Here is a 144,179-nt window from a genome sequence, read left to right on the forward strand (position 1 = left end):
CAGCTCTCTTCTCGCATCCCTTTTTCTTCCAATATCCCCATTGTGTGGGCTACGCAAAGTTTCACGTATTCAGGTGTTCAGATTTCAAGTAATCCCCATCTTCTCTATGATTTAAATTTTTCTTCCGTAATCTGATCTGTTTCAATGGAGCTGGATGGTTGGAAAAATGTATTATTATCTTACTTAGGCATTGGTCAACCTGATTAAAATTCTGTCGTTTCCTAAGCTAATGTATGCTATTGAAATTCTTCCCTTCCTTCTTTCTAATAAGGAAGCACAATTGGTTAATTATATTTTTAGGAAGTTCATTTGGAAGGGAAAGCGTCCACAAATTGGTTTAAATACGTTGATACAACTCAGGTCTAATGGGGGAATTAATTTTCCTAGTGTACAATTGTATTCTTACACTGCTCACTTTAGATACGTTAAGGACTGGCTGTGCAACAGAGACCTACACGTTAATAAGTCTCTTGAAAAGGAAATTTTGGAGGGTGGTGATCGTGTTGGTTTTCTTCACGCTCACAATCAGGAGGTCACCCAGGTGTTGCGGGATAACCCATTGCTTTGGCAGACTTGGAAAACGTGGCACAAATTTGGACTGAATGCGTATGTCTTTGTACCTCCCCTTTGTTTCCAACCCGGACTTTCAAAATGGTATAGCATCATATCCATTTAAAATATGGCGAGCTCAGGGGGTGGGTGATATAGGGACACTTGTTAATAAAGCCACCAAAAAGACCCTCACGTTCCAGGAGTCTAGGGAGAGTTATCCCACATTAGCAGCATACCCTCTTGCATTTTGCAAGCGCAACACTATTAGCTCAGCTGTACCGAGTTTTTTCCAGACTTAAACTGCATACACACGTAAAGCTTTTCTGTCCAACCAGTTGATTGGTTGGAATGAAAATCTGGTAACGTATAAAAGCAAATGAGAATCAGCAATTTGCTCCCAAACGCCGGAAAATGGACAAAAACTGTTGTTTGAACAAATTGTTTCGATCAAACATTTAAACTTGTCTGAACATCTATTTTCATCTGTTTTCTGGCATTTAGGAGCAAATTGCTGATCATCAGTTACTCCCATACGTTACCAGATTTTCATTCCAACCAATCAACTAGTTGGATGGTTGGACAGAAAATCGTTACGTGTGTATGCAGCTTTAGATTAGAATAACCCATTGGATACCCTCATACAAACCCAATCTCTGACAAAAGCCATTTCCATAATTTATACCCTTCTTCGTCCCGTATTTATACCTGATAATTCTCTTACAAGCCTTGCTCCTTGGCTAGCCCAATTCCCTGATTAGACAGCAGATGATTTAATTCGATCTCATGATAAAGCCTGCACATTGATGCCTTACTCACCTTATACTGCAATGTTTTTAAATATCCTACATAGAGCCTATTTATCTCCCCATAGGAGTTTCTTGATAGGATCCTCGCCAAATTCAAATGGTTATAAATGTGGAGCTCAATCAGCAGATTTGTATTGCCTTTGGGCATGCCCTATTATTTGTGGTTTTTGGCTTCAAGTATATGCCTACTCTATTGCTAATTTGGTCAATTATGTCCCTTTTATGCCAGAATGGGCCTTGTTTGGTATAATTCCCCCAATATTCGTATTACTCAAGGTAGCAGACGCCTTTTATTGGCATTGCATGCAACGGCATGTAAGGCTGTTCTACAAACCTGGATAAACCCCCTCCCACCCTTTCTCTTTTTAAAGCCATATTACATTACTTGTTTGGAATTAATTGGGTTGAAGTCATTTTAGATAAAGACCTTAAAACTGAGAAATTCTTCCTTATGTGGGAAAGTTATATAGACACTTTCTACCTCTATGAGTTCCCAAATCCATAATAGTCTACAGCAGAGGTTCTCAAACTCGGTCCTCAGGACCCCACACAGGTCACGTTTTGCAGGTCACCCAGCAGGAGCACAGGTGTATTAATTACTCACTGACACATTTTAAAAGATCCACAGGTGGAGATAATTTGTGATTCTGTCAGGAGACCTGGAAAATATGCACTGTTTGGGGTCCTGAAGCCAGAGTTTGAGAACCTGTGGTCTACAGAACTCGTCCTGATATCTGTTAGAGCTTGCAGCTAATGATCCTCCGATAAGATTGCAACATTGATTTTTCTTTTCAATAACTTTTTATATGTACATTCAGGGGAGGCAGGGGAGAATGGCGAGCTACTTAGTTTATTTATATTTCTACTATGTCTTTACAATGATTGGTTGTACTATTCTAATTTTCTTATGTATGGCAATTATTCCATATGTAAATAGAACCTATTGGTTCTTCTCTTTGCTGTTCGGATAATATACACCATTTGCACTATTCTACAACTATTGTGATCATTGCATTTGTATCATTGTTCAGTCATTTAGTCATATATTGATTGTATATGGAACATACTAGAGATCAGTTATTATAACGGACCAGTAATGCTATAAACCTGTATAAACCTTTAAAAAAAAAAAAAAAAAGGAACCTACTGCATATTGTACCTTTTCTATCCCCATTTTTCATTTACATACCCATCAACCTGAATTAAATTAAGACGAGGATAACAAATTGTTGAAATATAAATGGAATCCCCACCTCTATAAAAGGGATGTATGTTTTTTATTTATTGCATGTATGTTTTCCTTTCACATTAACCACATACCAATCATGAATCCCAAAAAAAGGAGCACCAATTGACATTACCTATTCTTATCTATTTTGAGCTAAATACATTGGGGACCTGTGGGGGTAGACCCTGGTGAAAAATCAAAAATGGGGAGAGACAAGAGAGCACTGCCAAATCAGAGACTCTGCGAGCAGAAGAGATAGCGAGGAGAAAAAAAGTGTCTTTGTAGATTTGAAGTGGTTTACAGCAGAGTCTAAAGGTTCAAATGGGAAAGCTTGTAACCCCTTAAGAACCAAAGACAAATCCCACAGTGCTACCGGCAGAACAAAAGGAGGCTGAACTTGCAGGACTCCTTGGAAAAAAAATTCTAACATCTGGTAATGAAGAAATCATCTTCTGAAACCAGGACTGACAGTGCAGAAACCTGCACTCTCAAAGTGGCCACTGTCTAACCCTGCCTGCAGAAAAGCCAGTATCCTGGAAAGCATGAATACCTTAGGATCATATTCCTTATGAGAACACCATTGACCAAAAGAATGCCAAACTCTGTAATAGATGCGGGCAGAAGCGGGCTTCCGTGCCCTAAGCATCATCTGAATTACAAAACTGGAAAATCCCTCCGCTTTTAAGATGGAAGAAGATTCAAGAGCCATGCCATCAAAGCCAGACTGGACAAGTACGGATGTCAGCAGGGACTCTGCGTTAGCAGATCCTGCCACAGAGGGATAGGATACAGAGTGTCTACCAACAGATTCTGTATTTCGGTGAACCAATGGAGGTCTGGGCCAAGCCAGAGCGACCAGTACTGTTCCGCCTTCCTGCTTGAATTTCCTGAGAACTCTTGGGAGCAGGGAAAATGGAGGAAAGAAATACACCAACTTGAAGTCCCATCTTACTGGCAGTGCATCCACGAAGGCTGCTGATGGGTCTCTGGACCTGGCCCCATACCTGGGTACCTTGTGGTTGTGGCATGACACCATGAGATCTATCTCTGGTAGACCCCACTTGTTTACCAGGAGCTGAAACACTCCCGGATGGAGAGACCACTCTCCGGCATGTATGTCCTGGCGACTTAGGAAGTCTGCTTCCCAATAGAGTATTCCCAGAATGAACATGCCAAGATGGCCGGAAGATGACTTTCTGCCCAAATGAGAACCCGTGTTACTTCCTTCATGGCCGCATAACTTCTTGTGCCTCCCTGATGATTGAGGTAGGCCGCTGTAGTCGCATTGTCAGACTGGATCTGGACAGGCCCTGCCCTGGAGCAGGTCCTGTGCCATGACAAGTGCTTTGTATACTGCGCGCAGTTCCAGAATGTATATTGGCAGACGTTCTTGATTTGTCAATCTCCCCTGAAAAGTGTGATGACCGGTCACTGCTTCCCATCCGTGTAGACAAGGGTCCATGGTGAGAAGCACCCAATTTGGAATCCAGAACGGGCGCCCTTTGTTTAGATGCTCCTTTTTTAGCCACCACAGGAGGGAGTGACTAACCTCTGGAGTGAGAAAGATCTGGGACCGTATTAAATGATGCAGTCCGTTCCACTTGGAGAGAATAAACCTTTGCAGAGGCCTCGAATGGCACGGAGCATACCCATATCGATACTATCGATCACAGCACCTGCATTGCTGACAGAATACTCTTCGCTTGTGTATCAGCAGGTGTATCCGCTTTGATAAGGCCACATTCTTGTCCTCTGGCAGAAACACCCTTTGTGCCTGAGAATCTAGAAATGCTCCCAGATGTCCCATCTGCTGTGTTGGAGAAAGCGATGATTTCTTCCAATTGATGATCCAGCCGTACCTTCGTAGGCAGGCTATAGTCAGTTGAAGATGGTGTTGCAAAACCACCGGAGTCCATGCCAATATCAGGTGGTCGTCCAGATATGGCAGTATTCTGACTCCCTGACACTTGAGATAAGCCGTCATGACTGACATTTTGGTAAATACCTGGGGAGCCCTAGAAAGGCCAAAGGGTATAGCCTGAAATTGGTAATGTTGCTTAAGTACAGCAAATTGTAAAAATTGCTGGTGGGTCGGGATAATTGGAATATGCAGATATGCATCCTGAATATCCAGGGAAGCCATGTAATCTCCCGGCTCCATAGCCAAAATATTTGACCTGAGTTTCCATGCGGAAATTGGGAACATAAATAAACCTTGAGGGTTTTTAGGTTCAGTATAGGGCTATATGCCCCATTCAGCTTTTGGAACAGAAAGAGATTTGAGTAATAACCCATTCCTTGTTAAGACACAGGAACTGGGACTATTACCCCTGCCTGTAGCAGGGAGTAAATGGCTTCCTGAAAAGCCAAGGCCTTGTCCACATCTGATGGAGAATCTGAGACATCCTCGCTAGAAGTTTTTTGCCACAGAGTGAGGGCATACCCCTGAGAGATAATTTCGAGGAACCCAGGCATTTGTACTTGTTTGATGCCAATAATCTGCAAACTGAACAAGTCAGTCCCCCAGGAGGAGGCCTGCTCCATCAGGCCAAGGACTTGTTGTCCTGCTTAGACGCTGAATGTCTTGCCTGGCCAGACCCCTTAGTTTGTCACTATGCCTTACGAAAACTAGTCTGCCTAGAGAGTCTGTCCTTTAGTTCTTTCCCGAGGACGGAAAGACTGAAAAGAAACCTACCTAGCTCTACTCTTTGACGTAGATGGCAGACCCGTTGACTTTGAAACCGCCAGAGTGGTAATTATGTTATCCAACTGTGCTCCGAAGAGTACCTTTCCATGAAAAGAAGACTTCCAGCACCCTCTTTGATCCTGTATCAGCTTTCCAAGATCTTAACCAAAAGGGCCTTTGCATGCTACTATAGATGTTGGTGATGCCTTAGAAGGTAAAATTTCAGCATCCACTGCAGCCCCTCCCATATAGGAAGCAGCTTCCCGTATGTGGGAGATATTGAACATCTGTTCTCTGGTAGCATTTGGTAGAGAGTTTACCAATGCCTCAATCCATTCTTAAACAGCTTTGGCTACCCAGGCTCCAGCTATAGCTGGATGGGTAACCGGCAATGTAGCATTTCTGATTAAATGCGTTACATGAGCATCCAAAGTAGGAGATACCTCCCACTTAGCACATACAGGTGGGAATGGATACAATGATTTTATTCTCTTATCTACATAAAACAGCTTATCAGGGATACTCCATGCCTCCTCAATAAGCTCAATGAGTTGTTCTGACACAGGAAACTCCGTTTTGACCACCTTTCGGTGGTGATTAAACATTGGAGTCTTCTTACTGAGCCAGTTCATCATCATCCTGAATATCTAGGAATGATTTAACCGCCCTCATCAAAGTAGTAACATCCACCGTAGATGGATGAGCCTTCTTCCCAGAAGTATATCCTAGAGAGGAATCCTGTGCATCATCAGATTCCTCTGATGATGCGTCTGACAACTTGCGTTTAGGCGCTTTAGTCACTACCGGTCTGTTATCAACATTAGATGGTGCCATACTCTGACTAGAATGGCCATCAACATCCTTTATTGAGGAATGAATGAAGTGTAAACATATGTGGAAACCCCATCCAGGGAGACATCGTCAGAGTAGCCAAACGATCCACCACCTGCATCATAACCTACGACAAAGAAGCAACCCAAGATGGCTCTTGTCCAACATCAGGTAAACCGGACTGGTGAGGTGGTTCTTTATAACAGGCAACACACAAACCCTCCTTTATGTCCTTTTAGGATACACAAGTCGTACATGAATTACATGAAACCAGCACAGGTGGCTCTCCCTCCTGTTTCCCCTTTATCTTTTGACATTCAAAATAAAGGCAAAGTCGCAAAGTTATGTGACAGCCTTCACAAAATCTCAATGAATGAAGTACTCAGAAAGAAATAACAGTGACAGTTATAATTGACAGAAATAAAAAAATAGTATCAGTCAGCAGTCACATAAAATGCACATGTAATATAATTACAATTGGCTCTACATCAACGCAAAGGAATGGTAGGACATAGAGCACCGTATACCTTAACCAAGGGAGACTGACAGAGACCCTCCTGAGACCACAGCTACAGGGCGCACTGAGTGTGGACCATGAGCGTCCCATACACGTGGAGGATAGGTGGAGAAACCCAGACGCGCAAAATCCTTCATATGGACTGCGTCTGGGTCGGAGCTGCCAGGGGAGCGCCTACCTTCCCTAGGCTGCGTTAACTAGCCGGGTATGCTGGCCTCGTGGCAGATGCGTCTGCTGCCAATCCCAGGCGTCAGATAAGGCCCCGACTGTTGTAGCGAGGACGCGGACAATCGCAGGCCCTGACAGCAGCAGCTTTTAGTGCGTCTGTCACCAAAAGCAAGGACTGTGGCGAGCGATTTCTTGTAAGCGAGGAATCGCCTTACCTGACATCTCCGAACATTTGGTGCATGCCAGCTCGCCGCTAGCTAAGCTCAGCCACGACTCGCTGAAATCACCAGCACAATTACTGATGTTGGGGGCCCGGCAGAGGTAGATTGAGTCTCATTATCTACATCTTAATACAGACGCTGAGTACTGCTGACTCAAACATAAGAAAATAAAACAAAATAAAAAGCTTAAGACTGCCAGAGAAGTCCCGTTACAAAGGTGTGTCTTGATCCTGCCGCACCAAACAAACAATTGAAGTCCTATGGCTAGGGGCAGGGTATATATGTGGAAGGACCCGGGGCATTCTGGGAGTGGAAGCTTTAACTGTTTGGTGCCTGGTCTTCCAACCATAATATCCCCATGGTATCCTTGTGGATCCTCTTGGACCCCGAAGAAGAAACTGTACTATAAAGGACTCATCTAATACTTAGGCTTACCCTATCATCCCAGTAAACCGGGACATTCATGAATTACACAGGTGCTGTGGTCAACTTCAAGCCTGGATTTCACTTGGTTTTAATGAGCCACAGAACCTGTGTAATTCATGAGTGTCCCAGTTTAAAGGGATGATATGGTAAGCCTATTAATAATGCAACTTTTTATGAAACCGGTTCACAGGAAAATTGCCCTCTTTGTACTATTCATTCGATAACAAAATATATAAAAAAACAATTTTAGAAGAAAATAACTTCCAGCAATACCTAGCACTGAAAATGTGCCACGGTGCAGCGTGGATGTTAGAAGAATAAAGAATGGATATTTGTAATTTTGTATCTTTAGCAAAATACCAGGAAATTAGTTTTTGCTTGTAATAATCTACACATCTTTTAGAGTAAAAATTCTATTTATTTCTTAAATTCACAGACAGTCTTTAATTATAAGAACATGGTAATACAAGCCGTGATACATGTGGTTTGATATAAATTTGGTATTTCGTATTTAATTCAATTTGTGATGCTCTGCAGGGTTTTTCTGGCAGCAAGAGTAGATTAGAAGAAGAAAAAAAAAAGACAAGACTCAATAAAAGGAAAAAAAAATAAACAAACCCAGGCACAGTATGAGAAATTGTGAGACAGAGCAGATGATTTGAAGGTTACTGCTCCTCTGAGGAAAATCCTGGATGAGTCACCTTGCCAGCTGTACAACATGTTTTTTTTGTTCTGATAAGCAATGTTTAATTTGCTCACTTAAAACTGCATAACAGGTCTGAAAAGCACATTTAACATTTGATGTATTAGATATGTAACACATATGAGGTGATATTAACACTGTCAAGTCTTTTTTAACTTAAAAACCTATAAAACAAAAATGCCAACCTATCTTAAATCTGGCAAACAGTGTCTTGTCGCCGAGCAAGGGCCAAATGTAATAGGGTGAGAGTTTCGAAAATGTGAGTTTAAAACTCTCACACTAATATGTTGATCGAGTTGTATTTTCAAAACAGGAAACACCTGAATGACAGTTTAAATCTGGAGTTTTTAGGAGTTCGAAAAACAAGCAAGTTTGCATGTTCTGTGACTATTACATTGGCTGAGTTTTGAAATGTGAGTTTTCTCTCACATTTTCTATTACATTTGGGCCCAAATGTGGATCGTCACTTTAAACATCACATGCAGATAAAACAGATGGGCAATTAGCTGTTGCAAAATGAAAGTAATTATAACTCCAATTCAGCTTCACAGAAAAAAAAAAAAAAATAATATATATATATTTGTTTTAAACGCAAAAGGCAGGATTTTCAGTATGGTCAGAAATAAATGAGAGCATGTATACAATTGGGCACAACCTAAATAGTTGTTTTCAAAATCAGTGAATTATATCAGGATACTACTGAAGCGCAACCCATTACTGCTCTCTTTAATCAAAAATTATATGATCAACAAATGTAAAATAAGGTCAGGTATATGAATAAAACCCCCAGTCATTTAAACAGTTTCTCCTAGAGGAAGACTGTGTAAACAATTCAGATATGCATATTCCCCCACCCCACAAAACATAGCAATGGTTATCAATAAAATTGTGTAAATTAAGAAATTAACATATATCCTCATTTAAATCCATTGTATCCCAATATGTATATTTTGGAAATATAAAAAAAAATTGTTGCAAATACAATTATTGGTAAATGAATAGGTGTACCTGTAATGTTTCAGTGGCTTAGAAAAAAATCTACATCATTACAGCTTTGTTTATAGAAAGGATAAAAAATATAACCAAATATTTTTCATATGTAGAAATCTAAATCTGGCAGGGGAAAAAAAAAAAAAAAAAAAACTCTAGCTAATTAAAATAAATGCATGTTTAAGAAACATTAATAACTATGTTACAGGCATTTTTAAATATTTTAAAAATTAGTCAACAAAACATGAAAATAGGCAGTAACACAGCTAATGCAAAAATGTTTACGCATTATGGGCCTCAAACTACTGTGAGCAAATGACATCAAACATATCTATTAGTTGATAAATTTGCACACTGCCCTTAACCTAGATAACCAATGACCCAAAGCCAATATAACAAACATCTCTACAATGATGGTTTATCCTATGGCTACATCTATAGAGGAACATTTAAAATACACGTTAACTTGTAAGATCAGTCTCCTATGAGCCTATTATATCATTCTGTCAAGCAGAACAACAATACTGAGCTTATTATATTAAATACCTATTTGTTGTAGACTAAATAAAATTGTAACTGGTATTTTTCTAATAAAAATTGAAATGAATAAAATGAAAAATATACCATTTATAAAGTACAATTTACTTTTACTTATTTTACTGAAAAATATGCAGATCAAAATACACAGGTCATTCTGCAAATACCATCATGTTTTCTGAACATGTATTATAAAGAATATGAGCCATTACATAGATTCTAGGGCAGAGGGAAAATGAATCAGAATACTTGTTCGATTGAGTCTTTAGCAATACATTTTCAAGAAAGTCTTTTGCAGAGCTTCCCTTGTTTAATTCAGCAGGAGCTCTAACAAAGATGGATTACCTTTAATACATATAATGTTTAACGTCCTTTGTTAGTGGCTATGACTTGATTTGTATTTGAGGTGTCAGTAAAAACAAAATAGATTGCAGATTAAGCAAAAAAAAAAAAAAAACACACTTGGCAGATGAAGTTTTAAGTAGTCTCGGAAAATCAAATGATTATATAACTGGAGAAATATTATAATGCAGCCACAAGAGGGCAGTAAGGCAATTAGAAAAAGGTGTCCAGAGATGGTTGGAAATTTGTGCCAGAACTGTTTAATAGGTGTAATAGCATGGAGGAACCGGGCTGATTCTACAGATCATCACACAGAAAAGCCCATGAACTCTAGCAGTAGAAATCTCCCAGTTATCCCAGAGTACTTGGCAGATGAATGGAGATTCTCTTAGTTTCTTCAAATGTATTAAATATTCAGAGCAAATACAGTGCAAAACAAAACTAGTTTACATTGATCGAGTGTAGCGTTCTGCTAGATTTAATGTATAAACGCGTCTTTACACATCTTCCATTTTGACCCTTTAAGTGTTGGTGAGAGTTCTCCACCCCTGCAGAGCATCACATAAACCCCTTCTTCACTTTGCAAATACTGAACAAGTATAACCCCCACAATCTTACATGGCCCAAGATATTGCCAAAGAGTCAATCCCCGCACCCTTCACCATTTCCACCAACAAACCACAGCGGGAGAGAGCAATCTCCTGCAGGATATTACAGAGGATGATGGGTGGGAGTTAAGGTGGGCAACAAAGGCAAAGAGGTCAAAACCAACAAATATTTTTTTCATATGCAGCAAAAGTAAAATGAAATGAAAATATAATAAAAAAAAAAGACTTTATTGCATGAAATCAGTTACAACACAGACTTCTGTGCCTGTTGCTCGGGATATGGGAGGGGTTGGGACAGACCATTATCTATATAAAAATAAAACAAAAAATAAAAAAAAGGGGAGACGACAAAGGAGAGATGTGACGGATAAAGGAAACAGAGCGTATGGCACAAAGGATTTTAGTTTTTTTTGTGTTTTTTTTTTTTTTTTTTTTTAAACAGTTCAAATTATATATATTTATATAAAATAAAATTAAGAGAAGAAAAAGAAAAAAAAAAAAGTAAAATTACAGAGACAGGAGAGGGGAAGGAGGGAAGGAGAATTTTTTTTTTTAATCAAATTAACAGGGTATTAAACCCAAGATCAGAACAATTAAAGATCCCCCTCCCTCCCCGCCACACACACGCGCTCTCTCACACACACAGACACACTACACATACGGCTGGTACAGCTGCTCGGCATTACTGCAGTGCCATTAGAGTGAGGGCATAGGGGTCCTGCAGAGTATTGTATTGTGTGCGAGCAGCTCATTGCACTAAGTTAACCTGCGGCTGGACTTCCAAGTCTTCACAGCACGTCATCAGTCATATGATAATTTGTGGGGAGCTATCTTTCCATGTACGATGTAGAAGATGCTACAGTGTATATCAACTGATTGTGTATATGATCTCAAGACACTGGAGGACACGTACAGCCCTTAAAGGCCACTAGCACAGATTTAACCCTAGCCCTGGTTCTACGCCAAGTCATTTGCAGGTTTATCACTCACACGTAAAGCATGGACCATCCTGTCATAACCAGCCACCATATTAAGCTTGACAGCCAAAGCATAACAGTGTGGACACATGTAGCGTTGCCCTATATGTGTAAGATGCAAAACAGTGATACAAGCAAACCTGCTGGGCAAGAAAATGTAGAGACAATATGCTATAGCAGCTGGTGGAGGGAGCCATGCATAGAAATGGTCAGCCCAGCAGAGCATTAGAAAACTATGTAGAACAGGGGGCATAACAAAGTCATAAAGATACATATATATCATCCATGCAACTACATGTATGTTTTCGTATATACAGCTCATCAGCATGTATACACATAAAGCAATATACAAAGCAGTGACGAGAAGTGCAGTATGTAAAATGTATGCGTGTATAGGGCTATTTGAGTAGGTTTGATTATTTGTATACTGTACGTACTGAGCAGTTTCAGCATCCATATAGAAAGGGATTAATACCTGAGTTCAAGAGCAATTTGAGTGTACAAGGTCACACACACACACATACATGTAGGACTGGGTGTACAGCTGCTGGGGGAAGACAGGGTAGTACAATCATTGCAGGCACATAGAAATGTGTGTACAAAAATAGATGGGTCTAAAACAGCGGTTTTCATGGTACAAGAAATGCAACCAACATGTGAGTAAGATCAGGCACAGAACGTGATGCATGCATAATGCACATATAGAATATGCATAGATATGTGCAGAGCATTCTGTGTTCAACAACGAGATGGCACAATTTTTATATAAAATCCAGCTAATGTCAAAATTATTAACAACCAAGTTTCTTGTGGTGGATGATATTATTTTTGCATTTAATATTTAAGCCATAATATATATCAGCAATTTTACTTAAAAAAAAAAAAAAAAAAATGCTCCGCACTTACATATACAATCTATAGCATGAAACATGCATGCTCTATGTTACAGCCATACATTTGCTTTGTATCTCTCCTCAGAACCCAACAATTAAACTTAATGTGCAATGGCTGAATGGTGTATGAATGATGTGATATATAAACAAGGCTAAATTTGCCCCCCCGAGAACTGCAAGTTGCCTACAGACCAATTGGATTATATACACCAGTAATCCCTACACGCAGTAGTGATTCTTTGCACACACAATGAGCAATGTTCTGCAGCCCTCTCAGCCCTAACACAATCAAGCACACTTCACAATGTACCCAAACGCCTGCCACGTGTGTGAACCTCATTCATTGCAGAGTGCTCCTCCCCACTTCTCATAGAAAAGGGGGTTACAGAGACTTTGGGTCACCACTGACACCCCCGAGAGTCTGTGCTCCTCCAAGTCACTCTACACAAGTTGGTGAGAAAAGGAGCAGTTACTGCGCAATAATCCAAACTTAAGCCGTATATCTCCTCGCTTCAATCATCACTTCCGGAGACTCCATGTTTCAGTGTACAAGGGCTGGGATAAAAATACATGAAGGGCATAAACGGCAGCGTCTCATGTGGGATGGTGTCCCTTTGCCCCCTAGTGACATTTAAAAGAAAAAAAAAAAAATTGTGGAGCTCAAGGGACTGAGCTGTGGAGAGTAACGTGGTGGAGGAGGTGACGGTGAGAAGATTGAAGTCTCAAGAGAATAAGTTCTGCTCAAATATCTCCATTAGGTCACTCTGAAAATTCATGTCTATGGAGGGGGTCATCTGTGGAGGAAAAAAAACAGACTCATTAGGACAGACAGAAACTAAGTCGGCTAGACTCTCTGAACAGCGATGAAACGCCACCTACCGCCCGTCGCCGTCTCCTCTCCTCTTCTCTCTTCCTTTCCATCTCTCTCTGATCCATGATTGGCTGAGAACTCTGAGCAGGGGGAGGAGCTGTAGGAAGAGGAATCTGCACATGCTGTTGTTGCTCTTGTCTTCTACGAGCCTCTTCGTGAGCTTTCCGTGCCTGCTCCTGCGCGTCATCATCTTCCCGGGATCTAATGTGTGAACAACCACAAAATAGCCGCTGAAATAATGGTTTATTTTACGACAGCTACATCAACTGAAATATTACATATACAAAATGACACTAACTTAACATATTCACTCTCTTTAATTTGGACAAATGTAAAAGTATAATTGATCAAACCTCATGATAATTACACATAGGCATTTGCCTTTATTTGTTATGCCCCCATTATTCCCATCACAATACAAACGAGTCCCAAGCCCATGAAATGGTCTTACCTCATTCTCTCCTGCTCTCTACGCATCCTTTCTGCTTGCTCAGCCTGTAATTTTAGCGCTCTCTCCCGCTCCTCCTTTTCTCGGGCCGCGCGTCTGAAAAGCTCAAAGCTATCGCTCGATGACTTCCCAGCTGCAGTTGGGGTGACCGGCGGCTTCTGTACCAGGCTGGCCCAAGAGCCCATGTTTTTAATTTTTAGATCCTGGGGAGGAGAGTGATCAGTTACAAATAGGTTGACAGAAAAAGTTCTTTACATAACAAAATCAACTTTACAGTAAACAAGTATATAATTTTCTGAAATCATTCATTGACCAACTTAAAAACAAGCAAGTAGACAAAAAGGAAGTGCACACAGAAATTCCTAATATTAACCATTATAGTTAAAGTCAGAAAGAAGGCTTGGTAAGCAAGACTACCCAGTCGGATGGAAAATCACAAAAGGGGACTTACGGATGGAAGCAATATTCAGAAGAGAAAAAAAAAAAAAAAAAACTTCAAAAGAGAACAGTTTCATGGATAAGAGAGGCTCAAAGAAGGACTTTTGAAAAGCCTCCAAAACCAAATTGAGATCCCACAAAGGGGCAGGAGGAACGCAAGGAGGCTGTATGCAAATCACGCCTCGAAGGAAGGTCTGCCAACCATCTTTAAATAAGGCAGGCGGCGCGAACACCTGATCCTTCAGAGAAGAAAGGCGAAAGACCTTTTCCAACCCCTCGCAAAGAAAAGACAAAAGCCTACAGGCGGAAAATTACTCACCGAGAGACCCCTTTGTTCACACTACAAAGCGTAAAGCCGCTAGACATGACTATACTTTTGAAGGGACCAGATTTTGAGCCTGAAGCATGGTTCGAACCACTAGCCTGGATAACCTGCAAGCCCTCAGGATCTAGGTCTCAAAGACCACACAGTAAAAAGTGTCAGCTGACCCAAATCCAGGTATAGGCATGGGCTTTGACGCAAAGATCTTCACACAGGGAAAGACGTCAAGGAGGGTCTGTCAGAAGTTTATGCATGGGTGCGTACTGTGTCCAGCAAGGCCAATCTAGGGCAATGAGGTTGATTGGTAGACATGCTCACTGAGTCACCTTAGCCAGTATTGACAAAGGTGGAAAGAGGCATCCCAACTGGAAGGACCAAGGAGCTGTCAGCACATCCGCGAAGACCGCCTGAGGATCCCCTCAACAGGGCTCCATACAGGGGCAGCTTTTTGTTCAGATTGGAAGCCATGAGGTCTAAGTCAGGCACCACCCATGGATCCAAAATGAGCTGGAAGACCATCCTGATATCGTTCAGGTTCCCCGGGATGGGCAGTATGTCAACTGAGAAAGTAAATCTCCTGCCACCAACTGCTCTGTCCATGCCCCCAAGGCTTTGTTGACCCAGGAAATAGCTAAAATCGGTTGAAAGGAGGCACAAGAAAAACAAAAGATTTCAGCAAAGCCGTACTCTTCCAATCAATCTGAACCTGTAAGGTCACTGTCTGCCATGTAGGGATAACTGTGGCCTTAAATGGCTTGTGGTATCATAATCCGCAAAGGGATAAGAGGACTTAAATCACCAGGGAACCTGAATTTTTTTATCAGGTTTAAACAAGGCTTCTGGAAAGGTTACCACCTGCTATTTCTTACATTTAAAGAAGGAAGAACCACCTACCCCAGAAACCACTTCCTCCTGAATTTTCAAGGTCTGGCAGACTGCAGAAATTAAACCCTGTATGCCTATGCTGGCTGGCAAATGCAATTCCCAACCTATCTAATCTCCCCAGTCAGGGTCCACATTCTCCACCCTTTCTTGGGAAGAACCTGCGGATCTGACTCTCCAGGAAAACAAGCCTGAGGTGGCAGTGAACGCTTTTTAGCAACTGCTGTTCCAGCTGAAGCAAGTATTCTATTCATGGAAGATACCTTGGAAAGGCACCTCTCAATAATCCAGGCCCATAGAGCTTCCCCCGGAAAGATTAAACACGTGGGCCAGGTTGGGAACTAGGCAGGGAAGAGCCACTTTCCTCCTCCTAGCGATCCACCTGCCGCGTAAGGTCCACGATGGGCTGTGCCATGGACCTAGCCCATTTCGGAATCACCAACTCGTCAGTCATGTCCCTGGAAGGCTGATCACGGGTCTCATTAAAATTATAATTTGCATTTTAAATCCTGCCTAAAAAGTACAGAAATCGTGCAGGAAAAAAAAAAAAGAAATATAGCTTAAAGAAAAATACAGAACATAGTACAGCAGGGATACTGCCTAAAAATTTTAAGGAACAGTGCAGTAATGTATCAATCAAATGGCATACCATAATGTAGTCACAAGGACAAAGCTGTCTTAAAGGACAGTGCAGGACGACCAATATAGGAGCACTTTGTAAAATATAATAGTGAATATAGCCTATAGTAGGTAATACTAAAGGCCCCGAGTCCAGAAGTTAGTGTCCAAGGGTGCTGAACTATAGCCGCCTATGGCAAACCCGGAGATGCTGAGCAGCCTCTTGTGTGCCCCTCTGTAGAAATGACGCTGTAGTGTCTCCTTCCTCCAGAGAAAGACCGCCAAGGAGGGATGAGGGATGAAATAGAACTACAGCATTCTTCTTCCCAGCCTGCCTACTTTAAAATGAGCTAGACTGATATTAACCTGATCCCTTTCAGCCAGCCGCCTTTAAGTTGACAGCAGCGTTCCTGAAGGCTGCAACCACAGTAGTATAAGCTCACTCTTATCCGGTCACAGGGTCGCAGCCCATCGCTACCCGGCATGTAGGCTATGGCTGCCTTACCCATCTTGCAGAGCGTACAGCGATGCTGCCGGAAATCCCAGACACTATGAGTGAATCAGTGACCCCCTCCTAAGTCGGGAGCAGAGTGGGACCAGCGCTTTTGTGCAACTCCTTTTAGAGCACTAAACTAATCATGGTCCAACTCTGAGGGTAATAGCAAAACTAGAATAAAAGCAAAAACTCCAAGGGACTAAAATAAAAGACGTAAGGTCTGGTGGAGGTGGACGGAGTTATTTTAGGGCCTACTCCTGTGCTAGCCCTCTAAACCACATTCAGCAGTGTCCCCCAGATTGGATGACATCACTTCTGTCTTTTCTTCCAATCAGAAAGGCTTCTGTTTTGAATGCACTGCGCGCCTGAGCCTCTATGGGCACTTGGGCCTTGATTAGTCCCATGACTATACGGATATAAAAAGGAGCTCTTCATGGAATTTACCTAGTAAGAATTCTCCCTATCTGCATCATTATCTCTAGTCTAAAAAGGCCTACCCTGAAAAAGGGAGAGAAGACTTTTCGGAAGTATTATCCGTTGACTAACATTTGAGACAAATGACATTGCACTTCATTATCAAATTGGCTGCCGATATGGCTGCTAACCTGGCAGAATCAATTGCTGTGTTACAGTGTTTGCAGATGTAAGCAATATATTTAAGGCATGCTAAGCATGGAATATACCATATTCAAGACACTTTTAAAGGAAGGGTTCTGGCCACAATAAGGGCTTCAAACGCCAAACCGCATATGAAACATAGGCTATTTAGAAGACAGTCTAATATATTGAAAGGGTTTCTGAAAGATGTAGCTCCTAGAAGATAATTTCTTTTCCACTTCAATGCTCCTCGTAGGGGGTTTAAAAAGGACTCCAAAAGATTGTGAGCAGCAAATTAAGTCTCCATATGCCTCCCAACACCAATTTATTTGAGTGTTGGTCTGGGTGGGAAAAACAACTCAGAGAGACAATGTGTGTCCATGATCCTGTATGTTCAGGACTTAAAGAATTGGAAGCCCATAAAAGGTGGTGCACGCCAGCTCTGAAATGACAGTCAGGCCTTACCCCTGCTTAATGATGTGTTAATCCATACTGCTGGGATAATAAAAAAAAATACACTTTTTCATACCCTTGTGGGAATGTTGCGTGCTTTACAAGTTTTTCTGAATTTAAACTCAAAGTATACATAGTTTTTTAGGTTGTGGTTGCTAGGGCATTATGTTTGGTTTGGAGTGCTGTCTTTTTCTTGGGAGATGGTTACCTTTTTGGGGGCCACGGGTGTCTTCGGCTCCTGTTTTTGCTTCTCTTTCTCAGGTACCACTTGGGATGTGATGCTCTGATCAGAAGTTCTTACTGGGCGTCCTCCATCAATGGATTTCATGTCTGGCCCTTGGGACGACAAGGCTTAGCATGAGAATAAGGTATACAAAATTGAAGGAATTAAAGTGTTTCTTCTACTAAAGAGTTGCTCCCTTTCTGCAAATTAAACTTGTTGGCAATGTCGGTTACACGGAATTTTTACAAGCAGTTCCTTGACATATTATCGCTAACAACCTGTAGAGGCTGCTGCTGCTATTTTATGGCGAAAATTTAAACTAGCAAATTAGCTCTATACCTTATCCTTTATATATATTGAGCCACGAGGGTTCCGCAGCGCCTTACTAAGTACATAAAGAGTTGAGCAGAACAAGAGAACAGTGACTTACAGTACAAGACATTGCAGGACAAGTACAAGGTATATAAACATTGCTACAATAGTGGTCTTATAAAATCAGTAGAAGGATGCAGAAGTCAAGGGTTAGGTGCCGTTGTAAGGAGTATGGATAATAGTATAAATAAGGGAAGGAAAAGCACAAGGAGATAAAGGGCCCTGCTCGTGAGAGCTTGCATTCTAAAGGGAAGGGACAAACTTTGCACGAAGATCAGCCTGCAGACAACAAAGTATCACACAATGAAACGTCAAAGAAAAAGATTTGCTTCAGCGAGTTGAATTTTTTATAGCATCTGAAGAGCGGAGAAATTCTTTCACCACCACAAGTTCACACCATAAAACTCACGTTGCGGAATATGGAGGGGACCTTTTAGAGACTCAGAAAGTTTGTGAGCTTCACTCCTTATGCCAGGGGAAAAGCGTTCTGGGCGCAAAGAGGGTGAATGGCGCTTTTCTTCCTTCACAATCAGCGGCTGAGGCTGCAACACCGATGAACCTCTCATTTCCTAGGTGGCAGGCAAGTAGATTAAAACTTAAGTAAATAGGCATCAAACTTCAAAAAGGCAAATGCTGAGCAAAGTGAATGACTGGAAAGCAGATGAATAACAAAACAGAAAAAATGAAGTGTGTCAATGCTTTACCTGCTTTTTGGACTGCCCAGTATGCGGTGAGGGTGGGTGTGCCAGTCCTGCAAATGGAGGAACCTGAGGCGAATGGAGGAGTAGAGGAGACGGAGCCTCCCGCATATGACCTGGAAACAAGCCAGTAAAAAGGAAAAAAAAAAAAAATCTAAATAAATTAAGAGGTCACTTGTTATATATACACACACTTCATCAACCCTTCATTATTTTCACCCACTTCCAAAGATATCAGTTCCTATCCTCACCTCCAGGGTACGGCTCTGGTTTTTGTTGCCGTGGTGAAGGATGGTGGTGTTGGATCACCTGTTGTGGCTTAGCCTGCTGGTGCTGCACAAGTTGTTGGTGTGTAGCAGTCAACGTGCTTTGTAGAGTTGGGTGTTGCTGCTGGGGTGGGGGTGGAACTTGCACTGATGGCTGTTGGGAGGCTGCAGGTGGTGTCTGCAACTGGTGCACATGGGATGATGGGGGAGGAGGAGGAGCAGTGCTAATAGAGGAAGGGTAAGGCAGGTTCTGGAGGTGCCGCACTGACTGTGGCGGAGCAGGCAGTGGTGCTTGGTTCTGCACTTTGACAGAGGTAAGGAGTGGCTGGAGCGGAGAATGGGCAGGAGGCTGCTGAGATTTCTGGAGCTGTTGCAGGTAAAGAGCCATATGTGCAGAGCCCAGCTGAAGAGGGGAGGGAGAGAGATCACCAACAGGAGAAGGTGGACCATCATCTTCTAGAAGGGCATGAGGGGGCTGTGGATGATGATGGTGGGAATGAGGAGGAGGTTGGTGATGCGTTTGAGGAGGTGGTGGTGGAGGTGGTGAGGAAGATGGTGGCCGAAGAGGTTTAGGTGGGAGGGCAGCTGCACGATTTGAGGGACGTGAGGGTTGCTGGGGCATGGTGTTGTGCAGAGCTGTAAAAGAAACAAGCGGGGAAACAAGTGGAGAGACAAATTAGTACATTGCTTAAATTCTTTTAATATTCTCAGTTCTCCAAAAACAAATTCTCCCTCACTGCTATGTATGTACAGCTTATACTGCATAACTATATGCTCCTTACCTGGAGGACTAACAAGGGCATGTTGGTTGAGATGAGGTGGAGAGCAGCGGTCCGGCTGACCACCTGCGAGGTGCGATGGAAGATCAGGTGGTGGTAGGTGCAGACCTGCCTGCCCATAGTGAGCAGTCACTGCTTCAAAAACACTAGCGGGATGTAGAGGGTGATGGAGAGATGGGTGGGAAGTCTCCAGGCTGGGAGGCGGAGGGTATGAGGGTGGAGGAGTAGGGGAAGGTGGCTTGAGAACATTAGGAGGCGGAGCAAGAGACTGTTGTGGAGGGTGCGGTTGATGGTGATTCTGTGGAAAAGGTAGAAAAGATATGTGAAAACCAGTTATAACTAAGGATTATTCAACATCTAATGTCTACATTACACATAAGCCCAGGGGCATTATATATATATGAAAACAAGAAGCTGATTGTGTCACTTTAAAAGAAAAATTATAATTCCGTCAAAACCTACAGCATCTTAAGACACAAATGTAACAGGCTTAGATTAGCGTAGTGAAAGAAACTGCAATGTTGTAATTCAATTAAAGAGCATGATTTCCCTGCTGCTCACAGGAAGTCCCTACCTATTATGGTATGATTATTGCCGGTTCCCTGAGGAGAGCATTCTGTGAATGGCATAAAGCTGATCACAAACATTTAAACTGGTCCCTTATCCTGCTGTAGGGTTCAATACTACTCCCAAAAAAACAAGTGCTAAGGCAACTGCTCTATGAACTGTTTGCGTACATTAAGTACCCTGGGACAGTCTGAGGCTGTTTTGCTATAACATATGTCCTCCACACTTCCCGATTCCTAAAAGCTTATAATACAATCTGAGCATCAATCTCTTCAAATGTGCAAATGACAGCCTGCCAGGACATATTACCTTTCTAGACTCTCTCCCTGAGTGACTCTTTTTCTTCTGTTTTGGGGCTGTTTCTGTAAAAAGATACAAGACAAGCTTAGTTATGTCTCAGTAGAGTGGTCTAATACTCAAACACAGAGAATCCCAAACTCCAACATTACACAGTCCTGGTTTTAAGAATATCCATACCATAACTGGCAGATTTTTGTATAACGCGATCTGCCAGCACCTAAATTGAATCTGCCCCAATGACATAGAACATACAACTTCATGTCTATATGGTCTGTGCTGAGAGTCTAACCTGGGTCGGAATCCTCACTGTCTGATGTGCTGGACTCACTAGAACTTTCTGATTCAGAAGTTGAGAAACCTTTCGCTTTACCAGAGCCAGGCGTGGGAGCCTCTACTTTGTCTGTGAATACAAAAAAAAAATATATAAATATTTTTGTACATGAAGATTATTGGGCAGGAGGAAATATAAATAAAGCAACTAGAGCGTTTCAATTTTCATTGAATGGAACATTTACAATGAAATTACTTACAGTTACGTTCTCAAATGACATTTAAATTATTATTTTAAAAGTATAATTAAAAGAAAGCTCTTACGAGAAAATACATATTAAATTATTTTCTCCACATCCATTGGTGTAAGCTCTCACGAGCAGGAGCCTCCACTCTGCACCATGCAAGTCTCCAGAGCGCCCCTACTCCGTCAGAGGCTCTCACCCTTTATTTCTGTCCATTCCTTGAAACTGGGTCATTGACTGCTAATGTCATTATCGTTCAGACACTTGTACAGAAATCTGTTGTATGGTGCTACAAATACTTTACAGTTATAGATAAAAGCATTAAATATGGCTGAAAGCATGAAGCAACCAATCACACCCGTATGCGCTTTTTGAACATCTCATTCCAAAACCATGGGCCTTAATATAGAGTTGATCCTATGACAGCCTTCAGTCTTCTTGAAAAGCTTTCCAGTAGATTTCGGAACATGGCTTTAGGGATCCAATTTAATCAGCCAAAACATTGATAAGGTTGTGCACTGATGTAGTACAATAAGTCCTGGTTCTAAGTTTATGCCAAAAGTGTTTGTTGGGGTTGAGACCAGCGTTTAATGCAGGCCAGTCAGGTTCTTCCACAGACTTCAAACCATTTGGTCATGACACAGAAGAGGGACTTCTACTAAATTGCTGTCAAAGTTAAAGTGATTCAACTCTGTAGATTGCCATTGTATGTTACAGCATTAAAATGTACCTTTACTGGAAGTAAGTAAAACACCAAAGCAGAAAACACAGTCCCAGACCAAACTTTATAGTTTGACTAAATCCAGAATCATTTGTCAGACTGCCTTGCTGGTGAAGTAGGATTCATCACTCCTAAGAACAAATTTTCTCAGCACCAGAGTCCAATGGCGGTGTGCTTTGCACAACTCCAGCCAAAATTTGGAATTGTATGATAACCCAATCCATGAAACTCCTGACTAATGGTGCATACACACGTAACAATTTTAGTAACCAACGATTTTCATTGAGATTTTCCCTTCAAAAAGTGAACGAAAATAGTTTTCAAAAATCGCTGGTTACTAAATTAATGAACGATTTTGTCAACGATTTTCATGAACTATGAACGATTTTTTAATCATGTATACAGTGAATGGACATCGTTCATTCTGTACAACATGAACGATTTTCTGAACGAAAACAGTTATGTTGGACAGTCAGAATGGACGTTGAACTACAAACGGGAGCGCGCTTGGACGATTTTCGGTCATCTTTCACCCCCCCAAAAAATGAACAATTTACGACGTCGTTATAGTTAAATCGTTCAAAAAATTGTTATGTGTGTACGCACTTTAACAGTTCTTTTGTTAACGTCTTTTCCACTGGCAGTTTGGAACTTAGTAGTGAAGACAGGCAATTTTTTACATGCTTCATAACTTGGCAGGCCGGCTTTGTGGGCTTTCGTTGCCTATTCCTTCGAAGCTTAGCTGTTGTTGCGCCTAGACGTTGCACATACAGTTAACTAGAGCAGAAGTTTGACAATACAGACTTATCGGAAAGGTGGCATCCAATGACAGTATCACAATAAAATTCACTGGCCACTATGACCAATATATTCTACTGATGTTAGATTATGCACACTGCATGGCTGTAGACTATTTATGCATCTGCCCAAATACACTAAATTAAAAAGTATCCACACTGTAGGTCTACAAAGCCATGACTATGTCCAACAAGAGAAGGGACCCCTCTCTACTTCAGAGACTGCCCCTGACCAAAGGTCAGAAGGACAATATCCTGATTGAAGTGGAAACGGTGATACCTTAAGATAAAAGGAAAGCTTTATTGGCAAAGCAGCCCTTTCGTGAAAATTATATATGGAGATCTGAAAGACAGATACCCTAATCCCAAAACTCTTCTTGCTGCAGAGATAGTCAAAAAAGTGTTAACTTCCATGTAAGACATTTTAACTCCATCTCCAGGGATTGAACAGGAAAATGCTGTAAGGCAGTCAACACTAACCTTAGATCCCAAAGAGCTGTAAGAGAAATATATGGAGGCTGTACACGCTAAGCTCCTTACAAAGAAGTCAGAACATTTGTTTACAGTGCCATAATATTCTGAAAGACTACCAAAAGGGCTGAGATCAGAAGTGCTAAAGAACTAAACTACTAACCATTGCCAAGGCCCTCTTGCAGGTGTGTACACAGGTTAACAGAAAATAAGAGTTATGGTAGACTTACCATTGATAACTCTTTCTTCGAGGTCCATAGGGATAACATGGGGATAATGTGGTTGGAGCTAACGCTTTCAGCTCCCAGGATGCATCCAGTCCTCCTCTACATATACCCCACCCCTGGCCACAGGCATTCAGTTTTGTAAACAAGCCCAAGGCAGGAGAAGTAAAGAGGAGAAGGAAGAACAATCGTACACCAGAAACTCTCTCATACAAGATGAAGGAATCCGTGACCGAAAAGAAAATTACCCAATGCAGCCAGGTGCGTCAGGGTGGGTCCCCTTTGGACCTCGAAGAAAAGAGTTATCAATGGTTAGTCTACCATATCTCTTATATTCTTCTTCAGGTTCCATAGGGATGTCCGAAAGCAGTTCCCCTAGGATGGGGACGCTTCTGAGCAGAAAGGAGTACTCGTCGTCCAGAGGAAGTATCAAAGGTGTAGAACCTAAGAAAAGTGTGAACAGAAGACCACGTGGCTTGCCTTGCACAATTGCTGAATAGAGGCGACACGACTAAACGCCCATGATGGCCCTACAGACAGAGTAGAATGTGCTGTCAACGTGTTTGGAACAGGCTGATCAGCCTGTGTGTATACCTGAGGGATAGTCATACGTAACCATCTAGCCAGAGTCTGTCTGTCTGTTAGCTGGCCATCCTCGTTTGTGAAAAACATATAACAGAAAAGAGAATCTGATTTTCTAAAAGAATTTGTATGCTCTACATAGATACGGAGAGCACGAACTACATCCAGGGAAGCTTTACCTACAGAAAAGGTCTAAATACTGAAAAGCTGGAACCACAATCTCTTCATTCACATGAAAACGAGTAGCTACCTTAGGAAGATAACAATCCATTGTGCGGAGAACAGCTCTATCCTGGTGAAAAATGCAGAGCGACAAGAGTGCTGGCAAATCAGACTCTGCGTGCGGAAGAGATAGCGAGGAGAAAAAGTGGTTCAAATGGGGGAGCTTACAGCCCCTTGAGAGCCAAAGACAAATCCCATGGTGGGACAAAAAGGAGGTTGAACTCTGAGAACTCGCTGAAAAAAAAAATTCTAAACATCTGGAAATGAAGCAATCTTTCTCTGGAACCAGACTGACTCAATGTGGCCAGGCGGAGACCAAGGTCCAATCCAGTCTGGAGAAAAGCCAGTACCCGGGAAACCCTAAACACCTTAGGGACATATTTTCTGTGGGAACACCACTGATCAAAAGAATGCCAAACACTTTAATAGATACGGGCAGAGGAAGGCTTTCGTGCCCTAAGCATCATTTGAATCACAGAGCTGGAAAAACCCCTGGCTCTTAAGATGGAAGACTCAAGAACCTGCCGTCAAAGACAGGCGAGGTAAGTCCAGGTGCAGGCAGGGATCCTGCGCTAACAGTATCGGCCATAGCGGGAGAGGATACGAACAGTCTATGGATAGATTCCGTATGACGGTGAACCAATGACGTCTGGGCCCAGCAGGAGCCACTAGTATTACTGTTCCGCCTTCCTGCTTTGACCCGTACCTAGGGACCGTGTGGTTGTGACGTGATGCTATGAGATCTGTGTCTGGTAGGCCCCATTTGTTCACCAGAAGTTGAATAACCCCCGGGTGGAGAGACCATTCTCCGGTGTGTATGTCCTGACGACTTCCCAAATGAGAACTCCCGGGATGAATATTGCAGCGATCGCTGGAAAAACAAGAGATATGGTAAGAACTTACCTTTGTTCTCTCTGTTTCTACGAAGTCCATAGGGTCCACAGGGTTGACCTTGGGGTTATAGCTGGAACAGGATCCATGGGCACCACACAGTTAAGCTTTTAGCTCCCAGGATGCACTTGGGTCCTCCTCTATACCCCGCCCCCGAGCCACAGGCACCTCAGTTGGTAAGCAGCCTAGGCCGGAGGAGAATATGGAACAGAGAGAAGGAAGACTGGAACACACAAGAAACCATACTCACAGCAATAGGAGACGGAAAACCGGTGACCAGCCACATAGCCCATTTGAAGCCAGGTGCGTCAGGGCGGGCGCCCTGTGGACCCTATGGACTTCGTAGAAACAGAGATAACAAAGGTAAGTTCTTACCATATCTCTTGTTTTCTACTTCAGGGTCCATAGGGGGTCCACAGGGTTGACCTTGGGGATGTCCCAAAGCAGTACAACTAAGGGCGGGGACGCTCCTGTGCTGAAAGGAGTACCCGGCGCCCAAAGGATGCATCCTGAGAGGCAAAGGTGTCAAACGCATAGAACCTCAAAAACGTTTGAATTGAAGACCAAGTGGCCGCCCTACACAGCTGAACAGCAGAAGCGCCACGTCTAGCAGCCCAAGAGGGACCCACAGAACGAGTGGAATGAGCCTTAACAGAGGCTGGCACAGGTAAGCCCTCCTGTGCATAAGCCTCACAAATAACGGAACGAAGCCAACGGGCTAAAGTTTGTTTGTTGGCAGGCCAACCCCTCTTGTGAAAACCAAAGAGGATAAACAAGGAATCAGACTTCCTAACCGAAGCCGTCCGGTCTACATAAATTCTAAGCGCCCGGACCACATCTAAGGAATTCTCACCAGCTGAAAGATCAGGGGACTGAAAAGCTGGCACAACAAGTTCCTGATTAATATGGAACTTCGAGACCACTTTGGGCAAAAACTCAGGACGAGTGCGGAGCACCGCTCTGTCCTGGTGAAAAATCAGGAAAGGAGGGCGACAGGAAAGCGCCCCCAATTCTGACACCCTCCTGGCCGAAGCAATTGCCAGGAGAAAAACCGTCTGAAATGTCAGCCACTTGAGCTCCACCGCCTCAAGAGGCTCAAACGGAGGACCCTGCAGGACCCGTAGCACCACCGCCAAGTCTCAAGGAGCCACTGGAGGCACAAAGGGAGGCTGGATCCTGAGAACACCTTGGAAAAAGGTGTGAACGTCTGGTAGTATTGCAATCCGCCGTTGAAACCACACGGACAAGGCGGACACATGAACCTTCAGAGATGCAAGGCGTAAGCAGAGATCCAATCCTGACTGAAGAAATTCCAAGATCCTAGAAACTCGGAACACCTGAGGATCATAAAGTCTGGACTCACACCACTGAAAGTAAGTGTGCCACACTCTGTGATAAATCCGTGCTGAAGCAGGCTTGCGTGCCCTGAGCATCGGACCAATAACCGAACTGGAGAAGCCCCGAGACCTCAAGACGGCTGTCTCAAGAGCCACGCCGTCAAAGACAGCCGACCCAGATCCGGGTAAAGGCAGGGCCCGAGACAACAGGTCCCGACGTTGAGGAAGAAGGTACGGAGTGTCGATGGAGAGGCTCCTCAGATCGGAGTACCAAGGACGTCTGGGCCACGCCGGAGCTACCAGCACGAGCATGCCGCCGTCCTGCTTGAATTTCCGCAGAACCCGAGGAAGCAGGGATATCGGAGGAAACAGATACGCCAGGTGAAACGTCCATGTCACCGACAGCGCGTCCACCAGACTTGCACCTGCGTCTCTTGTCCTTGACCCGTAAACGGGCAACTTGTGATTGTGACGGGAGGCCATCAAGTCCAGCTCCGGCAGTCCCCACCTGTCCACGAGTAGCTGAAACACCTCTGGGTGAAGCGACCATTCCCCGGGATGCACGTCGTGACGGCTGAGGAAGTCCGCCTCCCAATTGAGGACTCCGGGGATGAAGACCGCCGAGATCGCTGGAATGTGACCCTCCGCCCAAGACAGGATACGAGACACCTCCGACATCGCTGCCTGACTGCGAGTTCCGCCTTGGTGATTGATATACGCCACCGTGGTGGCGTTGTCGGACTGCACCTGTACCGCCCTTCCGTGAAGAGCGGGGCCGGACGACTGCAGGGCCTTGTATACTGCCCGCAGTTCCAGGATGTTGATGGGGAGAAGTGCTTCTTCCGCTGACCAACGACCCTGAAGCGACAAAGAGCCGGTCACTGCCCCCCAACCCCGGAGACTGGCATCAGTCGTGAGCAGGACCCAGTCCGGGACCCAAAATGGGCGTCCCTCGACCAGATGAGCTGTCTGAAGCCACCAAGCCAAAGATAGCCGAACGTCCGGAGACAACACCAGCACCTGAGAGCGGATCCGGTGAGGTAACCCGTTCCATTCTGATAGAATCAGCCCCTGCAGGGGCCGGGAATGGAACTGGGCAAATTCCACCATGTCGAATGTCGACACCATGGACCCCAGAACTCTCATAGCCGAATGGACCGACAGGCGGCAACGGCTCAGGCAACTGCGTATCCACAGCTGTAGTGAGGCGACCTTCTCCGGAGTCAGGAAGATCCTTTGCTGACGCGAATCCAGCAGGGCTCCCAAATGAACCATCCGCTGTGATGGAATCAGAGAGGACTTTTTCCAATTTATCAACCACCCGTGTGCTTGCAGGCAAGCGATCGTCAGGTGGAGATGTTGAAGCAGTACCTCCGGGGAGCTCGCCAGCAACAGGAGGTCGTCCAGGTACGGCAGCAGCCGTACATTCTGGTTCCGAAGATGTGCGGCCATGACCGCCATAATCTTCGTGAACACCCTCGGTGCCATGGAGAGACCAAAGGGTAGCGCCCGGAACTGATAGTGGTGTTGAAGGATAGCGAACCTCAGATACCGCTGGTGTGAAGATGCTATCGGAACATGGAGGTAGGCGTCCTGGATGTCCAGGGACACCATGTAATCCCCCGGTTCCATCGCCAGAATGATGGAACGTAACGTTTCCATCCTGAACTTGGGAACTCTGAGGAATTTGTTCAGAGACTTCAAGTTGAGGATAGGGCGATGAGAACCATTGGGTTTCTGCACCAGAAACAGAGACGAATAATACCCCGTCCCTCGTTGTGATAGAGGAACGGGAACAATGACCCCTGCTTTCAGCAAGGACTCTATAGCCTCCTGAACCTGTAACGCCTTGGTCTTGTTCTGAGAAGGACTTGTGCAGAAAAACTGGTGGGGTGGTCTGTGCCGAAAAGACAGGGCGTACCCCTGGGAGACCACTTCTCGAACCCAGGCATCCGTGGTGGTATTGTGCCAGCACTGGGCAAATAGAAGAAGTCGGCCTCCCACTCTGCGGTCCCCAGAGGGAAGCCCGTCCCATCAGGCCGTAGGTTTATCTTCCTGCTTGGAAGAAGGGCGCCGAGCACTCCAGGCTTGCTTCTTGGGTTTAGAGGCCGTCTTACTCGCAGACTGTCTCGGGAAGGACTGACCTTTCGCCTTACCCTGAACCCGAAAGGAACGAAAAGCCGAACTCCGAACCTTAGCAGGCAGTGCCGCCGAAGGGAGGAAGGCCGACTTGGATTTAGCCAGGGTGTCCACTATTTTGTCCAAGTCCGGACCAAATAGTAATTCCCCATTGAAAGGTAAGGCCTCCAGACCTTTCTTTGAATCAGAGTCTGCTCTCCAGGACCGCAACCATAAGGATCGGCGGGCAGACACCGCTGCAGACGATACCCGCAAGGTCAGCAGACTAGCATCTAAAGAAGCTTCTCCAATGTAAGAAGCGGCGTCCCTCATTTGTCCCAACAACGCCCGCTGGACATCCAGAGCGTCGTCCGGGAAGGTATCTTCCAATGCATTGGCCCACCCCTCAATGGCCTTGGCCACCCAGGAAATGGCCATGGACGGTCGGGCCACCGCCCCGGAGAGGGAGTAAATAGACTTTAAGCAAGTCTCAACTTTCCTGTCCGTGGGATCCTTCAGCGAGGATATCGACGGTAATGGTAAGGTGGCGCCCCGAGTTAAACGGGTGACATGGGAATCCACCGCCGGTGGAGTTTCCCATTTTTTACAATGTGCCTCAGGGAAGGGGTAATTAGAAGCCAACCGCTTCTGAGGAAGGAATCTCTTACTGGGCGACTGCCAAGCTACCGCCATATGATCCGTCAACTGATCCGACAGGGGAAACACCGCAGAAGCCACCTTAGTTTTTTTGAAACTAGGAAACTTCGACCTAGGGACCGGTGCCTCATCCTCTATAAGAAGAATAGCTCGCACCGCCCTAACTAGTACTCGCACATTAATGGACGACTTGGTATCCATTTCCTGGACCGAGGCGTCCGAGTCAGTGTCATCAGGGACCTCCCCATCATCTGAGGAACCCTCTGAGTCCGATACCTGAGCAGCCCGTGTCATGAGTGGGCGTTTAGAAATCCTAGAAGGCATGTCAGTCTGCAACATTGACTGAAAAGCAGAGGAAGCGGCCGCCAAATTTTGCACGGAGTTGGAGAGCACATCCACCCATGGTGGAGGCGTCGCCATAGGGGCCTGAAAAGGTACCACAGGCTGCTGCGGCACAGGGGAAGCCTGTATATACATAGGCAACCCCGCATAGGGACCAACTGATTGAGACCCAGGAGGACTCCGCAATAACTGCGGGACACCCGGGGAATGGGGGATGGTCGGCTGGGGCACCGCCCTAGTAGGGAGAGCAGTCGGGACCGACAGACGGTCCGCAATAGACACCAGCACCCGAGAAAACATCGCCCACGGTGGTTCCTGCGCCAGAGAAGGTCTGGATGGGCCAGGAGCCACCTGGCATCGACTACACAGGCCATCCCGTGACAAATCCTCCCCATCCACTCCCGCAGAACAGCGTCCGCAGGAGGCCAACACCGGAGCCACTGAGCGCTCAACCTCCCCGTCTGACATGACAGAATATATTATATATCTGGAACCAGGGTAGAAGTAAAACGCATTCACCGGTGTGCTGAACAACAGCCCACAATATGGCACTGAGTAGCACACAACTGTATGTGACGGACCTCACAAATACGTGATCTATATAAGTGAGGTCAGTAGAAACGCCCCTCCCCCACACACCTGCAGGGCTTGTAGGAGAAGTAAAGGGATAGGTATAAGCTGACAGTAAGCGGAAAATAAGCACAGACAGGCAGCACTAGCAAAAAGTCACATACCATGCAGGAAGATATACTCACTGCACCTTTACACTACAATCAACCTGCCCAGATTCAGTGTCTGGGAGGGCTATAGCGCTGTGTACACTGTCCTTAATCAGGGGAGAGGTACACAGGGGGACCGGTCCGCGTGCTCCCTGAGATCTGCGCCGCCACTGTGAGAAAATGGCCGCTGGAGACCTCAGAGGAGGAGTGGCCGAGTAGATGCAGCTCAGCGACGCCAGACTACGTGCTGAAAGGCGCGCTGAGCTGAGGGGAGGAGCCGCTGACAGGGAAGGCTTCCTCCCCTGGCTGGCCATTAACCCCAGGGATGCTGGCTTCCCGCTTGCCGGTTATCCGTGGTGGTCTAGTGGTCCCACGGGTTATGGGGGGGGGCCCGCCGCCACTGCCAGCAGCCTCCGGTCTGTCCCCCGGACCGGAGGCTAAAGGACTGCATTTAAGGCATTCCGCGCGCCGCCGCTAGCCAGCGACGCGCGGCTGGCTTACCTGCATCCCCGGCGACTCCGGCAGCAGTCCTGGGAGGTAGACAGAGTCCGGCTAGTACGGACTCTGCCCTCCCGCCGCGATCCCCAGATCAGTACTGGCGTCGCGGCGCCAGTCGGGGATCAGAGCGGCAGCGTGGGCGTCTGTACAGACAGCCCTTCGCTGCCGTCTGTAGTAAAAATAGATTAAAAATAAATAAAATTTAACTTAAAATAAAAGCTTTTGGGGGCTGCTCCTGCAGCCCCCCTGAGCGGTGACCGACTCCGGCCGGGCACCAGCTTACACTGAGGTGCCTGTGGCTCGGGGGCGGGGTATAGAGGAGGACCCAAGTGCATCCTGGGAGCTAAAAGCTTAACTGTGTGGTGCCCATGGATCCTGTTCCAGCTATAACCCCAAGGTCAACCCTGTGGACCCCCTATGGACCCTGAAGTAGAAATGACGTTCTGCCCAAATCAGAATGTTTGTCACTACCCTCATGGCTGCATGACACTGCATGCCTCCCTGATGATTGAGATAGGCTGGTCGCGATGTTGGACTGGATCGGCCTGCCCTGGAGCAGGTCCTGTGCCACGATGAGTGCTTTGTATACTGCTCGAAGCTCCAGAATGTTTATGGGCAGATGACTTTGCTGATTTATCCATTTCCCTGAAAAGGTGTGATGACCCATCACTGCCCCCCCACCATCCGTGAAGACTGGCATCCGTGGTGAGAATCACCCAATTTGAAATCCAGAATGGGCGCCATTTGTCCAGATGATCCTTTTGTAGCCACCACGAAAGAGAGGCGAACCTCTTCAGTGAGAAGGATCCTCTGGGACCTTATTAGATGATACTTTCCGTTCCACCTGGAGAGAATCAATTTTTGCAGAGGTTTGGAATGGAATGGAGCATATCCCCCCCATGTCGAAGGTGGAAACCATTAACCCCAGGACCGGCATTACTGATAGAATGGATACCCTTCGCTTGCATAGTCGCAATGCTAGGGCCACAATCTTGACCTCTGGCAGAAATACACTTTGTGCTTGAGAATTCAGAAGTGCCCCCAGATGTACCATCTGCTGTGTTGGAGAAAATAAGAGTTATGCTATAACATACCTTTGTTAACTCTTTCTTCAAGGTCCATAGGGTCCACAGGAATTACCTTGGGGTATGTGGTTGGAGTGATCCAGGCACCAAACAGTTACAAGCTTTAGCTCCAAAGATTCACTGGGTCCTCCTTCATATATACCACGCCCCTGGCTACAGGCACTTCGTTTATTACCATGCCCACGGCAAGAGAAGGAAGGACAATTGTATGTCAGAAACACTATAAAAGAGGGAATCATTGAAATATAAAAGAAAAGATTACCCAATAACACAAGGTGCGTTAGGGTGGGTGCCCTTGTGACCTCGAAGAAAAAAAAGAGTTAACAAAGGTACGTTATACCATAACTCTTATTTTCTTTTGGGGGTTCAGAATTACAAAACACTAAACATGTGCGGAATCTCGGTGTTGTCCTGGATAGTGGCTTGACACTTAAACATCAGGTATAGGCCACAATCAAATCCTCATTCTTTCATCTGAGGAACATAGCCAGAATCAAGCACTTCATTCCCTCAGAAGATCTGCCTAAAGTCATACATGCATTTATATCATCACGCCTAGACTACTGCAACGCCCTCTACCTCGGTCTCCCAGCAAAAGAATTACATCGCTTGCAGATGGTACAAAACGCAGCTGCCAGGCTATTAACCAACCAGCCCCGTTCCAGCCACATAACACCCATTCTCTACTCCCTTCACTGGCTGCCTGTCAGATGGCGAATTGTTTTCAAGATTGGATTAATAACTTACAAAGCCCTTCATGACCATGGCCCAGGGTACCTGAAGCAGCTTCTGATTCCCTACTGTCCCACTCGATTACTGCGATCCGTTGACGAAGGACTATTAACAGTACCTAGAATCTCACGGAATTTGTCTGGTGGTCGAGCTTTCAGTTTTGTGGCTCCAACCTTATGGAACTCACTTCCCCGCACAGTTCGAGAGGCCTCCACTCTAGAATCCTTAAAAAAGAGACTCAAGACTCACCTATTCACCCAAGCATTTCACTAATGTCCCTTGTAAAAGCTTGTTTTATATTTTATACTGTAAATGTAAAGCACTTTGAGTCCTTTAGGAGAAAAGCGCTATATAAATAAAATTATTATTATTATTATTCTTTGGGTTCCATAGGGTCCACAAGAATTACCTTGGAGATGTCCCAAAGTAGTTCTTTTAAGAGCGGGGACGCTCCGGTTTAGCAGAAAGGAGAATCCGACGCCCAAATGGAAGCAACCTGAGGCACAAAAGTATCAAATGCGTAAATTTGAGAAAAGTGTGGATGGAAGACCATGTGGCTGCCTTGCACAATTGTTCAGCAGAGGCACAACGATGGAACGCCCACTATGGTCCCAGAGATCGAGTAGAATGTGATGTCACTGTTTGGAATAGAGAGATCAGCTTGTGTGTAAGCTTGGGAAATCGTCATACGAAGCCATCTAGCCAGAGTATGTTTATTAGCTGGCCAGCCTCGCTTATAACAGCCATACAACACAAAAAGAGAACGATTTCCTAATGGAGTTGGTTCGATCCACGTAGAAAGGTAGGGTGCGTACAACATCCAGAGAAGCTTCTTCTACAGAGAGGTCTGAAGACTGGCACCACATTTTCTTCATTTACATGAAAGCGGGATGCTACCTTAGGAAAGTAACCCGCCCTGGTATGAAGAACAGCTCTATCCTGATGAAAAATCAAAAAGGGAGAGCAACAAGTAAAGGCTGCCAAATCAGAGACCCTGCGGGCAGAGGAGACAGCAAGAAGAAAAAAACTGTCTTTGCTGTCAACCACTTTAGGTCTAGCAATTTCAGGGATTCAATGGGGGAACCTGTAGTGGCCTGAGAACCAAAGACAAATCCCACGGAGCTATCGTAGGGACAAAGGGAGGCTGAACCCTCAGAACACCCTGAAAAAATGTCCTAACATCAGGCAGAGGGGCGATCCTTCGCAGAAACCAACCTGAGAGTGCAGATGCTTGAACCCTCAGGGTTGCCAGGCGGAGACCATGGTCTAAACCTGCCTGTAGAAAACCAAGCACTTGTGAGACCCTAAAAACGTCAGGATCATATATTCTATGTCTTCACCAGTGAAAATACGAGTGCCAAATCCTGTAATAGATGTGGGCAGAGGAAGGCTTCTGTGCTCTAAGCATCGTCTGAATTACAGAAGTAGTAAAACCCATGGCTCTTAAGACTCAAGAGCCACACCATCAAAGAAAGATGGGGGACGGTCCCAAGGCAGGCAGGGACCCTGTGTTAACAGGTCCAGCCTTAAAAGGAAGAGGCCATGGAGTGTCTATGGAGAGATTCTGAAGGTCGGTGAACCAATGGCGTCTGGGATAAGCAGGGGCTATCAGTATTACTGTTCCACCTTCCTGCTTGGATTTCCTGATGACCCTTGGGAGGAGGGAGAACCGAGGAAAAAGATACGCTAGCTTGAAGTCCCACTTCACTGCTAGAGCGTCCACAAAAATCGGCTGAGGGATCCCTGGTTCTGGACCTGTACCTGGGGACCTTGTGATTGTGGCCTAAGGCCACGAGATCTACCTCTGGCAGTCCCCATTTGTCCACTAGGATCTGAAAGACCTCCGGATGAAGAGCCCATTCCCCGGCATGAATATCCTGATAACTTAAGAAGTCCGCTTCCCAGTTGAGGACTCCTGGTATAAATACTGCCGAGATTGCTGGATGGTGACATTCTGCCCAGACCAGAATGTGTGTCACTTCCACCATGACTGCCCGACTTCATGTACCACGTTGTCGGACTGTATCTGGACAGTATATCCTGTGCCTGAACGAGTGCTCTGTATACTGCCCGCAGTTCCAGGATGTTTATGGATAGGAGACCCTCCTTGGAATCGATCGAGATCTTACCAGATGATGCTGACTTCCCACTGAGACAGACTCAATCACTGCAGGGGCCTGGAATGGAACTGGGCATATGCTACCATGTTCGAAAGGTAGATACCATGGACCCCAGGACCTACATTGCTGAGTGAACTGACACTTCGATTGTGGAGCAATTTGCGCCTCCACAATTGTAACGCAGCAAGCTTGTCATCCGGTAGAAAGATAGTTTGTGCCAGGGAATCTAGCAGCCCCAGATGTACCATCTGTTGTGTTGGGAGAAAGAGAAGACCTTTTCCAATTGACTATCCAGCCATGTAGGCCGACAATAGTCAGGTGGAGATAACATTGTAAAATCTCCGGAGACTGCGCCAATATCCGGAGGTCGTCCAAGTATGGCAGTATCCTGACGACTCCTGAGAAGAGCAGCCATGACTGCCACTATCTTGGTAAACACCCGAGGAGCTGTGGACGGACAAAAGGACTATGGTAATGTTGCTGACAAACAGCAAAAGTCAGATACCCCTAGTGGAATAGTGCAATAGGTACATGCAGATATGCATTCTGTATGTCCAGGTAACCATGAAATCCCCAGGTTCCAACGCCTGCCTTGTTAACCATAGGAACCGGGAATATCACCCCTGAATATAGAAGCCTGAATGGTCTACTAGAGAGCAAGGGCCTAGATAGAATCTGATGGAGGAGTTGTGCAAACAACCTTCTGGGAAGTAACCCTTTAGGAAGGGGACACTTAAACATCCCCAGTAGGGAGGGGGATTTCCCACCTAATGCACTTTCCCGTGTGGGAGAGGGTAAAAAGAAACTAGTCTTTTTGGAATCTGGAGTGTTCCATACTTCCCCCCATAACATCAGTGAGCTGAACAGATTGAGGTAATCCACCCTAAATCCACCCTGAACACCAGATATAGTAGGTTTTTAGGAGCCGGTACTTCATCTTCTATAAGGAGGATTGAATCAACCACCCCTGCTAGAGAGAAACATCCACTGAGGAATGACGCTCCTCCTCTCGGAGATCGGCTCAGAGGGAGAAACTGAATGCTCTGCCTAATATTAGATAGATAGATATATAGAGATAGATATATAGAGATAGATATATATAGATAGAGAGATAGAGATATATATATATATATATATCTCTATCTCAGAATCGGAAAGCAGGGTGGACTGAGAGGATGGTGCAGTTCATTTATATGCTTAAACGGCTGATGCCTTATTCGCCTGTAACATCTGCAGATAGGTAGATGCTAAAGGCCAGATTCTGAACTGAGTGGACAAAATCCTCCATCCAGGAGAGATGTATGAGAAGAAGAAACATAGCAGGCTGTAATCACTGTGGGAATCCCAAGTGGGAGGCAGTGTGGGGGCTGATAAGCTGTCCACTAACTGCGTCACAACCTGAGACCAGGGGAGCATTCAAGGTGACCCCTGAACAGGTGCTGGCAAGGTAGACCGTTGTGGTGTATAACAATCAACACACAGTCCATCATGTATGAAAACCCGAGAGACCTACTGCACAGGTTTTACATGAAACCAGCCCAGGGACAAGTCTCCTAATTCACTTGTCCGGAGACCTTGGAAAGATTTTCAAAGTAACCTACAAGTGTAGGGTTAACAATGCCAAGTGACCCACTTCACAGAAAAAAATAAATGTGAAGCACTCTCTAACCCCTTACACCGGCAGTTTGGGGGTTAGGAAGAAACAAAAAGAATTAAAAAACTTTCAACAGTAGAGTTAGCATAAGTCACATAAAATGCACATATTTGCAAAACAGCATTAAAATCAACTACCTAAACACATCAGTTTGGTAGATGCATATAATATATTTACAAATTGGCACTGAATCACAAGCACCCAAAGTTGGTAGGATTCCAGCGCTATATACCTTCCTAGGAAAATGGTATACTCAGACAGCCCAAATCACCCCTCAGCCAGCACTCAACTGCAGCTGAGCATCTAATTAATTAGGAGAGGGGGGATGGGCAGCTCAGTCTTCACAAATACATGTGAAGTACAATATAACCCCTACACATCTGGTAGCTGGGGGTTAAATGGAGCAACAGCAGTGAGTTATACCAGTCAGTCATAAATAAAACCTGCATCATATGAAGATAACAATGTAATGTGACCACCACTTATCTAGTAAATGTGAAGTAAAGTTATAACTGACAGTTTTTTCACAAAAATAAAGGCAGTATAACAGTCAGCGCAACGCAATACATTTAAGCAATATATTTGCAATAGGCTCTTAGTTAACTACAAGAAGCACAAAAAGCTTAGTAGGATATTGAGCTCTGTATAACCTGGCCACCAAATGAGAGGTATACAGGGAGACTGACCAAACCTCCTGAGATTCACCTACAGTAGAGCACCTGAATGTGGTCTCTGGGCATCTCATTACTCAGCAGACTAATGCCTCTTTTACACCAAAAACCCAGGTCCGACCTGGGTTTTCAGAGATGGTTCCAACCCAGGTCAGCCCCGTTCACACTGAACCTGTGTCTGCCCTGCTAAACTTGTGAGGTCATAAAAAGTGGGAGGTGACTGCTCCACAACCACCAATCAGCTCATTTTAGGCATGACCCAGGTCGGATAAGCCGGGTGGCACCGTTTACACTGCACCATTACCCAGGTCCATCCTGGGTCCGACCCTGGTAGCTACCTGGGTTGGATTGCTGGGTCACTTGACCCTGGTTATTTATCAGGGACCCTTTTACACTGAGCTGCAACCCGGATAGACCCGGCAAAAACCCAGGTTTTTGCTCTGGTGTAAAAGGGGTATTACACAAGTCACATACAATGCAAATATATAAATATATCTGCATAAAAAAAAAATATATATACACACATACACACACATTTACATACACACACCGTATATACTGTATGCTATCAGCTCTAAAGGCGCACATCCACTTCCTTACTAGTGAAGGACTGAACGATAACGATATCGTTCATTAAACTGTGTAGACACCCTCCCTCATTCCCTAAACATGGTCAATCTGTCACGACCGGCATGCTCAGACGATGATCGATGTCGGAAACGACCAGCGGCAGAGTGCATCGCTGGCCGTTTGACATTTTAGTACCACATTCATGCACGATTCATGAGCGATTGAACGAGAACGATATCGTTCACTCACTCATTAACACCGCCTAATGGATGTGCCCCTTTAGTTAACTACGGACAGCACAAAGGCCTAGTAGGATATTGAGCTCTGTATAACTTGGCCACCTAAGGAGAGGTATATACAGGGAGACTGACAAACCTCCTGAGAATCACAGCTACTGAGAGCACCAGAAAGTGATCTCTGGGCGTCTCCTATAACAGGGAGGAGCAAACCAGATGCGGGAAACCTAGTCTCTGGACCAGCGTCTGCATCGGGGGGAGGGGCAGCTGGGGAGAGCCTCTCCCCCCTAGGCTGTAAGGATCCACCAGGCACACTGGTTATACATGGCAGCTGCCTTTTACTATCCGCGGCGCCAGAATTTTATGCCCCGGTGGTCTAGTGGGGAAGCAGTCGTCCATGGTTCCTCACAACAGCGGCCTCCGGCAGGTCTCCCCTGCCGGGGCTACGGACTGCCACGTGGTTCCCAGTCAGCGGGGAACCACCTTACCTGCATCCCCGTTGTCTCCGGCTGCAGTCCTGGGCCAAGCACTATTCCCTCACTGGTGTTGCGGCACCAGCAGGGGTAGACAGAGCAGCAACACGAGCTTCCATACAGACTCCTAGTGCTGCTCACTCATAGGCGACAAAAAAAAAACTTGCTTAGGACTGCCAAAGCAGTTCCCAAACAAAAAACTAAAGTGCCTGTAGCCAGGGGTGGTGTATATATGGACCCAGTGCATCCTGGGAGCTAAAGCTTGTAACTGTTTGGTGCCTGGATCACTCCAACCACATACCCCAAGGTAATTCCTGTGGACCCTATGGAACCCGAAGAAGAAAAAGGATTTCTTCCGATTGAAGATCCAGCCTTGCTTTTGTAGGCAGGCTATGGTCAGTTGGAGATGATGTTGTAAAACAGCTGGAGACTGTGCCAATATCAGAAGGTCGTCCAGATATGGTAGTATTCCGATTCCCTGACACCTGAGATAGGCAGTCATAACCGCCATTATTTTAGTAAAGACCTGAGGGGCCGTTGACAGACCAAAGGGTAATGCCTGAAATTGGTAATGTTGTTGGAGGACAGCAAACCGAAGAAATTGTTGGAGGGATGGCGTAATAGGCACATGCATATATGCATCCAGGGAAACCATAAAATCCCCAGGCTCCATTGCCAAAATAATTGACCGAAGAGTCTCCATATGGAACTTGGGTACAAGGTACACTTGTCAAGTGTTTTAGAATAGGGCAATGAGACCCATTCAATTTCTGAACCACAAATAGATTGGAATAACCACCCCTTCCATGTTGCGACACAGGAACCGGGGCTATTACCCCCGCCTGCAGCAGGGAGTGAATGGCTTCCTGAAGAGCCAAGGCCTTGACAGCATCTGATGGAGGATGCCTCCTGAAAGTGAGGGCATACCCCTAAGACCCCACTTCTCGAACCCAGGCATGTTTGATGCCAATAATCCGCAAACTGAAGTAGTCGGCCTCCCCCCTGGGATCCCCCAGTAGGAGGCCCGTCCCATCAGGCCGAAGGTTTGTCATCCGGTTTAGAAGCTGGATGTCTTGCCAGGGCAGACCTCTTAGTTTGTCGCCTTGTTGTCTAACGAAAACTAGTCGGCTTAGAGTAAGACTATTCCCTTGCTCGTCCTTGAGGACGAAAGGACAGAAAAAAAAACCTGCCTAGACTTTATAGTTTCCGTAGATGGCAGACCTGCTGACTTTGAAGCCGCCAGAGTAGCTATTATTTTATCCAACTCTGCACCAAAAAGTACCTTTCCATAGAAAGGTAAGACTTCCAGCGCCTTCTTTGATCTTAGATCAGCCTTCCAGGATCTTAACCAAAGGGCCCTGCGTGCCACTATTGAAGTTGCTGATGACTTAAGCGGCCTATACACGGTGCGATTTTTTTTTTGCACAATATGGCAGATTTAGATCAATGGTAACTACCAATGGTGTACAACGTGTGCGGTATTTGTATGATGAGCGTCCCCACCGCCGTAAATATGCATCGTAGATCTTATTGAACAACGGTAAGCTTTTCGACCTATTGTGTACGATGTGACACACATCGTATGCGGTTTTGCTTGATGAACGATCCGATGTAAGAGTTCTCCATTTTGTGAGAAACGACGTATCTCTGTCGTATGTACAATCGTACACCATTTGACAAAATCGTATAGAGAATTTCAAGGGAAGAATCTCAAGGGAAATCGTACAACACATCTTAACGTTAGGAAATCGCACAGTGTATGGCCGGCTTTAGAAGCTAAAATTCCAGCATCTACTGCAGTTCCTCCCAGATAGGAAGCCGCTTCCCGTATGTGGGAGATTTACATCATCTGTTCTCTGGTAGCATCCGGTAGAGAATCTTTCAATGCCCCCATCCATTTTCAACAGCTTTGGCTACCCAGGCTCCAGCCACATAGCTGGACAAGTAATAGCTCCAGATGATGAAAATACTGCCTTAAGACATGCTTCAATTTTTCTATCTGTAGAATCCTTCAGAGAAGATGCTGACGGAATAGCGCAATGTAGCATTTCTGATTAAATGCGTCACATAAGCATCCACAGTAGGAGGTACCTCCCACTTAGTACATACAGAAGCTGGGAAAGGGTACAACAATGTTACTCTTTTATTCACAAACCAGTTTGTCCGGGTTACCCCATGCCTCATCCATAAGCTCAGCGAGCTGTTCAGACACAGGAAACTCTGTTATGGCCACCTTCCGGTGGTGATCAAACACTGGAGCCTTCTTACTATGAGCTGGTTCCTCATCCTGAATATCTAGGATTGATTTAACCGCCCTCACCAAAGTAGTACCATCCACTGTGGACGGATGGTCCTCCTCCCCTGAGCTAGACCCTGGAGAGGAACCCTGCACATCATCTTACTACTATGCTGAGTCTTCATATGTTGGGCAGACTGATAAAAAGATAACTTGTGCTTAGGCGCCTTATTACCTACCGGTCTACTTTCAACATTAGATGGTGCCATACTCTGACTAGAATGGCCATAACATCTTTCCAGGAAGGATGCATAGGAGGTGCAAACAAAGCATGCAGTGGACACCCCATCCAAGGAGGCAGTGTAGGAGCAGCCATACGATCATAAACTGCTTCATTACCTGGGACAAAGAGGATACCCAAGATGGCTCTCACCCAGGGACAGATAAACTGGACTGGTGAGGTGGCTCTTTATAACAGACAACACACAAACCATCCTTTACGACAGGGGTGGGGAACCTTTTTTCTGCCGAGGGCCATTTTGATATAACATTATTTGCGGGACTGGTGCAGGCCACGCCCCCTCCGTGTGATGTCACACGAGGGCGATACCACAATTGCCGGTGATGGTCGAAGCATCCAGAGGATGCTCCGAGGAGCTGTAAGGGCAGCAGTGTGACCGTCTGTAGCATCCTAAGGACGCTCCAGGTGGCACTGCTGCAGAGATTCTGGCTGCAGTCTGCCATTCTAGGCACCTGCTAGCCAAATGAAAAAAAAAGCTCTGAGGGCCAGACCAAATGATTCCGGGGCCCTTATACGGCCCCTGGGACTGAGGTTCCCCATCCCTGCTTTACGTCCTGAAGGGACACACAGGCAATACATGATTTACATGAAACTGGCACAGGGGGCTCTCCCTCCTGTTTCCCTTTATCTTTTGACATGTTCAATAAAAGGTAAAAAAATGCAATGTTATGTGACAGCCTTCACAAAATCTTAATGAATGTTAAGTACTCAGAGAAAAACCTCCACCCTAAGAGGATGGAGAGAAAAAACAGTGATAGTTCTAATTGGCAGAAATAAAAGACAGTGTCAATACAGCAGCTAGCAAGCAGTCACATACAATGCATCTGTAATATAATTACAATAGACTCTAAATCAACTACACAAACACAGGAATGGTAGGATATAGAGCACTACTGTATATACCTTATCCAAGGGAGAGGTATACAGGGAAACTGACCCCAAAACTCCTGAGACCAACAGCTACAGCAGCGCACTGGTAGTGGACCGTGAGCGTCTCAAATACACGTTGAGGGTAGGCGGAGCAACCCAGACGTGCGAAACCCTTCGTAGGAACTGCGTCTGGGGAGGACCTGCCGGGTAGTGCCTACCTCTCCCTAAGCTGCATCAACCAGCTGTGTACACTGGCATCATGGCTGCCAATCCCCGGCGTCAGACAATAAGGCCCCGGCGGTCTAGTGTGGAAGCGGACTTACCCGACATCTCCATGCGTCGGGTTGCAGTCCGTGTCCCAGCATCGCTGCTAGCAAGCTCAGCCGATACCCGACAGAATCACCATCCCTGTTACCAGCGGAGGTAGATGGAGACGCAGTACATGCGTTTTAATTCAGATCCTTAGTACTACCAACTCAACAACATAAGAATTAAAATAAAAAAAACTTAAAATAAAAAGGTTAGTCCCCTGTTACAAAGGTGCGTCTTAATCCTGCGCAACCAAATGAGCAACTGAATGGCTGTGGCTAGGGGCGGGGTATATATGGAGGAGGACCCAAGGCATCCTGGGAGCTGATGCCTTAACTGCATGGTGCCTGGATCTCTCCAATCATAATATCCCCACGGTATCGCTGTGGATCTCTATGGACCCTGAAGAAAACATAACTGGCAGTCAGAAATAAAAGGCAGTATCAACACAGCAGCAAGCAAACAGGCCCTAACTGTGTGGAGTTTGTATATTCTCCCTGTGCTTGTGTGGGTTTCCTCCGTGTACTCCAGTTTCCTCTCACACTCCAAAAATATACTGGTTGATTAATTGGCTTCACAATTTGAGGTAGACTCCCATTTTTCTGTATGTTACTAGGGAGAGGAAGATTGTCTGGTTTAGTCCATGCCAAGTAAATAACTCTAGCTGGGGGTGGAAGGAAAGAAAAATCGACTATTTCTTCTCTCTCTGCCCTGATAGAGCTGGATCTATTAAGCAAGACTTTAGGGTCAAACCAGCTCTTAAACAGGAAGGAAGCCAAAAGACATCTTGCTAAAATTCCAAAGATTACTTAAAGAACGCGGCGCTGTCAAGAGTTACTTCTCCAAGCACCTATTATTTCATTGGAACTTTGTCCATTATTGGAATTTGCCCAGTATCCTGCTACCGGCAACAGCGTTATACCAGGAAAACCATTCTGCGTTTGCGACCTTTATAACAAAGGCCATCGCTAACCAAGGGTATTGCTGGACTACTCTTCAAGCCGGTAAAGTTGATTTTCTTAAACTGGAGCACTGTTATGGAACTGAAATCTGCTTGGTGCCTTATGAACCTTGAATGTGCCTGCCTAGGTTGCTTGCTCTTTTTCATGAGAGCCTTTATTAGACATGCATGTCCACAATAGATTTCTAATGTGCCTTTATACATTTGTACATTCAATATTGAAGGCAGAATGGTTTTATTGTGTGTTAAAAAATTGTGACATTTTAATTTTCATTCAGCGTTGCTATAGCCATTCATCTTGCTAAAATTGTCACACAGCCCCTCAATTGAACTCCTTACCTGCACACCTCCAGTCCCCCCCCCACATGGTTCCCGGTATCTTACTCATAGGAATTAGTAGTATGATGCCATAAGGCGCATCAGTGCAATAAGGCACTTAGGAAAAAACTATCTCCCAAAAGGCTAAGTGATAGAGGGGAGATCAGATTCTGTATCAAAAGTTCTTGACGCTCCAACTACTGCATGAACCTGTGATCCTCAAGGTTCCAGCGTCCCAGAATTGGATATTTGAGAAATAATGAAGTGGTAGTAAATCCAACGGTGGGTGGTTTCATAAGTTAATTTCTATATAAAATTTAACAAGTGTTTTCTTTTTATCATATTAACAGCATTATTTCTCCTTTTTGAAAGTACAAAATTACTTTGTAAAAGTGCATTATAGCTGGTCACCCTAACCAGCATTGTAAACCATGTTCTTAGGGCCTGATTCAGTAAGGATCGCTATTGCGATTGCAATAGTGCTTACGCACGCAGTTCGACTGCTATAGTATGCTAATTCATTACGATTGCAGTGACCGGTTCGCTCACGCGCAGTAAGCAAAAATCGGCCAATTGCGTGCGTATTAGCAACTGCGATCCAAGTTGAATCAGGTCCTTAGTCATGAGTATATTAATAGAAGTAGAGAATAAGTAGAGATAACGCAACCTTAAAAAAACAAAACATACCACTCCACCTACCAATTATAATTCTTTCTAATCCCCTTCTTAAGGAAACTACCATGAAGCCCACACTACATTTTGGAGAAGTCATGTACACTACAGCTCATTAAATTTCAATATACACCCAAATAGTAAATTATTCGGAAAGTAATGAACAGAAGCTAGTTTGTGATGAATATATATGTTTTAGCAAATAAACATGTTTTGTAGTCGTACACATTGTTTACAAATAATGTTTTGATTTCCTTAAATTTTTCTCTCAAAGTATCCACTCTTATCTGCGATCACAGCAGTGCAAACGAGGGGCATTCTGTCGGTCAACTTGTCTAAAGTTTCAGCTCTGATTGCAGCCCACTTGTCAGCCACTCTCAAAGGTAATTTTGGCTCGTTACTTGCACATCGCGAACACACCTGTCCAAATAATCCCAAATGAGTTCAATTGGATTGCCATCAGGGGTGGCCAAACGTGTTTCTTCAGCACCTGTTATCGTCGTTTTGACTGAACATACTTTTTGCAAAGACTGGAGGCATGATTTGTGTTGTAAAACCACGACCAATAAGGTGGGTGCCGAAAGGGATGGCATGGTGCACCAGGATGTTGTCGTAGCGTTTGGAGTCCATGATTCCTTCGATCTTTACGAAGTCACCAACCACACCACCTCCAAAACATCCCCAGACCATAATGGAACCTCCTCCATGCTTGACACTGGACTGAATAAAAGCAGAAAGCATAAGCTCGCCTGATGCACGACTAACAAACTTGCACCTCAAACGTCGATTCGTCTGTTAAAAGAATCATCTTCCACTGACTAGTGGTCCAGATCCTGTCCTTTTTTTCTGCCCACAATAGCCTCTTTTTATTTATGGGCCTAAAGCAATGGTTTCCAGGCTGCAACACATCCCTTCACATCACCAGCTACAAGGCAGCGTTTGATGGTCACGATTGACACGCTTTTCTTCTTTGTTTCCATCAAAGCAGCACAGATCTGACAAGCTGTTTGGAACACTGATAAATGTGTCCACCCTTTTGGTGGTCACGCAAGGTTGTCCAGGTCGTGGGCGATCACGTACACCGATGTTTACTGCGTAACTCTTGAGGGTACACTGCACGCCACACACAAACTATGCCCTGCATTTCTCAAAGCAACTATGGTAGATCGCTCTTCGAATGATAACGCCTTCCTGGGAGCCATATACGATACCACTTTCCACAAGTGTTCACAGTATCACAATAGAGGGCGAACACCAGAATTCTTCCTCTGTGTATGGGTTGACTATTTCAATACACATTGGGCATGTATCTGACATCACTAAAAGCACCTCGTGACTTGTGGGTGTACTTAATTTTCATATATCCGACATTATCCAGCTGTTGACATACCTCCCACAACTTCTCTACCTCAGTAAGAGGGACCTTTGCGCACAGCGCAGCTGCGTGCCCAAAAGTAAGGGGTGTGACCTTGCAGTCGGTGGTGTGGCCTCAGTTAGGGGCGTGGCTTCACAGGGAGTGCAGCACCTGCGAGTCACAGCAGGTGGCCTCATTTCTATACAACACATGTATCAAGTTCATGCTTTACAGACGAATCTGGGTGTGTATTGAAATTAATGAGCTATAGTGTACATTATCTCTGAATACAGTAATAACGCTCTGATCCCTACGGCTTTTACATTAAGGTCTCCTCACCTTGCGGTTTTCGCTTCTTCCTCAGGCAAGAGGTGACATATCTCTCCAGCTCTCGCAGTGTGGACGGTTTGAGGGTCTCAAAGTCTATTTCAATCTCATCTGGATTTGAGTTCTTAAGAGATGGCTCCCGAGACTGGATTATATGTACTACACGACCCAGCTTTTCCCCAGGAAGCTTATTTATGTCCAAGCTCAGCTGTCGCTTTTCCTCATAAGACATAGGTCGGCATCGCTGTGGCTCTTCTTCTGATGACTCGCAGGGAGCAGGAGGAGGTGCAGGCCTGGGTGGGCGTGCTACCGGTGGGGTAGGCTCTTTCTTTATGCTGAAAAAGATCAGAGCAGACAAATTAACTAGAGAAAAATATGCAGGAAAGCATAATATAAAAATTGGTTAAAGTCGTCACAAAAATAAACACCTAAAACCTACACAAGGCAAAAGGACGCCGATGCTTCATATGCTCACATTTTAAGTCTATCATTATCTATCAGATACAGTGATCAGCAGTAAACAAAAGACTGTGTAGGAGAAAGTTTCGGGAATAACGGTCCTCAGGAATTTCTCTTAAATGGAGACACACATCAGATATGGATACTAGCCTACCTTGGTGTTCCCACCGGACCTTGAACACTTTTCTTGGGTTTCTTAGCTGGAGGTTCCCGGACTCTGTTCTTACGCGGCTCCTCTACCTCTTCTTTTCTTTTGTGCTTTTCCTTCCGCTTTTCTCGTTCTTTTTTCTTTGGTTTGTTTGGCTGTGGCTGAGACAGGGCCGCTAACTGCTCATGTACAGCTTTTAACTGCAAGAAACAAAAACTTAACCAGTTAAGCCAGGTGTCTTCAACCTTGGCCCTCCAGCTGCTGTGGAACTACACATCCCAGCATGCACTGCCACCTTTTTGATATAACAGCATGCTAAAACTATGGCAGTGCATGCTGGGATGTGTAGTTCCACAGCAGCTGAAGGGCCAAGGTTGAAGACCTTTAAGTCCAGTGCCATTTACATTCAAGGCAAACGCTTGCACAAGTTCCATGTACTAATCCAACACAATCCATGGTCCTTCATCACCAATCGTCTGTTATTCTCTGATATATACCCTACATGTATAATTTTCATGTGACTTCATATTTTCATTAATTTGATATTATCTTGAATTTGTTATATGCTGAGCGAACAACAGTCTTATTTACTGTGCACAATACCTTTGTGACCTCATATTTGCAGTTAATTTAGTATGGTCATGATTTTTGTTATAGGCTACATGAACAACGGTTTCACTACTGTTTGAAATCCTATCTCAATTTATGAACTAATGAATTTTTCCCTGCCTAAGCAGTAATTATCATATAATTAGATGTGCTTGATAGTATATGCTGACTGTCATGTGTACCGCTAATGTGATCTCATATCTTCATTAACTTGAGAATGTTTATATATGCTGCATAAACAATGATGTCATTGCTGTGTGAGACCCTATGTTGATTTATGAACAGATCAACCTCCTTGCCTAAGTAGCAATTATCATATTTGAACAGAAAATTAGATGTGCTTGATAGTATCAAATTGGTAAATTCAAATAATTAATCAACATATACTGTCATGATATGCTGCATGAACAACAGTCTTATTGTTATGTACAAAACTAATGTGACCCCATATTTTTTTCTAATTTGATATTGCCATAATACTAATATATTCTGTATGAACAACTGTCTCATTACTGTTTTTGTGTGGCTTTTCTTCTTATCCCACAGGGAATTTACTCAGTGGGTATTAGAAAAAGGACCCTTTACATCTTTATATGTTCGCCTACCTTTTTCCTTGTCAACCTAAGTAGCTATCAGTTACTACTTTTCTGCTGATATCTATAATTAGGTGTACCACCAATTTATCTCTAACCTAATTAAGCAGCTAAATTACATTAATGTATGCACTCAAATTTTGTGCAACAAGGTGAATCATATGTACATGTTACTAATGGTAATGCCATACTGATTACCATATTTCTATTGCCTGTATTTGTCACTTTATATGTCTTATATGTTTGTCCAACCAACCCCCCCCTCTCGATTTTTGTGAATAGAAGCTTATTTTAGCCAAGGTATCTAATAAAATGTAAGTTTTAATTTCACTCACGTTACTTCTACAATATCGTTTACAAGAGTGCCCCAAAAAGACTTATTTTTCTTTTTCTTTAGTCTTTGCCCCTTGCAAAAACTGCCTTTTTTTCATGTGTATTGCACAAATCTTTTGGGTGCACCACCAATAATAAGTCATCCAGAATTCTTCATATGTGATAGACTTCTATTTTGGATTTCTAATTGATTTACAATAATATTTACAAATCATCATTCATAATCATTTATTTTACCACTAGTGCAGACTCTACTCCTTTACCTTTCATCACCAAGGGATCTGCTCACCTGCTCTTGAAGCTCCGCTAATCTCTGTGCTCTCTCCTCTTCACTGTCCGAGCTGCTCTCGCTATCAGAAGAGCTGTCACTGCTGCTATCGCTGGAAGTATGAGGGGGGCCTTTAATGGAAGGGGCTGGGGGACCAGGGGTGGGTGAAGGTGCTGGGGCTGGTGCGTCCTCTGGTTCATCTGGCATCTTGGCAAATCGCATTTCAAACACATCCTGTGAGGCAGAGAGCAGAACTGATCATTTACTAACCACCCCATTTCTTTTGCCATTATCAGCAAGGTGTGTTGAGGAGTGAAATTATATGTAGTCTGCTCTACTACTGCTCAATGCACCTAACCCACATTGTTACCTGGAAGAAATCAGGTTTCCCCGCACATTCCTCTTTGCACACATAAATGCCACTTTGTTTGACATTAAAATATTGCTTTTCACAGGCGCACTGCTCTCCCTTCCCTCTCTCCGCTAGTTACCTGCAGCTTGCGGGCCATGGCCACCACCTCGTGGTCTGGAGGGTTGTACTTGTAACAGTTAGAAAACATGAGCCGTACATCAGAGGCAAAGTCCTGGGGGTCCCGGTACTCTATATTCTCCAGCTTTGTCTGGGGACAATAGAACAAATGGCAGCCGATCAAAACTGGTCAGCAGCACAGCCAGATCTAGTCTATATACACAGGAATACTGGGGGTTCTTAACTGTTCTACAGAGTGTTCACTAACATCACTGAATAGAATGTTACATCTCACATGTATACAATCATTCTGTACAGGGCTCTCTTATACCGGTTTTCTAGTATCCAAGAATACTAGATAATATCCCTGGTTTGCATACATAATCTAAAAAAAAAATAAAAAAAAAACAGGGAAAAGAGCCACTCACACCAAGACAAAGCCCCAGTCTAGCAGTGTGGACAGGCAAATACATCTAACAATGATATTCTGTGTAAATTAATACATCCTCTTTTCACACCTTGATGGTGCTCAGGTCCATGGGATGCTTGATAATCTCGCAGTAGTCGTGCAATCCAAGAGCCGCCACGTCCACAGGTTTATAAAAGGGCCAGGCGTAACCCGTGTGTTTCTTGGACAACATTTCACGGACAATGCCGGCACAATGTCGTAGCTGCTCAGAGATCTTGTTGCTGCTGCTGGCGGGGACGGGTGGAGGAGCTGTTGGGGTGTGTAAAACAGGAGGAGGTGCAGGAAGCTGGGAGTCGGGCACCTCAGTCTTCTTTACTGGCCGAGCCTGGCGACCACTCTCCCTTCGTGGTGCAGCCCTAGGAGGCTTAGGGTCACTAGGAAGGGGAGAGGACTCATGCAGCGGGTCATGGGCAGTGGGAGTCGTAGTATCGGCTTTCCTCTTTACCCCTTTCTGTGGTTGATAAGTGAAGAAACAGTGTCAGCAGCAGAATGAGTCCCAATCATTACACACATTCACAAAGAACAGAATGAGCAGAACGCCATTTTCCTGCTATGTACATACATGCACTTCACACAGCAATCTACTGCTATGGAAACCACACACGGCGTAACATTGACAATAGCTTTAGTCCATAACAAGACTGATCCATTAGCGAGAGCATGTCACAGAGCAAAACGCAATGTGGTCTTCGCCTAAAGAGCCTAATGTTGTCTGAGTTATAACTACTGAACATACAAGTCCATATATTGTAGTACACACAGTCATTATGGGAAATGAGGAAACACTTTCAAAAATTGTGTTTTTACATATCAGGACATAAATTACCATCTCAATCTCACCCAGTCCTAAAATGTGACCAAAATGAATCTCATGTGACAAATAACCCATAAGAGATTTTACTTTGTCATTTATTCAACAAAAACTTAGCCAACATGAAGCCATGTGTGAACAAGCGGTGACATCCTATGGTTCAGTAGCTTATAGAGCCACCTTTAGCATCAATATCTAGATATCATCATTTTGTGTTATTAGATTAACACCACATTTGAGGATATCTGGCAAACTTCTTACAACATTGTTTCAGTTTATCAATGTTTAAGGGCATTCGTTTACGCTCAGCTCTCAAAGTCCGGCTACAGCATCTCCATGGGATGGAGGTGAGGTCTGGACTTTGACATGTAATCCAAAAACTTTTAATTCTTATCTTTAGCAAGCATTCAGTTGTAGATGTGCTCCGATCTCATTATCCTATTACATGACACTTTCATCCAAGCTTCAGTTGTCGGAAAGATAGCACTGTGATAAGAAGGTGTTCATGATACAGAACACAGCAAGACACCCAAGTCCGATGGCTGCAAAACCACTCCAAAGTCATTCCCTCCACCACCACCATCATCATACCTGGTAGCTGATGTAAGGGAGGGATGTGTGGTTAAACACTTTGCTTGTGCAGTCCATTTCTGATGATAGCCATATACTTTAACATTTACCGTCTTTTCAAAGGCCTGAAGACCTGTAGATGCAGCTCAGTCGGTTATTTGGAGAAGTTTGCTAGGATGCCGGCTCCTGGGAAGATTGGCAAGAGTCTTCAATGTCCTCCATTTGTTAATAATTACAAAATAAAATAATGGGCTTCACATTGCTTGGAAGTGGCCTTATAACTCTTTCCAGACCCATGAGCAGCAACAAATGCACCTTGGAGAAAATTGCAGATATATTTTCTTTGATAAAAAGGTGTTCGCACAAACCTCCAGACCTAACTGCCAGATCTGCTGTTATACAGAGGTAGTAGGTAGCAGTACCTGGCTCAAACTACTTTTATATGGAGGCAGTATATGACAGGATGGACTAACACTGCCACTCCATTGTACACCGTATTTAATGGGATTTCAGATTGCCACTGACCACCACTGTGAGAACATGGCAGATATGTGCTGGTCATCCTAACTGTTCAATAACATGGTGCCTTAAGCTGTAGGAGTATCATTGGTACAGCTTGCTTCGTGGTGATGTATGTAACTGCTGCAGCACTTCTTTGTTTGTTCTACTGACAGAACCCTTCATTAGCGTTTACACTTTGGGAGGTAGGTAGAGCGTGAACTTGGCACAGGACAGTTTGTGTTTGCTCACAGGAACACAACAGATCGTAATGCTGATTTGCTTAATACAGCTATCCCGTCTCACACACCACTTTAAGGTAATGATGCTCATCAGCTTTACAATGGCTACTAACCATTTTTTATATAGTTACACTAGGGCAGGGGGTAAAACCAGACCCATTTACCAATACAGGTTCATGTAGTTGATCAGTATATGGCAGTCTGTCTGTCATGGTCATCAAGTCTGGGCTTTCCAGCTTTCAGGACTTCCAGGACTTTGTCCCCAGAAGCTTACACCACTAGAATGTGCAAAGCCACATCCCAGGGGAACAGCTCAGAGTCACAGGCAGCCAGAGACGTCAGAGCTCTGCTGCAGTGCTTTGCATCCCGGGTCTCCAAAGAGACAAAATGTTCCATCCATCCAAGTTCCATAGAACGTAACTTGCACTGCTGAAAGGGGCTGCAACGCTTCCTCTCTCCAGTTCCTATTAGGTGTAAGCTCAACACCACTGGGCCCTCCTGAAAAACAAAGGTCCTGCAGTGTTCATGAGAAATCTGACGAAGGGTAGCAGGCTTTTGTGGTGCAATCCTGATAATTGGGATTCGACAGGCTGTAGCTGCCAGAACCTTGTCACCCCCCCCCCCCCTCACCCGAGATCCCTCTGATACAAACACGCACGCACACACATTACCATTGGGCACTGTAAGGTAATAACTTATTTCCCGTTGTATGTGCGGGGAGGATCTAGGAGGGGGGGAACTGCCACAGTCTACTTACTTTTTCACACATGGCTTCTTCATGTGGTACAATAAAAATGTAATACACATTAGGGGTTGTAATTAGATTCAGTGTTATGTCCTAATATGCAAAAACACATAATTCAAAGAGGCTGCACATCCTTTTCCACATGACTGTCTATGTGCAGACACAAAAGAGGAGAGCACAGCAGTTTTGAAAGATACCATTTACAGCACTCATTCACTAAGCAATAGTTGGACAGAAACTTCTTGTAAAACATAAAAGCTTATATTACTATTATACCTTACACCTGCCACTAAACTAACCGCAAATCATGTTTGCTCATTTTCATTGATCTTGTACTCAATAGAGGCGATTCAATTGTTTTCACCAGCGGCTGTGAGTAATGGACGCCCGACAGAGCAATAACATTTTTGCTCCATTCGGACGAGAATCCCGTGGGTGGACACATTCTGGCGAGCAGAAATGTGCGAAAAGTTCAGGTTTAGGACGCCTAAATTGCTGTTTGGGTGTGCTAAACAGGACTTTAGACAGGTTTAGCCGTTTTACATGGCTACACCCGGTCTATTTGGCTACGACATACACGAAAAGGCATGGGCGCCCAAAAATAATTGAATACTACCCCCTGATCTCCCATCACTTAGATGGGAGATCAGGCGCGATAAAACAAATGAATAGCTCCCAATGAAATCATGAAGTCAGACCTACGGAAATTAAGTATACATAACAAAGTACTAGAATTTTAATCATTCATTGTGACAATTAGCCAAAATTAACTCACCGTTCTTCCCCCCTTTACAGGCTGGGGAGTAGTAGATGGGATGATAGATGGATGACTCTGTACAGGAGGGGTAGGAGGAGGAACAGGAAGAGGAAGAGGAGGAGGGGGAGGGGGAGGGGGAGGAGGAGGGGGAGCAGCAGCAGCAGGTATTGTTGTGGGCACCACCAGGTCCTGAGTTACAGTTGGTGAAAATTTAAGGGGAGCTTGTGTGATGGCAGGGGCGCGAGCAGGTGGGGTACGGGTCTGTGGAGGTGTAGGTGCCCGGGCCACAACAGGAGCTGTAGAGTTCGCAGGCTTCGAGACAGCTGAGGAAAAACCAAGTGGTTAAGAAACTGCAAACACAATGATTGCACTCTTCTGCAATCTGTATAAGTATAAATATGTAAATTATTTCATTCGCATCACATTATGACGCATCAATAACCAATGTCCTAAGCTGCATACAATGACTGACTACCACCCCAACAAGTAAATCATTAACGTAAAAATGAGCATTCTAACGTCAGAAAAAAACGGTTTGATTTAGCCATAGAATGTGCTAGACATGAAGACAGAACATTTTCATACTTTCATAAGGTTCTCTTAAGGAGGGTAAGAACAATGTTCAGGTTACCTTTACCTGTGACTGGAGGTTTTGAAGGGATCTTATCTCCTTGGTTTATCGATGGTACCCGAGTTCGCATAGGGATGACCGTGGCATCTGAAAGACACAGGAGACACTTACACATCTGAATGTTGATTACATTCTAAAGCTCTGGATTCCTTTGATGGTGTAAAGCCGCCCCTCTAGTTACCGTCCTCTGTATCCCAGTCACCTGGTTCCCGCCGCCCTCTTCCACGTCCTTTGCTCTGAACAATCGACAGCTCAGTCTCCTCCTGGGGCATCTCTGAAATCTTCTGAAGGAAAAGCTTCTCCAGGGCTTCAGCCATTAGAACTATATCATCCGTACGCTGGGAACAAAGTGATGTACATCAGGTAGGTGTAATTACAATATCTATATCAGTATTTATCTTAGTACACACTTGGGTGCCTTATTGTATTTGCTAGAGAGGAAACAGTTACAGGGAACCAACAAATTATCACATTTCAACCTCAGTCTTCAATAAATTGAAGCAATCGGCCTCTTCAGTTCACTCTCACTGCAACATATAAATGAGGTCAGTGGGATAACTAGCCTGAGTGCCCACAATGACATTCTTAGCTCGCAGCACAGCAAAGGCTGCAGCTACCCGACCACCACTAACCTTGTTATAGATGTAGCAGTTTGTAAACATTGTGTTGAAATCCTGGATACATTCCTGGGCATTACAGTAATAATGGTTCTCCAGACGCTTTTTAATAGTGCCCATGTCCATTGGGATCTTTATAATTTTATAATAATCCTACAAAGGAAAAAAAAATAAATATAGAAATATATACAGTACCTTGTACCTGGCAACTCGAGGTTTGCACGGTTTAAAGATAAACTGCAGCAGAGAAAACTAAAAATTGTTATGTGACTGATATTTTTGTAATGCACATTTTTGTGGGGGGTGGTACTGGGTGGAATTAAATTGTTTGGGTGGGCACGCTAATTAATGTGCGCCCGGCGGAGCAGTTCACTGTGCCTGGGGTCCAGCCCGCAATGCGAAAAGTGCAGTTTGGGACACACTTCTGCCCACCACCTTGGGAGGCTGCTGCTGCTTCTATGGGGGAAGATAAGTTGTTGACTGGGCGCCCAAACAGCAGTACAACTGAATTACTGCAGGTGGTCGCCCAGACAACAACTGAACTCCCCCCATAGAAGCAGCATCTATAAATCTATAAATTGTAATACGCTCCTTCCAAATGACAACATCTTGAATTGGAGAAGGGACATAACATAATGGACAGGCATGACAGATTGATAGAGGACCAGCACAGTGTAAAGCTGGCCACACATCTAAAGATTATCTGTCCAACCAGCCAACTAGTTGATTGGTTGGAATGAAAATCTGGTAAGGAATGGGAGTAAAGGATGCTCAGCAATTTGTTCCTAAATGCCAGAAAACAGATGAAAATGGTCGTCAGACAAGTTTTGTTAAATGTTTGATTGAAATAATTTGTTCAAACAACAGTTTTTGTCCATTTTCCGGCATTTGGGAGCAAATTGCTGATTGTCATTTGCTTTCATACCTTACCAGATTTTTATTCCAACCAATCAACAAGTTGGCTGGTTGGATGTAAGTTGGTCTAGTGTGTGGCCAGCTTAAGAACACCTGGGCAAGAATCAGTTGCATGTAAGTACAGGCTACCGAGTGATGGATAGTTATATCTAGTTTTAAGCTGGGTACACATTAAGCGATATAGTAAGCGGAGTGACCCAGTGGGGATGCCGGCATCATTAAGTGCATACACACAACGGCGAACAACGGCACCAGGGGGGGGTGGCGGGGGACGGAAGGCATGCATTCGGCAGCATGGCATCGCTAATGATATCCCCAGATTGTACTGCAAGTACAAGCAACTGGAGATATCGTCAACGACCCTGAACTTGATGCCTGAACTTAGCCCATACAATGCCGAGTGTCAACACATCCAATACTTCAAATACAGCAACGGTTTACATTACATTATACAATGTACATAAGGTACAAACATTATATAGATAAGGAACACTACAATTGGGTGAAGAGTGTGGACACAAATGAAATAGAAGATATACACATATTAAAACATGGGTATAGACTTGTTTTAATAAGCAAGGGAAGCGGAAGAAAACAGCACTTTACAAATGGAATATTTAAAATGTTTACACATTCCTTCAAAATAAAAAGGGCAATAATACAGAACTTTAGAAAAATATTTAGGAAATGTATCAAGCCTTCTAAAGAGTGGTCTTCCATAGCAACCAATCAGCTTGTATGTATCGTTTTATAGAACATACCTGATAAGTGATAGCCAGAAGCCGATTGGTTACTATGGGAAACTTCATCACTTATCCTATTTAGGAGGCTTGATACATTTCCCCCTTAATCACTCACAGAGGGGCAGATTCAATTCAATATGATGTCCTGGGAATTTGGCCACACAAAATGAAAATTGCAGGTAAAAGTCATCTCTGCGATATTTTGCAATTCAATTCCAAACTCTGTGACAATTGTCACAGCAAAATCACGTTTTTCCCCTCACAATCCCCTGAGCAGGAAATACGGTGGGGAAGTCCTTATTATAAAGGTAACAATGCAGGGACATAGTGCAGAATACACTCATGCATTTGGAGAGGGTTGAATAGTATAATTGGGCCAATAAGGATATGTCAGTTTTCAGCTGATCTATAAAGCTCATAAATGGGTAAGATGATGAGGGACATGTAAGCAAAGGTGTTGTATTGATGGGAAAGTGCTTTTTCACCTTGCAAATGGGAGCTAAAGGTTTTTTTCAAAAACATTTTACATATTTCTACAAAAAACACAGAAAATCATTTTACATACAATTTTCTGTACCCCCAAAATGCGTTAATTTGTTGAAAAACATTTGCTGGCTATCTTTTTTTTACACCATTTATACATGATGTAAAAATCAACCTTTTCACACCGTTTAAGTACTTCCAGAACTTTGCTTTAAGCCACTAGCAACCATTGAATACTGTTCTGCTATCTTATTTGCCATTTTGTGGGGGTTCAGGATAAGATGTCATGCACTTCTCACAGGCTGTGCCTCATCGCCACGATCGCCGTGAATGGCCACTTGCAATTGAATTACGAGAATCACAGGAGCGCGCTTCATGACAATCAGTAGCAATAGTTTTTTTCATTAAAATCGAACACACCTACCAGTAGGTTTAGAGAGAGAGGAAACCCCACACACAGGGAGAACATGCACACTACACACAGATAGGGGTTAGTTCCCCACCAGGGTCCTAACACCAGAGCTGTGAGGCAGTAACGCTTAACACTGTGCACCCATAAACGGATCACGTTAATAACATTCATGTAATTATTACAAAAAAAAAAAAAAAAAAAACACACCTCTTACCGAAGTGCCTTTTAAAGAAACACATGCCCAAGTCGACACCGTTCCCGCCAGACCCGGGTCTGCAGTGACTCAGGGCTTTCGGCATTGCAGAGGACGCTTGGAGATGATGTAATCTCCAAGCACCACTGAAGCCGGCCAATCAGGTACAATGCTGCACGACCCGAGTCATCGTGACCCAAGTAGCGCCGTTTACATTGCAGGGTGACACAAGAATGACCCGTGCCCAACCTTTCAAGCTACTCGTGCTGGTTCCCCGGGTCTCAGGACCCGGGATGATTCGTTTCCACTGACGAAAATCCAGGGTTGATGCGCATTAGCTTAAAATAGAATGATAAACCTGAATTTTGGGTGTTGTACATTTTAGAAATTTGCAACTCTAGTCTGTCAATCTATACCACTAAAATGATAGAACACCCACAAGAGGGAAATACTAATCTGTGCTAAACACTGAACAGTCCAAAAATGATTACACCTGTTTTACCAACAGTGCAGCTACATCCATCATCAGTAATATGGCACCACAGATTCTGTAGCGCCTGTACAGATACGACATACATGAAACCAGTAATCATAACATTTACATGTGTACTGCACAGAATAATGAAGGCATCTAATAAAACAAACTGCATAACATACAGAAATAATTCGGCATAAGAAATATACAAGGACAACAGAATGGACAGATGTGAGTTTCCTAGAGGACCAGCACGTGGTGTAAGAATACCTGAGCAAGCATCAGTCGCAGTATAAAACACGCAGCAACCATCTAACTTGTTTGTTCAAACATCTGACCCAGAAGTAGCCCTGGTGCTCCTATGCTTATCACATATACAGTATATTTAAAATTACTTCATACAGGTGAAGACAACATTAGGGCATACTCAATTAAACCCTGCTACTAATTGCCACACCAGACCTGTTCAATTAGCGGGGATTCCTCACGCATGAGTCCCTGAGACCCCGCATGAGAGTCCCCGCAGTCAGACTGTATGTACCTCACAGCTCATGGACGTGCGAGGTAAAAACCACGTAAAAACCCCCAAAATCAGGCTAGCGCTCCAGAAAAAAAAACATTGATTCCGCAGTTTACGCGGAATCAGCGTGCTTCTGTGTGCGAGGAAAAAGGCTATTTTATTGGATAGCTTTTTGCCAGCAATTAGTCGCGGGATAAACCCTGCCATTGTGTACAACTTCTATTTCTAAAATGTCAAGTTTAGTGTGTGTGTGTGTGGATATATATATATATATATATATATATATATATATATATATATATATATATATATATATATATATATATAGGAATTGGCTGCAATACAGATTACAGCAGTTATTGGGCAATTGTACATATAACAATGGGCTCAATTCAATTCAGCGCGATGCTGAATAAGCCCCAGGAGGGAGCGCCCGGAGCTATTCAATTCACTGCGCTGTTTGGTCCGACAGTTGACAATTAAGGGCAGTATTCAATTAGTTTTGCACCGGCGATAAAGTTCCGCTTGCCGGACTTTTCCCCTACATTGCGTCTTTTGGCCGCGGACAAAATACGTAAATGAGAAAATCAGCACTAAGCAGCAGCACTTACAAACCATGATGAAACCAGAAGTGATTTTGTGGATTGAATTCAGTTGTTTGCGCATTTCTACTCGCAGCCTGAGGTGACAAGCAGAAATGTGTGACAAGTATGTGGCTTGGGCACCCTAACCAGAACTTTAGACAGGGTTAGCCATTTTACACAGCTAAACCTGGCCTAATCGGGTGCGACAAGCGCGATAATTAATGGGTGCCCAAAAACAACTAAATTGCTTCATTGGGCGACCATTAATTACCACGACTAAAAGAACAATTGAAAATCGCCCCCAGTGTGTGGCAAAAAATGTAAAATACCGCAGCTCATCTCTTAGGTCAAGCACAGGATTAGCCAGCGTGCAGAAATCATACACAAGCTGCACTGTGAGAAACTCCATGCCAAATGTCCACCTGCACAACACATTGCATGCAATACTACATTGGTATATAAGCACTAGTACATGGAAATGTAGCCACAGCCCTGCTCAACAAATTAAAAACTTAGAACAATTAACAGCTGAAAGATGCTGTTTGGTATTACAGGGCCAATAAATTTAGGGGCAAAGTTCTGAACCAGGAGGCTGAGTGTTTATGCGGATTAAGTGCCAAAAGCAATTCATCTAGCAGACACAGTCAAAGACCACAATTTAGAACATGTTTTCTTCACTTATTTTTGCTCACAACCTCATGGGATGTAAACAGAAAAAAAATGGACAACGGCTCTACCGACATAGAGCCGGGTTCAATTAGAGGCGAAAAGTGCCGTTTGGAGACAAGTTTCCGCGGATTCGGACTTTCCGCCTGTTTTCAAAGTATCTCCATATTCAATTCCAGGACGATTTCGCCTAAGCGGAAAGTCAATGCATTGAATAGGCGGAAAATTATCTCCTATGAATAGCAGGTGAAAAAAAGTGCAAGATCGTTATTTTGGGGTGCAAACGTAGGGAAACGACCACCCTTTGGACAGCCCCCCAAAGGACAAATCAACAAAAAAAATAAAAAATACATACTTCAGAACACCCCAAAAAAGTACTTTTGTTTTTGGGGGCAAAAAAGTAAAAAGTGGGGGGACAACTACAAAAACTAGCGAAATAGACTTCTTGGGGCGCTGTAAGGAGGGGCCAAGTGTTTTAGGAATTGCAGGTGCATGTTTGAGGGTGGTTTTTCACTTTTTTTTTTTTTTTCTAAAGTTCACTGTACAGACATAAAAATATGCTAGCACCCATTTTCAAGTACCCCAAATTTGACTGGACTACTTATTTTCACCAAAAAATACTGCTTTATGCCATTCTTCACCACTTTTGCAAAGAGGCTAATAAGAAGCAATTTAAAACTACTTAAGTATCCAAACACTTTTATTAGGGCTATTAGTACACATCTACATTGATTCCCTATGTTAGTGCATCTTTTTTGGGGGTACAGACTGACTTCCCCACTTCTTTCCACCTGTTCTGCTTTCGCCTGTTTAGGAATTGAATATGGAGAAAAACGGGGACGCGCGCATCAAGTTTCCGCCTCTGAAACAGGCGAAGGAGGTGGAAAGTTGGACAGGCAAAACTTTTCCACATTTCGCCTCTAATTGAATACGGGCCATAGCCGGTAACAGCGCAGCCAACATTGCGCAGAATTCCTCCGGAGCCTCATGCTTAACTGAATCTGCCCCTAGGTATAATCACAGGATCTGGCTGCAAAAAGTTTTCATCTGGGTCACATGGTGACTTCGCAAACATAAGGGGGATCCAATTAAAGCGTGCTGATGAAAGAGTTCCCGGAGCTACTCAATTCAGCGCGCTTAGGAGGGTGCGAGCAAAAATCCTACTAAAGTGCCTGCAGCAAGGCTGCTTGCCGGCTTAGCGAGGAGCTAATGGCCTCGTGGCAAGCACTTTAGTCTGCTACTTAAGTTGTAATTGTCGGACTGAACAGCACGCTGAATTGAATAGCTCCGGGAACTCCTTCCCAGCGCCATTAACAGAGCGCTTAATTGAGTTGCCCCTATAGATATAACAAACATAGAAGATATTTACGTATATAAAGCAAAATCTTAATAAAAACTAGTTCGCATGAAAGATTCCATATAAATGATTTCTTGTACTCACGGGCAGATTAAGTTTGATTACATCCACAGGCTCATGAAACGGCCAAGCGAACTGGTGCTTCCATAGTGTCTTCAACACGGTTTTCAATAAGTACTGTAATTGGTTGGTCTGACGCTTGGATTGATTTAGCCTAGAAGTCTCTGGAGGAGGAGGGTTGACTAACTGAGAAACCGGCGGCTGATGTGGAAGAGGTGTTGGCTGTGGGGCCCCAGACATCGGAGCCCCTTCAACTCCGTCACCCATTCCAGAAGTGGCCCTCAGACGTGTACCAAGCCCAGTCTCGGCTGACATGGTAGAGCTCCCATCGCATGCAGGGCCAGTCGACCTAGGGAGAGAAAGCATTTAATGATTTACATCTGTGTTAAGTTCCAATAATACACTAACTTTTCAGTAATAAACGTCATAAAGGTTTTCAGTGAAGGGCACTTCAGGAGATTTGGCTGGCCCCATCCCAGCTTGCAGAATGCATAACTGTATGGCACTGCGTAGACCAGGGCTCGACAAATCCAGGTCGTCAGTGGGACCAAGATTTTAGCCCTGGTGACTAAGTTTTACTAGAACCAGGTACACTGCTAATAAAGCTAATTGTTAAAAAAAAAACAAAAAAAAAAACACCACTTCTCCGGAGGTGGTTACAGGAGTGGGTGTTTTGTTGTATGCCTGTCACACGAGCAGTGCCCGCCACATTCAATCAGTATGGCTCCACCTCCTCTACTCTGCTAATAGATGCCACAGGAAGTATAAAGGGGAGACTGAGATAGGGCACAGACCATGCATGAAGCAACGGTGCAAGAAGTGATGGGGATCTGGGGACGGAGCAATGGCTGTCATTGTGTGTACAGCACCATAGTCACCGATGGAGGGCCGGGCTTGCTGGGATATGTGGTGCCATTGACCTGATCTTTGTTATGTTATAGTATATAGTATATCACCTCTCCTCCTCCAACCACTTCCCTCCTTGCACTGTGCTCATACCACAACACGTCTTATCCTTTGTACTTTTATAACTCATTATCCCGCATAGGTCTCATTCTATGAACTTGTATCACTCATCTTCCCACATATGTCCCATCCTGCAGTGTTCTACCCATCCAATACACTTGAGAGTTCCACCCGGCAAAATTTCCCTGTCGCCCGGCACTGCGCAGCAAAACCTTTTGGCAGTTTCATAATGCAGCTCACTACCCGGAGCTGCCCCAGATGGAAGTGGATTCTGGCCACCCCCTTGCACCTTGAGTCCACCATGCACCAGAGGCAAGAATTGCAGCCTCACAGTCTCCCCCTCTCCTACCCGGTGCCTGCCAGCAGCGAGCAGGGGAGGGTGCACGATAGTGTTGTCAGCTACCCCCAAAAAAGATTTACACACACACAAACACACGTGTGTTATATATATATATATATATCACACATTTTATTAAGATTTTTTGCTAACTAACCATCTACTACACTACTTGTACTTGTCATATGCATCTGTCCTCTATTACCTATTATTCTGCTTTTTGTGGTCTATACATCATGTCTGTGCTTAGTAAGATTTGTTGCAGAGCGAATTATTTAGAGAGCCCTTAACTACCCCTCTTACGAAATAGGTAAGGGAATACTAATTAAGAAAAAAAAAAATTATGATTTTGTTAATGACAATACCAAAAGTATCAGGTTCCCGTTAACCAACAACCTCTACAATGCAATAAATAGAAACACTTTCATATGTTATCGATTTTGCTTCATTTGGGAAATAGTAAATCTCATAACAGTAACCTGTAAAATGCATTCTCCCTGAGGGGTTCTATAGGACAGACACAATAGAATAGCACAAAGACGATCTGTTGAAATATCAGAGATCTTGCTTTTTGTTTCGGTTTCCAAACACTGCCTCCATCCAGGATCATCAGGCTACATGACACCAGCTCTATGTCTGTGTATATACGTTCTTGTATACCACACAGCAGGAGAGACTGGTTATTACCTGCACTACCTACCACAGGACAGCAGTAATGATACAGCAGCGATTGGTGCACCGGGCTGCCGGCATGGGGAGAGGACAGGCTGTGTATACTAGGGGGCATCACCAAGCACATACACAGTGTTACACTGGAGGCACCGGGGCACGGCCGCAGTCACACCTCGCAACAGAGGATACATGTATACACCCCACCGCCACCCTCCGGCCTCCTCTCCCAGAAAATGGCGCCGGCACGGGGCTGCTCTGCAGGCCCCGGACTCCACCTCCCCGGTATGTCCCCCCTGCAGGCACACGGATATACAGAGCCACACGATTCCGTGATAACACACATCTACACACCGGAAACGCGACACCAGCGGCCGCCTCACCGTCCGATACAGGCCCGCCAAGGAGAACCGGCGTTACGGAAACTGCGCAAAGCAGCCAGCCACCGATTTCACAGAAAGCGTAAAAGTCATATTCACGACGTGTACGCTGTGGAGAGAACGTAAGACTTCCGCTGCTGTGTGCGCCAATTGCGTACCTAGAGCTTAAGCTACGAAAACGACGTGACGGAACAGGAAGGTCCCCGTTAACTAGGCGAGCCGTGTAGAAGCTGCGTCACGCTTGCGGCGTAAAGTGCCCGATTCACGACCGCGTAAACCTAGTCGCGGATCTGACGTCATGCACAGCAGGAGCGTGGTGATGCAATCACATGTAACTGAGGGCACCGGAGCTACGCAAGCGGAGTAGCTACTATAAGCAAATAGCGTAACCACACACCTCAGCGATAACACTGCAACTTGTCACGCTGATTTGTACACACTGATAAGGCCATTCACAGATATATATATCTTATGCATGCTTGTATTCATGTTCAGATTATTTGTAATATACAAACAAAACGTGACATAGAAAATATGTATGGCTTAGGTCATGCAAGGCTACAAAGTACAAACAGAACAAGTTTCAAAACTTACAAAAAGCACTAGATACAATTTAATACAATAGCATAAAGTGCTTACAAATAGTGAGAAAATGACAGGACTAAGCTTATAAAGACAAGTCATACAAGTCAGACCCAAAGATTAAATGGTGGAACAAGAAAAGCCCAGTCAGCTCAGTGAGGAGACTGCTCCAGCGCACACAGGTGGCCAAACCCACTGGCCATGCAATGCTGCTGTTGTACTGTGGAGTAGCCATACAAAAAGAGAAATACATTTGCCAAATACAGCCAAATGCCAGTTTATACATATAGGCATAAACAAAAAGACACAACCAAAATGGCCGGGAAATATTTTACCATGTGAACCATTAACAAGCAAGTGACTGCTATGTGTATCTAAGTGTATGGTTATCAACTGACCTACCATGCAAATCTGGTTGCATTAACAGAGCAGAATGGACAGATCTGCCCAATCAGACCACCAATGTGGCAGCAAATTAGAAACAACCTATTCGAAGCTCAGTCTGAAATCATCCATGGCCAAGTGCCCATATGGGCAGTCTGTCCTTTATTTAAAGATCTATGTTCCATTCGCCTACACACAAAACTGAACTAACCCAAAGCACCCTGTGGTTTGGCTGATAACCGCTACACACAGCAGATTACGTTCACCAGCTGACCAGAGTCCCTGACCAGATATTGACTGGCATTTCTGTTTCTTTTCCCTCCAATTTTGGTTGACAACCGCTAAAACCACATTAGATCTGAAGGACTTCCAGCAATGTTACTTAGTTGACTTATACAGCTATCGTACTGCACTGGTAAATGCACAGCATTCTGTGGAGCTTTGGTGCGGCTTCATTTTACCACTAAACAGACAAAGGGGTGATTCAATTCAGTGCGATGTTGAATAGCGCCAGGAATGAGTTCCCAGAGTTATTCAATTGACCGTGCTATTAACCCCCCAGATTAGAGTATTTGTGCTCGCACCCTCCAGAGGTGGAAGCAGAAATCCAACTAAACTAGTGATACAATGCAGGTATTGAACTTAGGGCCTGATTCAGAGCCAGACGCTCTAAGAGCGCTTGCTCTGAATCAGGGCACTTTTTTTTTTGTTACGGCCTCCTGGCCGCTCGCTAAGCTTTGGGTGACCACCCACAGCTTTTGCGAGCGGCCAGGTGATGGTCGCGAATATCAGGGCTTGCGACGAGACCCTTGTGGTAGGGTCTCATGCGTCGCAAGCCCTAGAGAGCTTCCTGCTTTGGGAACGCCTCCATTTGTGTAGCTACCCCCCCCTGCCCACCTCCAAAATGGGGCGAGCTGTCAATCAATATCCACAGCCGTCCCCTTTTGGTGCGAGACCCGTATCGACGGAGCGCCCGTCGCTGGCCGGATCTCGCACATGCGCAGTGAGGGACCATCAACCCGCTTGCGAGCGCTGGGCGCTCGCGATCGGGTCTGAATCAGGCCCTTAGTGCGTGCGATGGGGACAACAGAATAGCTCCTGGAACTCATTCCTGGCGCTATTCAAAATTGAGTTGAATTGCCACCAATGGAAGATATAAAGAAGCTTTTCTCTGAACGGTAGGTTCAGCTCCTATAAGTCTACTGGAGAAACATTTTACAGTGTAGAAATAGCTTGGAGCATATTTCTGATTATTACTAGATAAAATTGTTTTAAGACTAGTTACAATTAGAAACAGAAATGTAAAAATGAAATGGTTTAAAAGACATGACAGTAAAGCTGGGTACACACTAGCTAATATATTGGACGATTTGTCGTTTTGGGCCGTATCGAAACAACCAGTCTACATCGTCCAGTGTGTAAGCACTGTCGCGCGCTCCCATGCATCGTTCACTGCATTTTCGATTTTGTGCAAATCGTGTAGTGTGTATGCCCTACCGGACATCCAGGTAATATATTAACGTTATCTGGTTAACGATCTAACGTCCAAATGGTGTAAGATATATTATTCTGTTTGAAGGATTTGACAGTGTGTACACATTATACTGTTTGTTCTGGGGGGTCAAGGGAAATCGGGACAACTGTCGCATCGTTTGCAGATCATCTAGTGCAGTGATTCTCAAACTCAGTCCACACAGTTCACATTTTACAGGTTACCCAGCAGGTACTCACTGACACATTTTAAAAGATCCACAGGTGGAGCTAATTATTTCACTTGTGATTCTGTAAGGAGACCTGGAAAACATGCACTGTTTGGGGTCCTGAGTTTGAGAACCTGTGGTGTAGTGTGTAACCAGTTTAAGATAATTTACATCACAAGTTCTAGCTTTCTGACTATAGCATTGTTACTACCTAAACAGATACTGATTATCACATTATACATAACTTCTATAAAGCAAACAAACACTACCATACTTTTGGAACCAATACCACAAAGCATAGCATTCAGACAATAGGAAACAAAGCCATCTGAACTGGTATAATCTGTAATATTCAATTTGTCTATCTGTGAAATAGGCATACATCTCATTCAGTTACATATGTTATGGGCACTATGAATTCATAAGGGTCTGTACAACATAGTACAGGTTGAGTCTCCCATATCCAAAATGCTTGGGACCAGGGGTATTTTGGATATCAGAATATGCCTTATTTTGGAATATTTGCATAAAAAAATAAAACAACTTGGGGATGGGACCCAAATCTAAACACAGAATGCATTTATGTTTCATATACACCTTATACACACAGTCTGCAGGTAAATTTTATATAATATTTTCAATAATTTTGTGGCTCAAACTAAGTTTGTGTACATTGAGCCATCAAAATGCAATGGTTTCACTATATCGGTCATGCTAAATAAATTCCGTATTTCGGAATATTTGGATATGGGAGACACAACCTGTAGCAATAATTACAAGATGCAATGCACTCAAGCCATTTACCTAATCTCAGACAAACAAGCTTTTATTTATTTTACATGAGAATGAGAAATGTTCACAATAACAAAAATAAGGATGTGAAACCTACCACACTTACAGGCAGCACCACCACAGAGGACACTATTAGACAGGATGTTTGCATGTCCTTTGAGAAGCTGCAGCTGATTTAACACCCAGTCTGGAAATGTGCATTACATACATATAGGCTTCCTTATGAAAATCACTATGAGTCAAAGGTAAGGCTCTATAGTAAGATACATATCCTAGCACTTACCCTGCACGTGTAACATGTTACATAAACCATAATATACCAGACAATAGGAGGACAAGGACAAAAAAACGTTAACCACTCTGCACATTACTGTTGGGGATTTAAAGGATCATTACATGTATTGCATAAACAGTTTCAAATAAATAAGCATAGAAAAAATGGAAATTGAACTACAGCCCTGTATACTGACCATCCATCCCAGCAGAAAAAAAATCACCCCCAGTCTCTTGAGAAGCTTCTTACCAAGAGAAGTTGACTAGTACAGTACCAAAGCACCCCCCTGACACCTATAGCTAGTTATAACGTATATCCTACACATCACTGTGTGCGTACGTATACAATTCTCTCTTTTTCTTGTTATTACAATCCATTATAAATGTCAGGGGAACCAAAACCCAGGGAATTATAAAATACAGCAAGTTCAAAACACGTATTTGGTATGTATGCCAAACAGGAACATATTTATCCCTAAGGTAGTTCTGGAATGTTTGTCTCAAAATACAATATAACACAGGCGACACTCTTGCAAACCCGCTAGTTCAGTATAATAGCCAGCCGACTGAAGGGGAAATGTAAGCCTCCAATTTGCATGTTTGTCCAATGTGTTATAGTGGCAATTATTTTAAAAGGCAAAACAAGCCTGGTTTTGGCACTTAAATGATTGCCACGTTAAAATAAAAATTGGGTAGACAATGCCTACAAAGTTGCAAGTTATTACAGTTTTCCCTGGGGGGCCTAGTCATCATACGATAAATAGCCCAGTAGCATATTTCGGTAACCGGGCCATTCATCACTAGGGACCCCCCCGGTATTCAGCAAACTTCAAAAACTGAAACGTTTTCAGAGTTTGCTGCTGAGAACAAGCGCCATCTTCAGACGTCGTTTGATCGCAGATCCCCGCCCCTTCCTATGGCCCCTGGGTATGTTTAATTTCACCACATGGAGTGTGGATGATATAATGGACTAGTTTTCTTTTGATTCTCTCAAAAAATATATTGTTGAGAAAATTGCTCCAACAGATGAAAAATTGGGGGGGGGGGGGGGTCTTGTGAATATAGGTAGGTACACCTGACATATCTGCAGATAGAGTGTTGTACAGATATATCTGCAGAAGATGGTCGTTCAGACACACTGAACGGCCATCATCTGCGTGTCCCCCGGGTCGGGAGCGTTTCCTGCTCCCCTCCCCGAGGCTGCCGCTGTGTGCGTAAGGGTGGCCTGCAGACCGCACGTATACACTTGCCGATGGACAGATGTCTGCAGACATATCCGTCCATTGGCTGTGCAGCACAGCCAATGCGCTATGTCTGAACGAGGCAGTTCAGGGACATATCGTGTTTACACACTTGCCGACGGGCCTCAAATATATTGGCCGATCAATTGATCTGCCAATATATCTGTCAGTGTTTACCCAGCATAAGAATATGTTCCTAATTACAGGTTGTGTCAATATCAGCTCACAGAGTTGGAGCCCTGAAAATGCTCATTAGTGCATGAGACAGCAACTTAACACGGGGTTGTTAGTCATGTATACCATCAGGGAAAATACTGCAGATATAAGGAGCCAGTCAGCCAAAGCTAGCAGCCAGTGGGACATGCAGCCAGTGGGACATGCAGCCAGTGGGACATTTTATTGCGTCCGGGAACATGTGCATCTACTTGACATCAATAAAATGAGACACAAAAGTTAGGAGCCAGCAGTGACTGTCTAAGGCCACAGACAACGTGGCTCCTGGCACCTGTCCATCTCCACCTATACATATTTTTTAATCGTAATTGCTGTGTTTGCTAATCTTCTGATGAACTGCTCACGTGTTCTACTATGTGTATGAGCCATGCTTTTAACGTTATATTATGCTCAGTTTATTGATCCTATGGGTTGTGCTACCTAAACAGCATGGGCACATCTAGACGGGATGTAGTTAACATGCCGGCCACCAGAATGCCAATGCGGAAAGCCAGACGTCTAAATCCCGACGCCTAACTTTAATCCTGACGCAGAGAGCCTGACAGCCGCCATGCCGAATGAAGGTAAGCGGGGTATGTTAGGTGCTAGAGGAGGGTTAGGCTAGGGAAAGGGGAGGTTTTGGTTAGGCACCCCCCCTGGCATTACATACATAGGGCAGAATTCAATTGATTACACGGTGCGGATCTCCCGTCTAAAGTGACAGGAGATCGCGGGCCGCTATTCAATTGCTGCTGTTTTTCGCGCTGATCGCGTCCATAGGAGGTCAGGTTTAGCCGCGTAATGCAGCTAAACTCGACCAAAGTGCTGGGCGTGACCGCGAAAAGTGATGTTTGAGCGCCCAAACAGGTCACTTTTCAGCTCTCATCCCCCTGGGGCTGCAAGCTGAAATGTAGCGCTGGCAGCTGATCGCGCCCGACGGGAGCAAGAATTGAATAGCTCCTTCGGGCACGATAGGGGCTGGAAAAAATTGAATTCCACCCACAGTGTTCACTCTAGGTCTGGCAGCATGCAGGGCGCCGGACCTAGAGCTAGGGCACTTCTACGCGCGCGGGCGAAAAGGGGGTGTGACCAAAGGGGGTACGTCTTTATGACGCGTCCCTTTTTCGTCACTCCTGGGGGCACTTACGGACATGCCGGGCAGCCCCCAAGCGTTGTGCTCACTGTGAAACAGCCTAGCAGGAACGCCAATACAGATTCCCATCAACGTATTGTTATACAATGACTGTAATCTTTGCTTTTAAAAGAAAATTTTCTCAGATATTTCCACAGCAGGAGAAGCAGGTATGTTAAAAACAGAAAACCATCCAGGCTGCACACACAATTAACAATCAGTTTATTAGTTGGCAATACACAGTAATCTTCAAAGATCACAAGGATGTGATACACGGGTTAAAAGCCTCGGCTTTACAAGGCGACACTCAATAACTCAATGAATGTCTTTCTTAAAAGTTACAAGATAAGACTGTATGAATGCAATCTTAAAATAATGCTGTCAATGTGGCAGAATCTCTAAGCATGAAGGATTACACAGTCCAGTACTGTTATCAGCACAATACCACTGCTGGCAGCATGAATATGCTTAACATCTACAGCTATTTAAATGATCAAGCATAACCACAATTGACTATCCGTTAATATTTTAAGTAACTTGTTTATAAGGCTTATTTATGGGAATAATGACTGTAAATAGAACCTTCTTATGAGTAAATTAAAAATTTCATCCAATTTACATGTAAAGTTTGTGACTATTTTACAGTCAGTACACCATAAGCTTGCAGAGGAATATCATTTTTACAGTAGAGGTTTCACTTGTTGGTCTACAGCAAAAGTCTTGTAGCCATACACAAGCTGACCTTGGTGTTCAACCCAAAGGATAGGGGGTCTTTGCCCAAACTGAATGAGATCCTGTTCAGACATCATGGTTGTTTCGGGGGCCAACTGCTCAGTATCATCAGCTATATCACAGGACGTGGCTGCGGTGTGCCAGAAAGCCCACCAAGTAGTACAATATAACACTTCTAAAGTAACAAATTTGTAGGTCACTGCTGTAAATCAGAATTGTCTGATAAAACAAGAAGTGAGGAGGCATTAGGAGCAGAGAGGTATGCAAAATGTTCTTCTGTATGTCCCCCTCTAACTATAGCCATGCTATTTAAAGAAGGGGCATGTGAAAACTTCCGTCTCTAAGGGGCCTTTAAATGTATTCTATTTACATGTTAGCTTACATATGTAACAGGAACAGCCAACATGTCATCACCCAATCACCTAGAAACTCATATGCTAATCCCATGTAAGCGGCCCTGTTCGTGGCCTTCCTGCTGCACATGACCACTTTGCTTACGTTAATATTTTGTGAACACCTACAGTGCATCCCGAAAGTATTCACAGCGCTTCACTTTTTCCACATTTTGTTATGTTACAGCCTTATTCAAAAATGGAATTAATTAATTTTTGTCGTCAAAATTCTACACACAATACCCCATAAGGACAATGTGTAAAAAGTTTGAGATTTATGCACATTTTCTAAAAAAAAAAATAAAAAAATCATATGTACATAAGTATTCACAACCTTTGCTCAATACTATGTTGATGCACCTTTGGCAGAAATTACAGCCTCTAGTCTTTTTGAATATGATGCCACAAGCTTGGCACACCTATCTTTGGGCAGTTTCCCCCAATCTTCTTTGCAGCACCTCTCAAGCTCCATCAGGTTGGATAGGAAGCGTCGGTGCACAGCCATTTTCAGATCTCTCCAGAGATGTTCAATCGGATTCAAGTCTGGGCTCTGGCTGGGCCACTCAAGGACATTCACAGAGTGAATGGTGACCCTGTGTCCTTAGGGTCATTGTCCTGCTGAAAGATGATCCGTCGCCCCAGTCTGAGGTCAGGAGCGCTCTGGAGCAGGTTTTCTTCCCCGGTTGTCTTTGTACATTGCTGCATTCATTTTTCCCTCTATCCTGACTAGTCTCCCAGTTCCTGCTGCTGAAAAACATCCCCACAGCATGATGCTGCCACCAACATGCTTCACTGTAGGGATGGTATTGGCCTGGTGATGATCGGTGCCTGGTTTCCTCCAAACATAACACCTGGCATTGACGCCAAAGAGTTCAATCTTTGTATCTCAAACCATAAGAAACAAAATTCTCTGGACTGATGAGTCCAGGTGCATTTTGGCAAACTCCAGGTGGGCTGCCATGTGCTTTTTACTAAGGAGTGGCTTCGGCCTGGCCACTCTACCATGCAGGCCTGATTGGTGGATTGCTGCAGAGATGGTTGTCCTTCTGGAAGGTTCTCCTCTCTCCACAGAGGAATGCTGTAGCTCTGAAAGAATGACCATCGGGGTTCTTGGTCACCTCCCTGACTAGGGCACTTTTCCCCGATCGCTCAGTTTAGACTGCCGGACAACTCTAGGAAGAGTCCTGGTGGTTCCGAACTTCTTCCATGTATGGATGATGGAGGCCACTGTGCTCATTGGGACCTTCAAAGCAGCAGATATTTTTCTGTACCCTTCCCCAGATTTGTGGCTCGAGACAATCCTGTCTCAGAGGTCTACAGACAATTTCTTGGACTTCATGCTTGGTTTGTGCTCTGACATGCATGGTCACGTGTGGGACCTTATATAGACAGGTGTATACCTTTCAAAATCATGTCCAATCAACTGAATTTACCACAGGTGGACTCCAATTAAGCTGTAGGAACATCTCAAGGATGATCAGTGGAAACAGGATGCACCTGAGCTCAATTTTGAGCTTCATGGCAAAGGCTGTGAATACTTATGTACATGTGTTTTTTTATTATTAAATTAGCAAAAATCTCAAAAAAAACTTTTACACGTTGTCATTATGGGGTATTGTGTGTAGAATTTTGAGGACAAAAATCAATTTATTCCATTTTGGAATTAGGTTGTAACATAACAAAATGTGGAAAAAGTGAAGCACTGTGAATACTTTCCGGATGCACTGTATTTTGTATAGTTAACCATTATATCAATCAATGTAGCCGTTAGTCAATTTTAAAGTGAAGTTGAATCCCAAACCACTTATTTCAAGAAGGAGAACACCTCTACTGGGGGAATGGAAGTTGGGAAAATGAGTTTCCACTTTAAATATGAACTGTACGAATACTTCTCTCTTCCCAATAAGAGACATTTGATCCAGCCCCTGACCCCACCATCGTTCACTAATGCACACATTGCCTTGAATTATGATAGAGCTACAGTACAGATTTTCCTGTACATCTATATAGGCAGTAAAGGAAAATCTGTGATGTTTGTGGCTAAGAAAAAAAACAGTTCAAACACCAGCATCCATAGGCTCATATGGCCCTTATATATAGCTAGTGTGTCCACCAGTTATCTTTGGCGCTGCTTGGCTATCTCCATGTAGAGAGCTAACAGAACATAGGGCTCTAAGGCTTTTCTGATCTCTCCTGCTATGGTAAGAGCAGGACAGGTGATTGGCAGAGGGTCTGGCCATATGTAATTTGTCAAGATCCTGCTGAATACAGCAAAGGGGAGGAACCTTCACTAAATAATTAGAAAGGAAAGCAGTACATTTATTTAAGCTTTATACAGTAAGAGTATATTAATATGTAAAGGGGGAGAATGAATCTAGTACACGGACTTACATCCATTCTACAGTCTTAGCTTTGCTGAACGGAAGCAGTGCTGTGCCACAAGTAATGGGCAATCACAGATATAAGCAGCATGCAGTGAATAACTTAGAAAATGATTTTAGGAGTTATACTGTATTTTCAGCATCATAGCATGTTATAAGCCAACATCGCTGACCCGCAGAGGTATGGACTCCACAAGACCTCTGAAGGTGTCCTGTGATAATGGATCATCTGCTAACGTCTTGGTTCCAGTTAAGTCCTGTAAGATGAGAGGTGGGGCCTCCATGGCTCGTACTTGTTTTTACAGTGCATGCCACAGATGCTCAATCGGATAGAGATCTAGGAGGCCAAGTCAGCACCTTGGGCAAAATTCAATTTGTTTTTGACGGCCATAAGTATTGGGCACCAGACAGGCAATTAAATTTTTTTACCGATGGGTTGTAGTGCCAGCGGTACCCATTACTTACCTCCCATGTCGCACCCCAAAGAACTGGGATAGGCCACTAAACCCGTGCAAACTACTGTAACACCCAAAAGCCTAACTTTGGGCAGCTTTTGGCTCACCACTTCAGAAGGTTGTGAGCATACATAATGGGCACCCAGCAAATGAAACAATTGAATAGCTCCCAAACGGGAGCTGCAACCATGTTAAAACAATTGAATTCCCCACCCCTTGAACTTTTTGTCATCTTCCAGAATTCATTTCTGAACAAGTTTTGCAGTGTGAGACACACTGTAATCAGGGAGTATCGTTGCCATGAAGGGGTTTACTTGATCTGCAGCAATCTTTAGGTAAGTGCCACGTGTCAAACCAACATACACATGCATGCCAGGACACAAGGTTTCCCAGCAGATAATTGCCAAGAGCATCACGTTGCCATCTCTTCCCCAGGTAAACAATGCACATGCACCTGGTTTTCCACATGATGTAAAAGAAAATGTGATTTCAGTCCAGTTCTGACACTCACATGCCCATTGTAGAAGATTTTGGTGGTGGACAGGAGTCAGCATAGGTACAGTCTAGTCTGCAGCAAGCTAAGATTGACTGTGTGTTCTGACACCTTTCTATCATAGAACCAAGAAAGAGAAAAAGTATTCCATAATTGGGGCACTCGCAGACTTATTTTCATGATCGTCATCAAGTGGGGGGTACTGCCCATCAACAGCAAAATATTAAAAAAGTGAATATTTCGCTGTTGACAATTCTTATGCTATTTTTTTATCATTCTTGTTGATAGGCAGCACCCCCCAATTATGCTGTCAAATTGTTAAGAAAATAAGTCTGCAAGTGCCCCAATTATGGAATCATTTTTCTCTTTCTTGGTTCTATTATACAGTTTTATTCCTGGGTACACCTCCCTAGCTGACAACCTGAGAGATATTGAGAGATTATAGGGAAAGATTCTTTGTTTTCACTACACACATTTGTGTAGGTTTTTTCTTGTTTGTTTCTTTTGGTTCAACTTTCTATCATACCGGTAGCTAGCACTGGCTTTAGCAAATTGTGCTACCTAGCTCTTCTGTGGGATAGGACCACGCAAGCTAACATATCGCATCAATGAGCCTTCGACACCCATGACCCTGTAAGCTGGTTCACTGGTTGTCCTTCTGTGAACCACTTTCGGTAAATACTAACCACTACATACAGGGAACACCCCACAAGACATGCTGTTTTGAAGATGTTTTGACCCAGTCTAGCCATCACAATTTGGCCCTCGTCAAAGTTGCTCAGATCCAATGCTTGCCTGTTTTTTCCTGTTTCCAACACATCAATTTCAAGAACTGACTGTTCACTTGCTACATCCAATCCCTGGACAGGTGCCATTGTTATTCACTTCACCTGTCTCATTTTAATGCTATGGCCAATATATCTATCTATCTATCTATATATTTATATCTCTGTAATTTATTTATTGTTTTTCACTCTAGGTCCAGACCTAATGAAAGGACACATCTGTGCAAGCCGAAGGCGCACGTGTGCCCAATGAAAAGGGGACGTGTCTAAGATCGCTACACAGCAATTTTCCCCTCAGGCGAGGACAGCACCCACAGGCTGTTTCAGCGGGGCGCCACGCCAATACAGCCTAGCGGGAACAAATATATATAATTAGGGATGTGCAGGCTCGGATAGGTTCGAGTTTGCACGCCGAGTTCGGATTTTTCCCTCCAAAAAAACGGAACTCAGAAAGAGGCAAAACGTCATCTTGCATGGACAAACATCATCATTCCTGGACAAGTCCAGGAATGATGATGTTTGTCCATGCATGATGACATTTTGCCTCTTTCTGAGTACCGTTTTTTTGGAGGGAAAAATCCGAACTCGGCGTGCAAACTCGAACCTATCCGAGCCTGCACATCCCTAATATATATATATATATATAAATATATATATATATATAACTATATATATATATATACATACATATATACCTAGAATGCATGAATGTGTTACTTAGTCTTAATTTTTCTTTCTTTATATTGGATAGGTGGCAGCTAATCTCCAGAAAGGACCCATCAGTAACAATGAAAGTTTTTTACTTATTGTAGAGCGGCGGTATTTTTAATATTTTGCCAATATTGATTGGTCAATTCTAAATTAATAACCTTAATTTCAAAATGTACTGTGCCGGGCACCCTCCCTCATCCCCGAGCATGCAACAACTTGACAATATCGTCAGGTTGGCCTGCATGTTCGGGCGATGGACAGACCAACGACCTGCGGGTGCGCACATCGTTGGTCGTTTTTGCGTACACCGTGGCCGATATAGTGAACGATAACTATATTGTTATCGCTGGGTCGGGCAATATATCGCCCAGTGTGTACGCATCTTAAGGTTCTGATGTCAACCAGTTAGAAACACTGTAAGCGACAAACTATCACCCAACGTGTTTAGTCAATCATGACTTCTTCAGGGGTGTTTTGTATTGACGGCTCAGGCTTCTCAAATTAAGTGTATAATATATGCTTATAGGTTGAGGTTCCTTTTTAGTCCTCAAGTAACAATATAGTTTAATATGTGAAGCTGTTTAACAGCCTTTTAAAATCAGCTTTCAATAAGGTTTAACTGTAAAGGGGGCATCCACTACACGATTTTAGCAGGCGATTGAACGATAACGACGTCGTTATCCTTCAATCGTTTAAAAATAGTTTATAAATCGTGTAGTACTTGGTCGTTAAGGGTCAACGATGCGCTCTCCTGCTGGTCGTTTGACCGTCTCGTCAGTCGACTGAACATGCAGGTCAATTTCACTTGATCTATTAAAGATAGTTTGCAAATTGTTCACACTGAAAGATAAAATTTTAAGGGAAAAAAAAAAAATCAAAGAAAAATCCTTTAGAGATTGGACAGGAAGTAGATCGTCTAGTGGATGTGCCCCATTAGGCTTTAGACTAATTTTGTAGGTGAAGGTTTTCAAAAGACACTAATTAGGTAAGCTTTAACTTCCTCTCCATGTATACATCAACTTTACCTTCCTTGCAGCTCAAAAGTCTCAGTGGAAATATATTCATTTATTTTACACACACAAAGATGTTTTTCTGACAGTCACTTCTGGTCAATATCGCCAGCAGAGGCGATAACCTTCAGTAACTACTGAACTTCTGCCTCCAACTACAATGTTTTGTCTACACCTAACTAAAGCAGTTTATTAGGATGTGTATGGGCCATATAGAAAAAGACCAGTAAATGCAATAGATCAAAAATATTTTATTAAGTTTTATTACCATTTCAAAGTGTAATATATTAAAACAACATGTATAAGTAACATACAAAATGTCTGTCTTGGTTTCTGTTGCATTGAAGCATGATTTGTGTGTAAATGTTTATTCTTTGGATTCAAAATACTTTGGACTAAATAACAATTCAGATATTCTGTATTAGACACATGGAGACACAGATATAAAGTAAAATGCCATCATGTCCCTCTTAGTACACACATCACATACACAGTGTACAGTCTATTTAATAGTCACCAGGAACTATGACTTCTAGTAATCAGCAAACACAATGGCTGTGCTCACACTGCATGTACACAGTAAGGTACACTGCAAGCAAAAGCCCAGCAAACTGCATAACTAAAAGGTGCCCATCCACATAGCGATATTTGCAAGCGATTGCACTGTAACGACGTTGTTATCGTGCAATCACTTGCAAATCGTGGACACTTATGTCGGAAACGGACAGCGATGCGCGTGCCCACTGGTCGTTTCCGACATCTATCAACGTACAAACAAGCTGGTCAACCTGACGATAACGTCAGGTTCAGCATGTTTGCAGATGATTGATGAGCCTGCACTGAACGACTGCTCGTTCAGTGCAGGCTCATCACAGACTGACAAACGACTGCATGGTTACAATGTTGTAATCGTGCAGTCGTTTTCAGCTCGTCTAGTCAATGGGCAGCATAAGCCTAATGAGGGACTAGATCCCATTCAATGCTTTAGCTAATGAGTAACTAGTGCAGGGGCTTGGACACCACCTGGTTTTTACATCATACAGAATTAACACGATCATTAGTGGGATATGGATTATCATGAAACACTACTTGAATGGGGGTCTAGATTTTTTTTTCTATCCAAAAATAGAAACTTACATTTTTTGTTTAAGTAAAAATCGGAATACATTTCCTTTGCTGATGAGGTTGCCATATTTTTCCTGGAAAATGTAAGTTACTTATCAGCTACAGATGTAAATGTTCTCAATACCTATAAATGGCTTAAACAAAAAAAAAAAACAGGAAAATATCTTAGAAAAAAAACAAACACACCATTAAATACACTCAGTGGCCGCTCTATTAGGTACGCTTACTCGTTAATGCAAATAATCAGCCAAACGTGGCAGCGACTAAATGTATAAACGCATGAAGACATGATCTAAAGGTTCAGTTGTTCAAATCAAACAGGGAAGAAATATCTGATTTTGATCTGTGCAGGGTGACCCCTTTTGGGATTTTCAATTCAGCGCCCGTTAGACCTGAGGGTGCGAGGAGCAACCAGACTACAGTGCTGGCCGAGACACAGTTTGTCGGCTTGGCGCGGCCCTAAACCCTCGTGGGCAGCACTTTCTTCGGAGAAAGACTGTTCTCGCGACTAAACAGTCAGCTTTAGGCTCGCTAACCGGCATTCTCCAACTTAAGTCTGACTAGTCAAACTTAACAGCTGCGGGAAAACTCCTTCCCGGGAATATTCACAACACGCCTTGCTGAACCCATGCCGCAAAGAATCCAGCACCTAATAAAGTGGCCCAGTACATGTTTATATTTACTGTGTGTTCCTACTATTGTTTCTTCCTTATTCCCCCTTTTTCAGTATGGCAGTAGTACCTTTCCAGCAGTAAGAATTTTACAATCATTATTCCATTGTCTGTTTCAGTATAATGCCCTTTTAATCAAAAGACAACATGCAATCCAAGTTAGGCAAGTTAATAAATCAAAACTCTTAATAGAAGGCAAAAAAAAAAAAATGTAAAAAAAATTCTTTGTTGTATATAATTCTATCCTATAACAGCCATACAAAGAGCTTTCCTGGTAGAAAAAGAACATGATGCATCCAGGGATATACAGCAGGCAAAGCAACATGTTTAGGGCTATCTCGGGCACAAAAGACCCTCTGCACACACACACGAGAAGAGCTTATTACAATTAAATAACCCACTGAACATGTTGTACATTTCTAAATGAGAGGAGCAATTCCACTTGGAGCGATGTTTCATCAGAACAGCACCACATTGTGACCACTCAAAATGAGCAAGTTGGTCTACTGGAAAATCAAGTGACCTAAACAGCTGCTCAACATCTGGAAGTGAAATGAGATAACAGAATGGAGGTCATTACTCTTTTATTTAACCATATATAGGCATAGAGTTACTATTACTAGTAACCATTTATATAGCACAAGCATACTCCACAGTGCTTGACAATTGTAAATACACAGACCAGAGTAATGAACCAAGAATTGGCAGTATCAGACACACAAAGCTGTATGAGGGTCCTGCATGGAAGCTTACAATCTATAGGTAAATAGCAGCTTGAAACATTGGGTTAAATGTCACAATCTACACACTGGTCTAAGTGCTTAGAGGCTATTCAATTAGGCTGCGAGAAGTCTGAATAATTTATCGCCGATGACATAATTTTCGCCTATTTCAATTATCCCCATATTCAATTTCAAAGACTTTTCGCAGGCTCGAAAAGTCGTTAAAAAAAACGCGGATAACTTTTCACCATGTTTTACGTGGCAAAAAAAAAGTGCAGAATTGGGGTTAGGGGTGCAGGATTAAAAGATTAGCCTGCGCCCCTGGTAATAGCTCCTAAAAACGAACTGTGAAAAATAGCAAAAAAATAAATAAATTAGGACACCCCAAAAAAGTTATTTAAATTTTGGGGCAAAAAAAATAAAAATTATTGGGGAACAGTGTTCAAAAATATCCCAATAGGTTCAGGGGTAATATGTAAGTATGCGGCAGGTGTTTTCTAGAATAGGCTATTAGCGGCAGGTGCATTTTTGCTGAATTTTTTTAAAATTAGTTTAGAGAGTTAAAAATATGCTAGTACCCATTTTCATGTACCCAATTTGATGGGGCCACTTAAAACGACGAAAAGATAAACCTAAGTGCTCTTCTGCATCACTTGTTCTAATGTCAGGATAAAACACCTGCAGAACACATTCTGCAGAGCTAAACGGGGGTACCCAGAGTGAACCCCCATGTCTGGACATTTCTAGGGGGGTCCTAGGAACAAAACCCGAAAAATCCAGATTTTTTTAGCGATACTTACCTTTCCGCAGGCTCCCGTTTTCGCTGCTTCCTAATTGAATACGGGGATAAAGCGGGCTCGTGCCCGATACTGTATCCCAGGAAAAGCTCCGATGTGGAACAAAAAGTCCAGCATGGACTTTTCGCTCCCTAATTGAATACTGGCCTATATGTTCCAGTTGCACAGTAATGTTGGTTTGGGAGTCAGTAAGTTGCTGGAGCATAGAAAGAAAATGTGAGTTTTGTATGAGCCATGTATAGGGCTGGTAATCAGGGACAATAGCCTAGGGGAGTGAGGTGGTGGTTTAGGAACCCGATAAGCTTGTCTAAAGAGGTGTGTTTTTAAAGAACTCTGAAAGGTTTGGAGGCTATGAGAAAATCTTGTTACACGAGGGAGAGAACTTCGCAGACTAGGTGCAGCCAGATAGGGGGTAAGTCAATTAGCTTTGCGGGTTAAGTGCCCGGGGCTATTTAATTGCTTACGCTGTAAGCCCACAATTAGTGGATTTCGTTCTAACTAGAGCTTCGGGGCTAGTGGCAGAATTACCGCATGTAGAAGCTACTGGTTCCCGCTAGGCTGTGCCCAGCCCTTTTAGCAGTGTCCTGCTAAAAACAGCATGCCCGTAGCCTTCACCACACGCGGGCCGCAGTGTCCTGCGGATGGGAAAAGTTGCTGTGAATGATCAGCAGTAAGGGAATAAACGCTGTGCGCATGCGCACGGCATCTATTCATCGTGAAGAAAGAGGCTTGGGGGAAGCCCAGCACCTGTAAGTGCTGGGCACGCACCCCAGTGTGACAAATTAGAGGCATGTCACAAGGATGCGCCACATTTTCGGGAGCATAGAGGCTCCCTGCCAGCTCCCCCAGTCCAGCGGGAACGCTAAGTAACTGCATAGTGCCCGGCGCTTAACACGGGAGATGCAGTTTACCATTACAAAGCCCTGGGCATTGTTTGCGGTAAAGTGAATCTCTCGTATTAAATGCCAGACATGATGCAGTCAATTTGATTAACTACTGGCACTTAACCCGGGAGCTGTATCCCACGATACTAAGTGAATTTCTCCCAAAATGAGCGATTGAATTCAGCGGGAGTTGAATAGCGCCGGGAAGTTGGTATTCAATTCAGCGTGCCGTTCAGTCCGATATTTACAAGTTAAGTTGGAGAATGACCAGTTCTCGCAACTTAACCTGGGTGTCTAGTCGCGAGAACCGGCACTCTCCGACTGAAGTGCCGGCCACAAGGCTGTTAGTGCCACGTTAAACTGGAAAACAGCCTTGCGGCTGGCACTTTAGTCCAATTTCTGAGGGTGCAACAAGAAATCATTTAGTCGCCCTAACAGCGCGGCCAATTGAAGAGCTCCGGGAGCTCCCTCCCGATGCTATCTCGACTCCTGATGAATTGAATCCTGTAACCTGGAATAGCAGTAGCTAAAAAGAGTGCATGAGGAACATAGACTTTAGTCATAGCAGTGAGAAGATGTAAATTGGAGCAGCTTTGCTACATTTTAATCAGTGAAGTACAGTCTACCTATGTAGGATCTAAAGCTGCACATCTACTAGGCGACAGTGGCACGACAGTACGATTACAACATTGTAATTGTACCGTTGTTGCTGTTCCCCTGCAGTGCCTACACTGAACGATGATCGTTCAGTGTAGGCACATCAATCATTTCTGAACAAGGGCAATCTGTCGTTATCGGCAAATTGACCAGCATGTTCAGTAGATAATGGATGTCAGAAACGACCAGCGGGAGCGCAGCGCTGGTAATTTCCAACAGAATAGTGCCCGATTTGTGCACGATTACTGCGCGATGGCACTATTACGATGTCGTAATCATTCAATTGCTCAGTAACATCGCGTAGTGGATACGCAGCTTAACATTTTACAAGAATATCTAGTCTAGTCACTATTTATAATGGATTATAAGGTGAAAGTCAAGTTAGGAGGAATACTGCAGTTGTGATAATTCATCATAATTGCATGAATTAAAGTTTTTTTCAAGAGGTGTGTGGAGAGGTTTTTGAGCTGCATGCAACAAGATTTGGAGTCAGATTAGGTGTGTGGAACAAAAACTGACCTTGCATTAAGAATGACACTTGAGCAACAGAGCTTAGGCTATAAGGGGTTATTTTCATTTTGACTGGTGGAAAAATGTATAGCGTAGGCTTAAAAAAACAAGATCATCCAAGTTGAAATGACAAAGCAATGAGGTGCCAATACAGAATACATTTTTGGATATCATCTGCAAAGAGGTAACTGTGAAATCCAAATGGAGCTTAAAAGTTTTACTACAGAAGGTAGGGACCAAGCCTTGTGGAACTCCAGCTAATAAAAGAAGTGCAGAGGAGGTGGTTCCAGATAAGCAGGATGATCACCAGGATAGGACAACGACCTGGAGACCTAGGAAATTAAGTGTTTGTATGAGACGTAATTTCAAATACAACAGGGAGGTCCAAGCTAATTAGAAGCAAGGAATGATTATTACATTTATCTGTGATCAAATCATTGACCATATTAGTCAGTGCAGTCTCTGTGGAGTGTTAGGAACAAAAGCCTGATGATTCAAGAAGGTCCAAGAGGTGATGTGAGAAAAGTCCCTGCCCTCCGGCGCGGCACCCGCTAAATTAGCCTGCGGGTCGCAGTGTGCCGTGGGTGGGAAAAACTGCGGTGTAGTGGTCACCGCCGGTGAATGGATTCCGGGTGCATGAGCCCGGTATCTATACACATACACAGCAGCACTTTGGGGAAGCCCGGCATGTCCGTAAGTGCCGGGCACACCCCCAAGAGTGACGAGAAGGGAATGTGTCTAAAAGACGCCCCTTTTTCCTTGGCCACACCCCTTTTTGCCGCGCGCAGATGTGCCCCTTCTCTAGGTCCGACGTCCTGCCCAGCGCCGGTCCTAGAGTGAACACTATTAAACAGTGATTGCAAAATATGCGCTAAATAGCGCGTATTTACACGCTACAGACGATGAGGGATTTTTAAATGACCGGGTCCTGCAGTCCGCGCTGTGTGCTCGCTGCAGCAGTCAGGCTAATGATAAGCTAAAAATCTCCCCCATCAATCAGCGCGGGCAGCAGCACCTCCTCCTCCAATCAGCGTCTGAAACAACCGCATCCCAGTCACGTGGTGCCACCGGGCTCTCTTTTGCTCTACTCAGCTATCTTCAGCTCATGTTCCCTGTGCCTGACACATCCTGCGCGCATATGGCTGGCAGGATTGGCTGATGTAAGACTGTGTGCCTTGCCTAGATGCTGAGGTGTGTGGCTAAGTGACGCCGGGTCCCCCATTCTCCTTCCGGAACTGATCCTCTTCTGCAAGAAGCACCTAGAATGTGAGCAGCTGCTGCCCGATGCTTATTGGCTCTGAGTCTTGCCTGAGCTGCCAGTGTATGGTGCCAGAGTGCTCCCAGTGTGTAGGGGGGAGCCTTCTTTGCGGTACCACTGTGTTTGTTGAGACCCATCTGTTTGGTGACAGGGTGCTGCCAGTGTTCACTGGGTACCCTGTGTAGTACCGGCGTGTGGTGTGACACTTCTGTGCAGTGCCAAGGTGGTGCCAGTGTGTGCAGTGCCATTGTGTTTTGGGACCCTTCTGTGTGGGGCCAGTGTTTGCAGTGCCATGGTGGTGCCATTGTGTTTTCAGACACTTCTTTATGGTGGGGCCCTTCTGTGTGGTGCCAAAGTGCTGCAAGTGTTTGTTGGGACCCTACTGTGCAATGCCAGTGAAATACCCTAACCCCCTCCTTGCCCCCCCCCAGCACTGCGCCAGCTGCTGTCTACCCTTGACCCTTCCCTACCCCCAGCACTGCCTGCCCCTTGCCCTCCAACACTGTCGCAACTGCTGTATGCACTTTCCCCCTCCCTACCCCCGGCACTGCCTGCCCTTACTCCCCACTACAACCACCTCTACCCCATCTTCTCTCTGCCTTTACCCACAGCTCTACCAAACTGCTGCTTGCCCTTAACCCCCTCCGCCCCAACTACCTCCCTCAGCACTGTCCCAACGCTGCCTTCCCTCACCCCCCAAAATATGTAATGAGACCTAGAACAGTGGAGTAGGACCCCAATTTGTCAAAGTGAGGGGTCCCAGGGACTCACAAATGTTTTCATTCAGCATGATCACTGACTAATATAGCGTTTCTGCTAGACTTATTTTGCGGAGCACCCAACCCTGTTCCTTTTTTAAATAGTTGAAATGCACCTTGTCTCTTTTCCAGCGCGGCGAGCTGTCTCAGTTCTCTCCGGCTGAGAAGTCTTCCTGGCTGCATGGCATCCCTGGCGAGTGAATAAAAGCCGTGTGCATACGCGTGGCAGCTATTCAAACAATTTACGCTGCGGGAGAGCTTGAGGGCAGCCCAGAATTTCTGCGTGCTGGGCACGCCCCCTACAGTGATGTTAAGGGGGCGCGTCTCAAAGACATGCCCCCTTTTCTAATGACCACACCCCTTTTTCCAGGCACAGCCAGCAAAGTGCCCCTGTCTGATAGCCGCCATGCCCCCTGGCCACCCTAGAAGAAACACTATAGATTACATAAGTTGCAAGTAAACAATAAAAAAAAAATCAGTTACCATTTAGGAAATGCGTTGCCCATCATTGACCTGTACTAAGCCACAAAATGACATGTTTTATATTAATAAAAGGTCACTTTTTTTGCCCACTGAGACTTCTTATATAATATTAATAAAAAACATCTATTTGTGTGGCTTAGTACTGGTCAATTATGTGCAATGCATTTCCTCTTACATGTATTTCTAATGAAAATATATTTTAGAGAATAACAAAACATTATAATAGTCACTCAAGCCGAAAAAAAAAAAAAAAATAGTTAAGCAACAACAAAACAGCTGCCAGAGGTCAAGATTCCTATCCAATAAATCTGTACTAATCACCTGAGCAAAGGTAATGCTGGGCACACATTGTCAGATAAAATGCCTGTCAGACAGACAGACATTTCATCTGACAAGCTGAAACCCATCAGATATCATGGCCATATGCTGACAGATATTGCACAGTGCATGGCCACACAATATCTGCTTTCCTCCCCTGGGGAGGAGACTATTCCCCATTGCTCCTATGTGAATGACCGGGGGAAATAGCGGTCAGTTGGCCACAGCAGCACATACATTGCCAGATGCAGTCAACTTGCAACTGACAAAATATCGCATTTGTCAGACATGACTGTCAATTCGGTATGTCGGACAAACCAATATTTTGAGACCAGTAACGCACATACACTGTACAATAATTGGGACGACCCGATGATACATGGCGGATTGGCCAGATAATTGTATAATGTATGAGCATCATAACAGGAATTGGATGCACCCAACACACCGATATGATGGTTTCAATAGAAACAGGAAAGTAATTTAGTGCAGAGATAAAACTGTTCAAGTTGCTCATTAAATAGATCACTATGCTGCCAACTGAGCACCAGGGGAGTGGTGTTCACCAATACAAAACAAATTTTCACTGTGTACCACTTGCTTATATACAGAGACAACCATTTTGTGGGCAGAACCATTATTAAATCTCAGTGACATCACAAGTTTCCAGTAAATAGATAGGTCTAGCCCACAGACCAGGTTACAGATGTGCAAAATCATCAAGTCATGTCGTGTTGTCCACCATAAGAGCACAAGCAGGCGATGTCAGGAGGAAAATCACAATAAATAATTGTTGTGATACAGGATTGTTTATTTTGTTAAACCACATGTATTCTATTAACACACAATCACTTATGAACACAAAATTACAGAGCAAATCCAAAACGAGAACATTAATTTTGTTTTTTAAGAAACACCCTAAAGAAAAAAAAAAAAAAAAAGTACATATTGGTTCCCAATGACTGCCACAAGCTGTGTATCAACAGTGATGTAGTGTGTACATTATATACACACACACACACACAAATGTAGAGATACTCATTTAAAAATATCCAAATTATGTTTATTGAAATATGTAGGTTTAATAAACAATAGATTATGTAAATCCAAACAATAACCAACCAATAGTACAGATTAAATATTTATACAAATACCGCTCACATGAGAATGGGACAGATCATAAGATATAGCAGCATTCCTGTGCTCTCACCACTAGCTCAGATATACGCCGTTTACGTAAACAAAGAATATCCGGAGTATGTTACGCAAGTAGCGCAGTCCCCCAGCTGTTTCCTGCACCAGTTTCCGCAAATTCCGTAACCATCTCCTCCCATTTGGTGAGAACATCCAAGAAGCCCCGCCCACTCCTCCACGCAAAGAGCGTAAACAGGTAATCCAAGTGATACTCACGTAAACAGTGCAGCAGCTCCCGCCAACATAACACCTACCTCTGCCCCCAGGCTGCCTGCAGTGCCTGAGCGCGGCTCTCAGCGCCTGAGCTGCCGGCAACGCTCTTGGCCATTCCCTACATACCACCGAGGCCGCAGCATTAGGACACACGGCCGCTACGTAAAGTGCGTACAAGTGGGGCTTTCCCAGCAGCACTACCACAGCCATACCTGCGCCCCAACAGCGCGGACTCCGCTGGCAGCACTAACCAGAACAAGGTACGCAAACACCGTAGCAACCTCCAAAAAAAAATTACGTAACTCCTCCCTCCCAGCAAACTCCCCTAGTTACGCAATGCGGGCCCGGCGTATCCCGCAACCGTGCACAGCTCAGATCTCCGGCCCTGCGCTCACCTTCGAGGCCTCCCCGGGAGGCGGAGAGACGTAGGGACAGTACGAAGGATCCGGTCGCTAACACGGACAGCCACAGAGCCGGGATAACGGGCAGGGATTAATGGAGTCGCACCGAGAGCGCACTCCCTCGGCTCCTTCCTCACACAGCGCCGCCGCTACGCACCGTGACGTCACACGCATAGTCCCACGTCGCTCCGGGGTCCGCCCAATCTACTGCGCCCCCTCTGCGCATGCTCACATTGGCGTTACACTGGTGGCACGCCACTCCCTGTTATCTCCTCTGCTTGGTGAGTGTGTTAGGGAGAAACTTGACACGCCCCCTCCTGCATCGCCCAGCCTGCTCCCACTGCTGTCCTGTGTCAGGGCTGCTCTTATATGTGTGTGTGTGTGTATATATATATAGATATCTCCGTGCATTATTTTGGTTAGCAAAAGATGGAGAGGCTGTAGCAATCCATCCTTTCTATCCAAATACAAGAATATGAAAATCATGTTACCTATTTTCGGCAGGGGGAAAATACTTTAGTGTTACCAGAGGAGTAGCTAGGTGCCATGGTGCCCTGAGCAAGGGTATGTTTTGGCGCCCCCATCCTCTGTACTGAATTAGGGGTGTGGCCAGCATGTGGGGGGATGTTACATTTGAAAATAAAAACATTTAAATATCCTAAATTGGTCACAGAGGGCCTGATTTGGCAAGGATCTCAATTGCAAAGCTGCACGCAGGCGATCCTTGCAATAATGCAAATGCAGCAGGAGGTGTATGACACCCATTGCTGCATTTGCGGTTCCAGCACTGTGACCCGCAGGCCCGGAACACCATCACGGCCACCGGTGGTCAATGGTTGCGATGGTAAACGGCACTGGGTGGCCAGCCAGCTGAGTAAGCCTCAGCTTACTCTGCCTGGCCAGCATACGTGCCCCGAAGAATGCGTACGTCCATGCAGTCTCTGGGCTGCCCACTCCCAGAAAACGAGGCGGACATACCCTGTTTCCGGAAACTGCAGCCGACCCCGCTCGTGCACCACACCTTAAATTCCTCTGCCTGTCAATCAGGCAAAGGCATTCAAGGGTCTGCGTGCAATCAAGCAGGACCCATTCTGCACACTCACAGAATGGGTCCTGCACACGCGCAGATTCCCGATAATTGGGGATCTGCGTCCAGCAGTGCATTTTTTTCCTATAGTAAATACATTTATTTTCATATACTGTAGTACATGCATTTATTTTCATATAGTACAAACATTTCATATAGTAAAAATTTATTTTTTTATATGTAGTACATTTTTTATGAATGTCAGTGGCAGTGCCCCCCCCCCCAAAACTGATTGTAGCAGGTTCCTGATCCGTTATATTTATTATTGCACCCATCAGTCAGTGACCTGTTAATTATATATCAGTGGGCCACTGATAATTTTATATATATATATATATATGTATATATATAATTATTATGAATACCTAATGATCTATACACCCTAAATGTCGCTATTTAGTGTTGTGACTCACACAAGAAATAATTACTTTCCAGACTTTGATTGTGGTTCCAAAGCACAAAAAGATATTATTCAACAAAAAACATATAGTTACACGCTGTGATCTAAATACAATTAGCGCAAACAAATTATACAATCACTAGGTACAGTCGATACATACACATGCGCTCTGGATCCAGATTTCCCGGCATCAACTATCAAACCTCCGTCAAAAGAAACAATATGATGACTATCAGATTCAGAGTGCCTGCTTATGTACCCTTGCAAAGATAGGCAATACAATAGAATAAGTTTGCATAATCCCATTGGTTCTTCTTCCTGGTTCTTCTATTACGATGCAGTTCACAAGTCAGTTTGTATTGTAATAGTTCAGCCTCCAACGGTTCTTTGTGTCCGTTTTCCCGCCGAAGAACAAGTCTAAACTGGCTAATAAACATTACATTACAGAGTACATTTCAATGCCTATCTCTCTATGATCCATAATTCACAGACGCATGTTGCGATTTCCTTGCCGATGGAACCGGAAGTCTGCAAGTAAGCAGTGGTTCAGAATAGCACCAATAACAGTCTGCTTATCATGTACTAAACCTTAGATCTTAAATGCAGTCAATTCATAACATAATTAATAATGAATATAACCTTGAATATTAACCTTAATGCTAGGGAACCTTTCTATGTAAGTGTGCAATGTGTAAGTGTAGGGATATTAAGAAAAGACGCTAGTATGCGTTGTGCGACTACGTGTTTGTGGAGTACACCATGGTATGTGCTTTGCGGGGTTGTTCATATTATATGTAGTAATAAATGTACGTATAGTTTTGGTAAGGACTTTTAATAGTGTTCTATTGTGTAGGAGACGCACGATGCTAAATATTAACATCGTCGTATGTACTGATAATGTGTGAGATTCGCTAAAATGGCGTTGGGCGGCCATTCGCAAAATGGTGTCTTGTTGCCATTCGCAAAATGGCATCGTGCAGATTTTGATTTTAACAGATTCTGTCTCAGCCAATTATCCGGCTTCGACAGTCCACCCTTTGATAGCAAACAATACGCTATCACACTCTGATTTTAAAATTAATTTAGGCTTACACTATGACATTTTATTTAATGTTATATTATGGGATGCATAAGGTGGTTCTTAAACCATCAATAATGTGTCTCTGGGAGGGACATAAAACTACCCTTATACGCACACCGCGGATCTTGGAAGATCATGGGAGAGATGTGGGGATGCATCTAACCTATAAAGGAAGTCTTGACGGGGATAGGGATGTTTAAAATAACATTTAATAATACATTTCATGCATGGCTAAATCTATACATCATTTGATGGTACATTCTAGTTCAGGGTTGTAATGCAGTCCTTCATTTACCTCAGTATTCATATTGTTACTACTGACCACCATCATAATTTCATTCCTTCGATTAACTTTAGTTTTACATTTTCCACATTTCAACACAGTAGGAACACACCTGGCACATAATCCCATTACTAAGATGACAACCAATATAAGGATCAGGAGTTTACCTATACTAGCCATGATTTCTTGGACCCACTCCTAGACTGGAGAACCATTTCACTGGGTTCAACCATGAAACCCATTCTTCTACCTTCTCCTTTACTTCAGCCACTGAAGCATTATGGTTCTTCTGAAATTCCCATTTCAGCTGCAGAATTTCGTCCATCTTCCAGTCTATCACCTCCTTGGGGTCAGTAGTATTATTTGTAATATATGTGCAACACTTTACACCAAATTGGGTGGCCAAAGTTACACAATACCCTCCAGTGACAGCTGTTAAATAATTTAACACTAGCCTGTGTTGCACAAGTTCTTTCTTATAAGATTGTAACTCCCTACCTGTATACCTAAATGTGTCATCATACATCTCGGTGATATCTATTAATTTAGCAAGATCTTGGATATATCTGAAATTTTTAGTACCCCGAGCGATCCTGGTGGGATCCAATGCTACCAAAACTTAAAAGCCAGTTGTTTCACTAATCAGTTGTGTGGTTTTATGTACATCACCAGGTATCATGTTTCTCTTGTCCCGGTGTTCATACTGTGTGTGAAGATATGGTGATGGTGTGTTTTTATGAATACCAAGCATTTCACCATGTGTAAGGGTCATAACTTCTGGAACTACTCTTCCCAAGTAACAAATCTTCAGAACTAGGAGAGAGCCACTTATACGCTTTTCTACCACATATAAAATATACATCATCGGGGAGAACATAAGGGATAGTAAACATCATTATCGTCAAACACATTTCCCTAGCCAGTGATCCTATTTCAGGTTCTCCCATTTGACTCATACAAGTTTCTGGTTGTAATACCTTGGCACAGTACCCTTCTGGTACTCTACCAACCATTTCCTTGGTGGAACGTAGTGTATATTTATACCGGAAGTGTCTTCCACCTATTCTAATTGTGCGTAAAAGTTCAAAATTGATAAGTTCACTATCAGCTCTTAGTTAGAAGGTTATCGTCTGGTTATTCCCAGTCACCTCCCAAATTCCTGGTTTATTGAAGTTGGTGGGGTTCATACATAAAAGTGATCTATCTACTTGGTACTGGTGGAGTTTAAAATGAGGTGGTTTGGACTTAAGAAATTTTCCATCCAGTGCATCCCCTCTTTCTAATTCTAAAACCTCAGAGACATTCAATGGGAATGGCACTAACCCTATATTATGCTGTCTTTGAGGCACGTGAGAGCATACCCAACAGTCAGTTTGGTTTAAAACTTTGCCCACCAATGTTATGATAATCCTCTAAAGGATACCCACCCCAGTACGGGTTATACTTAGGTTGACACTGCTGGATGCATCTCTCATCGACTAGGGACCCACAACACTCACATATACAATAATCCTCAGACGATAGACCTGCGCACTGTTTCCAAAATAACAGATCTCTTAACAATTACTGTACTGGCTTTGGTCTGATACCGCCCTTGCGACTGTATTGCTCCTTCTCCCAACTCAACTCCATTGATATCACCATCAGCTCCCAGCTCTGTCCTCTGTCACAGAAACCAGAGATCCCGAAACAACCCAGGATGATGAGAACTCTGGGAGAAAACACAAAGAAAACCACAGCAGGCCACTCCATTGCTGAAAACAATGATCTACAAATTTCTTTAGCTCAGGTGTCTCACTGCAACTTTTAACCCTCCTGGAACAGACTCGCAATTGACAGGTCTATGTTATCTGCCTCAACTCCGCCTTGTCTCTCCTTCGGTTGGTTGACCTTCTTACAGTGAGTGGAATGGACCCAGGTATCTCTCTCTGCCACTTTCAAGGAAGTTGTACTCGTCAGCAACACTTGATACGGACCTTCCCACCGATCTGTCATACAACCTGAACGCAAGAAATTCCTGATCATAAAAAATTCTCCAGGTTCAACATCATGACAGTTTGTTTCTGGCATATCATGTGAGAACAATTTCAGTTTTTTGCTGTTGCTACTTTAACTGTTTACTCATTGGTATAAGATACCTTACAGTAACCTCGTGGTTACTTTTCAAATCTTCCTGCGGACTTATAATCAAATTAGGTTGGCTACCAAACAGTATTTCAAAGGGGGACAGATTGAGAGGGGGTCTAGGAGTTGTCCTGATTCTATGAAGGACAAGCGGTAGTGCTTCTGGCCACCCCAGTCCAGTTTCTGCCATGATCTTAATTTATTTTTAATAGTACTGTTCATCCTCTCCACCTTGGCACTGGCTTGCGGTCGGTAGGGGGTGTGAAGTCTACTATTAATACCCATCAACTTACACATGTTTTGGAAGACATCACCTGTGAAATGAGTACCCCTATCACTCTCAATAATTCTAGGCATACCGTATCTGCATACAAACTCCTGAACTATTTTCTTAGCAGTAAGCGCAGCAGTATTAGTGGCAGCTGGGTATGGCTCAACCCAATTAGAAAACACATCAGTGCACACTAATACATACTTGAGATTCCTGCAGGGTGGTAATTGAATGAAATCAATTTGTATTGCCTGAAAAGGTCCATCGGTTGGAGGAATGTAGGATGGCTCGGTAGGGATTGTTTTCCCAATGTTTTTCCTCAAGCAGGTCAAACAGGACATTGCTCTCTTTTCCGCTTGGGAAGAAAAACCCGGTGCACACCAGTATGCTCTCACCAACTTGCACATACCTTGCTTTCCCAGGTGACTTAGACCGTGCGCTGCCTCATCCAGGCTTGGGTACTACGCCTTGGGAGCCACTGGCTTAACTTGTCCATCTCTCCAGAGTCCAGAAGACTCTTGCCCACATCCCTTGGACCTCCAGACTGCTTTTTCCTGAATGAAACACAAATTTTGCATCTCAATTCATTTCTGCATATCAATCATCTGAAACATCATTTGGTTAATTGGCAAGTTGACTTTTAACCCTGCTGCCCATTTCGCAGCTCCGTCTGCCCTGTTATCGCCCAGTGACACCGGATCGTCCCCGCATGTATGGGCTTTACACTTAATGACGGCCACTGCCTTTGGCGGTTGGATCGCTGTCAATAGTCCTTTTATATGTCTGGAATGTGCGACTGGTGTGCCTGCTGCTGTCATAAAATTTTCAGACGCCATAAAGCACCAAAATCATGTACTACCCCGAAGGTGTACCTAGAGTCAGTGTAGATATTAGCAGATTTGCCTTTTGCTAATCACACGCTCTTCTTAGTGCCACCAGCTCCGCCACTTAGGCCGAGTGAGGTGGACCAAGAGGTTCGGCTTCTATGATGTTTTCGTCATGTGCAACAGCATAACCTGTACATAACTCTCCAGTGTCAGTTTGTCTATGACACTTCCCATCCGTGTAAAATGTCACATCTACATTTTCTAAAGGTGTATCCCATATGTCAGGTCTTGCAGTAAAGGTCTGAATCAAATATTCCATACAATCATGTGCATCACCTGCAGATCTCACCTTCCGCCAGCGACTCACCTCTCTCCACCCTTTGTGCATCCTGAGCAGGGCCGGATTAAGGGCAGGGCGACAGGGGCGGTCGTCCAGGGGCCCCCACACATAGAGGGCCCCCACACACTGTCCCCGGACCCCGGGCACATCCTGATTAACCCTTTTTTTTGTTTTTTTTAACTGGAGCCATCTGCCGAGGAACGCAGTTAAGCCCCGCCCCTCCCGGCATTTGGCTCCGTCCCCTTTTAAAATGACCCGCCAATCGTGATTCACGCTGGTCCATCTGCTGCCTGTAACCAGGAGAGGTAAGACTAAGCAGGTGTCTGTCTGTGTGTGCTGGCGTGTCTGTGTGTGTCTGTTTGTGTGTGCTGGCGTGTCTGTGTGTGTCTGTTTGTGTGTGCTGGCGTGTCGGTGTGTGTGCTGGCGTGTCGGTGTGTGTGTGTCTGTGTGTCAGTGTGTGTGTGTCTGTCTGTGTGTGCTGGCGTGTCGGTGTTTGTGTGTGTGTGCATGTAGAATGTTGATAACAATAGCAGCATTTTTACTTACCATGTAACATGGACCCACAAGTGTCACTGCCCCCAGGACTTTGGTCAGCCCCAGGTAGGGAGAGAGCTGCAGCCAGATTCTCAGTGCCAACAGTAGCATAAATGTTTTATTGATAAGGGGCCCCTACACTTTTGTTGCCCAGGGGCCCCCACAGACCTTAATCCGGCCCTGATCCTGAGGCACATATGGTAAATACGTTGCTGGATTTAATGTACTGCACCACTTAATGGTGATGTTTGCAGGTGCTATTAGGGCTGGTTCCAATTTCGTGAACCTAGCTGAGGAGACATGTCTGGTTTGGGCAGAATTCAGCAAAGCAGATACAGCATGGGGTGTATAAACAATCATATCATGGCCTAATACTACATCCTCACTCTTACTGACCAATAGAGCAGTTGCTGCTACACTTCTTAAACACGTTGGGAGTGATCTTGCCACAGTGTCCAATTGTGCACTGTAGTATGCTACGGGTCTATTGGCATCACCATATTTTTGTGTGAGGACACCTGCTGCACAACCCTTAGCTTCCGTACAATACAATACAAATCAAAAGGTTTTTCATAATCAGGTATTCCCAATGCAGGTGCTCTTGTCAGACTATCCTTAAGATTAAGGAAAGCCTGCTCTGTTTCGTCTGTGTGTATGACACGATCGGGCTTTGAGGAAGAGACTAAGGACCTCATTCAGACCCGGTCGCAAGCGCTGAGCACTCACAACCGGGTCGATGTTTTGGTCCTGCACACTCGCAGTGACCGAACTGCGCATGTGCAAGCCCCGGAGCGAGAGAGAAACTCTATCGCTCCGGAGCTTACTACAAAAGGGCCGGCTGTCGATGTTGATCGACAGCTCAGCCCATTTTGTAGGTGGGGCAGGGGGGTGGCTACACAAACGGAGGAATTCCCAAGCGAATGCCTGCCGTTTTGTGATGTCAGTGGGGAGTTTCCTGCACGATCAGAACAGGAAGCTCCCTGGGGCTTGCGGCTGCCGAGACCCAACCTTAGGGTCTCATCGCAAGCCCCGATGGTCACGACGGTCTTGACCATCATGACCATCAACCTGGTCAGTCGCTAAGCTGTGGGTGGTAACCCACAGCTTAGCTAGCGACCGGGATGCCGCACTAAAAAATAGAAGCTGCCGCCCTCATTCAGAACGAGCGCTCGATTCTTGCGAGCGCCTCTGAATAAGGGCCTGATTCAGACCTGGTCGCAAGCGTTGAGTGCTCGCAACTGGGTTGATGGTGGCCCAGAGCACATGCGCACGACGGAGCCGGCTCCGTCGTGCGCATGCGCGAGATCTGGATAGCGACAGGCAATCCTTCACTCCGGGTCTCGCACCAAAGGGGGCATGCTGTCAATGTTGACTGACAGCACGCCCCCTTTGGTGGGCGGGCCAGGGGTGTGGCTGGCTGCCCAGACGGAGGCATTCCCATGAGAATGCCTACCGTCTGGGGGCGGCCCCACTGACATCACAAGTGATGTCAGTGGGAGAGCTTTCGGCTCTGTTAGAGCCGAAATCTCTCTGGGGCTTGCGGCAACGAGCCCCTACCACAAGGGTCTCATCGCAAGCTCGATGGTCGCGATGGTCTTGACCATCACGACCATCATCCTGGCCGCTCGCTATAGCTGTGGGTGGTCACCCAGGAGGCCATTCTAAAAAAAAAAAAAAAAAGACCGGCCCTGATTCAGAGCAAGCGCTCTGTCAGAGCGACTGGCTCTGAATCAGGGCCTAAGTCCTGTAATGGCAAAGCCAAAATAGAAAAACCTGGGATCCACATTCTGCAGTATCCACACATTCCCAAGAAGGTACGGATTTTCTGTTGGTTCTGCGGCAATGTCATGGTCTGTTTGGCCTGGATTCTGTCAGTGGTCAGATGTCGTAACCCCTGGGTTAGGCATTGTCACAAGTATTTAACCCTGGACTGGCATGGCTGTAGTTTGTTCTTAGCAACCTTGTGTCCTGTTTGCGAGAGATGAAGCAATAAAAGTTTAGTATCATTTAAACATCACATAAACAAATCAGAACACAACAATAAATCGTCCACATATTGTATTAGAACAGATCCATTGGCAGGTTGAAAAGATTGGAAACAGTCGTGTAAGGCCTTGGAGAAGATACTGGGGCTGTCTATGAAGCCCTGGGGGAATCGTGTCCATGTGTATTGTACCCCCTGTATGTAAATGCAAATAGGTACTGACAGTCAGGATGAAGAGGGACAGAGAAGAAGGCAGAACAGAGGTCAATGACAGTAAAATGGGTTGCATTTGGTGGGATCTGCATGAGGATGACAGCTGGATTCGGCACTACGGGGAATTGGCTCTCTACTACCTTATTAACCCCTCTAAGATCCTGTACCAGCCTATAACCTTTCCCACCACTCTTCTTCACAGGAAAGATGGGACTGTTGGCTACACTCGCTGTACGGAGTAAAATTCCCTGCTGTAATAACTGCTCAATTATGGGATAAACCCCTATCTCTACCTCCTGTTTTAACGGGTACTGGGGAATTTTTGGAACTTCCCTACCACTTTTTAGATTTACCATTACGGAGCTACATTTGCCATTAATCCATTGTCCTGTCCATCTTCGGTCCAGAGGGACCCCAGTATCTGAGATAACATTTGTTCTACTTGAGATGGATTTTTATCTGAAACAGTAACCTTTGGGGAGTGTCCAGTATATCCCTCACCTCGTGCGCAACTCTCTCTGGGATATCTAAAAATACACCATCAGGGGTACAATAAATGACATCCCATTTTACATAACAAATCCCTTCCCAGTAGGTTAATAGGGGCCTCTGCTGCCAGGAGAAAGCAATGCCTGGTATGCAATGGACCGATAGTAACCTTTGCAGATTTGGTTAAAGGATAATGTTGCACTTTATCAATTACACCCATTGCTGGTACTATTTCGCTGGTCACCTCTAAATTAGATGGAGATTTTATCACTGATCTGGTTGCCCCTGTGTCTACAAGAAAAGATTGTTTAGTACCAGCTACATCAATTAACATTACAGGTTCTTCTCTAACATCCCCAGTTAACCTGACTGACTGTAGACTACAGGTGTGACCTGACCCCTAGAGCTGACTATCTTCTTCCAGCAAAGCATTCACTGCTGCGACGTGAGCAGGTGATGGCTGGAATTGTCCTTTCTGCTGTGGGTGCCACTTTTGTGGGTATGTCAGTGTTCCTTGGTTTGGCACTTCCCATTTCCTAGCCTTACAGAATTTACTTATGTGGCCCTCCTGGTTACATCTATAACACCTTCGTAGTTGACGTGTTGTGAAAGGTTGTTGTTGTGTGGGTTTGGGAATGAGGAAAGATTGTGGTTGTGTATTTGGATAAGGGTTTGGAGGTTGTGTGGGATGAGTGTATTGTGGCTGAGTGTGGTAAGAGTGCTGCGGTGTTATTTGCATTCCTTCCAGAGCTTGGATACTAACAGCCATTAGTTTATCTCTCTGCATTTCTCTCTTCTTAAAGATGTTTTTATCATGTTCAATTGTAGATTCCCTGAGTGTGTCTACTGTAACTCCTCTCCACCCAGGATGTGAGGTCTGAACCCTGGCCTTTAGAGTGTCCTTAAGACCATCCATGAGCACTGTGATTGTCATTTCCCTGTGATGGGTGTTGTCTTTTATGTCCTCTATACCTGGACATATATTGGGTAATAGTCTGCAGCGCTCTGGTAAAATAATCTGCTGCAGACTCACTCTCTTTCTGCTTAATCGTGAAGATTTTGCTCCAGTTAACAATTAATGGGAAAAATACAGCCAATTGGGTGACAATGTGAGTTATATTGTCCTGATTACCTGTATCAGTTATGGGACTATCTCCATCCAATACAAGCCGTGATAAACTTTTTCACGGCGGTATTGTGTGGAAGACATGCCCATAATACCACTAGCCAATCTTTATTGGTTGGCTCATGAGCATTACCTAAAGCCTTTACAATCTCTGGCACTTTGCTAGTTCATGCCTAGGGTCGGGGAAATCTGTCATTATGGAACGTAGTTCTGCTCTTGTCCATGGACAATGCATTGCTACATCCCTTGTGGCCACTACACCATGCGCGTTCGGATTCCCATTTGGAACAGTTATTGTCCGGACAGGATGGATGCCTGCCATAATGTTACCTTTGGCCTGGTTACCTAGTTAAGGGTTCAGCCTACTGCTACTACGTATGGTATTAGTAATCTCCGCTACTGTTAAAGCGGGAGTTAATACTTCCTGTACTGGTGGGGCTACCTCCATTTCTGGTACTAGCGGGGCAGCTACCTGTGCTTGCTGTAGGGGTACATTTAACATTTGTGCAACATGGGAAAGAGCGGACATCACAACAGGTTCATCATCTGCATCATAAACATGTTCCTTATAGTTACTTAGAAGAGGGTATAGGTTACTTGTTACATTTTTATGAGTTTTTAGATCGACTGTACCTTCGCCCCCATCCGCATAGGGCGGTGGTGGTGCGCGTGCACTACTGACATTACCTTCCGCAATGCTACCTTGCAGTCCGTGCACACTACTTTGCGGCGCGCACACAATGCTATTTGCGTGCACGTTCCCTTGTGTTGTGCACGAGACGCTAGTTTGCTAAGCCACATATCCCCCTCCTGTTGCCACAACTTCAAGCGTTCGTTTAACTTTACCCTTTTCTTCAGAGACTTCACTAAACATATACTGTCTCTGAGATTGTTCAAAACCTCCAAATCAAAGCTACCAATCTTAGGAAAAGGTGTTTTACATTTCTTGGTCATTTTGACCCATATGTCGCAATACGCTGTAGCGTATGCACCATACTTTTTAAACATAACATACCTGGCCAATCTGCAGCACATCATTGACCATTACTAGAGATTGCCTTGCACCCATCTGGGAAAACGCTTAGCAATTTCTAGAGAATTTCAATTGGTGAACGATTTTCAAAGAGCTACGGTCACTCCCTCCCATTATACACAGCAGACCCGCCTTGCACAACGAGGAGCAGACTAACCACCTATTGTAAATTATTCTACTTGCGGCCGTATTAAACCAAGCTTCAGCCGCTCGCTTCTTCCCGCTATACCCCACTTCACCGCTACATTAACTGCCTAGCGAATTATTTTACTTGTGGTGAATTTAACTCCAAGCTTCACCACTAGCTTCATACTTTGAGTTTACTCCCGCTGGTAGCATCTACAAGTTCCAATAACCCCTAACATTGCCAGCAATTTCACTCCCACGACACCCACTTCACAATCACAATTTATGTAACCATGCGGTCCGATCGCATTGCGCAAAGAACCTAACTGATCAATATACTTTGCGATTAATGGATGCCGGACCAAGAAACCCTTAGTTTCTCGATAACCTAAACCACAATGTACCTGCTTTGTACACTGGCCAAGTAGTTTGTACTGCCCCGTCGAGCACCTACCAAGTTTACACTGAGGTTTAACAGACAGCAACCTCCACTTATACTTAGGCTTAACAGACAGTAGCCTCCACCTTGCAATCACACGTTTCAATTACACACCTTTTCTGCGCAGAAAAGAAAAACCTTTTTCCCTTAATATAGCAGTATAATTCAGAGGTTTTAACAAGCAATCACGCTATACATACAATGACCATTGAACACGTGGCAGCAATAGAGGAATATGCGTATGCTATTGTGCGACTTCCCCATTTAACACTAAGCTTTATCAACGAAGGAAAACAAACTTTTTCCTTCCTTGTCCCTGGATTCTAATTAGCGCTCCTTGAACTCACACAATAACAGCGGTCTCTCAGCATCAAGTGGTAGCAGGTTTTCGAAGGCACAATGCGTTCTTTCCTACATATGGCGCCTCCACCCTTTGCTGAGAGATCGATAACCATGTGTTACCATGTAAATTGGCAGCGTGATCTCACTCTATGAGCCCCCAACTATGAATACGTAATGATCTATACACCCTAAATGTCGCTATTTAGCGTTGTGAGTCGCACAAGAAATAATTGCTTTCCAGACTTTGAATGTGGTTCCAAAGCACAAAAAGATATTATTCAACAAAAAGCATATAGTTACACGATGTGATCTAAATACAATTAGTGCAAACAAATTATACAATCACTAGGTACAGTCGATACATACGCATGCGCTCTGGATCCAGATTTCCCGGCATCAACTATGAAACCTCCATCAAAAGGAAGAATATGATGACTAACTATCAGATTCAGAGTGCCTGCTTATGTACTCTTACAGAGATAGGTAATACAATAGAACAAGTTGGCATAATCCCATTGGTTCTTCTTCCTGGTTCTTCTATTACGATGCAGTTCATAGCCTACGCGGGGCTCAGGATGTCACTGTCTGACAGCTGCGAGCCGCAGGCAGCCAGGCTGTAGGTGCCACGCGGCGCCAGTCAGGCTGCGGCACGGCCTCTATCATTCTCGGCGCCTGCAGCTTGCACTCCACCGGAGTCGCCCTCCCTACGCCCCTGAGTGTTACTAAAGCTTGGCACAAACCCCAGTGATGAACCATGTTTAATGGTTATTGTGTCAGTTTAAAAGCCATTGTGCACACAAGTTAGTTATTGATCTAATTGGAACGATCACACCTGGTGTACTGCTGAAGAAATCGGCTCATCGTTTGGCAAAATGTTGTGCATGCACACTAGATTAGGGGCCTGGTCCAGAGCCGCACGCAGCAGCATCTTGTTGGCAGTCTGCGACTGTATGCAATTGCCACTACAAGTCCTTCCCCAGTGTACGTCCATTCAGCTAAATGTGCAAGGTCTGAGACGCCCACTTTTAGCATCGGTGCACACAGTAATACCAATTAGTGCGTCCTTATGCATCAACATCAATCGCACCATGGAAACTTGCACCAGCCCTATGGCAGATGAAGCCTCTCTGTCTGACCGTTCGGCCATATTATTGCACTGTATGTAAACAGTATAAGCTAGACAAGCACAAATTACAATTAGTTTAGCTCTATATACATTTTTGTTACATTTCATTTATAGGGGGCAATTCAATTGAGGGATTTGAACAGTGGTGTAATTTCATCCCAGGCGCCCGGAGGCAAGTTATAATTTGGTGCCCCCCCCCCCTCCTAAAAAAATGGGAAAATAAATATCTATCTATCTATCTATCTATCTATCTATACATCCACACAAAAACACTAATATAGAAGAATAAGTCAATTTGTTTCTATAAGGCTTATTTACTAAAGTAAATTTGCAGGATATCCCCCCTTTTTCGGGTATATACAGCTATGCGTTAGTCACAGATAAGATTATGACCTGTTTGGTGCAATTAGCATAAGACTCAGGGACTTCAGACCCGCTCGCGAGCACAGGACACTCGCAAGCAGGTCGATGTTCCCCCACTGCGCATGCGCACGACGGAGGGAGCTCCGTCGTGCGCATGCGCGAGACCCGGCGAGCGACGGGCTCTCCATCGCTCCGGGTCTCGCACCAAAGGGGGCGTGCTGTCGATGTTGATTGACAGCACGCCCCCTTTGGTGGGCGTGCCTGCCAGACGGAGGCGTTCCCATGGGAACGCCTACCGTCTGAAGCCGGCCCCACTGACATCACTAGTGATGTCAGTGGGAGTGATTTTGGCTCTGATAGAGCAAAATTCACTCCAGGGCTTGCAGCAGCGAGACCCTACCGCAGGGTCTCCGTCGCAAGCCCGATGGTCAAGACCATCGCGACCATCATCATGGACGCTCGCATATGCTGTGGGTGGTCACTCACAGCTATGCGAGCGGCCAGGAGGCTGCTCCATTTTCATGGAGGAGGGCCCTGATTCAGAGCGAGCGCTCTGGTCAGAGCGTTCGGCTCTGAATCAGGCCCTCAGAGTCCTCCTGATGAAGGCGAAAGCCAACTGATGTGGGTGGGGAGCCCTCCTGATACCCCTGATGGAGGGGAAAACCAACTGATGTAAGGGCTTTGAGGACAGAGGGCCTGATTCAGACCCGGACGCTATTTGCGGGAAAAAAAAGGGGCCGGACATTTAAATTGAGTGCTCGCTCTTCGCGGTGTGTTGACGCCTCTATGTCTGAGCGAGCATCCGAAAAATGCGCTCGCTATTTTGTAAAGACGCCCCTTTGCCGTTCGCATCACACGTCATCTCCGTTATTTATTAGATTAATCGGGAACATCGAAAGGCATCTGAACTGCTCGCAGTGCTTGTGGTGTTATTTACTTCCCACTATCACTGCGAGCAGTTCAGGCTAAAAGACAACCAAGTGACGTGGTCGATGACTCTCCTTTACTAATTATGCACTCCCATTAAACGCCATTTTGACTGTTAGGCACGCCTGCGTTCGGATCTCCACTCCCCCGTTTTCAAGCACCTTCCCCTGTTACCACCCACAAACTGTACATTCTGTCAATCAAATTAGCAGGCCCTCATTTTACGAGCGCACGATTTCCGGCCGCAATGACTGGTTTGCGCATGCGCATTACGAACAATACGCATGCGCAGTTGCGCGAACATCGCTCAGAGCGAACGAGCGGCCGCTTACGAGCTGGCCTGATTCAGACCCGCTCGCAAGCCCACAGTGCTTGCAAGTGGGTTGATGGTCCCCCACTGTGCATGCGCGAGACCCGTCCAGCGACGGCTGCTCCGTCACTACTGGTTTCACTACAAGACGGGGCGGCTGTCGATGTTGATTGACAGGTCACCCCGTTTTGTAGGCGGGGAGGGGGGGTGGCTGCGCAAATGCAGGCATTACCTTAGGAACACCTGGCATTTGTGTGCGGCCCTACTGACATCACTAGTGATGTCAGTAGTGGACTTCCTGCTCTATTAGAGCAGGGAGTCCACTCGGGCTTGCGAGAGCTGAGACCCTACCACAGGGTCTACTCGCAAGCCCGATGGTCACGATAATTGCAGTGGGTTCCAGGCCGCTCGCAAAAGCTGTGGGTGGTCACCCACAGCTTAGCGAGCGGCCTGAAGAAAAAAAAAAACGCCCATCAGACCTGCGAGCTGCCTCCGGCAGCAAGCGGGTCTGAAGCAGGCCCTGAGTTTGAATCAAGATACTGTAAGATTGCTACTGTGGTGGAACTACAAATCATAATGTATCCAGTCTACTGCAGACTGCTTCACATTCCCGGGAAGTTGCTCCGCTAAAAGATCTGCCCCCAGATTCAGTCACTGGTGCCCCAGGCCCCCGCCTCCCAAGCCCTCTTACCCGCATCTCAGTCTGGTGCTTCCTTGTTGACATCCAGCTACTGGAAGTTCTGCAGCCACCCTTATGCTGAGGCCCACCGCACAGGTCCGTGGCTAGAGCTGCCACCAGGGAGGAGTGAGTTGGGGAGTTGTGGGTGAGAGGAGGTGCCCGAGTCATACTGGCATGAGAGAGAAGCTGCTGAAGAGCAGCGACATTAATGAGTGGGGACAGGCTATAGATAGATGGAAGTGACATTTGATGGCCTGACATGGAGCCTTCCACTAGTATATGGTTATGGTAGCTTCTCAGGTGCCAGGAAGAGGTGGCATGTATTGGGTGGCCGTGACGGTACACTCCAGGTACATATTTAAAGCCCTAAGTGTGGTGAATATATTGTGGGCAGTGGAGGAGGTGCCCCTTCAGTGCTGGCTGCAGGCGCCTCCATTGTCTCCCATAGTTCTTCCCCTGGATTTGAGGTTAATTGGGTCATGTGACTTGAAATATTGGGTAAAAGATGTAAAAATGGGTTAAATGATGAGGGACATTGAGTTGTGTTCAAGGGAGATGGTTTTTCTGAACTTCCAGACGGGAGTTGCAAGGGTTTTTTCCAACTTTACAAACCTATTTATACACAAAAATACCATTTGAAGCATTGTTATGTAGCCCAAACTACTGTAAAGACTATTAGCTGAAATACACCATCAGGCTATCATTCTTCTACCATTTGACACCTATTACAGACCTCCAATACTTTGCTAATGGCCACTAACAGCCTTCTACACTGCCCTGTTATGCTATCTGCCACTTTATTGGGGTTATCGAAACCGAATAATTGGGTAAGACAGAATCTGTTTGGCAATCAGGAAAACCTGCACAACGCCATCTTGTGAATGGCAGCAAGACTCCATTTTAGAAAAGAAAGCTTACACAAGCGCCATTTTGTCAAAAATACATAGTACACAATCCACAGTGCAAAATTGATAAAAGTAGCAATTTTGCTACTCACAACGCAAAGTTGCTAAAAAGTAGCACGAACAGCTTTTTAACAATCTTCCCCTAACACCTACCGATGGTGTTTAGCAGACATAAAATAACTTTGCAACACATTAAAATCACCACAGACTTATATTTCTGCAGTAGCAAAGTAGTGGTGTTTTCCCTGCATTCACATTAACACATACGCGATGTAGCAAAAAGTAGCAAATTAGTGATGTTTTCCCTGCACTTCATGTTAAACATAGGACAACGCAAAATAGCGATCTAGACGCACAGCCAGCTTTTTAGTGACCTTTCCCAAACTCATACTGGCATGCTCACACACATACACAGAAGCCTTTCCAACTTAGTGCTGGTCGCTAAGTGCCCCACAGACCCTCAAACGCACAACGCAACTTAGTGTCATTTCTCCCCGCATACACATTTAAAAGCAATGGTCCCGCAGCGCAAAAGGAATGATTATTACTTGGTTTATTTGCAATGTCAGCATATAAAGAAATGAATGTTTTCTGTAACTATGGCTTAGTAAATGACAATTGGACCGTGTTTGGTGCCGTACTGATCTACTCTGTTCCCACAGCGTTCCGGTGGCATCGGTGAGAAGATCAGAACATGCGGCTATGAAATATGAATGTTAGAGAGAATAACTTCTTGAAATGTTGTATGCCATAGTTAGATTAGATTTATTATGCAGCGGGAAGGTGAACACAATCAGGCTGTTAGAGGCTGGGTTGTGTCTTTGCACTGACCTATGAATTGTACCGTAACGGAAGAAGCAAGAAGAGGAACCAATGAGAACCTGCCAACGTATTCTATTGTATTGCTTATCCCAGTACGGGTATATATGTGAGTGCTCTGAAACAAGATGCCAGTCTGCGGTGTTCCTGTTATGCTGTTCGACGGAGGTCTCATTATTGATGCCGGTATCTGGTCCCAGAGCGCACGCGTATGTATTGACTGTACCTTATGACATAATGTTTGTACAATTTATTTTGCGCTCATTGTTAGATCATAGCTTGGTAACATCTGTACTTTTACCTGAATAATAATCTTTAGCGCGTTGGACTGCTATTCAACTGTCTTAGAGTTTTACTAATGGTATAATTAAACACAGCGCTAATTAGCGACATCTTGTGGTTTTAGAAGGTATAGGCAGGTTTTGTCTTAGAGGCTCTAGGCAGGTGAATCTTAGAGGTTTATATGCAGAAATGTACTAAAGGTTTATTTACGATTCAACAGGGTTCAAGGCAAGGTAATTTCCCACTTTTTCCTGCACTGCACCCAAGTCGTACACTGTAGAAACAATGCTCAAAATCGCTACAATCTCTGCAAATGGTTACAATTGAATTGCGTGGATTGCTAGAGCGCGCTTTATGCAAATTGGCCCCAATTTTTTCCTTTTTTGGGGGGGCATAACTCCACCGCACATAAATTGCTCCTAATTGAGTTGACTCCTTAAAGTACCAACACTGTATGTACACACCAACTTTGTCATATATATACTTAATATGTGAAGAAGAATTGAGGACGGGTTAGTTCGATATCAAGGTGTCTTATTATTTATTATTTTATTTATTAACAGTATATAGCGCAGCATCTTCCGTTGCACTTTACAATTTGAAACAACATTAACAGAACAAGACTGGGATGTAAGAGACAGACATAAGGGTAAGAGGGCCCTGCTCACAAGCTTACAATCTATAGGGAAATAGGCGTTGATACACAAGGATAGGTGCTACATATTGCAAATTGGTCCAGCCAGATTGCAGAGGTTCTTTGTGAGCTGTATGATCCTGTCACACTGGACAGTTGGCCTACGGTCAGAAGGATGTGAAATTGAAGAAAGAGAAAATGTGATATATGTATATATATGGTTCAAATCTTTTCTGACCGGCAGGTCACAGAGAGTTTCTTCTCGAGTAAACTCTTCATCACCAGTGCCACTTCCATGCGGTGTCCCACAGGGATCTATACTATCGCCCATGCTTTTTGCAGTATACTGTACATGTTATCATTGGGTGAAATAATCAGATGTCATGGCCTGGTCTACCACTGCTATGCAGATGATACACAACTGTACCTGTCCTTTGCTCCAGGTACAAAGGACCACATAACAACCCTAAATGGCTGCCTAGCTGAGCTTCAGGAGTGGATGAGTGCCAGTTGGCTGCGACTGAACCCTGATAAAATAGAGGTCCTTATAGGTCACAAATCAGTGCTACAGCATAGCCAACCAACAGGACTTACGCTTGGGGGATCAGAATTACAAAACACTGAACATGTGCAGAATCTTGGTGTTGTCCTGGATAGTGGCTTGACACTTAAACATCAGGTATCAGCCACAATCAAATCCTCATTCTTTCATCTGAGAATCAAGCACTTAATTCCCTCAGAACATCTGCCTAAAGTCATATATGCATTTATATCATCACACCTAGACTACTGCAACGCCCTCTACCTTGGACTCCCAGCAAAAGAATTGTATCGCTTGCAGATGGTACAAAACGCAGCTGCCAGACTATTAACCAACCAGCCCCGTTCCAGCCACATAACACCCATTCTCTGCTCCCTTCACTGGCTGCCTGTCAGATGGCAAATTGTTTTCAAGATTGGCTTACTAACTTACAAAGCCCTCCATGATGATGGCCCAAGGTACCTAAAGCAGCTTCTGATTCCTTACCGCCCTACTCGATCACTGCAATCCGTTGACAAAGGGCTATTAACAGTACCTGGAATTTCCCGGAATTCGTCTGGGGGTCGAGCTTTCAGTTTTGGGGCTCCAATCTTATGGAACTCACTTCCCCGCACAGTTCGAGAGGCCTCCACTCTAGAATCCTGCAAAAATAGACTCAAGACTCACCTATTCACCCAAGCATTTCACTAATGTCCCTTGTTTAAGCTTATTTTGTACTGTAAAGGCAAATGTAAAGCACTTTGAGTCCTTTAGGAGAAAAGCACTATATAAATAAAATAATTATTATTATATTGTAAGAAGGGAGTTAGGTAGGAAAGCTATGCAGATATGTGTGCGTGTGTGTGTGTGTATATATATATATATGGTTCAAATCATTTCTGACCGGCAGGTCACAGAGAGTTTCTTCTGGAGTAAACTCTTCATCACTAGTGCCACTTCCATGCGGTGTGTCACAGGGTTCTATACTATCTCCCATGCTTTTTGCAGTATACTGTACATGTTACCATTCGGTGAAATAATCAGACGTCATGGCCTGGTCTATGCGGGCGATTCTTGATAAGCTGGTCTGAAGAGGTGAGTTTTCAGAGAACACTTGAAGGTTTGGAGACTAGCAGAAAGTCTTATTGTGCATGGGAGGGCATTCCACAGAGTGGGTGCAGACCGAAAAAAGTTCTGTAACCATGAATGGGAGCAAGTAATGCATAAGGATGAGAGACGCACAGGGGCGTATCTATAATAGGTGCAGGGTGTGCGGGGAACACATGCCCCTGGGTCAAGGGGGGCCCTACACCGCACACCCTGCACCCATAGTATTACTTACCTCTCCGGAGTCCCATGTTGGCATGGGGGTCCGGCGCTGTAAAAACGACTGGAAACTGGCTGCCACTGCCATTTTCACGTCGTTTGCACATGCGCAGTACAGGGGCCATTGGCCGTGGCCATTTTCCCGTTGACCAGCGCATACTCTATAGACTCTGGGTGCACTCTAGTGCCCAGAATCTATAACCCCGGCGCTGGCTGCGCACAGCTCAGTGCGCTGCCGGCCGCCGGACAGAGAGGAGGGGGCCCGTGTCGGAGACTGCACACGGGCCCCTCCCTCTCTAGAAACACCCCTGGAGACGCAGATCTTGTGCTGAGCGGAGAGGTCTGGTTGGGAGATATTTTGAGATGAGTGAAGGGATGTATGTTGGTGTGGTTTGGTTAATAGCTTTAAGTGTGAGTGTAAGTATTTTATATTGAATACGGTAGAAGGCTGGCAGCCAATGGAAGGACTGACAAAGTGGATCAGGAGACAATGAACATTTGGCGAGAAAGATCAGCCTCGCAGCCTCATTCATAATAGATGGTAGCGGCAAGAATCTGTTTTTGGGAAGACCAGTAAGGAGACTATTGCAATAGTCAATGCGGGAAATAATGAGTGCATGGATTAGAGTTTTTGCAGCGTCTTCTGTAAGATATGGTCAAATTTTGTCTATGTTTTTTAGATGTACAGTATATAACATGTTTTTGAGACAGATTGAATGTGGGGAACAAAGAACAGTTCAGAGTCAAGGATGACACCAAGGCAGCAAGCTTGTGGGGTGGGGTTGATTGTCTTCTTGTCAACAGTGATAGAGATATTTGCCGGTGGAAATATAATTAATTCTGTTTTGGATATATTAAGCATAGATTTAAATAGAGTGGGGTGGAATTTTAATGTTTGAAAAATCAGTTGTGATCTAATGTGTACAGTATGTGAATGAGTTGGAATGACCATTTAAAGCATCTCTCACCAAAAATATAGACATTATTTATTTACAGGTTGTGGATAGTACATACTTTAATAATAGCATACACCTTTGACTGGCCATCTAACTGTGTTTGTCTGCAGCCCTGGCTGACACCCATGTTCTTATTCTCCCAACCATACACCTCTTGTCCTATTCTTCATGTAGTTCCAGCTGCACCTCTCTGTGCAAGTTTCTACAAAGCTAATTGCAGGGAGAACACAGCTCTGTTCCAGCAGACAGGTACTGACGGTGGGTGCAGCCAGTGCTGATTTTACTACATACCACCTATGGGCAGTATGTTTACTTTTTCTGTGTAAACCCCATTAAATGATAACTGTGTTCATTGAGACTGAATGAATAGAGTCTTCCTAAACTGTGATACTGTTTAATCTAGCTCTCGGTAATCAGTGGAGTACCAGGATAGACACAGGGAGGGGTTACAACTGTAAAGAATGGCGGATGTCTAAAAGTGGGCAATATCTTTCAGAAAGAAATGGTTCTTTCAATTGTTAAACTATATATTAGAGTGTTGATCTATGTATGTAACAGAATAGTTAGCTAATGACATCAAATGGGTTGTCCATATTTGTTATATTTGTCATACATTGTTACTGAACCCTGCCCCGTACAAATATACCCTCCTTGCAGTATGTGTCGGATATATGCCAGTGATCGCGCTGAGCGACAAAATATGTGGGTCCCAGGGACCCGCCACTTTAAAAAATGGGTTCCTACCTGATCATTTCTGGGTCCCATCATAAATTATGCTTTAGAGCTCCCCATTGGACCTTTAGACCTCCCCACATGCCTATATACCCCCAATTGAATCGGTCAGACTGCACTACCCATTAACAATAATGGGGACTGCAGTCTGTTGCAGTAGTTAGCCTTCTGCGGGAGATTTCTGTGAATCTTCTGCATTAGACTGTTCTTACATAGCGGCGATACATAAAATTATGCAGAAACTGTAGTTTCAGCATAATTTTATGAAAAACCACGGACCAATAAATACATTTTAAAAATATACTACAAAAATGTTTTCTTACCTATGAGCAAAAATGCTTAAGGAATTTTCTGCGTCTAGCTGTGCACTCTTCTGTCCTTTTAATTCTGTGGGAGCTGGATGGGGGGCACTACGCTCATGCTGCAGGTTCTTTTGACTCCTTATCTTGATGTATGGGAGGCAGAGCTGGGGACAGGTGTAGGAGGTGGGGACCTGGGCACAGGAGTAGGAGGTGGGGACCCGGGCACAGGAGTAGGAGGTGGGGACCTGGGCACAGGAGTAGGAGGCGGGGACCTGGGCACAGGAGTAGGAGGTGTGGATCCGGGCACAGGAGTAGGAGGTGGGAACCCGGGCACAGGAGTAGGAGGTGGGGACCCGGGCACAGGAGTAGGAGGTGGGGAGCCACTGAGGATTTTGGGAGAGGATTTAGGGGTAGACAGGGACAGGAGAAGGGGCTGGGTTCCCCCAGGTATTAGAGGGGAATGGGAGCCACATACAGGAAATGATAGAGGTGAGCTGGGGATAAGTGAAGTAGACAGGGGAAGGGGCTGGGTTCCAGGTATCAGATGTGGAAGGGAGCTAGGAACAGGAAGGTTAGGCAGAGACAGGAGAAGGGGCTGGGTGCCACCAGGTATTAGAGGGGGGTGGGGGGGGCACATACAGGAGGAGGTGAAGGGGAGCTGTGGAAAGAGGAACAGGAAGGGACAGCAGAAAGGGCTGGGTGACACCGGGTATTAGAGGGGGTGGGGGAGCCACATACAGGAGCAGGTGGAGTGGAGCTGGTGACTAGAGGAACAGACAGGGACAGCAGAAGGGGCTGGGTGACACCAGGTATTACAGGGGATGGGGAGCCACATACAGGAGCAGGTGGAGTGGAGCTGGTGACTGGAGGAACAGACAGGGACAGCAGAAGGGGCTGGGTGACACCAGGTATTACAGGGGATGGGGAGCCACATACAGGAGCAGGTGGAGTGGAGCTGGTGACTAGAGGAACAGACAGGGACAGCAGAAGGGGCTGGGTGACACCAGGTATTACAGGGGATGGGGGGCCACATACAGGAGGAGGTGGAGAATAGCTGTGGAAAGAGGAACAGGCAGGGACAGTAGAAGGGGCTGGGTGACACCAGGTATTAGAGGGGGTGGGGGGGGCACATACAGGAGGAGGTGGAGAATAGCTGGGGACAAGAGGAACAGGCAGGGACAGTATAAGGGGCTGGGTGACACCAGGTATTACAGGGGGTGGGGGGCTACATGCAGGTGGAGGTGGAGGAGAGCTGGCGACGAGGAACTGGCAAAAAACAGACAAAATCATATTCAATATAATAAAATGGAATCCGTTTATCTGTACTGTATATTAATCTATGGTCCAGATTCAGTTAGAACCAGTGAAATGTATCTGAAGGTATGACATAGAGTTGATATAGGTGTCCAAACATGTTTCATCCCACTATCAAGATGACTTAATCAGGGAAGCAGATTACATGTGTGTATGTACTTGTGTGCTTGTGTAAAAATGTTGTGGCTTTGTTAAAACTGAACATATCTGAGATGCATTTGTGATCATGAGTGCGGATGTTAGTAATATTAAAATATACTGCAGTCAGCCTCTTTTAGACCCAGAGTACAGACATACATTCCATAAGGTTTAGAAAATTTTCCCTGTATATTTCTCACTATTAATAAGGCAACATGTGTCTTTGTTTTCGTGGTTGCTTAATATGCTTAGGAATAGCATTAATTCATTATCATTCTTTAAATCTGTTGAAAGGCCATAGGAGAAGGCAGGATGTTTTGTTCTAGAACGTGCCAATTATTTGGTGTCTATAATGATTTTTTTTTTTAAAGAACTTACTGTAGGTATCAGGTAAATAACAGATAGTTCTTTACTATCCTTCAATCAAAACATGTAATTTTTTTTATGTATAATTTATTTATATGGCACCACAAGTGTTACGCAGGTTGACCGGTGACTTACAGAACAATACAATACGGGATGAGGACATGGATAATATATATTGCTACATTAGCGACCATAACACCCAGATAAGCAACAGAGCATAAGCAACCAAGTGTTAGGTGCCCTAGTGGTGAGTAAGAAGTAGATGAAAGAAAAGTAAGGAGAAGCACAAGAGGGTAGAGAGCCCTGCTCGTAAGAGCTTACATTCTAAAGCAGAGGGGAAGACAAACGGGTGACACAGATGGGGTAGACGTGGAGACACATAGCGATATTTTACCCGATCTGGCAGATTCCGACACATTGGAAAGACAGATCATGTAAAATATGGCCAAATCCTGAGTAAATCGTGAGTTCCCACTCACGATGCGATGCGCGTCCTTGCTGGTCTCACATCGCATCTTCAGATCTGCCGTGCAGTAGGCCAGATCTGACAATCTAGGAGGCGATGCACTGAAAGTCTGATAGCAGGAGATCGTATGAAGATTGGACACCAAATTGTGTGCAGATCGTGTGGAGATCATGTGCAGAGCTGCCGGGGAGAGTTTCAAGGGAAATCGTACACAAATCGTACACATCTGCTGATCGTGTGCAGATCGCCATGTGTGTGGCCACCTTAAGATGAGAGCTGGAAGGCTCTGATGAAGTAGTGGGTCTTGAGAGCCCATTTGAAGGATTGTAGAGAGGTGGAGAGTCTGATGGGAAGAGGGAGAGAGTTCCAAAGGTGGGGAGCAGCACAGGCAAAATCTTGGGGCGGGAGTGGGAGGAAGTAATCAATTGGCAAGAGAATATTATTGTAACTATGGGCCTGATTCACTACCGTTCTCCACTGTGATGACGCACGCAATCCGCCGATTGTTGTGTTCAGCAGTGACTGCACACCCATTGCAGAGTGCTTGACACAAAGTACCGTTTGGGGGTGGTGACGGGGATGGTTGGTGAAACGCAGGCGTGCCAGTGTGTTTGAATGCTGTTACAGGGACGTGCACAAATTATCCACTGCGATGCCATACGCAGCTTGGGCTTGCACTGCGTGCGGTGAGGTTAGCAATTCCTGAGTAAGGTCAGACCTTATGTTAGGCTGCGTATGGCATTGCGATTGCAATCATTAGCATGTCTTTGCAGTGAGACTGCGTGCGTAATCACTATAGCGATCCTTACTGAATCAGGTCCTGTATTAACTGCAGTGTTTTGTTGCAAAGCAGAGAGCTTTCCATACTGGTAGAGGAAACCAATATGTGTTTTCTCCTAGGAATTGATTCATAACTATATAGGTGTTTCCTATTATGTGCCAGGATTCTTCTACAGAACTTAAAACAACATTGATTCTTGCCAAAAGAAAATGTTATTTTATGATGCTAAATGTTTAATCAACTGTACAATAAAAAGAAATGTTATCTCCTACTCTGTGCTGCTGGTGTAATAATAGGATCCGATTTGCAGAGTAGGCTGCATTATAGTGCTGGTTCAACCCCACCTCCTGACACATCATTACGCAGCTTGAGGCCGCAAGCATAATAACATGGTCCTAAACATGATAGCTACTGGTTCTTGAACTATGAAACATAATTTTGTTGGTAGCATCAGTCGGCGAATTAATGTGGCAAAGGGCGTGAAGTACAGTCAGGTGCATAAATATTGGGACATTGACAGAATTTTCATATTTTGGCCTCTATTCACCACCACAATGGCTTTGGAAGGAAACAAACAAGATGTGCTTTAACTGCAGACTTTCAGATTTAATTTGAGGGTAATTACATCCAAATCAGGTGAACGGTGTAGGAATTACAATGGTTTCTATATGTGCCTCCCACTTTTTAAGGGGCACCTGTAAAGGCCACCAAGACCAGGGATACACTCCAGCAACAAAGGACCTCTGGAACTCAGGGGGTCATTCAGACCCGCTCGTGAGCGCAGGACGCTCGCAAGCAGGTCGATGTTCCCCCACTGGCGCATGCACACAACGGAGGGAGCTCCGTCATGCGCATGCGCGAGACCTGGCGAGTGACGGGCTCTCCATCGCTCCGGGTCTCGCACCTAAGGGGGCGTGCTGTCGATGTTGATTGACAGCACGCCCCCTTTGGTGGGCGTGCCTGCCAGACGAAGGCGTTCCCATGGGAACGCCTACCGTCTGAAGCCGGCCCCACTGACATCACTAGTGATGTCAGTGGGAGTGATTTTGGCTCTGATAGAGTCGAAATCACTCCAGGGCTTGCGGCAGCAAGACCCTACCGCAGGGTCTCCGTCGCAAGCCCGATGGTCGCGATGGTCAAGACCATCGCGACCATCATCATGGACGCTCGCATATGCTGTGGGTGGTGACCCACAGCTATGCGAGCGGCCAGGAGGCCGCTCCATTTTCATGGAGGAGGGCCCTGATTCAGAGCGAGCGCTCTGGTCAGAGCGTTCGGCTCTGAATCAGGCCCTCAGAACCATATATTACTGGTAGATTGGAGCTCAGAAGTCAGGCCAAGACCATGACAGTATTGTACTTTTTTTTTTTGGGTGGGGAGGACATGTTATAACTCCCAACCTAATGTATAAAATTTATAACAATTGTTTTATGTTGTGGGGATGGATAAAGCAAACAAATGCAACAAAACATAACAGTTTAAACTAGGGGTGAGCGGGTTCGGTTTTACTCGGTTCTTATCGCCACTTTACCGCAATTTCGGCTCGATTTCATTCGCTATCCAAAACACGTGTTCGGCGATAGCCAATAAAAAGATCCGAGTAAAACCGAACCCGCTCACCCCTAGTTTAAACATAATTATTTTTCTATAATATAGACTAAGAAAGAAATCAGCTGAAGCCTGATCAAGAAGCCTGAATAACTTGCGAAGCAGCTAGAAGAATAAACTGGTGCTAGATATTGACTAACATACTTGTTTAAAAAGGATAGATTTTAAATGATATGTCCAATATTTATTTTATTTATTACCAGTTATTTATATAGCGCACACATATTCCACAACGCTGCAATAGCAACCTCTACTTTTACAAGAAGTGACTAGAATTATGGCGCTAATCCCACTAATGAGGCATTTACTATTCATCACAAAAGATAAGATAAACAAACACTTCCCTTAATGCGATGATCTCTTTCTTGGTTCAATGGGAAGTATCAAGTTATAAATAGATGTTTTCCATATATGTAAAACAAAGCGCGATCACACAACATAGTGCAATGACAATAAGTTCAACATTTACACTCTGATAAAAATTCCTGATGGATAAAAATGACTATAACACAGGTAATGAGTGGAGATGTTACCAGAGAGTAGTGATAGTGTAGCCTATAGATGATTTAGAGTTGGAGGCTCCGGAATCTCATGCTCAGCTATCTCTGTCACCGCTGTCCAGTCTTTTTTTTCCAACCCACAATTTAAAGGTCCTTCTGTCACCGGCCACTGCGTATCGGACAACGCTCTTCCTCAGGGCATGTGACAGAAGGAGATAATTGGTCTCTTATATGTCCTGGCTGCATACCCCTTTCCGTGTTAAAGAGATCATCGCATTAAGGGAAGTGTTTGTTATATCTTTTGTAAATGCTTCATTAGTGGTATTAGCGTCATAATTCTAGTCACTTCTAATATTATTTGATCTGTTTTGGGGTTTAGGGGTGTTAACCCAGACTGGAGTTGGGCAGCTCAAAATCCCTTTTTTGCGCCAAGGTATAGTTGCTCTATCACTTTGTTGTTAGCAGCTAGTATTTGTTTTCTGTAATTATAACTAAAATGAAATGATTATATTCAGGGGCATATCTATAATGGGTGCAGGGTGTGTGGGGCACACGGGCCCCTGGGTTCAGGGGCCCACACCGCACACATATTCTTATACTTACCTTTCCGGAGGTTTCAGTGCTGTAAAAACAACCTGGAAAATGGCTGCAGCTGCGATTTTGCGCATGCGCAGTAGGGAAATCGCTGAGAAGATGGTCGCGGCTGCCATGACCTGCGCATGTGCAGTAGACTCTGGGCATAGACTAGTGGCCAGAGTCTACTGCTGCGGCACTGCGCTCAGTGTGCTGCCGGCCACCAAAGAGAGAAAAGTCGGCCTTGGACAGAGGCTACACACAGGCCCCCTCCTCTCTTAATATGCCCGATTGTATTGTACTGTACATACCCCTTTAAGAACTGTTCTGTGAGATTAAGACTTTTTTCATTACCATGTTAAGTCTGTAATGCACTTTACATACCAGTGACCATCATACAACATGAAAAGCATCCCAGTTAAAATAATACATTACAGAGAGCATCCTAAGACTGCTATATAATACAGATATCATCCCAGTAACCACCATACAATACAGAGAACATAAGAGTAATCACTATACAGTAGAGAGCATCCTAATGACTTCCATACAGTTTACAGAACATCCCAGTGACTGCCAAACAATACAAAGGGGAGCCGATAACAGCTGCTATTTACCCAGGCCTAGTCTAGGGGACTCAGTAGTGGCCCAGACAAGCCATGGATGTGCAGCAAGGCTCCACTTTCTGCAGCAGCATGCATGCGATCCTTATTGAATGGTTTCATGAGTGGGTGTGGACCTGCCCTCATAATCTTCCACATCCCTTCTAGTACTAGAGCTCCAGAAATGTCTTAGCTGTCCAATAATTAAATCCCATATGTCAATTATTACTCATCAGTCTCATCAAAATAACTAATTTATCTTAATTAATCCAATTAAAGCAGTGGTTCCCAAACTTTCTTGTATCACAGCACCCTATAGGTACCTCTCCCAAATAAATCCCCATGGCAAAAGAAGTTGTTCTCCAGTTCTCCAGTTTTTCTCCAGTGGTTGGAAACAGGCAGTGCCTGGCAGTCATTCCAGCCTTGGGGATGAGATATCAATGAGGTAACCATTGGTGAATATGACATTCCGATTGGAAAGGAAGAAGATACAGACTCACCCTGAAGGCTAGGGAATTGGGACCACTTAAGAGCCACTTCCAGGGGCTTGGAATCTCTCCTGGCAATCTTGAAGAAGTGGATGTCAGGGCTGGCATTGATGGTGGGGAATCCCCCAAAATTCAGAGGAAGTGGGCATGAGATCACAATTTACAATTATTTTTAAGTGGAATTAGTCTTTCAAAAATGGGTTATCAGTAAACAGAGTTTGAGGGTTTAAATTAGGAATTAGACACAAGATAAAAATCAGGGAACAGCTGACACCTTGTGGCAGATAGTGATATCCGTCCATTTAAATAAAGCAAAGGACTTGTGCAAGCGTTATTCTCCAAATGTATCAGGCCTAGTAAATGCTCTCTGATGCAGCGTTTCCAAAAAGGAAAGCAATCTTTGCGTTGTGTAAATTAAGAGATTGCCAGTAAAACATAACAGACTTCCATGGTTAGCGCTCATGTAGCACATGTCGATGCACTATAGCAGGCATGTCAAACTCAAAATACCAACTGGGCCAAATATTAAAGATCTACGAGTGTATGGCCCGCAACAACAAAAAAAAGGCTTATATGCAAGTTTGAAAGGTTTATTATTAATAAAAACCAATGCAGTGCCCCCTGTAGTAGTGCCCCTTATGCGATTCTACCCTGTATTACAGCCCCTTTTGCAATGCCCCCTGAATTTGTGCCGATTATGCAATGCCCTTTATGCAGTGCCCTAGTAGTGCCCACTGTGCAGTGCCCCAGTAATGCCCCTTATGTTGTGCCCTTTTATGCAGAGTCCCCATTAATTCTCCTTTATGCAGAGCCCCCAGTACTGCCTGTTTATGCAGAGCTCCCAGTAATGGCCCTTTATGCGGAGCCCCAGTAATGCCCTTAGTAGTGCCCCCAGTAATGCCCCTTTATGCAAAGCCTCCAGTAATGCCCTTAGTAGTGCCCACAATAATGTCCCTTTATGCAGAGCCCCCAGTAATGCCCTTAGTAGTGCCCACAAGAATGTCCCTTTATGCAGAGCCCCCAGTAATGCCTTTAGTAGTGCCCACAAGAATGTCCCTTTATGCAGAGCCCCCAGTAATGCCTTTTATTTTGTGCCCCCAGTATTGCCCCTTATGCTGTGCCCCCTCCCAGTGTAGAACATGCCCCACGCCACGCACCTGTCTGTGCAGTACTTACCTCTCTTCATGATGGCCACTGGGCACCTCTCCAGTCCACGCCGTCCCGCGTAAACACTGCCGCTGACTGGATCTAATTAGATCCAGAACGGCAGACGCAGGCTCCGCTCGACGTGGGTGACGTCATGACGTCACCCATGCACTGCATCACTGGCTTCTGATCAGAGGCTTCTGATCGCTTAAGAGACTACTGTTGCCAGCCTTTAGTGACCGATCATAGCTGTGAGCCCACACTCTGGGGCCGCAGAAACTTTATTCGGGCCGCATGCGAATGAAGTGTTTGTTTGTTAATTTTATCTTTTGTGACGAATAGTAAATGCTTCATTAGTGGGATTAGCGCCATAATTCTAGTTACTTCTTGTAATATTATTTTATCTGCTTTGGGGTTTAGGGGTGTTAACCCAGACTGGAGTTGGGCAGTTTGAAATCCCTTTTTTGCGCCAAGGTATAGTTGCTCTATCACTTTGATATACACATCTGTAATACTTAGCAAGACTGTGAAACCATCGGTAACATCGAGTACAATCACAGTCTCACGCACACTTGCACAAGGTCTGACCTTACTCAGGAATTGATAACCTCATCACACGCAGTGGAAGCCCAAGCTGCATAAGGCATCGCAGTGGCTAATTTATGCATGCCCCTGCAACGGCGTTGAAAAGCACTGGCACACCTGCGTTTCGCCGACCCCCCACCCGTTACCACCCCCAAACGGTGATTCCTGTGAATCCATCGGCGACGGGTCTGCGTAGTCACTGCGATCGAAATCCCGTTCGCAGTGGAGTCTCCGCGCACTGCAATGCATGCGCATTAAGCAATAATCGGCCGATTGCATGCGTAAACGCAGTTGCAATCAGTAATGAATCTGGCCCTTAGTTCATCTTACCTTAAGGTCTAGAATATGGATCTACAGTAGGACACTGCAGGACATTGTTCGACACTAAGACATACTAAAGACTGTCAGAGACGTATAGAATTAGCAAATCTCTTTAACCACTTCATTAAAGACTTCTGAAACTACTGTTTCCATTGCTCAATGAACTGAGAAGGGATCACCATTTGCACCTAAGAAAATGAGAATGCTTTGCTTCCCCGCATTTGGGGCGAGATGTAATAGGGTCCGAGTTTTTTGTGTGAGACAAACATTTGGCGAGTTGTGTCCCACAACTCGACATAAGTAATAGTCTGCGAACTTGTGAGTTTGAGGCTATTACATTGTGTGAGTGTGTGTGTTTTCTCCTATGAAAACTCAGAACTTGCAATGCGATTTGCATTACAAGGTCAGAGTTATACAGAAGTCTTCACAGATCAGTGAGATCCATGAATGCTTCTGTGTTTAAATAAATAGTAAACAGTAAAAAAAAAAAAAAATGACGTGCGGCCCCCCCACACAAGCATAACCAGCCCTAGGCAGGGCCGGCAAGAGAAATCTTGGGGCCCGGTATACTGATGCCTCTGGGGGCCCCACCTTTTCACCACCAGCTTCGACCTCACACCCACACATACCTCCCCTGCATATGTGATATGTGACACATGTACACACTCACAGCAGAGATTTATATGCTGTATATGTACACACAGCGCAGGGATATATGTGACGTGAATATACACATAGCTTGGACATATTATATGTATGTGCACACTCAGGGCCTGATTCAGACCTGGTCGCAAGCGCTGAGCGCTCGCAAACGGGTCGATGGTGGCCCACAGCGCATGCGCATGACTGAGCCGGCTCCATCGTGTGCATGCGCGAGACCCGGCTAGCGACGGGCAATCCGTCGCTCCGGGTCTCGCACCAAAGGGGGCGAGCTGTCGATGTTGAGTGACAGCATGCCCCCTTTGGAGGGCGGGCCGGGGGGGTGGCTGCCCAAACGGAGGCGTTCCCATGAGAACGCCTGCCGTTTGGGGGCAGCCCCACTGACATCACAAGTGATGTCAGTGGAGAGCTTCTGGCTCTGTTAGAGCCGAAAGCTCTGTGGGGTTGCGATGAACGAGACCACAAGGGTCTTGTCGCAAGCCCGATGATCGTGATGGTCTTGAACATCGCGACCATCATCATGGCCGCTCGCTATAGCTGTGGGTGGTCACCCACAGCTGTGCGAGCGGCCAAGAGGCCGCTCCAAAAAAAAAAAAGCCTGGCCCTGATTCAGAACAAGCAGCTCTGAATCAGGCCCTCAGTGCACAGCTAGAGATTGATTGTATGTACACATACTGCATGGACATATTACATGTATGTACACACTCACTTGGACCCTGGGAAAGGTGTTCTTGAGGAAAATGGCCATCTTCTTGTTGGAGAGCAGATCCCCTCGAGTCATCCTGTCATCTGCTCCCTCCACGGTCTTCCCCTTCAGGTTCTCGTTCAGCTTGCTGCCCTCCCACGCGGTCTTCCCCTCCATGCCGCCCAGCTCTGCAGCCTGCACTGACACTGCCAGCAGCTCACGCAGGTCCACGGCGCTGCCTGCATGCACCCACCCCCGGGTCCGGCATGTCCGCTCCCCTAGCAAGAAGGATGGGTACCGCCAAATCAGGATCCCGGACTCGGAGTACACCCCGAGCAGGCAGAACACCCCGATCCCCAGCGGGGACAAGCAGATGTCCATAGGCGCCGTGTCGGGGTGAAGAGAGGAGCTGGCTAGTGTGACAGTGATGGAGGAGCAGCAGCTCAGTGTCTCATCGTACAACGCATGCCAGCTGCTGCCTCCCAGCCCATCATGAGTGTGCGGCGCTCTGCTGCTGCTGCCCTCCGCGGCCCCACTTTGTGCCCGTACGGGCCTCGGGGCCCCTCTGGACCTCCATGAGGAAGCTTAGGTGAAACGTCCGTCGGAGGAGCCTGCTGGGGATGTGTTTCATCTAGCATTAACAGTTGCCCCTATACCTATTTTTACTGTGTCTATTATTAAATCAATCTTAGACAAGACTGATGCAAGTTTAAAGCAGAGGAGTGTGCCTGTGATAGATTCCATGTTATGTTACAAACTGCTGACACATGCATTTGTGCCATTGATTACTCACCTGCTCTGTTAAACTACCACACATATCAGCCCGATTTTCTGCTGTAGCTTAGATGGGCTGACATAATATTATTACAAACAGCGGCTGAGGTCAAACAGCATAGATGGTGAAAGCATTTCTATTAATAAAATATATGCTGATTTGATCTCCTTTGCTTGTATTTACTAGCTCTATTTATCTACTGCACAATTAGGCTGAATGCATGCTGTAGCAAATTAGTAATAGTAATTGCTGGTTAATAATCCATCGGAATAATGTGTCTGAAAGCTGCTGGTACATTGCATTTGTGCCATCTGGTTTTATTGGGGGAGATGTATGAAGCCCAGAAGCGCTATCAGCGCATGTTATGTGCGCTGATACCGCTTCTCCCCGATGTATGATCGGGGGTCTGAGCGGTAAATGACAGGGGCGCTATGCGCCCGTCATTATCGGCGCTGCTATCTACAAGATAGCAGCGCCGATAGCCTGGGCCATGTACGAACAGTCATATCGCCTGACCGTTCAGCCCACTGTAGCTGTCATTATTGACAGCTAGCCTGGCGCTAGCCTATCCCCACAGCAGGGACAGCACTGTCCCTGCCGCAGCGGCTGCTGGCTCCAGGCTGCACACGGGGATCTCGCGATGCTTGCGAGATCCCGCACATGCTCAGTGGAGCCAGCCGGGACTGACAAACAGCGCGTTAGCACTAGGCTAAAGCGCTGTGGTCTCTAGCGGGTAGCACCGGAGGGGGGAGTTACCACTCCCCCTCTCCAGCCGATGAGATGTTTATACATCTCATCGGTAGTGCTTCCTGCTTCGCCTCGGTAAAGAGGCGAAGCGGGAAGCGTTACAGTGGCACGTTAAGTGCCGCTACCATACATCTACCCCATTATTTCATCAGCTCTATCAATTACAACATATATCAGTTTGAGCATACACTGAAGCATAGATGGGCTGTTACAGTGTCATTCCAAGCAGCAGTTGTTGTCAAACAGTGCAGACGGTGAAAGCAATTCCATGAATAAAATATATGCTGATTCGATCCCTGTGATCCATATATATCAGCGCTATTTGTCTAATGCATAATTAGGCTGAACACATGCTGCAGCAAACATAAATTAGGATTTATGTGGAGTTATCCAGTCACAATGGAATGACCGGTGGTACTATAAATAATTATCAATGCAAATGCATGATCATTATCCAGGATTATTCTGAGGACTTGTAAAGTATAATATACAAATTGAATCAAGGAATAATTACCTAATATATCCACAGTGACAATAAATTAATGTGTGCCCATACGAATCTCCTGATGGGAGCAACTAACAGTTTTGAATGTGACAAATCAGTGGTTAATATTAAATGTTACACTGTTAATAAATAAACACAATAAATAATTGTAACCACGTAATTTATATCATTGACTATTAGTCACATTTGCAATAGACTCTCCATTAGTGAGCAATTGAATCATTCCACAAGTGAGAAATTGAGTCAAAAATACAATTTACTTTAATGATAAGAGATCATATTTGTATCCGGAAGTAAGATAATAGACACAGATAATGTATATGATACATAATATACATTTTATTCCACGGTATAGGAAATAAAGTGCACGTTATTCGAGCAGTTCAATACAGAGATTTGTCATATCAATATTTTATATAATTAACTGATTACACACTGTAACTAGATACTAAATAGAGTAAGGATGGCTTCAGCCACAGAAAATATCTCTTGAGTATCTGTGCAGTATTCGAAACAAGTTGTCGAAACGTAACATGTAGATAGTAATGTTAGGATATATGAAATTACTGCAACATATAATTTTCAATCTCTGAGGTATTGAATACACAAACCTCATTGCAGGTCTTTTATATATAAGAACTAAAACAGTAATAACAATATTTCACCATATTTTTTGGAATAATTTTTATTTAAAAATCATATAAATGTGGCGGGTGCTCCATACAACTATCACTTTTTTTCTATATCGAGTTTACCACATTTCCCATATATACTAAGCACTTTGTACCGAGGGGTAACACCATCTACAGGTGGCGTTACCCAATAGAAGCCTATAAAAAACCAGTCGGCGCTAATTGCTAACAGCAGAGTTAAGGTGCCCACACACATAGCGATGTGATCTCAACCACACGATGTGTACGATTTCCCCCTGAACTCTCCCCGGGAGCTCCCTGGCAATCCTGCACACGATTTGGGCTGAAAATGCTGCCAATTGGACACACGATCTATCGTGCCTCCTAACTACTCCAGGGCATCCTGACTTGAGATTGTCAGATCTGCCCTACAGCACGGCAGATCTGAAGATGCGATGTGCGACCTGCGGGGACGTGCATCGCATCATGTTTTATCAGAAGAAAACAGGTGCAGGGCAGGAAAACCCGCACTTTAGTAAATATACCCCTAGTTGTCTATGTTTTAGCAGTTCCATTATAACATACTTCTACTAACATACAAGACCATTAACAAAACTTCACTAACATCACTTTCCTTGTTTCCCATCTTGATCCCTCTACTCTGCATCTTTCACCTGCACTAATTACCTGCTCCCATTCCTGGTTACAGGGCTTCAACCGTACTATGGGCCTGAGACCTCCGGCTGCATAGGGCATCGCAGTGGATAATTTATGCACGCCCATGCAACGGTAGTCGAACGCACTGGCACACCTGCGTTTCGCCGACCAAAATACAATATATGACTCATAATGCAGCAATCTGCACTAGAAGTTTTTATTTCTTTACATAGCAAGGGCCTGATTCATTACCGATCGCAACTGTGATTACGTACGAAATCAGCCAATTTTTGCCTTCTGCGCAGGCTTATGCATCGCACGAACCTGCCACTGCGATCAGGACTGCGATCGCAGTGGCTACGCAGACCCATCACAAAGTGATTGACCGTTTGGGGGTGGTGACGGGGGTGGTCGGCGAAAACACCGGAGTGCCAGTGCGTTTGAACGCCGTTGCATGGGCGTGCATAAATTATCCACTGCGATGCCTTAAGGTGCGTACACACGATACGATATCTATGAACAATAATGATATAGTTCAACGATATATCGTTCATGTTTTTGCCGTGAACGACCAACGATGCGAGTTATCACATGAACCATGACGATATCTATGAACGTCAGTACATGCAGGCCAACTTGCACGATATCGTCAACTTTGCCTGTTCAGAGGTGTGTTAGGATGACTTCACTGAAAGATATCTTTCAAGTCGTTGGTGGTACAGATCGTACCATGTGTATGCAGCTTTACGCAGCTTTAGTACTCATAGCGTGCCTGAAGTTAGCAATTCCTAAGTAAGGTCAGAGCTTGTGCAAGTGTGCTTGAGGCTGTGATGGTACCGATGGTTTTGCAGTCTTGCTAAGGATTATGGGTGTGTGTAAGGTAAAAAGGGCGTCCTTATGTAGTGCTGCGGCGGCATAGCGATCGCAGTGGATTAGCATACTATCACAGCAAGACTGTATGCGCAATCACTACTGCAATCACAGTTATGATTGGTTGCGAATCAGGCCCTAAGTACCCGTTTAGCATGCATATGATAGTCATTTTACTTAGCTATGACCCAGAATATCTATATGTCCTTTACAAAATATGTCTGGAAGGAAAACAAGAATGGCTGCGAGATACAAACACAGGGCCTGATTCAGAGATGCCATTGCATCTGGGATTTTGCATGGAATATGCTGTTTCCAAAGCTTACCCGAGCATAGGAACGCCCACTGCTGCCTTCTCATATGATTCCAATGTCACGCACCAACGCAAAGATCGGTAACATCGATGCAGAACGAGGAGCCATGAAGCATATGTAGCAACACTGACCTGTAATTTATGCACACCCATGGAACGGTGTTTAAACGGTCAGATACGCCTGCGTTTGCCTAACCACACCCCCATTACCCCCCAAACGCTGACTATCTGTCACTCACTTTGTCAATTGATCCTTTGTGCGTGCGTCAGGGGCTGGCTGGCAACTTTTAGCCTGGGGGACAAATGCATGCAGGCGGCCCTGGCAGAGGGGTAGCGTGTAGCCAGGGTGCCCGAAGAACATGCGTGCTACGGCGCCCCCCCCTCAAGTGTTCCAGGGAGGAGGTGGGTCCCTATGGGATTAATATAAAGTAAAAATAAAGATTAGGAACAGCCCCGTCGTGGTGCCCATATGCAGTGCCCCCTGTGCCACAGGAGAGGATCCCCTTATGCAGGCCTCCAGTAGAGCCCCCAGTAGTGATCCCCCTATGCAGTGCCCCTTTTACAGTGCTCCCAGTAGTGGTCCCCCCTGTGCAGTGCCCCTTGTGCCCCCAGTAGTAAGCCCCTTATATAGTGCCCCCATTAGTGGTACCACCTATGCAGTGCTCCTTATATAGTGCCCCCAGTAGCAGTCCACACCCCATGCAGTGCCCCCAATAGTGGTAACCCTTATGCAGTGCCCCTTAAATAGTGGCCCCAGTTGTAGTCTCCCCCCTATGCAGTACCCCCCAGTATTGCCCTTTTTATAGAGCCCCCAGCAGTGGTCCTTCGATGCAGTGCCCCAGTGGTAGTCCCCTACCCCCTATGTAGTGCCCCTAGTAGTAGTCCCCTCCCCCTATGCAGTGCCCCTAGTAGTTGTCCCCCCCTTGAAGTGCCCCCTATTATAATCCCCAGTAGTGGTCCCCCCCTGTAGTGCCCCCAGTAGTGATCTCCCCCTTGTAGTACCCCCAGTAGTGGTCTCCCTCTTGTAGTGCCCCCAGTAGTAGTCCCTCCCTCTTGTACTTCCCCCAGTCCAGTAGTGGTTCCCCCTTTGTAGTGCCACCAGTAGTCCCCCCCCTTGTAGTGCCCCCAGTAGTAGTAGTCCCCCCCTTGTATTGCCCCCATTAGTAGTAGTACCCCCCTTGCAGTGCCTCCAGTAGTGGTTCCCCCCTTGTGGTGCCCCCAGTAGTGGTCTCCCCCTTGTAGTGCCAGCCTCCCCCCCAGCAGACACACGTAATTAAAAAAAAAAAACTTACCTGAATCCCCGCTCCCACCGTCGCCATCCGCTCCTCCATCTGTCCTTCCCGGGCATTATGGGAGAGACATCATATGATGTCATGACGCCTCTCCCATTGCCGGAGCCGGAGCGGCTCCTGCAGTGGGCGCAGCAGCAGCTAATGAGAGGCTGACAGACTCTCATTGGCTGCCGCTTACAACAAACACACAGCTGCCGGCGCCAGCGGCTGTGTGTTTGTCACTTGTGTAGCGCTGACTGAACTCCGTCCGGTCAGCGCTACACACGCGGTGCAGTCTGTGTCACAGTGACACAGACTGCCCGCGGCCCGCATGACGCTGCGGCCCGGGGGGCACATGGCACCCTGCCCCCCGGCCCAGCCCGCCACTGGCGTGCGGAATTGCAAAACAATTGCTGCGTGTCCCTCTGACCACCCACCTCCCTCCCCCTCTGCCATTACATAACATGATGAGAGTCTGAGAGCTAGTGCCTGTGTAGCAGAATGACTGTGGAGCTGATTCACAGATGTATTTAAGCATATCGAGCGATTGTTTGCCATTGCACATGCAAGTAAGGCACCTTAGGACCTGATTCAGAGCCGGACGCTATTTGCGCTCGCTCGTCCAGAAAAAGGGGCTGGCTATTTAAATTAACCGTTCGCTCTTTGCGGTCTGTTCACGCCTCTATGTCTGAATGAGCGAACAAAACATGCGAACGTAATTTTGAAAAAAACGCCCCCTGGCCGCTCGCATCATTCGCTATTCTTGTGGTTGGTTTTTCCTACCACAATCATGCGAGCAGTTCTAACTATAAAACAACCAAGTGACGTGGTCGATGACGCTGTTTAGTAATTATGCACACCCTTAAAACGCCCGTTTTGATCTTTAGGCACGCCTGCGTTCTGATCTCCACTCCCCGTTTTCAAGCACCTTCCCCTGTTACCACCCACATACGCCTCATTCTGTCACTCAAAATAGCAGGCATTTGCTATTTAGCGAGCACACAATTTTCGGCTGCACTGACTGGTTCGCACATGCGTATTAAAATCCGTACGCATGCGCAGTTGTGCGAACATCGGTCGGAACGAACGAGCGGCCGCTTACGAGCGGCTCTGAATCAGGCCCTTAGCCTGGCATAGCTGCCGTTTATCCTTAGCAACCTTGTGTCCTGTGAGTGGGAGATAAAGCACAACAGTTTAATATCATTTAAACATGACCTAAAATACAACAATAAATCGTCCACATTTTACATTAGAACAGATCCATTGATAGGTTGAAAAGATTGTAAACAGTCATATAAGGCCTGGGAGAAGATACTGGGGTTGCCTATGAACCCATGGGAAACCCGTGTTCATGTGTGGTGTTCTTTACTTTGCAGTTCTTACTTATGTGTCCCACTTGGTGACGGTTAAAACATAATTTTGAATGGGGTGGATGAAAGGATTGTTGTGGGAGTTGAGCAAGAGGAAAAGATGGTGGGTATTGGTAAGGATGTGAAGGATAAGGGTATTGTGGGAGGTATGAAGTTTGTGGGTAGTATGAGGCCTGTGGTTGTGTATGATATGTGGGGTAAGGATGTGTTTGCTGTGGGATTGGTGAGGACATGTAATTGTTCAGGTGCAGGTGTGTCGGTTGGCTGTGATGTTATTGTCATTCCTTCCAGAGCTTGGATACTGACAGCCATTAGTTTTTCGCTCTGGGTCTCTCTCTTCTTTGTGATGTTTTTATCATGTGCTATGGCAGATTCTATGAGTGTATCTATTGTGACTCCCCTCCAGCCAGGTTGTGAGGTCTGAACCCGAGTCTTTAAGTCGTCTTTCAGACCGTCCATGAGTACCGTGACTATCATTCCCCTGTGGTGAGTGCTATCTTTAATATCTTCTATCCCAGTGTACTGGGTGATAGCCTGCAGAGCCCGGTCACAATAATCCTCTGCGGATTCACTCTCCTTTTGCTTAATGGTGAAAATGTTGTTCCGGTTAACTACTACCAGAAAATATATACCCAATTGAGTTACAATGCGGGAAATGTTGCCTTGGTTTACTTGATCTGTTAAGGGAACGTCGCCATCCAATACACAATCCGTGATAAATTTTGTCACGTCGGTAGTGCGTGGCAGACAGGCCCTTAACATCACACGCCAATCTTTATTGGTTGGCTCATGAGAACTACCCAAATTTTTCAAAAATCTTTGACATTTGGCTAGTTCCTTTTTGGGATCGGGGAAATCATTTATGATGGAATTTAGCTCTGCTCTTGTCCAGGGACAATGCATTACTACTTCCCTCGTGGGCACTACACCGTTCGTATCTGCATTTCCATTCGGAACAGTTATCGTCCGAATGGGATGCAGACCGGCAGCGCTGCTACCTTTGACCTGGTTACCTGGCTGGGGGTTTAATCTGCTGCTGCTACGTATGGTATGAACAACTTCCTCTACGGGTGCAGAGTGTGTTAACACTTCCCTTGCTGTTACCGATGGAGATGGCGGCACCACTCGTGATTGTGGTGATGCAGCATCTATCATTTGCACAGCATGGGAAATGGCAGACATTACAATAGGCTCATCATCCACATCATAAACATTTTCTTTATGGTTACTTAAGAGAGGGTACAAATTGCTTGTTACATTTTTATGGGTATTTTTGGTAACTGTACTTGCACCTCCATCCACATAAGGTGGGGGAGGTGAGCGTGAACTGCTGGCAATACTATCCACAACGCTACCTTGCCGCACATGCGCGCCATTTTGCGGCTCGCCCGAATTGCAATTTAGCGTCGCGGATGTATTTTCTGGCAATGCGCTCGCAAAGCTAGTTTGCGTCGCTTGCACATTTTTAAGCCACGCATCCCCTTCATGCTGCCACACTTTTAAACATTCATAATATTTGACCTTTTTCTCTCGGGAGCGCATCAGACTGATCCCGGACATTATCTAATACATCCTTATCAAAACTACCAATTCTGGGAAACGGTCTAACACTCTTCATCGTCATCTTAAACCATACATCACAATACCTTATTGCATAAGTACCGTACTTAGACCCTCATTCAGAGCCGTTCGCTATTTGCGGTCGTTCGTTCTAAAACAAGGGGTGGCTATTCAAATGAACCGTTCGCTAATTGCGGTCTGTTCACGCCTCTAAGTCTGAACGAGCGAGCAAAACTTGCGGTTGTAATTTTGAAAACTACGCCCCCTGGCCGCTCGCATCCTACGTCACGTCCGCTATTTATTAGATTAATCGAGTACATCAAACAGCGTATGAACTGCTCGCTATTCTTGTGGCTGGTTTTTTCAACCGCTATTTTGCGAGCAGTTCTGAGTAAAAAAAACCCAAGTGACGTGGTCAATGACGCTGCTGTATTAATTATGCACTCCCTTAAAACGCCCGTTTTGACCTTTAAGCACGCCTGCGTTCGAATTCCACACCCCCGTTTTCAAGCACCTTCCCCTGTTACCACCCACATACGCCTCCTTCTGTCACTCAAAATAGCAGGCATTCGCTATATAGCGAACAAACGATTTTCGGCCGCACTGACTGGTTCGCGCATGCATATTAAAATCCGTACGCATGCGCAGATGTGCGAACATCGGTCAGAACGAACGAGCGGCCGCTTACGAGCGGCTCTGAATCAGGGCCTTAGTATGCATTATACGACGAGCCGATCCGATCGGAGCCTCCATTAGCAGCACATCATTGTCTAACATCTCCACTGTTTGTGCGGCTCCCATTCTGAGACAAAATCCTACGCTTTTCAATAAAGATTTAAACTGGTGAAAGACAATCAAGATACTTTCACTTACCTGTGGACGATATTAACAGGATGCGCCCACAAGATTTGAAAAAGGCAACTTCCACACCCGGATAAGATTTAGTAAGGCAACTTCCACACCTATGGAAGTTTGTATGCCGGCTACTTCCACGCACCTCTCTACAACAAAGACAACATGTACACCTGCTACTGTGTATAGAACGGTAAAGCTACTTACCGAGCGTCTAGACTGACCCTTGCATCTAGCCCTTAAGGATCATACAATACCCTTAACTTTGTCCAACAAATACTCACTGTTACACACTTTTTCCTGCGCAGAAAAATAAACGTTAACCCAGATATTGATAATAATTGAAAAATGTAAACCTCAACGGCTATGTTTAAACACGTGGCAGCACAACCGGAAGTACATATACGCTATTGTGGCGACCAGCCGCATACACAATGCGACTACCACACAACCGTATAATTACTTTTTAGCTGCGTACGCAAAAGTGCGTTTTTACTGTGCGCAAAACTGCGACTCAGCCGCGTACTCAATACTGCAGCACCCCTTTAAACGCTAGGTTCTATCAACAAAGGAAAACAAACTTTTTCCTTTCTTGTCCCTGGATTCTAGTCAGCTTCCTTGGCTCACACGAAAACGGATAGCGATCTTTCAGCACAAAGCGGTTGCAGGTAAACCCTGCATGTGGCCACTCCACCCTTTGCTGAGATATCGATAGACGTATGTGCCGTGTGAATAGGTAAGTGACCTCACTACTACGAGCCCCCAACTAAGGAATCTGTATTTGAACCTCTGTATACCCCTGCCTGTACCTTCTAAAATCCTACCTATAAACCTCTAAGGATGACGCTAATTTGCGTACGCAGTCATACAGTAAATAAAGACTCCAGACTTAGAACATGTGGTTCCAAAGCACAAAGTATTATTCAAGTAAAAGTACAGTCAGTTACACGCTATTGATCCAGACACAATTCGGCGCAAAGGAATTATACAGACCCAAGTACAGTATACATACACAGCGCTTCCGGACCAGATGTTAGGCATCGGCAAGAAACCCCTAGTCATTCACCATTCAGTACGAAGACTAAAAACCCAGTTTTGGAGCACACATATTTATACCCCCCCGGAATAGACAGAATAGGGAAGTTTGTTGCTTATGCCATTGGTTCCCAGGGGGGAAGCATCTGTTACAGAGCGTTTAACAGGCTGATTCAAATAGACTCAACCCAGCCTCTAACAACTGGGGGTCTCTGCCCTCCCGCCCCATGCAACATCCTAACAGTTGTTCATATAATATACATTTTGTTGCTTGAAGTCTCTGCGGTCCTTAAGTTGAGAATGCATGATGCGATCTACACACCGATAATATCGGAATTCTGTTGAAAGAGTACGCATCAGTACACAACCAAACATGGCTTAGTTAGCATGTATAAAACCTTAATTACCAAATAATCTTTATTTCACAGCATTTATACTAACTGAGCAAACTTGAATCTTATACTTTGAAGCTTATTAAACCTTGTATGTGGATATGTAATGTGTGAGTATGCGGGGTTTGCTATAAGGACGCTAGTTAACTTGGGGCAGATGCGTGCGCATGAAGCTAATAAAACAGCGTTTTCATACAAAGTCTTATGCATTCGCTAATATGCGACTAGTTAACAGCGCAATTGTGCGTATTAATGTGTATGAGAAATGGTGAAAGATGCAATCGCATGGTGCTAATAGTAATATCGCCACATGTACTAAAGTGTAAGTTTATCTAAAATGGCGCTTAGGCGGCCATTCGCAAAATGGCGTCTTGCGATCTCATTTCCAAGATGGTGTCTTGCGGCCAGTCGCAAGATGGCATTGCTGCGATTGAATTTTAAACTGATCTTGTCTCAGACAATTATCCAGCTTCGATAGTGCCCCTAAGCTGCAACATGATTGACATGCTGCAGCCATTTGAGAGCGGGGCCAGACAGTGCTATCGAAAAGCCAATTTCCTGGCCCGGCTCAGCAGTTCCAGCAGTCACTCCAATGGCAGATGCTGCGACCCTAAATTTGTGAGCAGCGTCCTATTATCTGTAGGCGTAACATCCACTTCACCATAGTGATGGACATCAAAGATCGAACGTTCAGAGAGATTGATCCCTGGGCCTGATTCAGACCCGCTCATGAGCGCTGAGCGCTCGCAAGCGGGTCAATGTTGGCCCAGTGTGCATGCGCACGACGGAGTCGGCTCCGTCGTGCGCATGCGCGAGACACGGATAGCGACGGGCAAGCAGTCGCTCCGGGTCTCATACCAAAGGGGGCGTGCTGTCGATGTTGAGTGACAGCACGCCCCCTTTGGTGGGCGGGCCGGGGGCGTGGCTGGCCAGACGGAGGCGTTCCCATGGGAACGCCTACCGTCTGGGGCCGGCCCCACTGACATCACAACAGAGCCGAAAGCACTCTAGGGCTTGCGACAACGAGACCCTACCACAAGGGTCTCGTCGCAAGCCCGATGGTACCATCTTCCTGGCCGCTCGCTATAGCTGTGGGTGACCAGTATGCGAGCGGCCAGTAGGCTGCTCTAAAAAAACAGGGCCGGCTCTGAATCAGGCCCTCTATGTCCAATGCATCTTGATTTTTGTATTGGTCCTAATGGCATAATATATCAATTGGATAAAATCCCAAATCACAATGCTGGCAGCAATGTTCTCTTACCTGCAGTGGCGTATTAAGAGAGGAGGGGGCCCGTGTGTATTTCCCATCCGGGGCCCCTTTCTCTCTCCCCGTCAGAGAGAGGAGGGGGCCCCGGACGGGGAATGCACACAGACCAACTCCTCTCTCCCCAGCAGCCAGCAGTGGACTGGAAAAATGGTGCGGCCGGCGATTTCCTCACTGTGCATGCTCAAAATACCAGGAAAATGGCCGCGGTGTCCATTTTCCAGCCGTTTTGTGCAAGGCTAAGACACCCAACGTGATACTTAGGAGTGGTAAGTATTAGTAAATATGGATACAGGTACATGGGTGCACCGCACACCCTGCATCCAATATAGATTCGCCCCTGCTTATTTGTTCCTTGTGTTACATATTTTTTTAACCTTTCCCTAACTCCCCAACTGCACATGCATGAAAAAACATTGATCCTGGAGATCGATATTATTTCTGTGATTATTCTTTATATTAAATACAAAGTTGCCGATCCTGTATCGATCCAAAAAATCGATATGGAATCGCCAAATTACAATCCCTTCTTCACAGAATGGCCATAGGGCAAGGTTACGTCGGCATCACCGAGTGAGTATGCCTAGCACTGAAAACAGCTAGGCAGTCCCTAATGCCAATCCTGTTTCCATAACCAGTAGTAGTAGGTGTGTATGGCACTCGCTCACTCAGTGGATGGACATACCTCCACAACTGCCCAGTGATCATTATAAAAGTACAGAGCTATTAATAGGGACTGTCCCACTGAAATCAGGACGCTTCGGAGCTATGCGTAACACTACATCACCAGGCTCTAACAATATTTAGGAATAAACTAATCAGGACAAAACAAGCCCGTCCCCGATCTGCCCAAAACCCACTCCAATCTGTGAAAAGACAGCTGCAACCTGACCAAACCCCTACCTACAAATCTGTACCTACCTACAAATGCCTATTTGTAGGTAGCAATTCCATAAATGCCCACCCCATTTCATGCCAACAATTCGAGTCTTTACCGCCAAAGTTGAGACACTTGGAAGGTATGTGGTTAGTTCTCCCATGGTTTCTACTGTGCTTTGTGAGCATGCACTCAAAGTGAACTCTTATGGGTATATTTACTAAAGTGCGGGTTTTTAGAAGTGGAGATGTTGCCCATAGCAACCAATCAGACACACTTGACAGCACTTGTTGGGGCGTGGCGGGGTCACGAGATCGCGTCAGTTTGGCCCCGCCCCTGCTACACAATGCCGATAATATAGGCATTGTGAAGCAGGGGGTGGGGCCAAAATGATGCAAATCGCGTCACAGCCCCCCGTTGCAGGGGTTAATGCGGGGGGGATAGGAGGGGTGGGTGGCAGCCGGGAGAATTACCTGCTTTCCCGGGAGGTCGGGAGCGGCACCCGATTTTCGGTAGGCTACCAACCCAATCGGGAGGGTAGGCATGTATGAGATACACCCGCCGTTGCACATAGAATATAGGCATGCCGCATGTCATTTTAATGAGCAGAAGCTGCTTGTGCGTCCTATTCGCAAGTCACTCTGTGCTCACACGTTTGGTGTAACACGACTTGTAGCGCATGGAGGATAGATGTATGTGGACACATCTGTATGTATTAGTCACAGATAAGATAGTGACCCGTATAGTGCAATTAGCTAGAGATTCAGAGTCCTCCTGGCGAAAGCTGCCTGATGTGGGTGGGGAGCCCTCCTGGTACCCCTGATAGAGGGGAAAACCACCTGATGCGGTGGCTTTGAGGCCTGAGTTTCAGTCAAGATATTGGCTGCCACTGTGGTGGGACTACAAATCACAAAATGCCCAGTCTACTGCCGACTGCAGCACATCCTGGGAATTTGCTCCACCAAAGATCTGCCTCCCCAGGCCCCCGCCCAACCATGCCCTCTTACCCGCAGCTCCGTCCGGTGCATCTTTGTTAACATCCAGCTCCTGGAAGCAGATCTTCAGCCACACTGATGCTCAGGCCAGCCACTCAGGACTCTGCTGCATAGCTCGCGGTTAGAGCTGCTGCCAGGGAGGCGTGGGTGTGGGGGGGGGGCACCAGGGCTGTTACACAGGTCCACGGTTAGGGTTGTCGCTAGGGAGGAGTGGGACGGGGAGTTGTTGGTGAGGGGCTGCACCGGGACTGCTGCACGGGTCTGAGGCTAGGACTGCCGCCAGGGAGGAGTGAGTCAGAGAGTAGTGGGTGAGGGGGCACCGGACATGTCACACTGACATAAGAAGCTGCTGAGGAGCAGCGACACCAATGAGTAGGGACAGGCTATAGATGGAGACGGCAGCTGTAGGTCTGACACGGAGCTCTCCGCTAGTGTATGGTGGCTTCTCAGGTGAGGGGACGAGGTGCCGTGTATTGGGTGGCCGTGACGGTACACTCCGGGTACATAGTTACAGCCCAAAGTGGGGTGAATATATTCTGGACAATGGAGCACGTGCCCCTTCAGTGCTGGTGCCCGTCTTGATAGCGCCCTTGGGACTAGTAGCTGCTTCTCCCCTGCAATGGTGTAGTTCTGTCACCACTCTTACCCCTTTGGTAATATGGTAAGCTTATTTCCCCTTCATGCTAGAGACTTGGAAGTGATGTGAGGGCGGAGGTGCAGTTCACGCCCATTAAGGTGAGCTAAAGAAGCTGTCCCCTCGCGGGCTCGCCACACTTCGGGCTCGGTGGCTCGCCACATGGTTATATTCCCCCTCTATGCCCACTTGGATGGTAGTGAATGATGCTGGACACTGGCTTATGACGTCAGGGTCCTCTCCGTGCAGAGGGTTTAGACACTACTTTGGTAATACCCTGTGCTTGCTCACAATTGTAAAGTACTGCAGAATAAATAAACATTAACAATAATCGAAAACAGTATTCTATGCAACTCAGACAAGCTTTTCCCTTTCCACTTCTAGCAGTGTCATTGCATTAATCATTGGGTATGCTGATCATTTGTACATCGCACTGGATCTGACATTACACAAAGGCTTCTCCCCCTCAAACCCCCATCTCTGCAGACATGGAGACACAGCTTGTCGCCTTGGTAACAGAAGGTGGCCGGCAGCAGCACAGTGAGCTAGGACAGACATTAGCAATCCTGCGGAAAGGCCTTTAACTGCAATTGTGATAGGACTGTTCAGCTGTCAATCAAGCTGAGTTGCAGATTCCAACCACTGTACACAGATCTACTGGGTTTCATCATTCAGCCAATCAGTGGCAGGCGAGCTTCTTTATCCCGCCCACTTATAGTGAACTTTCTTTCTCAGCCAAACCATAAAGGTTTTACTACCTCTCTGGGGACAGAAGTTAGCCAATAAAATGTCATGGAAGCTTAATAGACAGCGCGATTAGCGAATGAGCTACAAGTAAATCAGCGAGGGGCAGGGTTTGGAATTGTCCTCTGTACAACAGTAGTGGGCTAGCCTGAAGGAGACGGTGAATTGAAACTAGTACAGGTGATCTTGTCATGTTGTCCTTTAGTCCCTGCATTATGTATAGGCTGTGAGTTACAATATTGTCCTCACTGCAATATAAGCCTTATATATACATTATGTTATGCTGGAAGGCTCCTGTATAATGGTAGTTTGTATGTATGATATCATATGCTCCCTGTGTGTATGTGGCATGCACTGTCACTTTATCAAAGTATGTCAAAGTTATATACAACATACCCTGTATTTATGTATTACTATGCATTATATACAATCTATATTTGTTATAGGATGGTTACATGTGGCAGAAAATAATGCTTAGTCCACATATGTTCTGACTTTTTTACTATGTCCCTGAACCCTATAATTGCCGTTTACAGATCATGGTCTAAAAAGTTATTACTGACAAACATTGTTTTATCAACACAAGAAAATGGATCTACTGGATAAATATATTATATTTATAATGTTGTAAAACATAGGAATAGAGACGAGAGGTGTGTATGGGGCCAGGGTACAAATATGCTCATGCACAGAATGTAATATTACTTAATCTTACCCATGTACAGTGGCATTTGCTATAGAGGTCACAGCCATCAATATGTTCTAGCCTACAGCCCCTCCCTATGCTCTTTTTCAATAAGCCTGTGATTCGGTAAGGTGGATATAGTAGCTAAATTGCGTCCTAGCAACAATTGGGTTGTGTGCATCTATCTATTTGGGTAGGGTATGTAATCCTGGCGGTCAGGATGCTGCTGGTCAGAATCCCGACAGCGGCATCTCAACAGCCAGAATCCCGACACCCATAGGAACGCACATAAGAATATTCCTAATCTCTACCCTAACCCCTACCCTAACCCTTCCTCCATAGTGCTAAAACCTAACCTCCCTCTCCCGCACCCTAATCCTAACACTCCCTTCCCGGTGCCTAACCCCACTTCCTAACCCTAACCTTTCCCCTAACACTCCGATACTTACCTTCAGGATGCCGGCGATCAAGATACTGGTGCCGGGATCCCGACCATCGGCATCCCACAAGCCCGGGATGCAGACTACATCTCATCTATTTATCTATCTATATCTCAAGGCTAAGGAAGTTCAGCTCCAGTTTCACACTTTGGTGCATTAATTTGGACATTATTTTGATCTGTGTAATTACTAATATCCTTATCTCACACAAACACCGGTACTGGCACAGGGTATTGAACAGGGGTTCAACACACGTTCTTCCTGTTTTCACCGCTCTTTTGGTCCTGTTTTTGTCATGTTGCTGTGTCATTCAGTGTTTCCTATCAACCAATGACGTTCAGTTGTCTTATCCCAGGGGTAATGTAACCCAGACCTCCTTTTTTGTACTGCAGCCAACTCAAGACTATAAAGAGATGTATGGAGGAAGTCCTCTTGTGGTAAGGTCCAGATTTTAACCAGTAGGTTAGACCAGACCTCTGGGCTAAAATTCCTATACATCCACGTATAGCGAGTATTTGGAAGGGTGGATCAATCAGCGTTTCCAATGGTATGGAGCATCTCTTAGGGTTTGGTTAATAGTTTTTAGATGATATGAAAAATGGTCTTAGAAATTGTATGCAGCCCAAGGATCAATCTTCATTAGGTCAATAATAATGGGGGCTAGGATACTAAAATGAGAGAGAGGACCCCTCATAAATGCCCCTCGGTGTGCACATCACTTTTTGTAACCCAGTGTGAGAAAGACTTTTCGGGTATTAAAAATTGGAATGTCATGGTCGGCAGGAACAAGGAGGGGAATGGGTACAGTATGTGCCTAGGCTCTGTGCTCACAGTTGTTGGTTCAAAAATCCCAGTCCCTCAATGAAATTATTGTAACCCATGTTTAATTAATTCTTTTGGGTATCTCTTCTGGCTGCCTGTTGACATTAGTCTCGAGTGGTTTTGGAAGACTGTCAGTGGCCATCACTCATTGTCTGTTATAGCATATAAGTGTTTGTCGGCTATCCTGCTGCTTTCTGGGGTGCAGTTGTAAGCAGCCCGGACTGACTATGGGGCCCATGGCACTGATGATCCCTAGCCTATGGTGGGTTGGACACTTCAGACCATTAGGCGCAATACCATATATTAATTAATTGTTCCATCGTTACAAGATCAGGTTTGCATGTGCTCCCAGAGGTCGCATGTTCTTTTCCCTTCTATGTTCATGAGTTTTATTTCTCCATACAAAGAAATAATTACCTTGGTCTAGACTATGATTTGATTGGGCCAGGATTAAGGTTGTCATGTGCAAATGAGGCATATATTAATAGCAATTGCATTTTGTGCAAATTATATAATGTCCTCGAGCATGCTAGTGTTGTAATTTATACGAATGCCTTGCCTTTTATTTCAAGGAGATGTCATCATTGTGTGTACTGCTATTTGTCTTCAGGGTGATAGCACCTGGCAGGGGGTTGAAGGACTAGCATTCTGCAGCCTTGGAAAGAACTGCTAGACTCTCCGGTCATTTCAGCTCAGCTAGTAGGAAAGGACAGTTGCTCTATTAGTCAGTGTTTATGTGCACTGCTTCTCCAACTTTCCTCATGATTCATTTTCCCCTGGCAGCATGATGTACATGTGTGGAGAACTTTGGGGCATGTGGAGAGGACTGATGGCCTGTGAGGCATGTGTCGCACTTCAGTGCTGTGGGGTGTGTGTCATTGCATGCACTTTTCTGGGCACTAGGGTTCCATGCTATACTTCAGCATCCATTGAGGAGAAGAGGGCACCAGCCTGCAAGCTTTATTTGTATTGTGCCTAACAATACAAGATATGATGGCAGTCCTGCTGCTTGTTTTAATTCTTCTGCCTGACCTGCTAACCTTCTATTAAGTTATTATTAGTGGCGCCACAAATGTTCCGCAGCGTCTTACAAAGTACATAAATAAGTGAACAAGAAACCAGTGACTTACAGCACAATACAATGCAGGACAAGGTTTATATACATTGCAGCATTAGTGATCATAACACTCAAATAAGCAACAGGGCTTAAGCAACCACGTGTTAGGTGCCCAACCGGAGAAGTAGATGAAGGTATGAGTAAGGAGAAGCACAGGAGGGAAGTGGGCCCTGCTCGTGAGAGCTTACATTCTAATGGGGAAGGGCAGGCAAGTAGGCATGTTATAGAAGGGTAAACAGGAAGGAGGAAGCATGTAGCAGCGGGTTAGGATGAGAGCTGGAAGGCTTTGATGAAGTAGTGGGTCTTGAGAGCCCGTTTGAAGATTTGTAGAAAGGTGGAGAGTCTGATGGGGAGAGGGAGAGAGTTCCAGAGGTAGGGAGCAGCACAGGCAAAATTTTGGAGGCGGGAGTGGGAGGAAGTAATCAGCTGGCATGAAAGGCGGCTTGCATTTGTTGAGCAAAATGGATGGGCGGGAGTGTGAAGGGAGATGATATCAGAGATGTAAATGGGAGAGGAATGGGTGAGGGCTTTGTAAGTGAGTGTAAGAACCTTGAAATGGGTTCTGAAGGGAAGGGGTGCCAGTGTAGGGCTTGTAGGAGAGGGGAGGCCGATGTAGAGGAGGAGGAGCCAAGCAGCAGCATTAAGGACAGATTGGACTGGAGAGAGATGGGAGTTGGGGAGGCCAGATAGGAGGAGGTTACAGTAGTCCAATCTGGAGATGACCAGTGAGTGTATGAGGATTTTAGTAGCATCCTGGGTGAGAAAGGGTCTGATCTTGGAAATATTTTTGAGGTGGAAACGACAGGACTGAGTGAGGTACTAAATGTGTGGTTTGAAGGAGAGGGAGGAGTCCAGGATGAATCCAAGACAGTGCACTTTGGGGCTAGAGGAGATAGTTGTGCCATCAATTGATAAAGAAATTGTGGGAAGTAGGTTATTCGGGAGGGTGGGATAATGATCAGCTCAGTCTTGAGATACTGGATATTCTTATCTCCCACCTGCCCTGACCATGTGCCCCCACCTTCCAGCAGCAGTGTTCTCCCCAGGCTGTTTTCTGCGGGTGCATCGCCCGGCAGAAACAGCCTGCCGCCCGGCACTTTTCCCCGCTGTGGAACGCTGGCCTCTGAAGTGACCGGAGGCTAAAGAAGCCTCCGATCGCTTCAGAGGCCAGCGTTCCCAGTGATGCACTGCGCGAGTGACGTCATGACGTCACCCGCGACATGAGGAGCCTGCCCTGCGCGCCTGCTGGATCTGTTTAGATCCAGTCTGCGCGAGGCAGCGGGAGCGGCCAGCAAGTAAAGGTACATGCTGGGCTGGGGCCAGGACCAGTCTGGGGGTACTATTTAAGTCTGGGGGCACTGCATAAGGGACACTATTAAAAATGGGGGCACTGCATAAGGGGACAGCCTGGGGGCACTGCATAAGGGACACTATTAAACCTGGGGGCACTGCATAAGGGGCCAGCCTGGAGGCACTGCATAAGGGACACTATTAAGCCTGGGGGCACTGCATAAGGGGCCAGTCTGGGGGCACTGCATAAGGGGCCAGTCTGGGGGCACTGCATAAGGGGCCAGCCTGGGGGCACTGCATAAGATACACTATTAAGCCTGGGGGCACTGCATAAGGGACACTATTAAACCTGGGGGCACTGCATAAGGGGCCAGCCTGGGGGCACTGCATAAGGGACACTATTAAACCTGGGGGCACTGCATAAGGGGCCAGTCTGGGGGCACTATTTAAGCCTGGGAGCAGTACATAAGGGACCAGTCTGGGGGCACTACATAGGGGCACTACTTCAGCCAGGGGGCAATGCATAAGGGCAAAGTTAAACTAAAGGGGGCACTGCATAAAGGGGAAAACTACAGGGGGCACTGTATAATGGGCACTTTTGACTGAGAGCCAGTCGGGGAGCAGCCTGAGACATGTCAGGCTGGATTGGTAAGGGAGATACCCCTTTTCCCGGCACGCGCATAATTGCGAAGGCCCCCATCCAGCTACTTTTGGATGCCACCCGGCTGGAAAAAATTTCTGGGGCGAACACTGGGCAGTGTAACTTGGTTTTGCTCAAAAGTGAATTTTTATACATTTCATCTCTTGCGGTCTGTGAACTGGCTGTTGGTGAATTTGAAGTATAGTACGCGATCATTGCGATTAGTTTACAGACAAAACCATCATGGTTTATAAAGGTTGTATTAACCACTTGCCTGGCACAAATTCTTTACCTGAGACGACCACATCCCATACGTCCGAGCCGGCCCACTGCGTTCCTCGTGGACCCCTAACAGTGCATGTTTTACAGATCTCCTCAGTATCACAAGTGAAATAATTAGATCCACCTGTGGATCTTTTAAAATGTGTCAACCAGTAGTAAAAACACCTCTGTACCAACTAGGAGATCTAGTAAACATGCACTGTTAGGGGTTCCTGAAGACCGGAGTTGGGAAATAATGGTGTAGGGTTTTGTGGATAATAAAGCAAGCACAGATCTCCTTCAAAGTCCTCCATTAACAATGGAGTTTAGAATGGAAAGTGATCAGAAACTATACATGTTTCAAACCAGGTTTGTAAAACTACTAAAACACATATGCTACAACCGTACAACAATCTTACTATCACAGTCCTACAAAGCACTGCAGTAATTAATTACAAAATAGTATTGTGGTGTTCATTCTACCACCCTGCACCTGTCACAACCCGTGCAGTTCCTCTTTCCTGTCTGGGGTGTCGCTCTTTGGTCTGGTGCTTCTAGCGCACTCTTTGTCTACATCTCAGCAGATTGTTGCATCAGCTGAGTGTGTTAGAAGCACCAGAGCAGAGAGCGACACCCCGGGCAGGAAGGAGGAATTGCACAGGTTGTGACAAGTGCAGGGTGCTGGAATGAACACTAGTATTGCCATTTAGTTCTCATTAAAAGCAACATGCCGACTCGATGCACACTAAGGCCTGATTCTGAGTTGAATGCGGCCATATCTGGTGATTGTTCCGCATGCTTCAGAGATGCATATTTGTGAATGTGCGCACGATTCAGAATGGTATACATCGCATCAGTTTCTCTGCTGCCGCTAAATGGGTGTTTCTGGGTGGCCACAATGCAGAGTCACGCAAAGGATGTGGGTGCGGCGCGTGCGTGTAGGTTGCTTACCAGTCGTGCGTATGCATTGTGGGCGCCAAATTCCACTGCATCTCCTGCACCTAGCATGGAGTAGATGTCAGTGGCTATGATAACGGTGACGACGGCTCTAGCGGACGGAAGAGTGGGGCGCTGCCATCACATTGATGCGTATGCTTTAGAACGTGCATATACTGTACTGGTTCTCCCACTCCATTTGCAGCGGGCAGCCAGAGTTGTGTTTGCGTTACGTACAGCTCAGAACCAAGTCCTAATCCCTCAAGCAGGCCAACGTCCCTGTATGCTTTTAGTTGTTTTAATCACAAAAGAATGCCTCCTAATATATGTTTGTGCAGTGCTGCTGTCCTGCACCAGGTTCTTGCAGCACAGAAAGAGACTTTAAATTGACTTTATCCTTCCCGCCTTAAGTTCCCTTACTATTGCCCTCATTCAGACCCGCTCGCAAGCGCTATGTGCTCGCAAGCGGGTCGATGGCGAGGGCCTGCGCACGCGCAGCGCTCGCAGTGCGCAAGCCCCGGAGCGAGTGACAGATTCACTCGCTCTGGGGCTCACTACAAACGATGTTGATGTTGATTGACAGCTCGCCCTGTTTTGTAGGCGGGGTGGCCGGACAAACTGAGGCGTTCCTGTTAGAGCAGGAAGCTATCTGGGGCTTGCGGTAGATGAGACCCTACCGCAAGGGTCTCGTCGCGAGACCATCGCGACCATCACCTGGTCACTTGCTAAAGCTGTGGGTGGTCGCTTTTTGCAAGCGGCTCTGAATGAGGGCCAATATCTGTAGTATAACGTGACCAAACTGGCCTTCCTGGTCTTGTAGTATGTAGCCAGCTTAATGTACTTTCCTGAGTTTAATTTGTAATATATATATATTTTATATTTAACTTCTTTCGCCTACAGGCCGCGGAAGAAAGATGCAATTTTATGTGTCCCGCCTCCTCTTGATGGTGACCCGGGCCGCTCTGCGGGTGTCAGGTGTCCTTTTCTGGATCCTAGTTTGTATTGCATCTCTATTATCAGCAGCCTCCTACCTGCCTGATGCTCTGAGGCTCATCGCCAAGGGCCCACTGAGGGCGTTTCACTGGGAGCCACGCAAGACTGCCCCCTCCTGTTTAACGAGCAGCAAACATGGCCAGCATGGATACATCAGGATCAAGGTGAGACCCATTCTGACAGAAGATGCTTAGTGACAGACATGACAACATGACGTGTCATATGTTTCACTATAGGTGGGTGACCCAAAGCTTTGCGACGAAGATGGGAGGTGCGAGGGGTGATATTCTGCAGGTGAGCGTTAGTGCCACTCAGTGATAATCTACTCTTTGGTTGAACAGAATTCTGGGATACGCTTCCATTACGTGGCTTCTGGAGAAAAAGGGAATCCATTAATGCTTCTCCTGCACGGCTTCCCTGAGAACTGGTAATGTGACCCCAGTGGTGTTGTGTTCAGTGACTGCATCATGAATCACACGCGATATACAATACAGATAACAGACCTCAGATAAATGCTTTATTGACAGCTGTCAGTCATGTATTTCGTCCCCCCACAGCCTCAGGAAATGTTGGCCGTCTTTTTTAGTAGTATAATGTTACTGATTTTTCTTTTCAAAAAAAGCAAAGTTTCCAAAACGATTTATCTTCTAAGACCGGCATGCTCCCAATTATACTGGTGTATGAGCCAGGTGAGTGCAGAGGTCGCTAGTTGATGTAGAATTTGTGGCCCTAGACACCTTTTCACCTGGAAGTCAGAAATAACGATGTATCTACGTACAACTGTCAGTAAAGCCTGAGAGATGTGGAGAGTGGTGCAAGGAGACTTTTGCGCCTTAACCTTTGCAATGCATGACATTTTATTACTTCGCTTCTTAGTGTGGTTTTATCCTTTTGCACTAATAATCTTAAATTCTCTGTAACAGGCAGCATATTTATCAAAATTTTTTTACATCTAGCTTAAGGCGCGCTAACCGACATTTCCAGACTAAGTGCCGGGCGCGGGGGAAACAATTGAATAGCTCCAGGAACACCTTCCCGGTGCTATTCACATCACGTTAAATAAAATTGCTCCCTATATTAGTATCACTTAAATGTATCGAAGGGCTCTCATTTTCGCTAATTTTTAGTATGCAGATCACATTTCCCATACCTTTAACGGGCAATGTGATCTGTTTCGGATTTAGTAAAGACAAATTTTAAAATAATACCGGTGGAAGCCTGGCGAAAATAAGAGAGGCTTTGCTTTGTTTCCCCTACTCCTGCTCTGCCCTTCCTACATGTAGACGGGCAGAGCAAAGTCTGGAGCCGGCTTCTGTGATCAGCCTGTGTGTCTAGTAGACCACAGACTGATCACAGAACAATAAATAGTTATAATAGAAAATAAATAAGATACAGCTTGCCTGCACCCAGGCATAAGCACAGCGGTGGGATAGCTGGTGCGTGCGCAGACACATTCTCAGGGGTTTTTTTGTGAAAAACACCTGAGAAGTGCGGGGTGGGGATTCTTGCAAGCTCTGTCCTGGGATGCTAATTATAATACATTGTAATTGAAATTATCGCCTCACAACTACATCTGAGATGCGGATTGTGATAAATATGCCCCTAAATTAATGGGTCATTTAACTTAAAATTGTAAAAGAAATACCTAAATTCTCCAATTACTCCTGGTCCAACAGGGTAGCTTGTGAATATGACTGCCAATACAGAGATGCCTGCAGCTTGGGCACACTCGTGCGCACAGTTTAGCTTTGAAGAGCAGGAACAAGGGTTTATTATGAGGGATGGGATTAGTTAGACAATATAAATGGGTGGAGGGAGCAATTTGCAGAAGTGGGGGGGTGCACAGCTTTCCCCACTATGAAATGTCTTGAATTTGACGAGATCCGGGAAATTGTGTCTTGTCCCTATAGTCACACATTTTGCATGTTTGAGCTGTCGCATTTCCAGGTACACTTCAACCAGAGAAATATCAAGAAGATTCATGCACACAACAATGTGACCCATTCACTTGCCCACAGTGGCAGATCCAGATAGGGCAATGTGTGCTACGCTGTATGGTTGTGTCTGAGCAGCACACAGATGTTGCTGCCTGCCGTTCAGATGAGATGAAAGCACAATCGGAGAGTCCTGGCAAGATTCTCTGTCTGCCTCCTGGCCACCAGACTTATGTATATAATCTGCAGCCATGGGCACCCTACCCCTGCTAGGGGAATCATTCACCCTGATCCGCCATTGCAGAATGAATTTATGACCATATTGCCGTACTCCAGTGCTTGGTAGTCTGTTACCTGTGCTCTTTGCCCCACTGAACTCGCAGACTTGCTTTGCCAAGTGCGATGAGTGGTTTATCTGCTGCAAGCCAACTAAGACATCTCGCCCGGTGCTCTTATTGGACCATTTTATGACTGCTTGCTCCACAAGTTAAAAATTGCAGCTAATTAATCTGCAGTTGCTCTCTTGTTTTGCATTGCGCTACAAAGTAATGAACAGATACCACAATCTGTCAGTATGTCTTTCTGCCATTTGCCTTTGATAGTGATGTTTTTCCCTTTTATTTCAATGCTGACATGGTTTTAGACAATACTGAAAGGTAATACTGAGTTGCTAATCTTAACTTAAGATACTTCTTTACAGAAAAACATGTA

At 45.1% G+C, this 144,179-nt stretch overlaps 2 protein-coding genes across 7 annotated transcripts in view; one reads left to right on the forward strand and one right to left on the reverse strand.

The window, feature by feature from the left end:
• Window positions 1-7,832: 7,832 nt before the first annotated feature.
• BRD4 (bromodomain containing 4) lies at window positions 7,833-86,238 on the reverse strand. Of its 5 annotated transcripts, none has more exons than XM_088480363.1 (21): window positions 86,039-86,238; window positions 60,450-60,774; window positions 54,033-54,170; window positions 53,582-53,738; window positions 53,407-53,487; window positions 52,788-53,092; window positions 49,196-49,597; window positions 48,700-48,828; window positions 48,230-48,442; window positions 46,412-46,605; window positions 45,811-46,133; window positions 21,105-21,215; window positions 20,825-20,877; window positions 19,952-20,246; window positions 19,154-19,805; window positions 18,910-19,030; window positions 18,615-18,774; window positions 17,819-17,946; window positions 13,808-14,007; window positions 13,365-13,557; window positions 7,833-13,279 (listed from the first exon to the last, which is right to left on the reverse strand). In XM_088480363.1, the coding sequence occupies exons 2-21, from the start codon at window positions 60,738-60,740 to the stop codon at window positions 13,208-13,210; spliced, it is 4,218 nt and encodes a 1,405-aa protein (XP_088336489.1). In that variant the 5' UTR covers window positions 60,741-60,774; window positions 86,039-86,238; the 3' UTR covers window positions 7,833-13,207. The 5 variants fall into 5 exon arrangements, with proteins under 5 accessions (XP_088336489.1, XP_088336493.1, XP_088336492.1 ...); XM_088480367.1 differs by having other exon boundaries at window positions 18,910-19,019; window positions 19,155-19,805; window positions 53,603-53,738; window positions 86,039-86,237; XM_088480366.1 differs by having other exon boundaries at window positions 53,603-53,738; window positions 86,039-86,237.
• A 48,245-nt stretch (window positions 86,239-134,483) lies between these two features.
• EPHX3 (epoxide hydrolase 3) overlaps window positions 134,484-144,179 on the forward strand; it is a 23,253-nt gene continuing 13,557 nt past the window's right edge. For both annotated transcript variants that reach the window (XM_088480368.1, XM_088480369.1), the window contains exons 1-3: window positions 134,484-134,530; window positions 141,442-141,698; window positions 141,876-141,961. In XM_088480368.1, the coding sequence (XP_088336494.1) occupies window positions 141,456-141,698; window positions 141,876-141,961 (329 nt within the window). In that variant the 5' untranslated portion in view covers window positions 134,484-134,530; window positions 141,442-141,455. The remainder of the gene's footprint in view (window positions 134,531-141,441; window positions 141,699-141,875; window positions 141,962-144,179) is intronic.

This window comes from Taudactylus pleione, unplaced genomic scaffold (genome assembly GCF_031769625.1).
Source record: "Taudactylus pleione unplaced genomic scaffold, aTauple2 ptg000253l, whole genome shotgun sequence".
Taxonomy (NCBI): domain Eukaryota; kingdom Metazoa; phylum Chordata; class Amphibia; order Anura; family Myobatrachidae; genus Taudactylus; species Taudactylus pleione.

Coding starts and splice junctions, on each gene's coding strand:
- BRD4 (XM_088480363.1), bottom strand. CDS start 60,740: ATGTCAGCCGAGACTGGGCTTGGTACACGTCTGAGGGCCACTTCTGGA. Junction 21,216..45,810: donor GAAGAAGCGAAAACCGCAAG/GTGAGGAGACCT, acceptor TTGTATTCACAG/ACAAAGTAGAGGCTCCCACG. Junction 13,558..13,807: donor AGAGAGCAGGAGAGAATGAG/GTAAGACCATTT, acceptor TTCACACATTAG/ATCCCGGGAAGATGATGACG.